This window comes from Sapajus apella, unplaced genomic scaffold (assembly GCF_009761245.1).
Source record: "Sapajus apella isolate SASKATOON/1434 unplaced genomic scaffold, GSC_monkey_1.0 scaffold28, whole genome shotgun sequence".
Taxonomy (NCBI): Eukaryota; Metazoa; Chordata; class Mammalia; order Primates; family Cebidae; genus Sapajus; species Sapajus apella.
Window position 1 is genome coordinate 18,757,182 of NW_022436968.1, and position 127,500 is coordinate 18,884,681.

Consider the following 127,500-nt stretch of genomic DNA (forward strand, 5'->3'; position numbering starts at 1 on the left):
TCATTAATTCAGTTTTATTATCTATAGTTCTCTTTATCTTTATGTATTTATTTATTTATTTATTTTGAGATGGAGTCTCGCTCTGTCACCTAGGCTGGAGTGCAGTGGGGCAATCTTGGCTCACTGCAACCTCTCTTTCCCGGGTTCAAGCAATTCTCCTGCCTCGGCCTCTGGAGTAGCTGGGATTACAGGTGTGAGTCACCACACCTGGCTAATTTTTGTATTTTTAGTAGAGATGGGGTTTCACCATGTTGGCCAGGCTGGTCTTGAACTCCTGACCTCAGGTGATCCACCTGCCTCAACCTCCCAAAGTGCTGGGATTACAGGCATGAGCCACCACACCTGGCCTCTTTTTATATTTTTATAGTTTTATTATCTATAGTTCTTTTTATATTTTTATAGATTGGACTATAATCTGTCCACTTAAACTCTACAGTGAGATTCCACATCTTTAAAAATGACTTACATAATAAAGTATTTCTCATTTGTAGTTTATTGCTGAATTGTGTGAGAGCCATTGTCTTTGTATCTTTTTTTTTCTTTGGAGACAGGGTCTCACTCTGTCACCCAGGCTGGAGTGCAGTGGTGCCATCTTGGCTCTCTGCAATCTCCTTCTCCCAGGTTCAAGTGATTCTCCTGCCTCAGCCTCTGGAGTAGCTGGGATTACAGGTATGCGCCACTATAGCCGGCTAATTTTCGTACTTTTAGTAGAGATGGGGTTTGCACTATGTTGCCCAGGCTGGCCTGCAACTCCTTATCTCAAGTGATCCGCCCACTTCAGCCTCCCAAAGTGCTGGAATTGCAGGCATCAGCCACCTCTCCCGGCCCCCAATTTCATCTTTATGCCTTTCCATGGGGGGAAAAAATGGAATGTCAGGAAATGCTTCTGTCTATAAGATACTTCTCATTTGAGAAGAATTAAAATCAGAGATTGTTTTTACAATAAAGTGATCAGCAATGTGGAGAAACTGCTTCTGCTGGAGGAAGTACATGAAGACAGTAAAACACTAGCTAAGGTTTATGGCCATCGTAATTTACTCTATTCTACATGCCCTGTACGCTTCCATTTACAGTTCCTGCTGCTTTATTTTGTACTTATTCATCTGTTGCTTTTTCACTGCTCTGTAGTTTCATGTATCCCTTTTTGTCATCTCAATTATTTTATAATCCTTCCAGAACAGGATCCCATCTTCAAGTTTTGTTTTGTTTAGATACGATCCTGAAGATTTCAGTATTATGAGGAAATCGTCACTCTATTAATGTTAACTGAAAGAATAGTGAAATAATCCTTTCTGTGCAAAGGGAAGAATTCACACAACTAATTAAAAAATAACATTTTAAAGTCAAATTAACAAGATAAAATTCAATACTTCAATTTAAATTCTAAAACCATGATGTGCTTTAAAATGTGTTCCTCCTTCAGGGAAAAAAAAAACAAGAATTAAGCTGTCAACAAACTCAGTTTTTCATGAAGAAAATAATAATAAAAATATTTATTAAATTTTATAAAGATAAAGTCTCGGGCTGTGGGTGATAAATAGTTCCTGGGTGTCAGATTCCCTTTTGAAGTGGAAATGCAGAGTACAGACATCTTACTATCTTTATCCTGTGGCACAGAGCAGCACAGTGGCTTCCTGAGTTGTTAGAGTGTTGGTTTAGGGGTGTGTTACTCAGGCCACTAGTCCTTCATTAGCAACCCAAGAACACTGATTTTACTCTGCAGTTTGTCTTTATGTATTAGACTTATGTGTGATTATTTACAAACTATTTTTGAATCATTATTTGACTCTGGAAAATCCGGGTTAAACTTTTTTACTTGAGAGGAAACTAGGTCATTGAAAGAGCAAGTGAGGCCAGGAGTGGTGGTTGTAATTCCAGCACTTTGGGAGGCCGAGGTGGGTGGATCACTTGAACCCAGGAGTTAGAGACCAGCCTGACCAACATGCAAAACCCCGTCTCTACTAAAAGTTCAAAAATAAGCCAGGCATGGTAGCTTGCAGCTGTAGTCCCAGCTACTTGGGAGGCTGAGGTGGGAGGATCACTTCAGCCTGGGAGGTGGAGGTTGCAGTGAGCCAAGACTGTGCCACTACATTCCAGCCTAGACAACAGGGTAAGACCCTGTCAAAAAGAAAAGAAAGAGCGACTTGCCTGAACCATAGAATTGGGAGCAGAACTCTATCAGGTACAAACTTCTATCTCTTACTCTTTTATTATTTATATGTATTATGCTTGTAAAACATCTTCATTCTGTCCAGATATTGATTTACAATGACTGAAAATTATCCAAGTAAGCCAAGTGTGGTAGTGCATGCGTGTTGTCCCAGCTACTCAAGAACCTGAGGCCAGAGAATTGCTTGAGCTCAGGAGCTCGAGGCCAGCCTGGACAATATAGTGAGAGACCCATCTCTAAAACATAAAAAATTTTTTTTTAAATTTTCCAAGTAGGAAGAAATTTGGCATTAAGTACCACACAGAAACAATTCAGGATAGAATTTCCGTAAGGCAGACAGATTTTAAAAATATTAACAACTGGAGGGAATTATTTTAAACTATATATAATAATTACTCAATATTTCCTGAAGCGCAGATATAGCCTTCTTTGATTTTAACAGTGATGTTTACAGAGGGAAGTGGTGATGAATTTCCCTGTAGAGGAAAGAAGATTCTATATAGGTTGGTATTCATTCTTTTCACTGAAAAAGAAGGCAAAGTGACCTGGTTGCAGGAACTTTGTTTCCTCATTGAAAATATAGATATAATTATGACAATAAGATCATCATAGACATCCTTGGTCTCTTTTTCTCCTGGAAGAGAAAATGATTCATTTTCTTAGTCAATTTCTCTAGAACTTCCAGTAGCTCTTTTTCTCTGCTTAAATCTGATGGTTTCCCTCCTTGATTCTGGTTTTGGGACACCTGATAAACTCCAGATGAAGCTGGCAATAACATACCTCTCAAGACTACAGAAAAGATGCATGGGTTCTATTGGTGGGTGCTTGATTTATGATTTAAATGTAATTTTCTGTTTTGGAAGGTGACAGAAGTTTTCTGAAAAGGACCCAGAATATTCTTGGCTCTGAGAGAGGCCTCCTACCCTACAGGCCACCAAAGTTCTTGCTGAGTTTTCTGAAGCTGGGACAGCAATTAGGACCATAAAAATGAAGTTCATTAATGAAAACTAATTGAAAATTAATTCACCATGACTCCAGGGAAGAACTTGCATTTAAAATGTGTTGTTAGCGAGCGAGTCTCTAATCATCAGAGCATGGCAAAATACTTCAGAATGACACACAGGTTAATGAGGTGGTGAAGCGTCAGAAGAACAAAGTCTTGTATTATTAAAATAGCCACCATACTTAAAACTGCTATCCTGCCCCTCCCTCCTGGCTTCTCTTTCTGCCTCATTCTACCTTCCTATTTTATTATCACTAGGCAGAGCAGATGTCACTTTAGTATCCGTTCCCCCTGTAAATCCTTACTAGAGAAGAAATTCCACAATGATTCTCCAAGTTTTTATTCCTAAATAGAAGCAAACTTTGCAAACGCCAATTTTTCTACTCTCCAAATCTTGAGGAATCTGTTTTATTGTCTTTTAAACTTTTTATTATTTTAAACATATACAAAAGAGAATACTATAATGAAAAACTTTTACCTAACTTCAACAGTTATCTACCAGGAAAACCTATTTTAAGTCATATTTTACTAAGGACAAATATTTAGACTTGTAATATTTTCTTTCTCACAAGGTAGATATTGTGTCATGACCAGTTTGCTTTTCTTCTTTTTTTCTCATTGATTTAAAAAAATTTATTTAAGTTACTGTACATGCAAGATGGAATGCAAGAGGGATGAGATCTTTATTCTTTTAAAATTCCACCTGTACCTCTTCTGAGAAACCATCTAGGATTCTTTTGAAGCCTCATTAAGTGCAAATAGTTTCTAATAGTATGTTTACATGAATGAATTTTTAAATTTTTATCATTATAATTTTAATGTGTCTTTGGTCATTTCAAGTGTGGTTATTTTCTATAGAAACATCCATTTTCATTTTGCTTATAACAAAATTCCTAGTTTTATCTGATATTAAAAATATTGGTAAGCTGATCTGTGAAAGAATCGAATTAATCTCTACCTTTCTTCTTTATAGTATTGTTTCATTATTTTTGAAAATGAGGAATTAAGGGAACAATTTTGATGACAAATTCTTTTTCTCCATTTGGTTGCTACCAGAATCAATTTATATTTCCTTTATCATCAGTTCTTTTAGCAAGTCTCATCTTTCAGCTCTTCCAAAATTTATGATTCAAGAATTCCACCTTCAATCTCAACTTAAAGAATATACTAAATATCTAAAAGATATCTAAAAGATATCTAAAAGAATATACTATATCTAAAAGATAATCATCTTTTAGAAAATTTTTAAAAAGCTATTAAAAATTATCAAGCTGTTCTGGAAATCTTTTCTACCTTCTTTCAAGGTGTAGAGTTTAGACATACTTTCATTGTAGAGCAAGGCTTTTTGAAAATTTCTTCTCTCTTCATGTACTCCAGTGTATATATATAAGTTTATCTCTCCAGTTCTTGTAAGTCATTTTAGAACAATTCTGCTTTAATATTAAAAAAAAAAAATTCTCTTTTTAAGGAGTTTCTCCCATATTATTCTGATTTTTTTTTCAGCTAAGTTATTGGACAAATATATACTTAGGGTATTTCTGTAATCTTATAATGTTTTGAAATGAGACATTTTAAAATGAAAAAAGAAAACCTCACAGAGTAAAAAGTTAAACAGCTGAAAAAAACACCTAGCACTCTCAGGTGAGTGAGAGATTGGTTTTCAGCTCTAAGTGTATATTTAAAAAATTGAGCTGTTAAGAAAGGTTTTGTATAATTCAATTTTAAAAATAAGATTTGATGTAATACTAACACCCACAACCTTGCTAGTGCTGGAGCCAATTTAAATAGAGACATAAAAAAGACACATGAATTACTTCAATTTTGAGTATGTCTGTTAAATTTACCTAACATATTTGGTCAGATTTTTCCTCCCCACAGTTACTGCTGATTTTAAGAAATATTAATACTGTCTGTGTTGTGTTCCTCCCTTGACCTGCTCTGGGCTATACAAGTGTACCATACTTAGCAAAAAGCACAATGTGATGAGTTAACAGGAATTGGGAAACAGGAAAGGAAGTAGACTGTTTAACTGAAGAGATCCATTATGAGAAGAGTTCAGAATTGAATGCAAGCAGCAGCACATAAAGTTGTCTTCTCCTTTACAGATATATGGGCATGCGTGCAGCACGTGTGGCATCTGAGCATTACGGAATGAAATATGTGGACACAACACTTCTTGAATTTCTGCATGAGTTTTTATTTTCTAAAAGTCATACTCATTTTCTGTGCATCAAAGTCTTTGGCATTGGCCAATACTGGACATTTTAGGACATGAACAAAATACCTGAATGACAGATTCAAAGAAAATGTGGCTGTTTTTTGTTTATTATTAACAGCCATTCAATTAAATATCTCTAATTTTTTTTTTAGATAACTTACAATGGAACTTATAGTTGAGACTTGATCTTGTAAAACTTTTTTTAACTGTTAAAAAAAGAAAGAAAAAAGAATCCTTGGCTTAATTTGAGTTTGAGCATTTCAAAGCTGGTATTTGCAAACTCAGAAAAAAAGAGCTTTTCATTAATCCATGATTTTGGAAACAGTTACTCTAACCCGCAACCACATACAAATAGAAAAAATCCTAATGGGACTATTTTCTTACTAAGCCTGTAACAGTTTACATTCACCTAATGGCCTCAGGTTATGAGCAAACTACTCAATTAGAGAATTTAGGCTGGTTGCCCACATATTTTAGAGCAAATTATCCCTTCACAAATGCAGAACCCCCTATATAAAACGCCTAACCAGTATTTCCTGTAAAAAAATACTATTCCCTAAATTCCCACCTTGAACCCACTAAGAATTTCTCTTTTTGCTAGGGCAAAGATTTTATGGAAATATTTGTTTTTATATCACATACCTTACTGTTGGTCTTCCTGCTGGCTTGTGTTTTGACCTTCAAGCAGCTAAGAAAATTATAATCAAAACACTTCTAATAAGATATATTTTTTTAAAAGTACTTTTGCTAAGCACTTAAGCTGAGAACCTTAAGTTGGAAGGTGTAGAATCTTGCCAATTCTTTGATAACAGATCTTCTGCTTGGGGGGTTAAATGAATTTCATGGTTATCCTTAACACTTACTATTTCTTCTTAGGCCTCTTTCATTTAAAAGGGGGTCGGTGCTTCCAATCTATAAACACCCATTAAAAGTTCTCCACCCTTTTATACTTGGCTGCTGGTCTTAATTGTCTGCAGATGGGTGGATCACTGCATTTTCATTTCAAAGGTAGAGATTTGCAAAATGTAAACGAGCCTATTAAAAGTTCTAAATCAAGACTCTCAACATCCATTAAAAGGATCTATGTGTAAATAGGGACAGAACTCAATCGAAAGTGTCTTTTTGTAACAAAAGTTTTCACTAACATCTAAGAAAAGTATATATCACCATCAATGCATTACAAATGTATTCAACACAGTGCTTTGCTAGAGGGCTATTTAAAAATTTCATGCAAAACTCTGAACTAAGAAAAGTATTTGTCTTTCAAAACACTATTGTTTTTATTTTATAACAGTTGATAGATAAGAGGTCCAATGTAACTTATCCTACATTATAAATTTTCATTGGGTTGAAAAGGAACAAAACCTTTTGTTATATTTTATACATCAGAATAAAAATTCAGTACAGTATAGACCTATAGTACTGACAAAAATATTTCATTGTATTTAATATAACATCTTACAATGTGATTATTTTCAGTTCACCTACTGAATTATTATTTTCTATGTTGGTCAAATTTCTTCTAAATAAATGAACTACAATTCACAGTATTGCTTGAGACTAAGAACTGAACCCAAGGCTAGTTATTCTTGGCACTGTGGTGTTCTGGTTTATCTTGCCTAAGGCACTGACAGTTTATCTCAGATTCTACAGTTTCTTCCATCCTTCTTCCACTAGCGTTTCCCCTCAGTCTTGCTTTTCATTAGCCCACCCTGATGGTTGACCACTTCTAATCCATAAATTAAGCAGACAGAAAACACAAAAGTGTGCTCTCTTTTATCTTTGAAAATCAAACCCATCACAAACTTAATTTAATTTGATTTTCTTGGGCGTAAAATAAAATATTCCAAGTAGCCAAAAATATTGCTAGAATCCCTGCTCTTAAAAACCAGCTTTATATACTCACCTTGCAGTGGAGGATACAAGGGAATTGCTTTGGCTTTATTCACTTTGGCTTTGAGCCCCATAATCTGTGCCCAGTAGTCAAATCAAGGTTTGAACATCTGACAGCTATATTTCCTTCATCTTTTCTCTAAATGCAATGAAGAATTTATTTAATTTTAGGGGAATGGTGTTTCCCCCTAAACTCCAGTTTTAATACACAGGATTATAGTGACAATGTTTAAAAGTTGTTTTGATCTTTGACATTGTATTTTCTTTCATTTTTTTACTTAACTTTTCTGTGTGTGATGAAAAGGGAAGCAAAAGTTGGAAATCTAAATAGAAACAAAAAAACAATTTCAGCTATTCTCTTTGAGCTTGCAAAAATGCATTTACAAGCTCTCAACAAAATTTTACTTTTAAAAGCCATTTTAATATTTGTTATCTTTTACTGAGTAAAATAAGCTGATGCTTTTACATGTGGATCTTATTATGTGAATAGCCGTCTAAGCCTGCTATTGAACATAATCATATGAATTACGAACTGTGACTTTATTTCTTTTATAATCTTTGTAGTTCTTGCCATTACTTTTACATGTCTATGTCTGGCATTATGTAGCTTTGAAACTATGCCAAAAATATTTATTGTCGTATATCTGGCGTTCTCATACTTTGTGGGTGAGTTTGGTTTCCAAGCTGGGCAATACTTATTAGCAGATACAGTTCTTGGCATTCTTTTGAAAAAAAACTTAAGTAATTTTAGTACCCCCTGAGGTATAACCTTTTGCACCCCTTGAAACATGTATGGTGTTGACATTTCAATGCTTGAGCTATCTCTTTTTCCAATTTTAAGTATTTCATCTTCATTTATAAAGTATGAAAAACTGAACAAAAAACAACAAAAGGAAAAAGATAAAAGGAAATAAAAGAATAAATTTAACTGCAAACTGGAATATTTTGAAATATTCACATGGATGGTTTAGATAAAATATTTTGACATGCAAATCCCAGATAACTGAGACTGGGTACTTTTGTTACAGTGCAGTGCTAATAATTTGTGCTTGCATGAAGTAACAATAATGATGAAAAGCAAAATATGTATGCCTAATTCTTTTACTAATCTTCTTGCAGCTTGACTAAATTCTCTCTTTTTTTTTGAGACTGTCTTGCTTTGTCACCTAGGCTGGGGTGAAGGGGCATATGGCTCACTGTAGCCTCGACCTCCTGGGCTTGAGCAATCCTCCTGCCTTAGCCTCTTGGTAGCTGGAACCACAGGCGTGTGCACCATGCCTGGCTGATTATTTTTAATTTTTTTGTATTTTGATTTCTTGTAGAGACAGGATCTTACTTTGCTGCCCAGGCTGGTCTCAAACTCTTGGGCTCAAGTGATCCTCCCACCTTAACCTCCCAAAGTGCTGGAATTAGAGGCATGAGCCACCACATCTGCCCTAAATTCTAGTAAGAAGTGTCATAAAGATATTCAGCTCCCACCCTTGGTTTATGTAACAGACTCCATCACTATATTGTTGTTCATTATGTTCAGGCATAACACAGTACTCTTCATGTAGTTCATTCTTAATATACCTTTGTGTACATAAACTATTAGCACTATTTAAGATGTTTTTAGGTATTGTTAAACTATTAAATGTTATTTTCTAAAAGAAGGTAACATCATGACTGTCTTACAAATATAAAACTAGCACATATCAAAAATTCTTTTTAATGCATAATTAATGAGGGAAGCAGTAAGATGTTATAAGCAATTCAAAAAAGAATTCAAAGATCCACATACATAGGGACAATAAGGAATGCTGAAAATTGATGCAAAATTGACCTATCCAGATAGCAATAATCAATTGCATATACTGGATAAAAACATTTGCATTTCTATGGACAAGAGTCATTTGTATTATCCGTTTTCTATAATTTACAGAGTAGTAAGTAATAATACTTATACCACATACTTGGTAAACATTATTATTTTGAAAATTAAGATATACTTTTCTATATTTAGGTATTCATTAATTTTTCTCAGCCAACAAATTCATTTTGAGACCTACTATGTGTCAGGCACTCTATGTACTGCTGGTGATCAAAAACAGCCCTCATAGATCTGCAGTTTAGTGAGGGAGACAGAGATTAACTAAATGATCATAAAATAAATGTACAATTTTAACTGTGATCAGAGTCACAAAAATGTCTACAGAGTTCTGAGAGAGTAAAATTTGAATAAGGCAATCTCAATATAAGTTAATTTTACTCTAAGTAGCGTATATATTTCCTGATGTTTGTGTTCATCAAAGGTGATACTTTAAATTGGAAACTTATTTAAAAAAATTCTCTGAGTCAATTACTCACATAAAACCAAATGATTTTGAAGCACACAAGTGAGTCTAATATTTACATATTTCAATCCTACTGTAAAAATACGTAATATAAAACTCTACATTAATTTATTAGTTAGGATCATAGAAGGGAATCACAGTTGGTTAAAATTAGTAAAGTCAAAATTAAATTAGCTAATCTTTTGCCAATTACTCCACTCCCAGACTTTATTATGGTTATGCTGCCAAGACCCTTGTGCAAAACAATTACATGGGATATATTTGCATCCTGCATCCTTCAGTGTTTTAGTTTCAGAATCTATAATATCTTATTATTATTTTTTTTTTAAGATGGGGCCTCTCTGTCGCCCAGGCTGGAATGCAGTGGCTCCAACTCAGCCCAATGCAACCTCTGCCTTCCAGGCTCAAGCAGTCCTCCCACCTAAGCCTCCCAGGTAGCTGGGACTACAGGCATACACCACCAAGCCCAGTTATTATTATTATTTTTTTGTATTTGTAGTAGAGGATGGGGTTTCACAATGTTGCACAGGCTGGTCTTGAACTCCTGGACTCAAGCAATCCACCTGCCTCAGCCTCCCAAAGTTCTGGGATTATAGGAGTGAGCCATCGAGGCTGATGTTCTGTGTTCTGCAGTGCTCTGAGTCTGTGGTGGGTTATACTGTGTAGCATTTTACTGAGGACTTTTGCTGTCCATCTACTCCATTCATTTAACTGCATTCTTATCATTGTCAAATATCCAGTTGGAAGATACCCTGTTTATAAAGTGTAATTTGATAATAAAAAAAGCCAGATGCATTCACTTTCTTTTTAAAACACAACAGTGTAGCCCATAAATTTATCGTGTCTTCAAGACACTACAGTGAAGACTCTTATCCCAAAGAAAGGTCTTTCTTTCAGAGACAGGAACCAGATGAGTCATGCGGATGCGTTGCTAATTTGCCATTTTCGTAGGCAGTTGGGTTCTTGGACTTCTCAGACTCCCAGGTCTCCTGTGTGTAGACGAGATAAAACACAGCAAATGGTGGCTCCATGCAAAAGAAGGGTGCCCAAGTATTATTGCACAGTTGTTGGGGATGCCCTTGCTGAAGTAATGTGGGGAGGCCACTGCTCCGAGGGCCACGAGCTGTAGGTGACTGCATCTTGCATTTGCATCAGATTTCCAGACTCACAGCCCATTATTGCAGTGGTGCTCGCTCTCCACAGCTGCAGATCCCACTGCATTCAGTTTTTGAGTGGGTTGTAGATATCCACATTGCAAAAGTTAAATTTGTGTATATGAATGTGACCCTTGCAAAACAATTAAAACACGTATTCTAGAGTTTTCTTTTTTCTGTCATAGTGGTGCTATCTATGAGCTAGGTCATTCGTACTTGTCCAAATACTTCTTTTGATAATATGTGGGAAGCCTCTAAAAATGACTCAGCACCTGCTATCACACTTTAACCCTTTATCCCGTGTCTTAGATTGGGTTTCCTAGAAGCAGACCATCAGATGAGGATTCATGTGTGATTTATTAAGAAAATACTTCTGGGAGAAACTAATAAGGGAATGTGGAAAGCAGGACAGGACAAAGAAGACAGCCAAGCAAGATTGAATCTCAGGCCAACTCCCCAGAGGGCTGCCTCAGCCTGTGTCTGCAGGGGAGCTCTGAAAGGTTTATGCCTGAGTTTTCCTGACTGGAGGGCAAGGGAGCTGGTCTTTCATAGTTCTGCACCAACAAGTCCCGTTGGGGGCAATGTGGAATTGAGGAAAGTAAATTTCCAGGCATGTTCCAGTGTTGGCCAACTGGGATCCAGTGTCTTTTGAAAAACAGCCTGGGGTTTGCTGTTGGAAGCAGAAACACACTAATAGGTAAAAAAGGATCTGAAGATATTGGGGAGAAATATTGACGGTGCTTGCAACACTCTATCTGGCCCCCCCAAATTCATTCTTTACTTCTTGGGCATGTGGTTAGATTGCACGCATTTCCCAGCCTCCTTGCCAAGTGTGGCCATGTAATTGTGTTCTTTCTAGTAGAATGGAGTGGTAGTGATGTGTGCCACCTCTGAACCTAGGGTAGCCTCATCCATTGTCTTTCTCCTCCCTGCTGGCTGAAACTCAGGGTAACTCAGCTTATAGCATAGAGGTAATGATAAGAATCTTAGGAATGGTAATGCAATGTGATAGAAGGACTGGAGTCCCCAAATGACTTCATAGAGCAGTTTCTTGATGATCCAGAACATTTACCTTGGACTGTAAAATAAGAGAAACAAACTTCTTTTTCAAACCACTGCATTATTTTTGGGTCTCTTTATCATAGCAGCCTAGCCTTTTTCTAGTTAATACAAGATGTTTTATTCTTATAACATTATATGATATTATAGATCCATTTTTATAGTTTTTATGGTTTTTTTCTCCTACTAGAATATATACCATGTGAGAGCAAGAGATTTGCCTATCTTTTTCTGGCTGGCGCAACATACTCAATAAGTACTTATTTAGTGAATAAATGAAAGTGTAGTTCTACCTAACCTTATAATAATTAAAAATAAAATACATTGCAATTTAAGAACTTACTATAATGCCACATTAGAAGTGATATATAACAAATGGAAAGAGTTTAATTAAAATTAACCCAAATAATTAATGAGATAAAATATTGATGTGTTAAAAATGGAGAGGAGATCAATTATATACTCTTGAAAAAACAAGACCGGAGGGCACCTTGGTAGCTGTTTTTGCGTATTGGCAAGGTGATTATAAAGAGGTTGCTGTTCAACTGTTTCCCATGTCTGCAGAGGAAAAACTAGCAGGAAAGAGCTTAAACTGACCTGACAGTAATAGTGATTAAACATTAGAAAAGGCTCCAGAGTAATATTGTAGAATCTCTGTCCCTGGTGAATTTTAAGGACAAACCATCTGTCTTAGACATTTCAGGCAGACCCCTTGTAGGAACAAAGAGGTCTGGATTAAATGACTCCTTAAGCTAGCTCTCTTTCAATTCCAGGAGTCTGTGCCACTATACAGGGGATCTGGCAGTGACATCTTTCACTCTATTGACTAGCCTGACTGTGGCATCTCTTAACAGTACCTTGAGAAAGTTATTTCTCCGGGTGAGGCTGGTAGACAGGAAAGTAGGGAGTAGAAAGACAATCTCCCAAAATAATAATATTAAAAAGTATATTTTGCATCTAGAACTCTAAGATACTAAGTAATTTCTACACGCTCAACACAAATTAACTGGAAGTCTTAAGACTTTAGTGCATTTCAATTGCTGTTTTATTGAATAAGATTAACTGCTGTAGCAACGATAAAAAGACAATAATGTCAACAGTGAAATTCCACAGAACAAAAAAAGTTATAATTGATATTCATTTGCAGTATTTATTTACACTAATGTTGTAATACTAGTAGCAGTGTAATAATACTATTTTTGAATATTGTATTAAAATTTATACTATTTTTATATTAATCAAAAATAATCATGTCCAAAGATCCCTAAGAACTCTTTTATCAAATGAAAGATTTCCTAAGTCTTAGAAGTTTATTTTTAAATTGCTAAATAATATCACAGCTAATGTTTTAAAGGTCAACATTTTTTGATTGGTATATACATATATTTTGCATTTTGACAAGTTATTATGAAAAACAATTAAGGATTTACATATTGTGAGGAATTCAACTTTATTTTATTTTTTAGTAGTTTGGTTTTTTTTTTTTTTTTGAGATGGAGTCTTGCTCTGTCGCTCAGGCTGGAGTGCAGTGGTGCAATCTCGGCTCGCTGTAACCTCCACCACCTGGGTTCAAGCGATTCTCCTGCCTCAGCCTCCTGAGTAGCCAGGATTATAGGCATGTGCCACTATGTCTGGCTAATTTTTATACTTTTTCAGTACAGATACAGTTTTGTCATGCTGGCCAGGCTGGTCTCAAATTCCCAACCTCAAGTGATCTGCCCACTTCATCAACTTTATTAATAAATAACTTTAGTGAAGCTTTACATGTTTGTTAATAGACCAAAGATAAATTTTTGAATTCTTCAAGAAAAGGTGAAAATACTGCTTTTATATTCTAAGATGGTGCAGTATTTTGTTTATCTATTTATTTATTAATGGCAGATGCTAAAAATTACAACTCAGTAGGAGGTTTTCTTTTTCATTGAGGGGGAATAATCTAGTCAGACTTAGAAGGAAATCATTAACTACTTTTTTAAGTAATGAAGCTTGATGGTAAATATTGCTGGAACACATATAAAGTGATGACCAGCCTCATTCATAATAGGAAAGGTACAAGTTAAAACTATAATGAGACATCATTTAAAAAATCTATTAATTGTTAAAAATAAAAAATTTAATCATATACTATGTTGTCCATGATAGAAAAAGAGGCACATTCCTGGGGAATGTAATTTAGTACAACCTCTATGGAGGGCAATTTGGTGCGATCTATTGAAATTTTAACTGCACATATCCTTTAGCGCAGAAATCTTCCTTCTAGAAATTCTTTGCTACAGCTGTACATTGACATGTAAAGAAACAGCATGTGCACAGGTTATATATTGCTGCATTGTTTGTAATAGTAAAGACCAGAAACAACCTAAATGCCCATCAACAGAAGAACAGTTAAAGAAAGCTACATACTTTCAATTGAATATAATGTAGCCAATAAAATGAATGAAAATAATTATTAAGATATATGCAGAACAGCATATAGAATGAGCTACTCACTGTGTTAACAAACAGAGAAATATATACATATATGCACAAAATATATCTGAAAAGCTACTCAAGGACTGGTAATACTGGTTGCCTCCAGGGAAGGGAACCATGAGCCTTGAGTGTGAGATGGGATAAAAACTTAATTTTTACTTTGTATCCTTTTGCAGCTTTTGAATTTTGTGTCATACATATACTACCCATTCAGAAAAAAGCCAAATAATTCAAGAAGGGAAATATTGTGAGTTGAATAACAACTAATTTACTCTCCTTTGAGGATTATTTGCATTTAATATAAAATTATCTTTAGTTTCAAAGTATGGAATTAAGACAATTCTGAAATTTTAGACTCTGCTCACATTTCCATATGAATTTATTGTGGATTATAATCGATAATTAAAATATGAAAACATACCTCAAAACAACAGTAAAATATTGCCCTATATAAAGATTATAAGTTATCATTCTTTTCTCCTTCACCTTTAAAGTTTGAAGTCCCTGAAGCCAGAAACCCTGTACTCTATGTCACCTAGAAGCATAGAACAGGAAAATACTACTTCAAAAAGTATTATTTTGGGCCAGGCTTGGTGGCTCATGCCTGTAATCCCAGCGGAGGCCAAGGCGGATAGATCATGAGGTCAGGAGTTTGAGATCAGCTTGGTCAACATAATGAAACCCCATTTCTACTAAAGACATAAAAAATTAGCTGCGCGTGGTGGTATGTACCTGTAATCCCAGCTACTTGGGAGGCTGAGGCTGGAGAATCACCTGAACCTGAGAGGCGGAGGTTGCAGTGAGCCGAGATCGTGCCATTGCACTCCAGCCTGGGCGACAGGGTGGAGACTCTGTCTCAAAAAGAAAAAAGTATTATTCTAATTGTTAAAGTAATATGTGTTTATGCATATTTTAAATTTGGTAGTTATTTTCAAATAAATAAAGTAAGTATCAGTTTATGCTTGCATCAACTGTGTATAACAGTACTCCTTACACAGCATATCTAAAGTAGAATATTTGAAATATTTTACTTCATCATCTCAAAGAAATAGGTCATAAATACATTCTGGCTAAATAATTTAGATGGAAAATATGCACAAATCATTAATATATAGGTGAAAATGTGAATAACTTATTGATATATAGGTGAAATATTCCTAAAAGCCCTTGAAGTACTCTGAAATTAATCATTTTGTAAAAGCCCTTGTCTGGCATGGGCTGCTTGACTGAGTATGCTTATGGTTATTTCTTGATTATATGCTAAACAAGGGGTAGTTTACTCATCAAAAGGAAAGGGGTGAGGAGTTCCTGAAACTGAGGTTTCCTCTCCTTTTTAGACCATATTGGGTAGCTTCCAGACGGTGCCATGTCATTTGTAAACTGTCATGGTGCTGGTGGGAGTGTTTTTTTAGCATGCTAATGTATTATAATTAGTATATAACTAGCAGTGAGGACAACTAGAGGTCATTTTCATCGCCATCTTGGTATCTGTGGGTTTTGGCTGGCTTCTCTACCACGTCCTGTTTTATCAGCAGTCTTTATGACCTGTATCTTGTGATACCAGTCCTGCTGACCTATCTCATCCTATGAAGCTTGATGGGAATGCAGCCTACTCAGTCTCAGCTTTATTTTACCCAGCCCCTATTCAAGATGGAGTCACTCTGGTTCAAATGCCTCTGACAGTAATATTTGTTTCGTTTTTTCCCTTTGTTGTCTTTTTTATCTTATAGATGGCTGGCCTATAGTGGAGCTGAAGCAGTGTACTCCCTGGCTTTATATAGAGGAGTTGAGAAAAGGGGACATGATGTCTAGTGAGTTCCTGCTTTTTAAAATCTTTTTTTCCTTTGCATTGCCCCATGGGTGGCCTTAATTGTGGGAATTGTGCAATAGTGTGGACAGGTAGGAGTCCAAGAGGAATCCCATCTTTCTGGCTAGAAGATCAGGAAAAGGAACCTCTCTGGACTGGGAGGGATGGAGGAAATCCTGGGAGATATTTGGAGAAGTCAACTCCCAAATTCTGTTGATACATCAGCATATTTCAAGGTCTGACCTCTGAATTGCACATGTGTCAGACAGTCCCAAGGCTACATAAACAAAGGCTTTGAGAACTGAACTACACATCTCAAAACTCAGACTAACCTTCAGGTAGTACATGAGATAAATACAACAGTCTCGGAAAAAGAAATGATAACAAAACAAAACAAAACAAAAACCCTGAACTAACATTGGACCATCACCTATAGAAGGAAAGATGAAACTTGCGTTCTGAACTTAGATTGATTGCATGCTAAGCAATCAAACTGTGAGATTTGAGGGCACAGCCCTTTAGAATGCCAAATCCTCCCACCTCGGCCTCCCAAAATATTGGAATTACAAGCATGCGCCACCATGCCTGACCAAATAATCCATTTAAAAATTGGCAAATTACTGGGTCAGACAATTTTATGAATACAACCTATTGGAGGAATAAAGAGAGGTCTGGTCCACAAAGGTGGAGTCTGGAGATGATACAGGCCTTGAATATTCTGTATAGGAAGTTGGTCTTTATCTTCTAGGGAAATATTGGTTCTGATTTCAGTATTGCTACAGCACTGGGCCTTTTCTGTAACGTATGTATGTATACAGAAAACTAGTACTTTTGAATATATCTTCTAAGGTAAAGTTACTTTCACACTATAACTCAAAAAATCAAACTTCTAAAGTTATTAACAATTCAGCAGTATACAGATCTACATGGAATTTTATTTATATGTACATGTTATAGACAGAATATAATATGGCTTGAACAAGAAGTTTGGTTTAGTATCTATTATTTGAGAAAACTGTCTCTTAAGTTTTATAAGAAATGAGATGTATAGTTAGAATTTCCAGTTGTCTATTTTCAGAGGTTTGTCAAATCAATCCTACATTCTATAATTCACATACTGGTTTAGGTCTCATAGCAGCCTGAGCCTTTTTCTCCACCTTTCCTTTCAGTTTTTCCCCTTTCATCATTTCTTAGAACTTTCATTTCTTCAAGCTTTTGCAAGAAGATCTTTTTCCAAAAGCTAGACATTTTCCCATTGTTTTTATAAGCCGTCTTCTTGTACCTGGTATTCCATTGATGAGCACTTTGTAAATCACCATGACTTAATATTTTTCCTGTTACCTACTGTCTGCACATGTTTTACTAAGCTCCTCAGGGCAGGAAATCTGTCTTCCATATTTTATGCTTTGTGAAATACTATGCACTCTTATGACTCCTATTAACAATAAATCTCAGTCTGAATTAGCTAAAGCTACATCTTCCTTATTTTATGTGTAAGCTTTACATGCATATTAGGGAAGACTCAAGTTTCACCAGCTACCTGATTTGTCATGTGTATCATTTATTTTTTAGGAAGCATTGGAATATCACCTTTTGGAGTTACTGAGCACCAAGCCAAGAATGCATTTTTTAAACGTACTTAGCATATATATATATATATATATATATACACACACACACACACACATATATATATATACCTATATATCTAGAATGAGACCTTTTTTTTTTTTTAATTGTAAGAAGGAAATGTTCCTCTCTTTTTTCATAACTAGATTGAGCTCACATGGAGCTTTGAGACAGGTCTACATGCCAGGATACCCTGTGTTCTAATTTTAAATCATGCCTTTCAGACACAAATGATTTCTGGAATTATGTATTATTTATGATAATAGAAACCTTTAATGATAGACTTGATAAATGTCCGTATCAAAATACATTCAATATTTGCAGAGTTACTTTACAGAGATCTAGAGCTTATTTTCTCTCTTTTTTTTTGAGATGGAGTCTTGCTCTGTCAACCAGGATAGGGTGCAGTGGCGCGATCTTGGCTCACTGCAACCTCTGCCTCCCAGGTTCAAGTGATTCTCCTACTTCAGCCTCCTGAGTAGCTGGGATTACAAGCGCCTGCCACTATGCCCTGCTAATTTTTGTATTTTTAATAGAGATGGGGTTTCACCATCTTGGCCGGGCTGGTCTCAAACTCCTGACCTCGTGATCCACCTGCCTTGGCCTCCCAAAATACTGGGATTACAGGTGTGAGCCACTGGGCCCGGCCTATTTTGTCACTTTTTAAGTGCAACATGTGAACCACATTTAGCACACATTTATTTCAGGAGAGTGTGATGGATGAGTCCAAATCCGAAGTGAGCAAACAGAGGCTGAGAAGCTATGCTGCTCATTCTGCTCTTACCCCATGCTTTTGGCTTTTGGTGCTGTGTTTTTCCTGTATTTACTTCCTTCTTTTCCCAAGTAGTATCTCTCTTCTCTATCAAGCCCATTTTCAGGAGGTAGCTGATAGCAACTCCAAGTGCCATCTGCCTTATAAATACAGCATATTCATTTTTAGTCAAAATTCTAAAAGGTGAAACAATTTCAGCTGCAGGATTTGAGTAGTGTGACCACTTGATGAGCTACCAAAACTATTTTTGCCTAATAAGATATGTATTAGTTTTCTTTTCCTGCCATAACACATTACCATAATTTACCAGCTTAAAATGATACTTATTTATTATCTCACAGTTCTGTAGGTCAGAAATCCAGGCACAGAATGACTTAGCTAGTTCTCTGTGCTAGGTTTCACAAGGCTGCAATCAAGGTATTACTGTGCTCCTTTCTGGAGGTTATAAGGGATAATCTGTTCCCTGCTTATTCAGGTGGTTGACAGAATTTAGTTCCATGCACTTGTAGGGCTCAGCTCTCCATTGCTTGCTAGCTGTCAGCCAGGAGCCATTCTTAGCTTCTAGAAGCTACCTGTATTTTTTTCTTTTTTTTTTCTTTTTTTTTTTGAGATGGAGTCTCTGTCACTCAGGCTGGAGTGCAGAGGTACAATCTCAGCTTACTGCAATCTCTGCTTCCTGGGTTCAATAAATCCTCCTGCCTCAGCCTCTGAAGTAGCTGGGACCACAGGCATGTGCCATCATATCCAGCTGATTTGTTTTGTTTTGTTTTGTTTTGAGACAGAGTCTTACCTTGTCACCAGGTGCCGGGCTGGAATGCAGTGGTGCAATCTCGGCTCACTGCAATCTCCACCTCCCGGCTTCAAGCAATTCTCCTGCCTCAGCCTCCCGAGTAGCTGGGACTACAGGCACACGCCACCACGCCCAGCTAATTTTTGTATTTTTGGTAGAGACAGGGTTTCACCATGTTGGCCAGTATGGTCTCTATCTCTTGACCTCGTGTCCGCCCGCCTCAGCCTCCCAAAGTGCTGGGATTACAGGCTTAAGCCACCGTGCCTGGCCCACTGATTTTTATATTGTTAGCGGAGTTGGGGTTTCACCATGTTGCTGGTCTGGAACTCCTGAGCTCAAGTGATCCACCTGCCTCAGCCTCCCAAAGTGCTGAGATTACAGGTGTGAGCCACCACACGGCAGCATCAAGACTTTCTTATGATTTGAATGTCTCTGATCTTTCTGCCTCATGTTTTCTAAGTTTTTCTTTTTTGCCACATCCGACTGACTCCAGCTGAAGAAACTTCTCTTTTTATGAGGGCTCAAGGGGTTAGATTGGGCCAACCAGATATCCACAATAATTTCCCTACTTTAAGGTCTTTAACTTATCTGTAAATTCTTAGCAGTGCCTAGATTAGTGTTTAACTGAGTAGGGGTGGAAATCTTAGAGGGACTTTAGAATTCTGCCTACTATAAGATACATGACCTATATAATGAAAATGATAAATTTTTTGGAAAACATATGTGAGGACATTTGAACAAATGCAAACTCCTGTGAGGAAAGGCTCATGTAGAAGAATTTTGTTTTCCCTGAAATTAATATACAAACAGAAGTTTTAATAAAAATCCACACAGAGTTTTGGGAGTTCTTGACAACTTGATTCCAGAAACAAAAAGAATGAGTGGGTAAAAGTAATGACAATTGAATAGGAAAAAGAAAGTGTATTCCCTAATTCATTTTATGAGGGTAGCTAGAATAATTTGGTACCAAATTCAGAGAAAGACATTACCAAAAAGAAAACTTAGAGGTCTGTCTTATTTGTGAGATCCCCCGAAATCTTAAACAAAATATTAGCATATTAAATCCAGCAATATATAAAAAAAGTAATAGATCAATAGAAAGAATACCAAGGTCAGAAACAACTCCACACATATATGACTACTCGGTTCTTGACACTGCAGGGTAGGGCAGAGAGGACCATCTTTCAACAAATAGTGCTGGTCTAATTTTCCAGATGGAAGGGTTGGGGATCTATATATGCCTCCCTTTCTCCATATGTAAAAACATTAATTTCAGGTCTGCCTAGAATAATATTTGAAAAGCAAAGCAATAAAATTTTAGGAGACAATATAGAAGTCTTAATGACCTTAGGGTTGGAAAAGGTTTCTTAAATAGGATACAGATATCATTACTCATAAGGGAAGAGTGATGAATTTTACTCCATTGATAATTTGTTTTCATCAAAAGACATTAAGACAATGAAAATACAAGCAACAGAGTAGGAAAAGCATGTGTAGCATACATAATCAGTAAAACTTGTTTCAACATTATATAACAGATTAATACCAAAAATAAGAAAAATACAAACAATCCAATAGAAAAATGGGGAAAGTCCTAAATAATTAGAAAATGCTCATGTAAAAAGGGGCTATTCTTCATTAAAAATCAGGGAAATGCAAAATAGAGTCACAGTAAAACAGCATTACACATTCATTAGAGTAACAGAAACCAAGATGTCTGACAATATTAAGTGTTGGTGAGGATGCAGGGCAATAGAAACTTTTGTATGTTGTTGGTTATACAAATTGGTACAGTCATTTAAAAAAATTTTGATGTGATCTTGTAAAGCTAAATGTATTAACATAAACATGCTCTATAAACCAGGAATTACATATCAAGGAAGAAATCTGTGTTTATGTGCTCCAGAATATAAATAAATAAATAAATTTATACACACATTCATGTACTCAGAGAACACACATATATGTGTGTGTATTTACACAAATTTTTACAGCAGCTATAAATAGCCTATATGTCCATCAGCAATAAAATAAATTATGATACACCAACACAATATAGTAACATACAGCAACGAAAATGAATAAACTACAGCCATATCAACTCAGGTAAATCTTAAAGACATAGATTAATCAAAAAGTTCAAGACGTAAATAAAAAGCTTACTCTGTGATTCCATTTATGTAGAACTCAAAAATGATATTGTTTAAAGATGAGTAATTAGGCAGTAAAACTAGAAAGAAAAACAAGAAAGTGAATATGATAATAATCATGATAGTAGCCATCTCTAAGCACTTGAAAGTTATAAGGAAGGGAAGGAGCACATTGGGCCTTTTAGGGTGTTGAATGTTCTACTTTGGCCCATATGGGGTTACATGAGTATTTGTGTTATTGTGTTAGTCATTTTAGTTTTATAAACTTTTCTGTATTTTTGCCATCACAAACAAATCATTCTAATCATTTTTTTCTTCATATGTTCTGATTCTTCCTCTATTCTGTTCTGATTCTTCCTCTATTCAAAAGCATCTACAGTGTCTCACAGAGACTTGGAATTGTTACAGCAAGACTACAAGGAGAACAAATAACTGAAGGGGTCCAGAGTAAGCTACAACCGCATAAAAATTATTTTGAGCTGAAGGCACTTGAGTTCCTGAAATCCCTTATGTGCCTAAAAGCAAAGCCACCCCAAAGAACTCAATTGTTATAAATCCTTTTCTGGGGAGCAACTCTAATATTTTCTTCTGAGAGAGGAGACATCTGTACCATACCCAGACATTGTTAGAAAACTATCATATCGTCCATCTAGTCTCCTAAAGGTCCATTTTTCTTTCCAAAAAGTCTTTTGTTTCCTCTTAAGTGCTTTGTCTCTCCCTCACTTCCTTTGAAGAAGTCATTTATTCTCTTAAAAGGGCCTCTCTGCCCTTCTTCATCCCCTAGTAACCTAGGGTCACAGTTATTTGCGAATTTCTCTTTCTCTATGTAATTAAATTCTTTTTCTTTCTTGCTATCTTTGTCGTTCTAATTTGCAGTCCCCCAAAGAGGAAAGATAAGAGAGCAGAGGAAAAGTTCTTCCTCCCTGCCACAGCTCAGTCTTTAAAAACGCTTCCAAAGTAGGTTCTCAAGAACAAAAAAAGCCATGTCAAGAATGAAACATGGCATTTGACCCTATTTCTCCCCACCTCTGGCCACGGAAATTCGCTGAAAAACACCTGAACCGGGAGTAGAAAGACAGGGTGCTGGAAATAACATGGAAAAAGATTTGGGGGCCAGGAGGGAACAATGAACCTTGATAGGATTGGTGGAAAAAAGAGATGATCTAAGTGGGCTGAGTGCCATTTCAGTGGACAGGGCAGGAGGCCTAGGCAAAGAGCTGTTATAATGCAGCCTGTGAGGGCTGCCTGCTGCTGAAATATGCATCACCTAGCAAAGGACACCCACTTTCCTCTGCACTGGCCAGTGGAAAGCGTAGGACACCTCTGTCAAAGATGAAGTGTGAGGTCTTGGACCACCTGACATGATACCATATTCCTTTTTCCATTCCTTACAACCCTTCTATCCCTAGAGATTTAGTCTGCAGGGCCTGAGAATCTATATTTCAATAAGCACGGTGGTGACTCTTATGCAGGTTGCCTCTGACATTGGCATACCACTTCCAAGAGAAACTCAGTGATAAGACTCTCCAGTGGCATTTGTTAAAAAATCCACATTTCTAGCCCCCTATACCAGACAAGTGAAATCAGAATCTCTAGGCGAGGGGTCTGGGAATTTGAGTTTTTGACAAGGGACCCTGGTGACTCTCAGAGAAGTCTGGGAAACTGCTCTACAGACTCACTTTTAAAGTTCTGTTCTTCTCAATATATTTATTTTTATTTATTTATTTATTTTCAGACTGAGTTTTTCTCTTGTTGCCCAGGCTGGAGTGCAATGGTGCGATGTTGGCTCACTGCAATCTCTGCCTCCTGGGTTCAAGTGCTTCTCAATATGTTTAAAAACAAAACATCTTGCTTACAATAAAGATATCCATATTTTGAAAAAAGAAGTACCCTGCAGGAAATGACAAATTGCAAATGGTAACATTTTTTTTCTCCAGCCCAGTGCTACAGACCCATAGATCCAATTATTTACATCTTCCCTTGAAGTCACAAAAATATCTTAAACTAAACGTGTTCAAATTGAAATTACCCTTTCCCCCCAAACCTGGCTTTCTTCCAGTGTCCTCCATATCTCAATGATAGCATTACTATCCACCCACTGGGTCTGCTAGAAATTCTGAGTTATCTGACTCCTCCTTCTCCCTCAGTCCCAATCCCACCCCCCATGATATTTGAATCCATCACCAAGACCTCCCACTTTACTTCCTATTGTTCCATTTCCCCCGCTTCTGTCCATCTCCTTGTTCCTATCCCAATCCATTTGAATGTCTACTAACACCAACCACCAGTCATAGATTTAATTAGTCCAGTGCTGGCTCTGCTTGTGTTCCCACACTGCAGCTGGAATGATCTTTTCAAGACATAGATCTGATCATGTCAAATACCCTCCCCCTCCCTTTTTCTCTTAAGATTACAGTTCTTAATATGGCCAATCAGACTCTGCTTAGTCTGGTCTCCAGCTTCAAACTGGGGGACTCTGTCCCTGCAACCTAGACTCTAGCCACAACAGCCTCCTTTCAGTCCCCAGGCTTGCGGTGTTCCCTCCTGACAAAAGGGCTTTACACATGATAGTCCCTCTGTTTCCCTCTCTCCCCCTTTCAGTTTCTCATCTTTCAGATCTCCAGTCTAGTGTGACTTCCTCAAAGAAGCCTTACCTAACCTCTCTGACAAGATCAATGAATGCCACTTAGTACGTTCTCATAGCACTTAGATAAATTCAACCTATTTGTTAAACTAGACCATTCAAAACTCCATTGGCTAGAGCAATTTTTTCTTCTTTCAAAGTATTCTCTGGTGTTCTTTTATGTTGTTCTTTGGATTTCACTTCCATAGACCCTATCCCAGAACAATTTCAGGATTAGTAGGGAATAACTCTTGACATTTGGACTCTGCTAAAGCAGCACCTTCACTGGCTTTTCCACATCCCCTCCAGCTGCTGTTGTCTTATCATTTTCCAATACCGTGAACATTAGCCTCTATCACAGAACTTATTTAGTCTACATTGTACTTTTTCTTTTAAGGTTTCTCTCACTAGTGTCAGCTGCTTTAGGACAGCTGTTTATTTATCCCTGCATCCTCAGCACTTAACACACGGCCTTGTGAATAAATACTTGGAATCACCCTGTAGCCTGAAGTCCAGTCACAATAGTGTATATGTTGATTCCTCTGCTTGTAATGTCTTTCCCTCACTTTATTTGCTTGATGAACTCTTCTTGATATAAAGGAGGCAGTGAAAGATTATGTACACTGTTGAAGGTAACAATGGTGTGCATAATCTTTTATGTTGTTACCTTCAGCAGTGTACATAATCTTTCTACTTTTCAGTTTCCTCATTTGAAAAATGATACTATACTAAAAAGGTTGTTGGGAGGATTAAAAGAGTTAATGATTAAATACTTCTCTCCCTCCTCTTGCCAGGTCAAATCTTTAGTCTTGGTAGAGCAATTCCCTAGGGAATTTTATCTCAGGAGTAGTTTTCTGGACTCTGGTGCATCAGCCAGCTCTTCTCTGTCCCCTCACCCCACCCCCCATTACTGCCCCCTTTTTTTAAGAGGTGGGGTCTTGCTTGGTAGCCCAGGCTGGAATACAGACATTGATGGCTCAATTAAACCAGAGGACACATTATTGGCAAGTGGAAAGCCATTCTTCCCTGTCTTCTTAGGAAAGGAGATCTTTCTGAGGTGAAATGTATTTGCAAAACTGCACAGGATTTTAATACTTTGAAACAGCAAAGGTTGAAAAACAAAATGGCTAAATTTCCATATCAAAACTGGTGAAATGTTTCTGTCCATTTTCTTCTACATTTGGAAAGTGATCCACAGTAACACACTAAACTTTAGTTCCCTTCCTTTCAGCCTTTCAAGTGTACAGAACTGTAACTAAATATTTTAGGCAATTAGGGCAAGCAACTTCCACAGTGAATTATGTGGTAGCTTCTAGCATAATAAATTATTCTTACGAACCAGACAATGCTTAGCTTCCTGATAACCTCTTTGCATCGTCGAAGTTTAAATGTAACATATTAAAACTACCATACTCTTTAAAAATCAATGAAACTTTTGTGTATGTAACTAAAATAGAAAAAAAAAACCATAAAAAATGTCTGCACATGGAGTAGAGCAAGTAAAAGGGGTAAAGCATGATAAAAACCTTTGCTGAAGTTTCCCTGCTCACACACTACTGTATGCACGTCTAGTCTTTTTCTCATTCAGGTATCATTTGTTATTTGTCTTTTCCAGTTGAGGAGGAAACTTAATACCATTTAGGCAGCGTTTCAAATCTGAGTCAAATATAGCCTGAGTGGTTTTTTGTGGGTTCACCTATCAGGGCCTGTGGAGAGTGTTCTTGAGGTTGAGAGTTCTAAGATAGAAAACTCAGCTTATGTTGTTATCCGCAGGCTTTAAAGTAACATGATATGGCGTTTGAAGCTTACCTCACGCCGGTGAGGTAAGCGTCCAAGTCATCAAATGACCCTTTTTGACGTCCGTGAATGACAGAGCGTCAAGCACTCCTGGGGGCCAGGCTGACTTTTCTCCTCTGACTTGAATGGGAACTGGCTTCTCCTGGGCTGTGTAGTCTTAAGTTGCTCTGCTGCCGGCGGGCTGACAGCTGATCGGGGACTCCTCAGGACGGACTCCTTTCCAGACGCACCCATCTCCATCCTCCTTAACTCCCCAGTCTTCGCTGGCGCAGCGGTCTGAGACCACCAGGACCAGTTTCAGGGGTTTCCTTTTCCAGCGAGACCTGGCAGAACAGGCTTTAAAAGCAAAGGAGGCAGCGGAAGAGTAAGAAATAACTATATTCTAAGAGTCATAATAAATGGCAGTACATGCCTGCAACGCGACAAAAAGCAGCCTAGGCTGGCTACGGAGGCCACAGGCACAGACACCTGCAGGCCGACCTCCAGTCCCACCCGCCCCGACAACTGCCCGCCCCGGGTAGGGTCACGTGTCGGGGGAGCGGCGCGCGTCGGCCGCGGCGCCAATTGGCGAGCGACGGGAGCGCGGGGTTTGATGGGAAGGAGTTGGCCGGGCCAGTCTCTCTGTCAGTGGCTGCTGCTGCCTGCTCCGGAGGCAGGCTGCGCGGTGGCGGCCGAGACTGGCTGGGGTGGACGCCCAGGCCGGGCTGCGCCCGATCCTCGCAGGTAGAACGCTCAAGACGAGGGCAGTTGGGAGGGCTCTGCAGGGGAGAGGCATGCTGAGCTGTGCCCCTGGGAAATAAGCTGCGGGTTCCCGGCTTGCCTCTCCGCGGTACCCCCGCCTCCTGCCAAGGGGCCTAGAGCTCTGCGGCGGCGGCTAGTCTGGCTGCGCGGTGGTGCGCGCAGACCCAGGCTCGCCGCCTTGTACCCTGGATTTCTCAGCACACTGGCAGGGGTGGTGCTGGAGTCTCGAGACCCTTTTCTTCCCTCTAGGGCTGGTAGTTTCTCTAGCTTCGTTCTGGGAGATTCCAGGTGGTGACTGTCTTGAGCCCCAGCTCTTTGGCCCACCTGTGTCGAGTCGGAGGGTCAGAAAGTCCCAAACTAGCATTTCCTACGCCCAGCCATCCGCTTTGAGCGTTCTGTCCGCCTCTTGTTTTTCTGAGTTGTGTGTTGGCTCCAAGAGTTGGAAAGATCAGAAGGGACTGGAAACTGTCAGTGTCATGCTGCTGGGCTCTGGCGTGTGGGCGTGGAGTACGTGCCACTTAGAGAAGAGGCGCTCCAACCATTGTCCTTATTCCAGGGATGGTGGGCTGTGGGGTGGAGGGGAAGGGCGAAGATGCGTAGTGTCAGAGGCGTGGCAGGAGGAGAAAAACAAATCTAGATTCCATCAGTACGTAGTTTACGGATTGTGAAAGAGTTGTAATTGGTGAACTCAGCGTTGCTGATGGTGCTGTCACAGTACTAAGCAAGACCCGTGAGTCACTGAGTTTTCCGTGTTCCGCTTTTCCCCCCTGGCCTCCGTTGTTTGTTGCTTAGTGTCTACTGTTTTCTCCTTTGTTTGTGGCCTGGGTGTCAGCACTGACAAAATTGACTCTTCAACAGTGGCTTGGTGGGTGTGAGTAAGCTTGGTTTCAGGAGTATGTTCAACCTGGCAGGGAATACTATCTCTTTTCCTCAGCAGCTCCCAGAAGACCAAGTTGACTTTTACACATTTTCTTAAACAGGAGTGGTGCGTTTAAAATTAGAATTTTAAGTTTCTCTGTCATCTATTGAGATCAGCTCAGTAATGCTGTTAATAAACTCATATAGTGTTTATATATTATTAACTTGGAAGATAATACAAGAAAAGGGAGAAGTTATATGGCTATTAAAAAGGTATGACTTCATATAGAAATCTTTATAACCAAATAGTAATTTTTTTGGTGGCATTTAGTTTGGATGAAAATTGGCTTAGCATGAAAGCAAGCACTTAATCATTGTATATTAAGCACTTAATATATAATAGATTAAGCACTCAATTTTTTTTTTTTTTTTTTGAGGAGCAATAAATGTGGCTTGGGCTATTTCAGAATTGTCTTTTCAGTTACGATATTTGAAAGTTAGAGTTCTAGAACAAATCACCTTTATTCTTCAATTGTATAGTACAATATGTTATGGAGGTACTGTTGATGGTGATTAAATAGCTTATACTTTAGAACTTGATAAACATAAAACTTTCTTTGCTGTTTTCTTCAAAGGCCTACAAGGTTGTTTAATGGCAGAGTCTGCAAAATATTTTGCTTTATTTCTTATGCTAGAGAAAATGAGAGCGATTGATTTTAGTAAAAACACAAACTGTAATATAATTTTCAATTTTAGAATTAGGGAATAGGTGCTTTGTTTATAAGTAGTTAGAAATGTGTTTCATATAAATATGACATCTGTTTTCTGATAATAATAATGGCCATAATTTATTAAGCACTTACTATGTGTTAGACACTGTGCCAAATCATACATAATTTTATTTAATTTATACAACAATTCCATGAACTGTAGATATTTTTACCATTTTGCAAATGCAGTAACTGAGGCTTGGAGAGTTTAGTTAATCTGTCCAAGATTGCATAGTCTGTGGTTGAGCCATATTTTGAATCCAGATCTGTTTTATTACATTATTTTAATGTGGCTTGGAGTAAGGTGAAAATTTAAGAAAAACATTTTCCAAGATTTAAAATTCTGACACCCAAACCTGAGTGTGAATAGCCATTAGCAGAAAACATTCAAATAAGGTGGTAGACATTATTGTTCATTGAAAAACATAGGCCAGGTGTGGTGGCTCACGCCTGTAATTCCAGCACTTTGGTAGGCCGAGGCAGGCAGATCACTTGAGGTCAGGAGTTTGAGACCAGCCTGGGCAACATGGTGAAACCCTGTCTTTACTAAAAACACAAAAATTAGCTGGGAGTGGTGGCACACGCCTGTAATCCCTGCTATATGGAAGGCTGAGGCAAGAGAATCACTTGAAACCAAGAGGCAGAGGTTGCAGTGAGCTGAGATTGTGCCACTGCCCTCCAGCCTGGGCAACAGAGTGAGACTCTGTCTCAAAGAAAAACACACTTAGATGCACCCAGCTCTTAAGGTCATGACAGATCCTGTTGTGGTATCAGAGTGGAAAGAGACCCTCTGTACATGTTAATGGAAGAGTTCTTGGAGACAAGTCACTTGAGGTTGAACCATCTGTTCAATCCAGGGCCAGCAAATTGATTTATGCCTCAGAAGGAAATGCAAGGGTTATTTGGTTCACATGTATTTTCCATGTATTTGAAAGAAATGAGAGATGGATTAGAAAATGGCAACAACCACAGCAATTAAAACAATTTATATTGAGCAATCACTATGTGTCAGGCACTGTTGTAAATAGTTTAGAATACATTGTGTCATTCAAGCCTTTCAACATTTAAGAGGGTCCTTAACTATCTATCCCTCTTTTACAGATGAGGAAATGGAGTAGCAGATAGGTTAAATAACTGATTTGTCCAAAATTTCACAGTAAGTGATGGGCCACAGGACTTGGAGTTAAGATGTTTGGGTGGAAAGGAGAGAACCAGTGGTTGAATAGAGAAGAGGTATGAAATTAAAGCTATGGAGAAATATTTGATTTAATTATTTAATTTTGTTATGTTTTCACATCTGTTAGAAAGTACCACCTATTACATGTGTATTTAATATCAGAATTTGATAGAAAAATTGCTATAACAATGAAGGTTGCAGTGAGCTGAGATCGCACCACTGCACTTCAGCCTTGGCAACAGACAGACTGAGAAGTAAAGCAGACTTTATTTCTGATTTTGTGTTATTGGTAATAAGTGGGTACTTAAAAAAGTTAAAATATGTTTGGTTCTGCTGCTTACTGTCTTTGGGATGTTAGTTAGCACACTACTTCTCTTGCCTTAGGTATCTCATTTGTAAAATGGAGGTATAGTAGTATCTAAATGCTAAAATTAATATAAAGCATTTGGGCCGGGCATGGTGGCTCACGCCTATAATCCCAGCACTTTGGGAGGCTGAGGTGGGCAGATTACTTGAGGCCAGGAGTTCCAGACCAACCTGGCCAACATGGTGAAAATCTCGTCTCTACCAAAAAAAAAAAAAAAAAAAAAAAAATCAGCCAGGTGTGGTGGCGTGTGCCTATAGTCCCAGCTACACCTTTGGAGGCTGAGGTGGGAGAATTACTTTAACCCTGGAGACAGAGGTTGTAGTGAGCCAAGATCACGCCACTGTACTGCAGTCTTGGTGACAGAGTAAGACCCTGTCTCAAAACACGTGTGCGTGTGTGCGCATGCACACGCAAACATACACGTGTGCATGCACACACACACACAGACACACACACACACACACACACACATACATCTCATTTGTTTTAGGGCCTGCTAGAAACGAAGTATTTATTAAGTATTTGGCTGATATTGTTCTTGTCATTAATTTCAAATATTAAAAATTCTGATCATAGTCTCAGGGTGTGATGGTTACAAACTTGACATAGAAGGATATAATTCTACTTTAGACCAGAATATGTGGGTTGGTTGTGTACAGAACACTGCTAGACACTATACACTAGTTCTAAAATAGTGGAATGATGTATATTTTGAGAACAACAAGTGATTCATATGAATCTACTCCCTCCACCCACCTTTTTGGTAATTATTTTTAGCATCTCAAGAAGGTTTTTAGATTCATTTACTGTCATAATTCAGATAGAAATTTATAGTTTAATTCATTCAAGTTCCTGGATTTTCTACAACCACATTTGAGAAATTTGAGTACTAAGCTAATACTAAATGATTAATAATATTTAGATTGCAACTTAAATATGACTTGAAACATTCATATAAACATTAGAGTTTTTCAAGACACATTATAGGTATTTCTGTCCTTTAAAATTACTTTGTAAGTAAAAGTATTTTATAGTTAAGCAATTTGCTACTTTTCTCAGAAACTCCAAGATAGCTATGCCTTATGCTAATTACAGCATATAAATAATGTTGCAGAGTGAGGGTTCTTAATTGATGCTGGTATTTTCTGATTACATGTATGGTTAAAAAGTGTGAGAAGCATGACACAGGTAACCTTTTTTGGGTGGAAAATAAGTAGTTTTATATATTGGCAAGTATCTAACAGTAACCTGGTTAAAATACGTCAGTTTGAAAATATACTTTTACCATTTCAACTTAAAAGAATAAAAATTTATGTAATTATTGTCCAGTAAGTTGATTTAGAATATAATATTGTTGAATCTATTATAAAACATTCGAGAGTAATACAAAAACAAGTAAAAGAAGTGGTTATAGAGCTAGCTGAATTGAAGGTCAGCTGGCTTGAGGGACTTATACAAAATGTCAGGGAGAAATGTTTATTTGGATATTGAACAGCAGTATTTAGTAATAGAGACTAGAAATCTGAAGATAAAGGGACTATAGGCCATATTGCTTCTGAGCTGGACAAATCACGAATCTTCTTTTCACTTAGTTTTCTGATCTGTAAGATGGTAATATTAAAGACTATCCTGTGAGAAAGTGGTGGGATTATTAACTCTAATTTAGAGAAAAGAAAATTAAGGCTCAGAATCATTAAGTAATTCACTAAATGTCATAGATAGCCTTGTAATCCTTATTTTCTTACTCAAAACTCAGTTGGCTTTCTATTATTACTTGTAAAGAGATGTTGACATTGTAAAACACTCCTATTCCAAATAACTAGTTTAGTTGGGTGACAGCTGGGTGGTAAAAATTATTTAAGTATGTAGTATGAAAGTAGTATCGTAAAACTTTGTTACAAGAGCAATATAGAGAACCTATTTTAAAGAATAGAAAATAGCTAAATGGTAAGAATATACATTTCTAAACTGCATTGTCATTTAAAAAGCTTGAAAAGCTTTATTTTCACTTTTAAATCTGTTCTGGTTTTGAAGAATGAATTTTTAAAAGATGGACTTGGCAGTGTGCGATGGCTCACACCTGTAATTTCAGCACTTTGGGAGGCCGAGGCAGGTGGATCACTTGAGGCCAGGAGCTCAAGACCAGCCTGGCCAACATGGTGAAACTCCGTCTCTACCAAGAATACAAAAATTAGCCAGGCGTAGTGGCATGCACCTGTAGTCCCAGCCACTCAGGAGGCTGAGGCACAAGATTGCTTAAATTTGTAGTGAGTTGAAATCTCGCCACTGCACTCCAGCCTGGGCAATAAAGAAAGACTATGTCTCAAAAAAAAAAAAAAAAAAAAAAAAGAAAAAGAAAAAAGATAGATTCTATCCCAATGACTATGTGAAATGAAATTCCATGTGTGGAGTCCAAAGAAATTAATATTTCATAACTTTTTTAGGCAGTATTGCATTGTCTATAGTGGATATGGTGTGTATTTAACCTAACATTTAAATACTTGCTTTATTTCTAGCTGTGAATTCCTTTGGACAATTGATGATATTTATCATTGTGCAAATAAATATCAGTTTCTACAAATAAAAGATGGGTGGATTATTTTCTCGATGGAGGGTAAGGTACTTTTCTTGACAGCTAGTTCTTGAGTCTAATATAAAAATGTCACATAAAGCTATTTGTGAAAGTTTCTTTAATTATAGTCTTGAATAGCAGTTTGCTATTTTCCTTAACTCTTTTTTTCTTCTCTTCTGAATTACTTTTCTATTTTTTAATTTTAATACTTCCACTTGTTCTATAGGTGTCCAATGCCTCTGTTTAACAGAGTTATTTCACTTTGATGTATGAATTATTTTTATTTCTGTATTTATGTATTTGTGTGCAAATGGCTATCATTTCTCATTTTCTTCTTAGACTTCCGAAGTGCCTACCTTCCTTTGAAAGGTAGTTGAAAATAAGTATTCTAGGCTAGGGGCTGTGGCTAACGCCTGTAATCCCAACACTTTGGGGCACCGGGGTGGGTGAGTCACGAGGTCAGGAATTTGAGACCAGCCTGGCCAACATGGTGAAACCTTGTCTCTACTAAAAATACAAAAATTAGCTGGGTGTGGTGGTGCACACCCATAATTGCAGCTACTCGGGAGGCTTAGGTAGGAGAACAGCTTGAACTCAGGCGGCGGAGGCTGCAGTGAGTGAGTCAAGATCCTGCCACTGCACTCCAGCCTGGGTGACAGAGCAAGACTCTGTCTCAGAAAAAAAAAAAAAAAAGAAAAGAAAAGAAGTATATTATACCATACTTGTTTTTTACAGATTCTTTTTACTTGAAGCTTGTCATAAATATTAACTGAAGTCACACTATATATGCTTGTAGAAATTACAGGTTAAACAAAATTAGACATGCAGTTTGGTTTTATTGCATAAGATTTTAGAGGAAGTACCTCAAAGTTACAGCTAGAAAATATGAATTGTATAAATTATATAAATGTTCTTTTCAAATGTCAGAGGAGATAAAGTAGTCTAGGATAAACTACTTATTTTTTTATTCCTTATTACTATAATAATGGAGTCTAACTGTACTCGGTACATAATTCAGTTTTTGGGCTATTGCTGGAACAGCCTTGTTTTGGATTAGCGTTATATTGACCGTGTTATGACCTTATAATAATCTGTCCAAAGATCAAATTTATCTCTTTTCCTTTGTCTTTCATATTAGGTTGAACCATATGAAATTGCCAGTATTCAACTTCTTCAACTTAGCAAAATGTCAATTTCATATGGTTAACTCTAATGTTAACAACTCTTATGGGAACTACAATGAACTGATATTCATTACCTTCTTGGATTGTTGAGTATGTAATTGGTAAATATTTTTTCAAGTGTTTTATGAATGGCTTTGGCTGGTCTTTATTCTTGATGTATAAAAAACATCTTTGGCAAACAAGCTTTGCTATAATGAAGTATTCTTAGATGTCCTTTTAAAATCTGGTCTTCAAAAAGCACTTTAGGAATTTAGAAAAAAGATAGCCTGTTGATTTTGACCTCCAGAGTCCTAAGTGAACTTTTAGCAGTAGCAGATCAGACCATATTTAGTCTGTAAATTTTTTAATATGTTAATTCTTTTGAGTAATAATTCCTAAGGAATTTTTTTGGAGGAAAATTTGTTTTTCTTTTCTTTTTCTTTCTTTTTTTTTTTTTTTAGATGGAGTCTCGCTTTGTCGGCCAGGCTGGAGTGCTGGAGTACAGTGGCACAATCTTGGCTCACTGCAACCTCTGCCTCCCGGGTTCAAGCAATTCTTGTGCCTCAGCCTCCCGAGTAGCTGGGATTACAAGTGCATGCCACCATGCCCAGCTAATTTTTAGTTGAGGTGGGGTTTCACCATGTTGGCCAGGCTGATCTCAAACTCCTAACCCCAAGTGATTCACCTGCCTTGGCCTCCAAAAGTACGGAGATTACAGGTGTGAGCCACCGTGCCTGGCTAAAATTTGTTTCTTTCTGTACCAGTGTGTTCTATTGAGGTTAAGAATGGTAACCTATTGAGCTATCGGAATTAAAAGTCTTTCTAAGATTAAAAAGTTAAGTAGGGAAATTCTTATTTCTTTAATTTTATGTAGCCTGTTTGTAATTATTTTTATTTAAATAAATTTTAGTTATAAATAAACAAGAATACATACTTGCATGACAACATTTGAGAAAATTTAATTTTGAAATAAATGTTCTTTAATGATTATATCAAAATATAAAGGTTTGTGATAATAAGTTTTAATGCTGTATCTTATTTCTGTTTCCATAACAGACAAAGCCTTCAACTGTAGAAGTTCTAGAAAGTATAGATAAGGTATGCTCTTTGGCTGTGAGGTATTTTAATTCATTTTAGGTTCTAAGTAAATATTATTGTATGTATTTTGGAGACCAAACCTGGTATGGGAATTTAGAAATGATGTAGAGTGAGTCTGAGAACTTTAATGTTATGTGATCTCAAAAAAATCCAGTCTATCAGTGACTTAAGAAGTCTGCATCAAGTAACAGAGCCAATTTGAATGAAATTCGAGCTGTAATGTGCTGTAAATCAATGTTACAGGTAGGACAGAATAGATGAGATAGCTTACAACAGTTTTTATCAGTCTACAAAATTTTCACAGCTTTTTGTGTACTATTATCAAAAATGATTATTTTCTGGGAATATTGAGAGTGATAAATAGATGAGTTGCTGTTTTAATTTTTATTCTTTTTCTTATTGCTAGATTTTAAAAATCTTTTTCATAGGAAGAATTATTAATTACTTAACAAATGTTATTTACTGATACCAGTTTCATTCCCAGAATCTTTGCCAATTTGATAGGTTAAAAATAGTAATTAATTTTGCATTATAAAAATGATTTGTCAGAATAAATGTTATAAATTTTTAACTTCATTTATAGTTTTCTTTTTCATATTATGTTTTGTTTTAAACTGTTAGGGTATTATACTTTATTGAACTTTGAGAGTTTTTAAATATAATCTTTCTGTCATGTTAAAATTTTTTAACATTTGAATTTTGTAATGAAGTTTGAAATTTATTAACATGGAGTAATTTTCTCTTAACAGGAAATTCAAGCATTGGAAGAATTCAGGGAAAAAAATCAGAGATTACAAAAATTATGGGTTGGAAGATTAATTCTGTATTCCTCAGTTCTCTATCTGTTTACATGCTTAATTGTATATTTATGGTATCTTCCTGATGAATTTACAGCAAGACTTGCCATGACACTCCCATTTTTTGCTTTTCCATTGATGTAAGTAAATTATTCTTTGTTGATCTTTTGCTTTTCTGACTAGATAGTCTTAATGCATATCTAATATGCATTAGTCTCTTTATTATTAAATGGTAATATCTGATTGAGTTTGAATTTTTCTGACAATTTGAAAAGATTTTTTTTTTAAATAGCAGGAAAATTGTTTTAAACTTTCATTTGTAATCCAATATACTTGAGGAATATTACCTAGTAATATGAGTAATAATTGCTCTATATTGCAGTGTTTTGTAATTTTTCTAATAGATGTCCATGCTCCCCTAGGGGCATTGGGCATGGAATGGAGGGTAACGGCAAGTGGGCCAGGGTTTGTAAAACCAAAAGAATAACTACTCAAATTATTCTGAATAGATTCCATTCACCCAGCTCTCTTCCCCTCTTTTACTGCTATATAGTCACTGCTATAAAGCAATTGACCCTTATTTTAGAAATATTTTATAATATAGCACTGGTATCATGACTGAGAATTTTGAGAGACAATTTAATAAAAAGTTTGTTTATTCAGTCAACAAACATTTATGGGTATCAATTGTTTAGACATTGGATTATAATGGTGTATGGTGCATAAAAATACAAAACTCTCTGACTGTATATCTTAGACTGCAAACATTAAGTAATGAGTATGATAAATGTTGTAAAAGAGGAGTGTAAAATGCTATGGGAGCATTTAATAGGGGCATTGCCTCAGTCTGGGTGCTACTATAAAAAAATGTGTTTGTTTAGTCTTTAGTGCCGGGCATATTTTCAAGTTGGAATTCCTGAAGCTTGTAAAATTCTAAGTTTATATGTAGCTATCAGAGCTGAAATTGAGTGCATGCATAATATTGCAAAATAATTGTCTCTGCTAATTTTTTTATTTTCATTTTTTGAAATCTTTCGGAATGCTTTTATCCCAGGAGTGGTAGTGGATTTTATAATTTGTGAGCCCCTTTTTCTTGTTTCTCTTATATTTTTTTGCAAGAGGAGAGAAAAGAAATTTAGAAAAAAGTATGAGATGTTTAGTTGATTTAAGCACTTTTAAATTTTCAAAAATACGCTTTACATCTATGTCCATATAAAGATTGATTTTTTTTGATCATAAAAGATTTGTATCTAGTTGTAACAGAATGTCTGATAGAGAACTCTACTGTGCTGATTCTAACGACTATCCAAAAACTGTCATCCACTAGATTTGCTATTATGATTCATAAAAGATTTTTTTTTTTTTGGCAAATAAATCGTATACTAATTGCTCTTTAGAAGCAGGAAAACTTCATTTCTTGAAAAATTTAATTTCTTCAATTTGATCTTTCTGCTATTTTGGGTATGAAGCTTTCTTATCCTTACAGTGTCCCTCTGATTTTTGTGCATCACCTGCATCTAGTATTTCTTGGCTTGTTAAACTTCAGAGCCATTTTTCACTTTGTCTCATTGATATTTGTGACCTCGTTCTCCACCGTTGTAGCTTCTATTTCAGTGAGCTTTTTACTTTTTGAAGCATAGACCGGGCATCCAACACAGAATAGCATTGTCCTTCTGATTGATGACAATCAAAAAAGCATGAAATAAAACACAACAATGTGAAAGTGAACGTTGTGGTAAAAAGAAAACAACACAGGACGTTTTGTTATGTGTGTAATGTGAGTTGTTGCCTTTTGTGTGTAATGTGAGCTTATCCCTGGACTTTTTTCTTTGGGAAACAGTGTCTTAGTCTGTTGCTGTGAAGGAATACCGGAGGCTGGGTAGTTTATAAAGAAACGAGGTTTATTTGGCTCATGGCTCTGCAGAATGTACAAGAAGTATGATACCAGCATCTGCATCTGGTTAGGGCTTCAGGCTGCTTCACTCCTGGCAGAAGGTGACAGGGAGTCAGCTTATGCAGAGATCACTTGGCGAGAGAGAAAGCAAGCGATGGGGGAGGTGCCATTCTCTTTTTAATAACCAGCTCTCCCAGGAACTAATAGAGTGAGAACTCTCACCGTGCCCCAGGGAGGGCATTCATCTGTTCATGAGATCTGCCCCCATGACCCAAACACGTCCCATTAGGCCCCACCTCCAACACTGGGGGACAAATTTAAACATGAGGTTTGGAGAGTCAGATATCCAAATTATAGCAATCAGTTTTGAGGGCTGGACTAGGATTTACTTAAAGACTTAAAGGCAAAAGGGGCAATAAAATACGTTGTTTTGCTCAACACTGTCTACATTGATTATATAGCTTAGAAATCTACCTGGTATCTGCAAAAAGTAACTGTTGTCTGCATACTCCCAGTTTCCCAAATGCTTTTACTGGAGAGGTCATGGATCAGGACTGAGCATATATTGTATAACTATTCCAAAATTATTCTTTATGGTAGAATATCAATACTCCATATAACATCATTTGAAATTTTATTATATTTTTACTTCAGAATGTAATATGGAGGGATTTAGTATAATTCTATATACTGTTTTTCTACCTTTCAGATTCAATAGTGTATTTATCTCTGATCTTTTCAACTATTACTGAAACAATATAAATCCTGAATTTATATTCACAGAAGTCATTAAAACTATACACCGTAGTGAGGGAATGTTTAGGTTATATAAAGTTACAAGTTTGTATTTCTGCATTATGCTGGCAAATGTGCATTACCTTGGGAGTTGGTTCATTTTCTAAGTCAGCAACCATTAAGTTTTGTTTCTACCATTGACTAATGCTACAAGCAATCTTGTAGATTTTACTTCTGGATACCTTATTTGTTTACAAATTATAACTTTCTAGACATTTCATTCTCTGTAATTTTAGAGACTGATCATTGTCATAAGATGTTGACCTTCCAAAAGAAGTTAGCCATAATTTTCTTATTTGGTTTGTTTTTGCATCTCAAAATGGGGTTGTTGGGGAAGAAATTTAAACAAGGGAATTGAGGAAGGTGGTCATATTCCTATTTCTCTTCTTGTATCTCCAACTTTAATTGAAAGCCATTTAACGGTAGGGATTTGTTCTTATACAATTTTCATGCCTTCATCCCTCTCTCCCTGCAAGTAGCACACGTTGGGTATTTCCTCAGTCTAGCTATGTTGACATAGTTTGTAACCTTTTGAAGAAAGTTAAATGTTTGTTTCATGATATGCTAATAAAAATACAAGTGTCTTTCATCAACTATAGTTGGTTCTTAAAGGAGAAGGTGTCAGTGTCTATGAACACCTCTTGATATTTACTCTTAGTTTGGTAGATAAGAAAATAATTTTGCAAGCATTCCTTGCTTGATAGATACTCATTCAATATGATTTCATACTTAAAGAATTGTGGGTTCGGTGCAGTGGCTCACGCCCGTAATCCCAACTCTTTGGGAGGCCGAGGTGGGTGAATCACGAGGTCAGGAGTTTGAGACCAGTTTGGCCAACATGGCAAAACCGTGTCTGTGCTAAAAATACAAAAAATTAGCTGGGCGTAGTGGTGGGTACCTATAATCCCAGCTATTCAGGAAGCTGAGGCAGGAGAATCTCTTGAACCCAGGAGGCAGAGGTTGCAGTGAGCCGAGATTGCGCCACTGCACTCCAGCCCTGGTAACAGAGTGAGACTCTGTCTCAAAAAAAAAAAAAGAAAAAGAAAAAGAATTGTGTACTCAGACATAATTAAGGAATATACCCTATTATTGGATGGAAAAACTCAGCATTATAATGAGATCAGTTCTCTCTAAATTAATCTAAAAATGTGTGATCACAGTAAAAATGCCAATAATATTAAAAAAAAATCTAGGTGTACATATTCCATAGTTTTAATGGAAAAATAGCATGTAAGAATAACCATGGGAATTCTAAAAAAGAAGAGGAATGAGAAGCAGAGGTCTACCATGTATCAAATACTTTATAATGCTTCATTAATTAAAATAGCTTGGTACAGTGTATATAAATAGGCATATAGACCAAAGATAGAGATGTGAGAATTCAGAAATAAACTCAAAAGGAATTTTTAGATATGGCTTTTATGTATAATAAAGAAGACATTAGTTAGTAAGGAAGATTGGTGTTAAGTTATATGCCCCAAAAAAACAAAAGCTGGAAATACTCTATTCTTATTCTTTACACAAAAATAAATCATTGTTATTATTTTGCCTAAATATGAAGGTAATTCTTGCTGAAGCCTTTGGTGGTTAAATAGGCTGACAAAGAAGTCAACATAGTTATAAATGTGAAGACCTGTATATCAATTAATCTTTAGCTTTTTTTTTTTTTTGAGATGGAGTCTTAACTCTGTTACTCAGGCTGGAGTGCAGTGGCGCAATCTTGGCTCACTGCATCCTCTTCCTGCCAAGCTCAAGCAATTCTTGTGCCTCAGCCTCCCAAGTTGCCGAGATTGTAGGCATTCACCACCATGCCTGGCTAATTTTTGTGTTTTTTTAGTAGAGATGGGGTTTCACCATGTTGACCAGGCTGGCCTTGAACTCTTGGCCTCAAGTGACCTGCCTGGCTCAGCCTCACAAAGTGTTAGTGTTACAGACATGAGCCACCATGCCCAGCCCATCATGAGATTTATGTATTGCTAAATCCCATCCAAAACATTTTGATAAAGTAGATAGGGCTTATGTTATGGTTGTCTGAAACACTTAAGTTTGGCAGAAAGGGTAAAAAAAAGTAAAAAATGTTGCATATATGAAGGTTGGTGAAAAACCACCAGGTTTATAGAATGTTAATTTTTTTACCCAAAGTAAGGAAGATTTAATGATATTGATTGATTTGAGGTATTCTGATATATTTCAAACTTTAGCATTTTTAGTTTGAATACAGTAAAACACTGGATATTGAGGTTTTAAAAAGTTTACTCTGTCCTCTGTGTGATTCTATTATATTGAAGTTCCAAGTATTTCCTTCTAGGACACTTGTATATTTTTTTAGTTCAAGTCATTAGATATTATTGAACAAAAATTCCTGCTGTAGTAATGTTCCAAATAGCATTAATTTCATTCAGAAAAGAACAACAAATTCTTCGATGAGTGAGTCAAAGAGTTTTTTGTATTTCCCAGCTGATTGTATATATGAATGTAGTGATTTTCTATACTAATTTTATATTCAACTACAATCATAATCTTATTGTTTCTAATAAGTTTTTTGGTTGATTCTTCGAGAGTGTCCAAGTATGCAATCATATAATCTGTAACTAGCAATAATTTTACCACCTCCTTTTGGTTTTTTCATTTGATTTTTTTTTTCTCTTGGCTAGTTATGTTAGCTAATACCTTTAGGACAATGTTAAGTTGTAGAGAAAATAGTGGATATACTTGATGTGTTTTTTTTGGGAATTCTTCTAATGTTTCCCCATTGGGCATTATTCTGACTTTTGGACTGAGACATATATTTGATCATGTTAAGGAACTTTTTAGCTATTCTTATGGAATTAATTTCTTTTTTTTTCAATCAAGAAAGGTTGTTGAATGTTGTTAACTGCAGTTCATTCATTATCTATGGAGATATCATATGATTTTTTTATCTTCTCTCGATACGAAGAGTTTATATTAAATATTGAATCATTCTTGAATTCCAGGAAAATTTTCTGCTTTCAGTATCATGGTCATTTTTTTTCTTAAGACGGAGTTTTGCTCTTGTTGCCCAGGCTGGAGTGCAATGGCACAATCTTGGCTCACCGCAACCTCTGCTTCCCAGGTTCAAGCAATTCTTCTGCCTCAGCCTCCCGAATAGCTGGGATTACAGGCATGTGCCATCACGCCTGGCTAACTTTGGATTTTTAGTAAAGGCAGAGTTTCTCCATGTTGGTCAGGCTGGTCTTAAACTCCTGACTTCACATGATCCGCCTGCCTCAGCCTTCCAAAGTGCTGGGATTACAGGTGTGAGTTACTGCACCCAGCCCAGTATTGTGATCATTTTATAAAAACATCCCAAAACTTTTATTTTCGTTTTTCATTTGTTGAAACCCTAACACTGTACATGTATTTTAAACTATGACATTTTTCTGACTACTGCTTTAGTTTTTTGCCATGGGTCTTGATGTACAGTGATTTATTTTGGTTATTGTCAAGATACGATTTTTTTTTTTTGGAGGAAGTTATAATCTGTGAGTTGTTTATGGATGGCAAATATATATTTATATTTTCATTTATTGTCTTAGTTATAATTTCTAATTTTATTGTATTGCTTTCAGAGAATGTTAAATATTTCTAATTTGAATTTATTGAGATTTTTTGGTGGAATGTTATTTGGTCAGTTTTTTAAGAGTTTCTTGAACATTTGAAGATGTATTATCTTTTTTCAGTTACACAGAGCTTAATATTAGCAATGAGAACTACCTTATTATGCTGTATAGATCTTCTATATCCTAATAAGGATGTATTTCTCCTTTTCCCTATATTTCCTTTAGTTTTGCTTTATGAATGTTGGCACTTTGCTCTTTGCATGGGTATTTCTGTTACATCTTCATAGTAAAAACATCTTTTTAAAATAAGTTTTAATTCTGAAAAAATTATAGGTTAACAGGAAGTCACAGAACAAAACGTACAGGCAGGTAGCATGTACCCTCATCTAGACTCCCCCCATTGTAACATCTTGCGTGAGTATACAGTAGTTTCCCTCTTATCCATGGTTTTGCCCTCTGTAGTTTCAGTTAACTGTGGTCAATCACAGTCTGAAAATATTAGTTTTTTGAGAGAGACTACATTCATATAACTTTTATTGCAGTATAGTTATACTTGTTCTATTTTATTATTAGTTATTGTTGTTAACCTCTTACTGTGCCTAATTTATAAATTAAATCCCTGTACCTACATGGTAAGTATTTATAGGAAAAAACACAGTGTATGTTGAATTTGGTACTTATCCATGGTTTTAGGCATCCACTGGGGGTCTTGGAACATATCACTGAGGATAAGGGAGCACTACTGTAGTAAATTTTCACAGGCAGGAAATTGTCATTGCTTCAATCCACAGAGCTTATTCAGATTTCGTCAGTTTTATATGAATTCACTTGTGTGGGTTTTATATTTCTATGCAATTTTATCACTTGTAGCTTTGGGTAACCACCCACAATTTGGATCCAGAACTGTTCCATCACCTTAAGGCTCCTTTTTGCTACTCCTTCATAGCCATACACATCTTCCTACACTTTCCCCATTCCTAACCCCTGCCATCCATTAATCTGTTTTCTATCTCCACAAATTTATTATTTGATGTATGTTATAAAATGGAATCACATAGTATGTAACCTTTTGAAATTGACTTTTTTCACTCAATATATTCTTGAGATCCATCCAAGTTGTTCAATGTATCAATAGTTCCTTTCTTTCTCTGAGTAGTATTCCATGTTATTAATGTACCTTAGTTTAACCATTCACCTGCTGAAGGACATTTGCATTGTTTCCAGTTCTTGGCTATTACAAATAAGGATGCAATGAATATTTGTGTACAGGTTTTTATATGAACATTAGTTATTTCTCTGGGCTATATGCCCAAGGGTGCAAATGCTGGAATATATGGTAAGTACATGTTAGTTTTGTAAGAAATTGCTAAATTCTTTTCAGAGTCGCTATACCATTTTACATTTCCACTAGGTAGGTATGAGTGATCCAGTTTCTCTACATCTTTGCCAGCATTTGGTGTTAATCAGTATTTTCTGTTTTGACTGTTCTGTTAGGTATGTAGCAATATTTCATTGTGGTTTTAATTTTTATTTCCCTAATGGCTGAGGATGTTTTGTGTGCTTATTTGCCATTTATATGTATCTTTTTCAGTAAAATGTTTATTCATGACTTTTGTCCAGTTTTCTAATTGGATTGTTAGGTTTTTTTTACTGCTGAGTTTTGAAAGTTCTTTATATATTATGGATAAGTTCTTTGTTGGATATATGGTTTACAACTTTTTTTTACCCCTAGTCTTTAGCTTGTCTTTTCTTTCAGAGCAAAATTTTTAAAATTTTGATGAGGTTTAAGTTATCAGTTTTTCCCTTTGTTAATTGTGTTTTTCTTGTCAATTCTGAGAACACTTTACCTTGCTACAGGTTGTGAAGGTTTTCTCTTAACGTTTTTTCTATGCCTTAATTTTTTTTTATTTTTGCATTTAAGTTCATAATCCATTTTGAGTTAATTGAGGTTCAGGTTGAGGTGGTTTTGTTTTTGTTTTTTGTTTGTGCCTGTGGATGTGCTCAGTTACCCCAGCACCATTTGTTGGAAAGGAGTCACATCTTTTTTTTTTTTTTTTAAACTGTATAAAGTGACCTTTTTCTAGTTTAAAGATTTTTTTTTAAAAATTTAACTTTTGGGGTTTTAAGACCACAACCCTTGTTTTATTTGCATTTGCCTGCTATACCTTCGTCAATGGTTTTATTTTTCAACCTAAAAGACATTTCGTTTTAGATGTGTTGTCTATTTTCATTATAGAGTTGGGTTTTTTGTAGTGATACAGTGTGAAGGTCTTTTTCTTTTACCTTATTGAGTTTAGCCCACTTAATATTTATTGATATGAAAGAAGTTGGTCTGTTTTGAAACAATTTTTTTTTTTTTTTTTGCTTTTAGTTTTTATAATTAATTAAAACCTTTTACTATGTGGTATATTTACTTTGGGTCAGTTATTTATAGGTTGTATGAGTATAAAGACATGTCCTCCTGTGTTCCAGGCTAATTAGAACTTTCCTTATGATTCAGGATTTTGTGTGTGAATTTGTTTAGCTGTTATCTTTTCCCAGCCAATGGGGCTAGGCATTTTTTTTTCACAATACAAAACTTTGCCACCAACGCCCTTGCCATAGAAACAGAATGCTCTTTGTAAATAGGGTACTTCTGAATAATTTCTGTTTAATTTCTGCCTTCTCTCTTTTCTTATTGGAACCAAACTGAGGAGTTTCTGCCTGTAGCTGTGCATCTTGTTCTCATTGTTACAAACACGGGTTTTATGTTGTACACTTGGAAAAGTTTACCTTGCTACCTCTTTGTGAAATACGCAGTTTTCTTGTTTAGCTTCCACTTTTTGGAGCCCTTGTATAATAATCTTCATTGCTTTTGAGAATGCCTTCACCTATTCTAATGGTTGAGTTTTAGTTATATCTCCGTTTTACCAGAGAAGGAGTTTGTGTTTTTATTTTGTTCTCCTTGTTGATTTGGATTATTTTTAAAAAGAGAAGGGAGAAGTGGAGTTTATATCACTATTCTCTTACTAGATTTTAGTAATAGTATCTTTAATATCTTCATTATCTTCACAAAACATGTTGCTATATTTTAATACATTTTTGATTATTGAGAGAGCAAAACTTTCGTTGGGTTAGCTAAAACAGATTCCTGAAGTACTTTAGTTCTTTTTCTAAATTTTATTTAAAAATACAAAAGGGCTAGGCATGATGGTTCATGCCTATAATCCCAGCACTTTGGGAGGGTGAGGCAGGAGGATTGCTTGAGGCCAGGAGTTCAAGACCGGTTAGTGCAACATGGTGAGATCCTCTCTTTACAGAAAAACAAAACAAAACAAAGAATTTCATTTTATTTAGCTCTAAAGAATAATACATTCTCTATGCTTTACCTTTTCAAGTTGTGAAGACTTGACATTTAGAATTGTCTGTTGTTTGATAGCTCATGTTATTCAGGAAGAATTCTGATAAAAACCAGAGGAAGAGTTTATTGTCCACAGAGGGGATTTAGTGAGTTTTATTTTGAAGAGAGTATATTTCAATTTTTGTAGTATTTACACTTTGACAATTATATATGCTTTTAAAAAAGTATCTACTCATTTAAGCATATTTATACATTTCCTACAGAATTCTAGTCACTATCTCTGCAATTCCATCTTTTTTGTCCCCTGTTTTCTTTATGATTTTTAAAAGCCTTCTCTTCCAGCCTGTTACTACATCAGCAGGTTTGCAGTGGAGAAGCAATATGAGACTTTTCTATTGTAGGATTCTTAAGGGTTATAAGCATTATGCTTAACCTATTCTCTTATCTCCCTTCCCTTGATAAGAACAAAGCTTGGTGTTTTTTGTACTTTTATGTAATTGTCTAAGTGCCATATAGGAATCTGGTGCTAGTTATTTGGTGTTTTCATGTCACAAAAATAAATCATCAAAATATAAAAAAAGTGTATTATCTATTTCTGTGTAACAAATTGCTCCAAAAGTTAGTGCTTAAAACAACAAATGTTTATTATGTCTCAGCTCTTGAGGGGCAGGAATATTAGGAGCAGCTTAGCTGGGTAGTCCTGTCTCAGGATGCTTTGTTCTAACATAAATTGCAGTTAAGCTGTTAGTCGGGTCCACAGTCATCTCAAGGCTTAACTAAATCCACACAATCACTGTAGATAAAGTCATTGCAGATCTTTAACCCCTCTGCTGTTATCCAATCTCAAGCGCACTGCTAGATATTTTATTTCTTTTTGCCATCATCAGCAATGGTATTTGCAATCCCCCTGACTTTCTTCATTCTGTTCTTGTGTTCCTTTTGCTGTTTCCTTGAGGCCTTTTTCTTTTCATATAGGGTGTTTATTTGGCAAGCCTGTGTTTAGTTTCCTTTTTCTTTGTATAATCCAAGGATTTATAGATCATGCCAAAGACAGTTGTCTTACCACCACTAAAATGGGTTCTGAATTCAAATCCCAATAAGATATCTGGTGTGTTCTTAACTCATTTTGGCTGATTTTTTTCCTAATCTACTTCTAAATCCACACAGGCAGCTGTTAGCAGGCATCAGTTCTTTGCTGAGTGTTTACCACAGACTTTTCTTCCTTACTGCATGGACCTTTTCATAGACTTCCCTGACTGTTCTCATATCATGACAGCTACTAATCCAAGAGAGAGAAGTGAAAGAGGAGGCCCAAAATGGAAGCTGTGTTCCTTTATAACTTAATCTTGAAGTGATATACTATCACTCTGCCATGCACAGACCAACACTGCTGAGAGAGGACTACATAATGGTGTGAATACCAAGAGACAGGGATCACTGGTGACTACTTGCAGGTTGACTCCCCAAAATAGCAATGCTATATTTCGGAGTGAAGGACTAATTTTCATACTTCTGAATTTATTTCCAGTGCAGTGGATTCTTTTTAAAAGAGATACAGTGTATTTTTTAAGATGATGAACAATGTTTATATACTTATTTCTGTCGCCCAGGCTGGAATGCAGTGGCATGATCTTGGCTCACTGCAACCTCCTCCTCCTGCGTTCAAGTGATTATCCTGCCTCAGCCTCTTGAGTAGCTGGGACTATAGGCATGTGCCACCACTAGTGGCTAATTTTTGTATGTTTGGTAGAGATGGGGTTTCACCATGTTGGCTTGGCTGGTCTCGAACGTCTGATCTCAGGAGATCCACCTGCCTTGGCCTCCGAAAGGGCTGAGATTACAGGCGTGAGCCACCATGCCCAGTCTTATGTAATTATTTCTACCATGTTCTATGGAGAATAAGTATTTTGCTATGTTTACATTGAATTTAAGAGATTACCCTGACAAGTTTGCAATGACGATTATTCATTTAGTTTAATTCTTTTAATTCATTTGATGTCTTACTAATGCAAGTTCTGAAGAATTATCCTTATAAAGTATTTGGAAGGAGATATTTAGCTAATTTTACTTATCAAGTATTTATTTGAAGGTAAGGTTTTTGTTTATTTTTCCCAGATAGCTTAATCACTTAGAGTAGAGACTGTCCCTCTAATGTTAAATAATAGGGAAGGAGTAGCAACTTACATTTGTATAATGCTCTTACATTTGTTAAAGCATTTTTCCTTAATGTGTGGGAATAGACAAATTAAGTTTTTGGAAGTGATGCTTGCTTGGAAATAAGGGATTCTAATACTGTTCTCAGTCTTTTGGGGGGTGCATAGATCCCTTTCAGATTGAATGAAAGCAATGGTCTTTCCAGAGAAATGCACGTATGCACACAAAGGTAATTTTGCAGTTTAAGGGGATCATCAGAAGGTCTGTGGACTTTAGGTTGAGAACTCTTTCTTTGAAAGCACAGTTTCTAAAGTTCTCTGGCAGAAGGAAGTGCTTTTCGGTTTTCTGTATAAAAGGAAACAATGTACCTAACTCTAATTTGAAATACATGTTTTCATTTTACATGGCTTCTAATTCACTTTTTCTAATGATGGTTCGTGTTTCTTAATTTTGCTTCCCCTTTAGCATCTGGAGCATAAGAACAGTACTTATTTTCTTCTTTTCCAAGAGAACAGAAAGAAATAGTAAGTTTAATTTCAATTTTTAATAAATACTTTAAAAAATACCTATCTTAGAATGTACTGGTAAGACAAGTTGTAAAATAATATATTGGGATGATAATGTGGTAAATATTGAAGAGTTATTATAAATCATGAGAAAGGTTATAAATGATCAAGATGGTTCTGTTTTTAATTTGTGTTATTTCCGTCTTGTTCAATTAGATGTTTTTTTACACAAAACAAACATTTTTTTAAAAATTTGAGACAGAATGAGGGGGATGGGAAGAGCCTGTTGCCCAGGTTAGAGTGCAGTGGCACCATCTCAGCTAACTGCAACCTTCACCTCCTGGGTCAAGCGATTCTCATGCCTCAGCCTCTGGAGTAGCTGGGATTGCAGGCGTGTGCTACCACACGCAGCTAATATTTGGTATTTTTATAGAGACAGGGTTTCGCCATGTTGTCCAGACTGGTCTCAAACTTCTGAGCTCAGGAAATCCTCTTGCCTTGGTCTCTCAAAGTGCTAGGATTGCAGGTGTGAGCCATAGCACCTGACCGAAGCAAACATTTTTAAATAAAGAGAGTTTATATTTGTTAAATTAATCCTTATGGTCAACTTAGTTTGTTACAGAGCCTTGTTTCGTTTTTACCTCAACCCATATTTTTACCCCATATATTATTTTGAAGTATATTCCAAATGTATCTCTCTCTTTTCATACATACAAAAGAATTCTCGATATCATAAAATATTAAATATAAAAATACTTTTCAGTTGTCTCATGAGTATCATTTGCTTTTAAAAAATTTTGTTTGACTAAGGATCCAAATAAAGTTTTTACAAATATTAATATATGGCTTTCAAATTGCCCTCTTCACTCATGACCTGTCTTCTTTTCTGCTCTCATTAGGTCCTATAATCGACCCCAATGACTGTTTCCTTGCTGACACTCTTGACCCTTTTGCTCCTCCTTCTTGTCCTACTTATCTGTGAAAGCCTACCCTCTTTAAATATGATTATACGCCTAATCAGTGACTGGCAAAACAGTATTCTGATTAAATACATTTACAGGTTTAATCTCATCGAAGCAGCTAAACTTGTTAGAGGAAAATCATATAACGTGCTCACCTCACCAGACTTACTTTAAATCTATGATTGCAAATATCAAATATGTACTTAAAACTACTTTATTGTTCTATTGTAATTCTTCAGTAAATTCATCTTTTTCTCTTTCAGCTTGATGTTTGTTATTGCATTTCTGCTCAAATCACTAATACCTGCCTCCCTACCAAAAACCAACAATCAAATCTAACCAAACTAAAACCCACCAACCAACCAAATAAAAAAAATCAAAAGTCACAAACAAACAAAAAACCCTACAAAATCTACCTGGTCACTCTTTACCTATAGTTTTACTTTATACAGAAAATAGATGTAAACAGATAAGAGCTACCTACACCACCAACTGCAGTTGTCCTTCAGTATCTGTGAGGGATTGGTCCCAGGACCCTCAAGAATAAAAATGGTATAGAATTTGGATGTAACCTACATGTCCTCCCCATACTTTAAATCATTTGTAGATTACTTGTAATCTCTAACATAATGTAAATGCTATAAAATAGTTGCTATACTGTATTACTTTTAAATTTGTATTATTTTTTATTGTTGTGTTGTTATTTTTTTCTGAATATTTTTGATTCATGGTTGATTTAATTGTTGCGAGTGCTGAACTCATCCACATGGAGGGCTGACTGTATATCAAGTTAGCTCTATCTGTACTCATTATGGTTTCATCCTTCATTGTATTTTGAAAGACTGGCCTTGATCTTATCTATGGCTAACTTGTCATTTATACTCTGGATTCTAAATACTCTGGCTATCTCCAGAGCTTTGCTCTTATAGTTATCTCCTGTAGTTATCATCTCTTTTGCATCATTTTCTATTTTATTATTCCATTGGTATATAATCCTGTCTCAGTATGACTATTTGGGGTGTGGGGGAACCTCCCCTGACCCTGCATTTCTGTTAAGCTACCACCAATTTCTCTTTCTTGTTCAAAACAAAATTTCTTAAAAAGTTGTTTATAGTTGGTATCTCCTCTTTTCCACCCACTTATTCCTTCTTAGTATACGTTGTTTGGGTTTTGTTTCTACCGTTTTTTACTGCAGTGGCTCATTTCAAGGTCACTCATTAACTATGTCTTGTCAAAGCTAGTAATCAGTTCTCTTTTCTCATCCAGCTTAATCTCTTAATAGCATTTGAATTAATTCAGTTATTCACCCTTTTTCTGAAAAATTTTTATCTTTAAGCTTCTTTGACAACACTTCACTGGTCATTTCTTTTTAGTTTTATTTGCTTTACGTCTTCTACTAGAATCCTGCCTTTGATGTTTTTTGATAACTTGTTTGAGTCTGTGCTGTCTAATAGAATCTTCTATGATGATGAGCATAATCTGTATGTACTGTTCAATATGGTATCTGCTAGCCATTTGTGACTGTTGAGCACTTGAAATGAGGCTAGTGTAAATGAAGAACTGGATTTTAAATAGCTTAAATTTAAATAGCCCCATGTGGCTACTGGCTACTATTATTACATTAGACAGTGCATCTCTAGATGATTTTATTCACTTCCACAGATTTAAATATTGCCTATTTGTTAATGATTCCCAAATTTCAATCCTTAGTCCGGACTCTTCCCTTCAGCTATAGACTTGTATAGCTAGCTATGTAATTGACATTTCCACTTAGGAGTGTAGTAGGCATCTCATGAGTAAAATGGCCAAAAGAGAATTAATATTGCTCCTCCCCTTTATTCCCACTCATATGTGCTTTTCCCTTTGTCTTCTCCATCTCAGTAAATGCTTACCCTATATGATGAATAGTTAAAACTTGTTTTAGTTAGGGTTCTCCAGAGAAACAGAACCAATAAGAAATATTATGACGAATTGGCTCATGCAATTGTGGAGACTCAGAAGTCTCAAGATCTGCAGTTAGCAAGCTGGAGACCCAGGAGGGCCAATGGTTTAGTTCCAGTCTAAGTCTGAAGGTCTGAGAACAAAGAGAGCCACTAAGTGTAAGTTCTAGTTTGAAAGCTAGCAGGTTCAAGACCCAGGAAGAGCTGATGTTTCAGTTTGAGTCTGAAGGCAGGAAAAGATAGATGTCTTTGCTCAAGGGAGTCAGACATTGGGTGTTCACACTCACTGGAGGGAGGAACAAACTTTTTGTTCTGTTCAGGCCTTCAGTTGATTGGATGAGGGCCACTTCATTAAGGAGAGCAATCTGCGTTACTCAGTCTATGGATTAAAATGCTAATCTTACCCCAAAATAGCCTCACAGACACCCAGAATGTTTGACCAATTATCTGGATACACTGTATGGCCTAATCAAATTAACCATCACAAGACCAAAAATCTAGGAGCCATTTTTGATCTTCTTTCATATTCAATCATGTTACTGGCAAGTCATATAATCTTTACCTCCAAAATTATCTTGAATCTGACCAGTTCTCACCTTTACTACCACAGTTCTAATGAATTATCATCTCTTGGTTGCACAACTGCTTTCTCACTAGTCTGTTTTTAAGGTGTACATCAGACCTTTGGGTCCTTTGCTTAAAATTTTCTAATAGCTTCCCAATGCAACCAGAGTGAAATCTGAATTCTAACCCTGACTTTCTAGCTTATTCCTGTTTCTCCAACCTCATCGTTCACTCTCCTTTATTCACTTTTGCTCCAAGCACACTCAGCATCTTTCTGTACTACAAACAAATTCTCTGAACCTTACAGATTCTTTTTTCTTTTTCTTTCTTTACTTTCTTTTTTTTTTTTTTTTTTGAGATGGAGTCTCACTCCATTGCCCAGGCTGGAGTGCAGTAGCATGATCTCAGCTCACTATAACCTCCACCCTGCTGATTCAAGAAATTCTCCTGCTTCAGTCTCCCAAGTAGCTGGGATTACAGGCACCCACTTCTATGTCCAGCTAATTTTTTTGTATTTTAGTAGAACTGGGGTTTCACCGTGTTGGCCAAACTGGTCTCTAACTCCTGGCCTCAAGTGATCCGCCCACCTCAGCCTCCCAAAGTGCTGGGATTACAGGCATGAGCCACCGTGCCCAGTTGAACCTTACAGCTTCTTAATTTATAAAATGGAAACAGAAAGAATGAGTAAGGCCTAGTGTCTGATAGCACAGTAGGGTCACTATAGCCAATACTAACTGTGCATTTTAAAATAAAGAGTGTAAATGGATTGTTTGCAGTTCAATGGATAAATGCTTGAGGGGTTGGATACCTCATTCTTCATGAAGTGCTTATTTAACATTTCACATTGTATGCCTGTATCAAAACATGTCATGTACCTCATAAATACATGCAGGCACTATGTACCCACAAAAAATAATGAAAACAGAAATATTAGTTTTAGTAGCACTGTTAAAAGTAGTAAATGTAACTATATATGAAAGCATATAAAAATTGGGAAGTGTTAAATAAATGTGAGCTAATAGCACTGATTCTTCTTTTATTTTTCTTGAGTAAATGGTTAGGACCCAGTACAATATTCACTTGAAGTGGGAATAGCAAGTGTCTTTGTCTAGTTCCTGGTTTTAATGGAAAAGCTTTTAATATTTTACCATTAAGTATGATGTTTGCTGTAGTTTTTTAAAAAATGTTAATACTTTTTATCAGATTAAGGAAATTTAAGCTTCTGATATTGTTTTTGGTGATAGTAATACAGCAGATGGTGGAAGAATAGGAGAATTTTAAAGCAAATACGCTTTCTGACTTCAAGGAATAGCAAGTTAAAGCAGGGATTGGCGGCTGCAGGCTGTAAGCCAATTCTTGCTCACTGCTTTGTACAGCTCATGATTTGCTTTTATATTTTTTAATTATTGCAATATTAAAATGAATAATATTTTGACATGTAAAATTTACATGAAATTCTAATTTCATCTTTTATTGGAACATATCCTTACTGTCTTTAGCTGCTTTCATCCTACAATGGCAGAATTGAGTATCCGTGACAGACTGTACGTGGCGCTCTCATCAGGCACTTGTAGTACTAATTGCTTAATCACTTCAGGCACTTATAGGACTAATCATTTCATCATTTCAGATTGTTGTATGACCAATGCGGTTATAAATTGACAGCATTTTTAAAGTGTCACCTGTATTGTTGTACTGTGACAATTATATTTTTATTACCCGTGCATACCCATCATGTAAAAACCAGAAGAGAAAAGTGAACTTTGAATGTTGCACTTTTAGTATGTAATGGAATGTGAACTATTTTATTATTAAAATGCAAGCATTCTACTTTTTATGCAATGACGTTATAGCTGTGCTAAAATAGTACAATATGTATTGACACTACCATACTAACTATGCATCATATTCCCAGCTCACAGAAAGCAATGGACACAAAAATTAGAAAATTTTAAATAGAATATATTATTGCAGAGTTTCTTCATAAAACTAAAAGGGAAAATGGGGCTTTAGCCAAGGGAAGTTTCTGAGCGACTTGTTTGTGAAGAAAGGAAAGCCATTTACCAATGATGAGTTAATTGTTTGCTGCAGCAGAAGAAATGTGCTCAGGGAAAATATACTTAAGACTAGTAACGTTTCAGCAAGAACAGTTGCCTAAAGAATTGAGAAAATTCAGAAAAACAAACATGAGTAGTCTGTTAAAGAACAAGGCAAATGGTTTCAAGTGATCTTCCTTGGCTGTTGTTGAGTTGACAAATGTTATCAGTACCGCTCCGTTGTAGTCTGAGTTGTCAACACTGAGCTTGAAGTGACTGAAGAATTAGTCTCTATAAAAAGTTTTTGCAGAACAACTTTATGTGAGAATATTATCAATGAAGTTTAGAAAACAGCCATTTACTACAACCTGAAGTGGAATCCACTAAGATGTACTATAAGTATTGGTAGTAAAAATATGTATATAGTAGAAAAAGACTTAGTTGTACACATTGTACAACACTCTTGAAACTGTAAGGTGTTTAAATTCTGTGGTTATTCATTGTATTATTCAACAACAGGTACTTTGCAGAACATATTTGAATTTGTTGTTGTGTAGTGCCAAAGGGAATTTCATTGCTCTCATGGACTTAACCATTGTCAGTTATGTGAATTTTAATCAGGAATAGAGGCTGACTATCTTGACTTGCCTCACAGCAGTTTATGGCTTAGCAGTGGTAAAGATTTATAGTGATATTTTGAGCTCAGAATCTAGATTAAAATACTTCTGAATGAGAAGAACCAACTTTAGCTACTGTGTTTGAATACTGACTGGCTTTGGAAATTAGCTTTTGCTACAGATTTGATAATGGTTCTTAATTAATTCAACCTAAGATTGCAAGGCAAAACAATGTATATATGCAAAACCTATAATGTGGAAAAGTCATTTAGAAAAAAACATTGTAATGACAAGTAATCTTTTTAAAAGTGCTATAACAATGAAGACAAGAAGCAAGATCACCATTCCCGCACAAATTTGCAGCAAATACATTATCTGAGCTGAAATTATAGTTCCAGTAGAATTTTTCAGACCTCAATGCAAGTGCAAAGGAAATTTCCATGTTTCTAAATCCATTTCACTGTATAATTGAAGAGCTTCAGTCTTTGATTGGAAGTGATTAACTTCTAATGTAATAATATTCTAAGAGAAGAATCTAATAGAATTTTATAAATGCCTTCCAAACTAGTGAATATGCTCAGTTAAAATCGTGTGCTTGTGGATTGATATCAGTATTTGGCAATAATTACCTGGGTGAAAAGACATTTTAAAAGATCAAATATGTAAAATCTCATTACAGATCAGCATTAATGGATTATCATTTGCAGTCAGTTTTGATGATAGAGAACACTTAGCTTTGAACCTCAATTAGGCAAAATGTTTTTTCAACACCGCCCCCCCCCGCCCTGCCCAAAGTATTCCATTCTTTTTACTGGTAGACTTATATTACAAAAAAATGAACTCAATTATTATGTAGGTTGAGCATTCCAAATCTGAAAATTCAAAATCTGAAATGCTTCTAAATCCAAAAATTTTTTGAGTGCCAATGTGATACTCAAAGGAAATAGTCCTTGCAGCATTTTGGATTTTGGATTTTTGGATTTGGAATGCTCAGCTGGGGTATATTCTGCAGATATCCAAAATTCAAAAAATCTGAAATCTGAAACATTTCTAGCACCAAGAATTTCAGATAAGAGATACTCAACCTGTATTTGAATTTAATCAATAAAATGTTGTGGAAATTTTGTACTTTTTAGGCTGGGCACAGTAGCTCATACCTCTAATCCAGCACTTTGGGAAGCCAAAGCAGGTGGATCACCTGAGATCAGGAGTTTGAGACCAGCCTGGCCAACATGGTGAAACCTTGTCTCTACTAAAAATACAAAAATTAGCTTGATGTGATGGCACACGCCCCTAATCCCAGCTACTTGGGAGGTGGAGGCACAAGAATTGCTTGAACGCCGGAGGCAGAGGTTATAGTGAGCTGAGATCACACCACTGCCCTCCAGCCTGGGTGACAGAGCAATATCCTGTCTCAAAACACAAAAAATATAGATTTGATTTTGCATTTTGGCCCATAAAGCCTAAAATACTTTTTTCTTTACAGAATAGGTTTGCTGACACCTGGATCAAAGTACAGATGTTTGGCTTCATCTTATCTAACAAAAAATTACTGTTTTCTTTAACGATGTTAGCAGATTTTGCACCCTTTTAAAAAGTAATAAGTTAGCTAGCACATTAAAGACTGATCGATTTTGAAAAACATTTTTATAGTAAAATCATCTTTTTATATATTTTTCTTTGAATTTTTACATAAATGATGTACTTTGAATTTCGTATTCAGGTGTTTGTTACCTAGAATTTCAGTGAAAAGAAGTAATAATTTTATTTATAAATTTAATTAAGAATAATTATTTATATTTCATTTAATAACACATTCAAGTCATAAGTTCTTCTTTCCATATGGAATAGTTTCAATTTATAGTAGTTAAATATTTCTAGAGAAAAACTAGAAACTTAAATAAATTTGTAAATCAAACATTGACATTCATAAAAGATCTCCTCTAAGATGATTATTTCTGTTCCACCATGCCAACCTATATAAGCAGGCAAATTTTAGAAATGTTTAATTTGAAAAGTTATTAGTATTCTTTTCCATGTCCCTTCTCGGATGTAATATGATAGATTTTCAAGGTTTTTTTTTTTAAAAAGTAGTGCTTAATAGTTTCAGGGTTGACTAAATAAAACATGTACTTATTTCCTTATAAACAAAGAGAACATTTTTATTACCAGTGTATAAAAAGAGATTTGATACTGATTTTGTAAATTAATGCAGGTAGGGTATTGAAAAAGAAATAATAGAAAGTAATGTTTCTGAAAATGTTAAAAAATATGTATATATATTTCAATTTAGAAAGGTGCTTTATGCTATGTAAAGTCAATTTTTTTCCTAAATGGCTTGTAATATACAATATAGGCAAAAATATGAACTATATGTGGGTGAAGATTGAGATAATTTTTGTCTCTAAAAATCAGTTAAATTTTGAGAAATCCTAAAATGAGAAGGTTTTCTTGTGTTTGCTACTGTTGTGTTTGGCATGATTTTTTTCTTATATCTAAGTATCTTAATATTTGATTTAGCTTTGATTTGAATCTTGTTTTCTAGATGGAGCACTGGATGATTTAAAGTCCCAGAGGAAAAAAATAGTAAGTTAACTTTTATTTAAAATTAATTTATATTAAACTAATAAGAACAGAATAATTAATGTTTATGTGTTATAAGTTAATAACTCTCCAAGGAACAAGTATGCTTTTAGATAGCATTTTAATGATGAAGTGAAATTGTGAATATTTTTGCTAGTTAATAATGATTGACAGGAAAAAGTAGTTTAGAAGGATTTTTGAGATTCTGAGAATTTATATCAGTGGGAAGCTGAGAAATAAGTAAATGAATCATACTGGAGGCCTAAATGATGCAAAGAGGGTTAAAAAGGTGGATACCCAGATTGTTTATTAGAGCTAAAAAAGGACCAAATATCTCTACAAGTCAGTTCTCAGTTTTTCTTAACACCAAGAAAGAGAGGGAATCAAGAAGACTGGTTGTAAGAGAGAAATTCAACATGAAAATACTGAAGAAGAGTTGGTGGCAGGGGAGAGAGAGAGAGAATTGTTTTCTTCTGAGTTTTCTACTTTCTGTCACTAACTCTGATCACATTGATATCTATTGTGGGGCTAGTTGATGCATTCCTTTGGATGTGTTGGAAAGAGGGCCAAGAGTAAGACAGGAGGAGCTCTAGCTGTTGATATATAGTAGTCTGTAGTAAGTGAATTGAAGTTGGTATTTGACACAGAGTTCCTTATTTTTTATATGATTATTTTTGAAGTATGAAAATGATGACTGCTGATAGTATTATGTTGTATAGAAATGCATTTAATGAAATTTAGTCAGGTGCAAATGATCAATCAATATATTTTAGTCTAGTATGTAACAAGTAATAATTATGAAACCAATATTATGAAGGTTAAAATTAATGTTAAAAATTTTTCTGTGAATTGATAATAAAAGATACTGGCCTTAAGGGCTTTAAGTACCTGAAAAGTAAGAGAAATATTTAATTTTAAAAGGATTCCTTAGCTTTATTTGTTTGCTCCTTATTCAGTATACTATGAAGTATTTATCAAAATTGCATTGGCAATTTTGGTGGTCCAAGCAAAACACAGAAATATCTTAGTATTATGTTTCTCCTATTCTGCACATTATGGAACAGCCAGAAATTCAAAGTGAGGAAATACTGATGGTCTCAGTGATTTAGAAGTTGTGATATGATTGGTTTGGCTTGCTGATGAGATAAAAAGAAGAGCTGGTACTGGTGATCAGAAACAAGTCCTGCTTATACCAAAATGGCAAAGTATTAAAGTAGAAAAGATGAAGAAGAAGACAAAAGAAAAGCAGAAAACAAAAAAGTCCTAAGTGATGAGAAGCAGGTCAATACCACTGGCATCACATGGCCAGAAAATAGGATCTTGAAGAATATATGATTTTGGAAAATCTTTCAATAGAGTAACAGAGCCGACTTGGAAAATTGTGTGTAAGGAGAAGTCAAGCTATTTACTACTTTTAAAATAGCCTTTAAAGGAATCTCATCATAAAAGATGATCCATTTTAAGTCTGACAACAGTTGGGAAAGTTCAGCGTTCACTAGCTCTGTATGTTTAAATGGCTCATTAGGCCTCAGTATTAATAATTCAGTATGGCATTTCTCTTGCAGTGTGACTAAAGAAAAGTAAGTTGGCGCTAATTTATTAATTAAACACAATTTGCATTTACTTGGTTATAATACTGTTTGCTACTGGAACTAGTCTGTGGTCAAGCCCTTAACAGAGCTACTTTGAGTAGTTTTACACTTTGGTTTATTTATTTATTTTTTTGAGATGGAGTTTTGCTCTTGTTGCCCAGGCTGGAGTGCAATGGTGCGATCTCGGCTCACTGCAACCTCTGCCTGCCAAGTTCAAGCGATTCTCCTGCCTCAGCTTCCCAAGTAGCTAGGATTACAGGCATGTGCCACCATACCTGGGTAATTTTGTATTTTTAGTATAGATGGGGCTTCACCATGTTGGCCAGGCTGGTCTCAAACTCCTGACCTCAGGTGGTCCACCCACCACAGCCTCCCAAAGTGCTGGGATTACAGGTGTGAGCCATCACGCCCGGCCAGTTTTACACTTTGGAAAGATAGGTATTAAGGGCAAATTAGTAAGGAGCATAGTGCTAACTAATGATCATGTTAGTAGTGGGCGGCAAAAGCTAAACATAATCAAAACTGATCTTGTTCATTGATGTTTAGGTTTAAATACTACATTTATAGTTTCAAAAATACTTTTATTGCTGAAATGACTACAGAAAAAAGAACTCTTGTCAATCTAAAACTATGTAAGTCCCAACTTTCTCTTTCATTAACAAAATTAATGCAAATTATATTTACTACTTGATATTTTATTAAAAGTGGTTTTCTTGGGGATGCATCCCTTTAATCTGAATAGATTTGTAATGTAATTTGAAATCTGTAAAATTGTAATTTGTAATGACAGATATAAATTATCAATTGATTAAAAAGTTAAATTAGGAAAATGTAGCATCTTAATGTTTTCAGAGCTTAGTGTATTTACTTATTAATATAAAGTTAGGAAGTAATCTTTAGTTAGCTAAAAAATTATCAAGTCTAGATGTGTGCATTTTACCACTCACATATTTTGTGGTCCTTTAATAAAACTTTAGTTTTTAATAATCACGGAGTAATCTGTGCAAGCAGATAATCCCTCTGCATCCATGAACATTCCTTCAAAACAGTTCAAAAGTCAAGCTGTATCAAAATACATGAGTCAAGATTACCTCTTTAAGTGGCTTCATGAAAATTTTGTGCTTTTTTCAGAATGGTAGTCCTATGTAGTAATTTCTAGCATTCTTCAGGAAATTTATGTTTTTCTGAATTCTGAGAAAAATCACTTGAGAAATTGGGAACTTGACGAAAAGTGTTATGGTTCCCTGAGAATTAAAGCTTAGCAATCAACTACAGATATCACTAGTTCAAAGGAATCCACTAATGTCAGCTGAAAGCAAGAGCAAGAAATTCTGACATGCCGAGTTACAGGTTAATGGTGACATTTCTCGGAACAGTACAGAAACATCTAGAAGCGGTACAATCTAATCAGCCTTGGGGGCATGTTATAAGTGTGCTTTTATGGCTTTCTCTTATTAATGGTGAGTCATTCTTACAAATAAATATTAATGTTTATATATCTACTATAATTTATAAATGTATAAAGTATGCTTTGTACAAATTCTATGCATGTTATTCCATGAAATAAGTTTTGGAAGCAAAAGAAGTCCTTAAATTGGCAGTTTTAGCTTTTATTCTTTATAGAGCTCTTAACCTTATAGCGCCTTCAAATGTTACATTTTTATATTACCCAGTAATATTTTCTGGCTTTTCCCAGTATTTGAATATTCACTTTAGGCCACACAGTAACAGAAGAAAATGCAAAGAAGAAAGATGTGACTATTATTGTGGAATATTCTTATATGAAAGCAGAAAATGCTGTAACATCTGAGTTAGTAAAAACATCATCACTTTCAACAGCAACCCCCAAATCAGGGTAACGAGAAAGTATTTTCAGCATGATAAAAGGACAAGTTTATATGGTATAACATGCTCCCTAATACTCTGAATTGCAAAGTCATTGCAAAATGAAAGAAAGTTTTCTTACATCTGGAATATTTGTCATCAATAAATATTGGATAAGGAAATTAATGCTTTGTGTGTTTTAAGATTCTATTTCAAGAATGATTATTTCAGTATTAAGTATTTGTAGAATTGTCTTTCAAAACTTAAAAAGTTTTTTTTTTGACATTTGTTTTGTGCTAGTGTGCCCTTCTTTTAATGTTTTCCAAGATGAAATGGCTATATTAAATAGAAATGATTTCACAATAATGTTATCATGTAATATAATCATGTATTTATGTTCTATCTTTTAAAACAAAAAAACTCCTAAAACTTATAGTACCACCATATTACAGAAAAATGATTCATTCTTTGTTATATCACTCATTATGTTTAAAATGCAAACTTATTAAAAATACAGAGTAATTTATGTTTTAGGGCAGGTGTATTCAATCTTTTGGTTTTCCTGGGCATATCATATGGGAAGAAGAAGAATTGTATTGGGCCACAAATAAAATACGCTAGCATTAACGATAGCTGATGAGCTCGAAAATAAAAAATTGTGAAAGAAGTTATAATATTTTAAAGTTTATGAATTTGTGTTAGTCTACATTCAAAGCTGTCCTCGGCCACATGTGGCCTTTGGCCGAGGATTGGACAACCTTGATTTAGAGAATTCTCAGGAATTCTAGTTTCTTGTTCCTGAATCTTGAGGTTAATCTGTTGAGTTTTTGAAAATTGTTTTAGGCCCATTTTGAATAATTGAGGTGTCATTGAAAATTATGTTAATGTTTTAGGCACTGTTGTGGACCCTTTCTCCTATATTACGTTTTTAAAAAACTGCACAGTAGTGCTGTGAAGAAAGTATTAAAATATCTATGCAGAGGAGAAACTGAGGCTGACAGACATGCTGACAGTCTTCCTAAGAATGGAAATGTGCATTGAACCCAGATCTTTTCTCACTTCGAAGCTTCAAGTTCACGTTCTTTCCACTGAACAGAGCGTCTCTTTATTCAAAACATATTATTCACTTAAATGTTGTATGAATGTGTGTTAGTTAAGCTATTATGTGAAAATATTTTACTAGAAGTAAATGCAAAAGAAGGGAAATAGATTTGTATCTTTTAGTATTAAAAATGATTTTATTTAAGATAAATAAAAACATAGATACACTTGAGTACTTGCTGAATAATTGCCAGGAATGTAATCATTTGAAAAATTAGTATTTTGGTTTGGGGTTTTGTGTGTTGTTTTAAAGATCACAGTTTAATCTTTTTAAACCTAGTAGTAGTTTTAGTCTAGAGATATCTGTCCAAATCAGTATGACTATTTACATTTACATTATTTAAAATGAAATAAAACTACAGGAAGGGTGCAGTGGCTAACACCTGTAATCCCAGCACCTTGGGAGGCTGAGGCTGGTGGATCATTTGAGGCCAAGAGTTCGAAACCAGCCAGGCCAACATGGGGAAACCTCATCACTACTAAAACAAAATTAGCCGGATGTGGTGGCGTGCACCTGTAATCCCGGCTACTCGGGAGGCTGAGGCAGAGAATCACTTGAACCTGGAAGGTGGAGGCTGCAGTGAGCCAAAATTGCATCACTGCACTCCAGCCTGGGCCACAGAGTGAGACTCCATCTAAAACGAAACAAAACAAAACAAACTACTACAGTTCAGTTCTTCAGTTGCACAAGCAGCATTTTAAGTGCTCATTTATTACATAGGACTTAGTGGCTACTCTTATGCTGATATAGACGATTTTCATCTTTACATAAAGTTTTATTGCACAACACTGATATAAAACATCAAAAGTCTAATGTGTAGAGTACAGAGATTTGGTTCTTTGATATTCCATGTCGATTATGTTGATTTGGGGATATATTTTATTATGCCCTCTTTCTACCTCCATTCGTAGTTTTTCTAACTCTAAAGTGATACTATAAACATCTCCTTTACATCAGAAAAGTCAACTTGCTTATTCTGAGAATTTATCATAATTTTGATATAATTAGGAAAATATTTTAGTTTCACTAAACCAAAGCAAGTCTAATAAATCATTCATCTAAGTACCTAACTTCTTAAATGTTGAATTGAGTGTTTAATGAGGAATCTGTTAACTGCTATTGTGGCAGCATATTTTTAACTCAGTAAATGTGCTCTGGGTTGCATTTTAAAATAAATCTCCTTTGGAATGAATATAACATTTAATGAATCTAAGTGGTTATCAGTGGTCACTGAGAAAGAAAAGGTTCTGTTCCAATTTTTGCAAAAGCGTTTTATCCTTCACATTAGGTAATTTGTCATAACTATGACTGTCTTGTACTAAAGTTCAACTTTTTTTTGATGTTGGGCCATAACCACTAGTGATACTTTACTAGTGATTATATTTTAAGTTAAGCCCATGTATTAAGCTATAAAGTGACTTGAGTGAATGGTAAATAAAATGTTACAATAACGAAGTTATTTAATTGTAGCTCCTAGTGTGAACGTAGAACTCAGTAAAATTTTTACTTAAATTCTGTATTCAGTTTTTTCCGCTAAAGTTGTTTGGATCTAAGTAAAAAAGAGGTGAGGGTTATCTTTTAAGGTCATTTGAACAAATTCCATGGCTGTTCTCCCAGTTAGTGAGTTTTCACTGCATTTGCAGCAAGCTAATTGCTTTTGCTAATAAATAATCTAAAATCGATGCTGACAGCAGTTAATTGGCACAGAGATTTTATTTTGTAAAGCTCTTGGCTAACGACCTTCTTTAAATTAATAGCATTAAGTGCTATGAGGAAATAAATCTGAGGAATTGCCTGTCATTTGCTTGTCATGTCTAATAACTTCCAATAATGATGGCTGATAGATTTTTGCACATTCCATTATTGAAGTTGGTGCATGTAATTATTCTCCTCATTATATGTAAACAATTAGCAATATTTGGTATTTTCTTGCAGTAAAGCTATTAAGTACAAGTAACAGAGGTTAGAAGCCGTTTTAAAATCTGGATTTTAATTATTTGAATGTAGGAAGTCTTTCATTCTATTTGGACATATTAAGGGTATTTATTTTAAACCTTTTTGAATAGGACTTATAAAAATAAGTATTATGTGTTTTAAAATGTGACAATTTATGGAAGTTTTTGTTTGTAGCTTGAAGAAGTCATGGAAAAAGAAACTTACAAGACGGCTAAATTAATTCTTGACAGGTTTGATCCAGACTCAAAGAAAGCAAAGGTAAGACTGTGATATCATTACTATTTTATTATAAATTACACATTGTAATAGGTCACTGTAATAACATTATTATAATTGACAGGAGTGTGAGCCGCCATCTGCTGGAGCAGCTGTAACTGCAAGAGCTGGACAAGGTAAATAACTTTGTAGAAACTGCTGCTGCTGTTGGAAAGATCCATATTTACCCAAGTGAGTTCAAAAGTGTGTTGGAGGTGTGCAAAAACTTATGTAGAATGCTTTTATGTTAATTTATAGTTGGTAATTTGGGATATGACTTAGGGTGGATGGTAATAATTTTATTTCATTTTGATTTTATGGGAATATGTAAAGTTAGGATATCACATCTGTTGAGATTAAATATAAAATTGTTTTTAATCTTTTAAAATTTAAGTAATTTCATCAATATTTTGTAAATATTTCCCACTTTCAGATAATAATCTCTTGGAATATCTGTTATTATTTAAATCCTTACCTTTTTATGTTTTATTTTTGAAAAATGTAATGGTTTCTGTGAAATTTGAAGTTTCTTTTAAAATAATACCTAAGAATAGAATAAAATAATTTAGAAATAAGAAAAATGAAAATTGAATTATTACTATATAATATTAACGATTTTTGAGGTTATATTACCATATTATTAATGAAGTCATCACTATTACATCATTAAATGTAATATAAAATTTTAACAGTCATTATATTAAGTGATTACATAAAATATTCCTAAGCCTGGCATGGGAAAAAATATTCTGAGTTTGCAACAACTTTCGTCTTTGTTATTTTCTCTAATAGTATAGCTTGTAAGGGTTTTGTTGCAATATAGAATATATTACTTTAAAAATTTTAACTTCAATTTTTGCACCCCCCCCACCAAGAATTATAACCTGCTTTGTAAAGGTAGAATGACATTTAGACCCTTGAAAGGAAATCTTTTTATAAATATTCACAAAGATCATGGATATTAAAGAAGTCGTAATAATTTTAGGTTTTCTGATTGGCAGGGCTGTATGGGAAGAATTCCCTCTACCTCCACATCATCCATAAGTAGTATTTTGGTTCATAGAAATATTAACCTTTTTTTTTTTATTTTGAAGCCTTCACTTTTGCAAAAAGTGAAAGTTCACATATGATTAAAATGAATTAGGCATATAGTTGCAATAAACTCCTACTTTCATAACCAGTTTAAATTTTTCTACAATGTATATATGTCTTTCTAGCAAGTACAAAAACATTTTTTGGCCTATAGACCACATTTCTATAATTTCTAAAGCATTTGTATAACTGGTACTAATTTTTCAGGAACACACACACACACACACACACACACACACGCGCGCGCGGAGGTAACTGAGTTTCTGTGCTTACTGATTCCAGATAGAGGAATGAATGTTCCTCCCAATGTTCCTCTGGGAGGAACATTGATTCTTGAGGGAAGAATATTCCAGATAGAGGAATCAGTAAGTGCAAAGACCCTGAGTGAAGAACATGTCTGGACTGCTGTGGAATAGCAGGAAGGCCTGTATGACTGGACTAGGGAGAGTAGGAAGAGTGGCAGCAAGAAAGTAATAAGGGGTCATCTCATGTAAGGCTTTGTAGAATGTGGACCATTGTAAAAACTTGAGTTCGCAATTAGGATTTTTTGTTTAGAAGTTTTGTTTTGAGCAGAGAATTGACATGGTCTCCATAATGTCATTAAGGCTACAGTATTGAGAAGAGGCTGCAGAGGGAGCAAAGGTGAAAGCAGGAAGACTAATTAGGAAGCTACTGCAGTAATACAAGAAAGCATTTGATGATAGCTTAGACCAGGAGTATCTAATCCCTAGGCTACGTTGGAAGAATTGTCTTGGGTTACATATAAAATACACTAACACTAATGATAGCTGATGCTAAAAAAAAAAAAAAAAAAATCTCATAATGTTTAAGAAGATTTAGAAATTTGTGTTTGGTTACATTCAAAGCCATCCTGGGCCACAAGCAGCCCATGGGCTGTGAGTTGGACAAGCTTGGTTTAGACCTTGGATAGCAATATTGGAAGTGGTTTTTAAAAATAATTAACTTGGCCAGGCATGGTGGCTCATGCGTGTAATCTCAGCAGCTTGGGAGGCCGAGGTGGGTGGATCACCTGAGGTCAGGAGTTTGAAACCAGCCTGGCCAACATGGTGAAACCCCGTCTCTACTAAAAATACAATTAGCCAAGCGTGGTGTTGGGTACCTGTAATTCCAGCTACTTGGGAGGCTGAGGCAGGAGAATTGCTTGAACCCGGGAGGTGGAGTGTTTAGTGAGCTGAGATTGTGCCACCGCACTCCAACCTGGGCAACAGCTTGAGACTCCATCTCAAAAACAAACTAATTTTTTAAAATTTAATTTCCTCTTTCTCTACACCCCAGCTTAAGGTCGTTTATGAAATGGTCAGATTTTGTATATATTTTAAAAATAGAACCCAAAAGATTTCTTGATGCATTGGATATGGAGTCAGAGGAGGAGGAGTCAAGGATGACCTTAAAGATTTTGGCCTGAGTAACTGGAAAGATGGAGTTGCCATTTACTGAGATGGTGGAAACTGCAAGAGAAATACTTTCTGGAGAGGTTCAGAGATGGAGTAGTGAAGAACAAGGTTGATTTTAGACATGTTGTGTTTGAGATACCTATTAGACAGACATCCAACTAGAGATTTCAAGAAAGCAGTCGAATATGAGTCTGGCAAACAGGAATTTTCTGGGCTGGAAATACAAGTTTTTGTGTTATTAGCATGTGGATGGTATTAAAACAGTGAGCATGTATTGAAAATTAAAGTAGAAATTACAGATTTTTTTTTTATCTTTATACCAAATGGAGCAATACTTTATATTTTGCTGTTTTTGGGGGATGTGTTTGATTAAGAGAATCTGAAAAATGCCTTATAAAATAATAAATTTACCTTAATAAATTTGCCTTATAAGAAATTTGGTTGTTCTTTACCTAAGTATCTACTTTATACTGTTAAAATTATTTAGTATATAACAAACCATCCTAAAATTTAGTGATTTAAAATAGCATTCTTTTTTTTTGCTCATGAAATTTGCAATTTGGCTAGGGTTTGGTGGAGACAGCTCATCTATGTCTCACATCAGTTGGAGCTACTTTATTGAGCTAGAGAATCTACTATGAAGGTAGTTTACATGGCTGACAAGTTGGTGCTAGCTGTTGATTCCTCTCCATGTGGACTTCTCTCTGGGGTCACTTGAGCTTACTCCTCCATGATGGTGGTTTCCAAGACCAAGGAGTATAGCAGACAGAAAGTCCTGGATTCTGGCACAACTTTGTTCTGTTGGTTCAAACCGTCAGAGTACAGTTTCAAGGGGAGGGTATATAGATATCCTCACTCGCATTTGTTGAAAGGAGAATCAAAGAATTTTGGACTCTTATTTTATTTTATTTTATTTATTTATTTATTTATTTTTCTCCCATTTATTTATTTTATTGCATTTTAGGTTTTGGGGTACATGTGAAGAACATGCAAAATTGTTGCATAGGAACACACATGGCAGTGTGATTTGCTGCCTTCCTCCCCATCACCTACATCTGGCATTACTCCCCTTGCTATCTCTCCCCAGCTTCCCACCCCCCACTGTCCCTCCCCTATTTTCCCCCAACAGACCCCAGTGTGTAGTGCTCCCCTCCCTGTGTCCATGTGTTCTCATTGTTCAACACCCGCCTATGAGTGAGAACATGCGGTGTTTGATCTTCTGCTCTTCTGTCAGTTTGCTGAGAATGATGTTTTCCAGGTTCATCCATGTCCCTACAAAGGACACAAACTCATCGTTTTTGATGGCTGCATAATATTCCATGGTGTATATGTGCCACATTTTCCCTATCCAGTCTATCGTCGACGGGCATTTGGGTTGGTTCCAGGTCTTTGCTATTGTAAACAGTGCTGCAATGAACATTCGTGTGCACGTGTCCTTATAGTAGAACGATTTGTAATCCTTTGGATATATACCCAGTAATGGGATTGCTGGGTCAAATGGAATTTCTATTTCTATGTCCTTGAGGAATCGCCACACTGTCTTCCACAATGGTTGAACTAATTTACACTCCCACCAACAGTGTAAAAGTGTTCCTATTTCTCCACATCCTCTCCAGCATCTGTTGTCTCCAGATTTTTTAATGATCGCCATTCTAACTGGCGTGAGATGGTATCTCAATGTAGTTTTGATTTGCATTTCTCTGATGACCAGTGATGATGAGCATTTTTTCATATGTTTGTTGGCCTCACGTATGTCTTCTTTTGTAAAGTGTCTGTTCATATCCTTTGCCCAATTTTGAATGGGCTTGTTAGTTTTCTTCTTGTAAATCTGTTTTAGTTCTTTGTAAATTTTAGATATCAGCCCTTTGTCAGATGGGTAAACTGCAAAAATTTTTTCCCAATCTGTTGGTTGCCGATTCACTCTAATGATTGTTTCTTTTGCTGTGCAGAAGCTGTGGAGTTTGATTAGGTCCCATTTGTCTATTTTGGCTTTTGGTGTCAATGCTTTTGGTGTTTTGGTCATGAAGTCCTTGCCTACACCTACGTCCTGAATGGTTTTGCCTAGATTTTCTTCTAGGGTTTTTATGGTGTTAGGTCTTATGTTTAAGTCTTTAATCCATCTGGAGTTAATTTTAGTGTAAGGTGTCAGGAAGGGGTCCAGTTTCTGCTTTCTGCACATGGCTAGCCAGCTTTCCCAACACCATTTATTGAACAGGGAATCCTTTCCCCATTGCTTGTTTTTGTCTGGCTTGTCAAAGATCAGATGGTTGTAGATATGTTGTGTTGCCTCCGAGACCTCTGTTCTGTTCCATTGGTCTATATCTCTGTTTTGGTACCAGTACCATGCTGTTTTGATTACTGTAGCCTTGTAGTATAGTTTGAAGTCTGGTAGTGTGATGCCCCCCGCTTGGTTCTTTTTGCTTAGAATTGACTTGGCTATGCGGGCTCTCTTTTGGTTCCATATGAAGTTTAAGGTGGTTTTTTCCCGTTCTGCGAAGAAGGTCATTGGTAGCTTGATGGGGATAGCATTGAATCTGTAAATTACTTTGGGCAGTATGGCCATTTTCACGATATTGATTCTTCCTAACCATGAACATGGAATGTTTCTCCATCTGTTTGTGTCCTCTCTTATTTCGTTGAGCAGTGGCTTGTAGTTCTCCTTGAAGAGGTCCTTTACATTCCTTGTTAGCTGTATTCCTAGGTATTTTATTCTCTTTGTGGCAATTGTGAATGGAAGTTTGTTCTTGATTTGGCTCTCTTTAAGTCTGTTATTGGTGTATAGGAATGCATGTGATTTTTGCACATTGATTTTGTATCCTGAGACTTTGCTGAACTTCCTTATCAGTTTCAGGAGATTTGGGGCTGAGACGATGGGGTCTTCTAGATATACAATCATGTTGTCTGCAAATAGAGACAATTTGACTTCCTCCTTTCCTAATTGAATGCCCTTTATTTCTTTTTCTTGCCTGATTGCTCTGGCTAGAACTTCTAATACTATATTGAATAGCAGTGGTGAGAGCGGGCATCCTTGTCTGGTGCCAGATTTCAAGGGGAATGCTTCCAGTTTTTGCCCATTCAGTATGATATTGGCTGTTGGTTTGTCATAAATAGCTTTTATTATTTTGAGATACGTTCCATCGATACCTAGCTTATTGAGTGTTTTTAGCATAAAGGGCTGCTGAATTTTGTCAAAGGCCTTCTCTGCATCAATTGAGATAATCATGTGGTTTTTGTCTTTGGCTCTGTTTATGTGGTGAATTACGTTTATAGACTTGCGTATGTTGAACCAGCCTTGCATCCCCGGGATGAAGCCTACTTGATCATGGTGGATAAGCTTTTTGATGTGCTGTTGCAATCGGCTTGTCAGTATTTTATTGAAGATTTTTGCATCTATGTTCATCATGGATATTGGCCTGAAGTTTTCTTTTCTTGTTGAGTCTCTGCCGGGTTTTGGAATCAGTATGATGTTGGTGTCGTAAAATGATTTGGGAAGGATTCCCTCTTTTTGTATTGTTTGAAATAGTTTCAGAAGAAATGGCACCAGCTCCTCTTTGTATGTCTGGTAGAATTCAGCTGTGAACCCATCTGGACCTTGGCTTTTTTTGGGTGGTAAGCTCTTAATTGCTGCCTCAACTTCAGACCTTGTTATGGGTCTGTTCAGGGTTTCGGCTTCTTCCTGGTTTAGGCTTGGCAGGAGGCAAGTGTCCAGGAATTTATCCATTTCTTCCAGGTTTATTGGTTTGTGTGCATAGAGTTGTTTGTAATAATCTCTGATGATGGTTTGAATTTCTGTGGAATCTGTGGTGATATCCCCTTTATCGTTTTTTATTGCATCAATTTGGTTATTCTCTCTCTTCTTTTTTATTAATCTGGCTAGTGGTCTGTCTATTTTGTTGATCTTTTCAAAAAACCAGCTCCTGGATTTATTGATTTTTTGAAGGGTTTTTTGTGTCTCTATCTCCTTCAGTTCTGCTCTGATCTTAGCTATTTCTTGTCTTCTGCTAGACTTTGAGTTTTTTTGATCTTGCACCTTAGCTCTTTCAGTTTTGACGATAGGGTGTCAATCTTTGATCTCTCCTTGCTTCTCATGTGGGCACTTATTGCTATATATTTTCCTCTAGAGACTGCTTTAAATGTGTCCCAGAGATTCTGGTATGTTGTGTCTTCATTCTCGTTGGTTTCGAAGAACATCTTTATTTCTGCCTTCATTTCATTGTTTATCCAGTCAACATTCAGGAGCAAGTTGTTCAGTTTCCATGAAGCTGTGCGGTTCTGAGTTAGTTTTTGAATTCTGAGTTCTAACTTGATTGCACTGTGGTCTGAGAGACTGTTACGATTTCCGTTCTTTTGCATTTGCTGAGGAGTGATTTACTCCTAATTATGTGGTCAGTTTTAGAGTAGGTGTGATGTGGTGCTGAGAAGAATGTATATTCTGTGGATTTAGGGTGGAGAGTTCTGTAAATGTCTATTAGGTTTGCTTGGTCCAGGTCTGAGTTCAAGTCCTGGATATCCTTGTTAATTTTCTGTCTGGTTGATCTAATGTTGACAATGGGGTGTTAAAGTCTCCCACTATTATTGTGTGGGAGTCTAAGTCTCTTTGTAAGTCATTAAGAACTTGCCTTATGTATCTGGGTGCTCCTGTATTGGGTGTGTATATATTTAGGATCGTTAGTTCTTCTTGTTGCATTGATCCTTTTACCATTATGTAATGTCCCTCTTTGTCTCTTACGATCTTTGTTGCTTTAAAGTCTAATTTATCAGAGATGAGAATTGCAACTCCTGCTTTTTTTTGCTCTCCATTTGCTTGGTAAATCTTCCTCCATCCCTTTATTTTGAGCCTTTGTGTATCCTTGCATGTGAGATGGGTTTCCTGGATACAGCACACTGATGGGTTTGTCTTTTTATCCAATTTGCCAGTCTGTGTCTTTTGATTGGGGCATTTAGTCCATTTACATTTAGGGTTAATATTGTTATGTGTGAATTTGATACTGCCATTTTGGTGCTAGCTGGCTGTTTTGCCCTTTAGTTGAGCTGGTACTTGTTGTTCCTTTATATGTGTAGAGCCTCTTTCAGGAGCTCTTGTACAGCTGGCCTGGTGGTGACGAAATCTCTGAGTACTTGCATGTTCCCAAAGGATTTTATTTTTCCTTCACTTATGAAGCTTAGTTTGGCTGGATAGGAGATTCTGGGTTGAAAGTTCTTTTCTTTAAGGATGTTGAATATTGGCCCCCATTCTCTTCTGGCTTTTAGGGCTTCTGCTGAGAGATCTGCTGTGAGTCTGATGGGCTTCCCTTTATGGGTAACCCGACCTTTCTCTCTGGCTGCCCTTAGTATTTTCTCCTTCATTTCAGCCCTGGTGAATCTGACGATTATGTGCCTTGGGATTGCTCTTCTTGACGAATATCTTTATGGTGTTCTCTGTATTTCCTGGACTTGAATGTTTGCCTGCCTTGCTAGGTTGGGGAAGTTTTCCTGGATAATATCCTGAAGAGTATTTTCCAGCTTGGATTCATTCTCTTCGTCGCATTCGGGTACGCCTATCAAATGTAGATTAGGTCTTTTCACATAGTCCCACATTTCTTGGAGACTTTTGTTCATTCCTTTTTACCCTTTTTTCTTCAGTCTTGCCTTCCCGTTTTATTTCATTGAGTTGATCTTTGACCTCTGATATCCTTTCTTCTGCTTGGTCCATTCGGCTGTTGATACTTGTGCATGCTTCGCGAAGTTCTCGTGTTGCGTTTTTCAGTTCCATCAATTCACTTATATTCCTTTCTATTTTGTCCATTCTTGTTAGCATTTCGTCCAATCTTTTTTCAAGGTTCTTAGTTTCTTTGCATTTGGTTAGAACATGTTCTTTAAGTTCACAGAAGTTTCTTACTACCCACCTTCTGAAGTCTGATTCTGTCATTTCATCACACTCGTTCTCCATCCAACCTTGTTCTCTTGCTGGTGAGGAGTTGTGATCCCTTTTAGGAGGAGAGGTGTTCTGGTTTCGGGTGTTTTCATCCTTTTTGCGCTGGTTTCTTCCCATCTTTAAGGATTTATCCACCTGTCGACTTTGTAGTTGCTGGCTTTCAGATTGGGTCTCAAATCTTTCAGATTGACGTTCTGTTTGTTGATGATGAGGTTATTTCTGTTTCTTGGTTTTCCTTCTGACAGTCTGGCCCCTCTGCTGTAGGTCTCCTGAGGTTCACTCCAGGCCCTGCTTGCCTGGGGTTCACCTGCAGCAGCTGCTGAACAGCAAGGGTTGTTACCAGTTTTCTTCTTCTGCTATCTTTGTCCCAGAAGGATACCCGCCTAGTGTCAATCTGATCTCTCTTTTATGAGGTGTCTTTTTGGATATATAGGGGTCAGGGAGCTGCTTGAGGAGATGGTCTCTTCTTTATAGGAGCTCAAATGGTGAGCTGCGAGCTCTGTTGTTGTTCATTCAGAGCTGCTGGGCAGGTACTTTTAGGTCTGCTGCAGCAGAACTCATAAACTGCTTTTTGTTCCCAGGTGCTCTGTCCCAGGGATTTAGGGCTTTAATTATGAGTTTCCGTTATGCTGCTGCCTTCTTTTTTTTTTTTTTTCCTTCAGACCTGCCCAGCCCAGCAAGGAGGCAGCCTAGTCACTGTCGGCCTATAGCAGCTTTGCTGAGCTGCTGTGGGCTCCGCCCCGCTGCCGACTGAGTGAACTTCCCTGCAGTCCTGTTTATATGGGTGTAGTTAGAACTGCTTTGGTGATGGTGGCCCGCCTGGTTGGGGCGGAGTCTCTGCTGTGGCGGGTTGCCTTGGCAATGGCGGGCTGCCTCGGCAACGGCGGGCTGCCTCGGTAATGGCGGATGCCCCTCCCCCACAGAGCTGGACCGTCCCGGGTTCAGCTGCGCTTGCTGTGAAACTCTCAATCCAGAGTTTCTGATTGCTGTTCTTTTGTGGGGGTGAGACCAGCCGAGCCTGATCACCTGGCTCCCTGCCTCAGAGCCTTTTTTAAGTTGGTGTTCCAGTCGCCTGTTGAAGAGGCGCTGGGGTCTGTTTGTTTTCCCCTGCGGCCACTCACTGCGCTGACTTAAACAGCAGCACTGAGGTTTGTGGCGCTTTTTTTTTTTTTTTGCCCTGGAATCTACTGTCCTGGTTCTCTGCTCAGTCCCCTTTTTGAACCAGCGTATGGGCGACTTCCCGTGGCTCCAATCGCCAGCCAAAAGGGCCCCCCAACCAGTGTATTTTGTACGGAGAACCGCGGCTCCGGGGCGCCGACAAAGCAGCCGCGCGGGGCAAAGCAGCGGCGCTGGCCGGCACAGCCGCGCTGGCCGAAACCGCCGCGCTGGCGACCGTGGAGCTCCTCCGCCCGGGAATTTCCTAGTCTGTGGGCAATAAAAACGCGGCGTCCACTCACCCTCTGCGCTTTCACTGGGAGCTGCAATCCTGAGCTGTTCCTAAATGGCCATCTTGGATCGTCTCTGGACTCTTATTTTAAAACTGCCTCATGTACCTTAATATAGATAATAAAGACATTTCTATCCCAATCCAGTTTTCATTGTTTATCTCAAATGTCACCATCACTGTAAATACTTTCTTCATCCCATCTAGATGACTAAGTTGTCAGTCCTCACTTCTTGTGAAGTCCTCACTTCGCTCTATAGTACTTTGTTGGCTTCCATTATTTGGCATTTAGCTTGCATTAAAATATTTAGTGAGTTTGTTTTTCTTGTCTTAAAGATAGCTTGCTGCCTCTATATGCAATTCTAAATCCCCTTCAATGTGCTTATCCTGGTGTTACGCTCTTAGTGATTTCTTAATAAATGTGTTGAGTTGAAAAAAATAAAAGTAAACATTTATATTGGCATTCCTGTATTTGGTTTACATGTTATAAAATAGTAATTTACCAAATAGAACGTTGGTGAACTGCATGGTTCATGTTGTTTAATGTTGAGATTGTTAGAAGTTAGACCAGATCAGAAATAAATTATTAAGGTGATAAAAGAAAGTAAATGTAAAGACAAATAACTATAAAGCAAAATGTATTTTTAATTTGAAAAGCAGAACAACAAAAGAATAAACTAAAGGCTGGCAAGTGGCATATATTATTTTTAATAGCAAGCTTTCTGCTTAAATATAGCTTTTTTATGTGGTCTCCTGAAGTTAAGCTGAGATTCTAAACACAGCAAGCTGATTAGCAATCTTAATTCCTTCTGCAGTCTTTATTTGCCTTGCGTGTAACATTTACAGAATGGACATGAAGATGGGGACATTTTTTGGGAGGCCATTATTCTGTTTATGACACCAAATAAGTTGGGTAATAGGCAGCTGGAAATTTAACGTTGAAATGCAATAGGAAAGTAGATTAATTTCATAGGTGTTTATTAAGCTTATACTCAGTACCCGTTACCTTGCCCTCATCATGTGGCTGCAAAGATGCAGTTCCTGCTTATTAACTTTTGATTAAAAGGGCTATACACATGTAAATAAATGGTATGCTGAGGACCACAATGAAGGTAGGTAGGAATTACAATGCATTATAACTTTTAACTTTTAATAATAATTTGCTGTAAGAATAGGGTTGAGAAAGTACTCTTCAGGTAAAGGATTTACTCCATGTGTAAAGACTGGAGGAGAGAAACAACTTGGCACCTTGAAGCACTGCAAATAGTGCCATATCCCTGAAAAAAGAAGGAAGGGTTCATATGAAGGAGGGATCAAATTATGAAGGGCTTTATTTGCATCATTATGTAGTATAGTCCTGGAGTTCAGGACTTTATCTTATATACAACATGTCAATGGAGGCTTTGAATTTTACATCAAGTTAGCATTTTAGGAAGAATATTTTTTTTTTTTTTTTTTTTTTTTTTTTTTTTTTGGTGACATGGACAATGGATTGGAGAGAATATGGCTGAGCCATAGAGATCAATTAGGAATATTATCTAAAATAGTTAAAAGATAAAGCCCTGTACTAGATAAAGTTATGATAATAGTGTTGAGGAAAAAGAAGAGATTTAAGAGATAATTCAGAAGTAGACTGGGATAGGCAATTAGATTTGGAAAGGGGAAGGTAGGAGGATGAATCAAGATGTGACCTAGGTTTTTGGCTTGGATAACTGCTTAGGTGCTAGTATGTTAAGCCAGATGAAGAACCTAATTGTAATACTGGTTTCTGTAGAAGATAATAAATTCACTTTTGGATCTGTTGAATGGGAGTTATACCAAGATGCTGAGGTTCATAGGTAGTTGATTATTTCATATGGAGCTCAGGAGAAAGGTTGAGGTTATGGATATAAAGATTAGAAATAATTGGGAGGTATAGGTGATTATTATTGGAATACGAGATTGAGTGAAATTGGCCAGAGAGAGAAAATAAAGAGTAAGAGCACCTAAGGCAGAACTACAGGGAACGTTGACATTTAAGGGTAGATAAAGAGGAACCCAGGAAAAACAATGAATGATCAGAGTCAAAAGTAGAGCTAGATTGGTATTAAGTAGAATACGGAAATGAGGCCTTTGAATTTGACAGACTGCAAAACGCAGAGAATATGGATGTTTTTGTCATAAAAGCCAGAATTTGAATCCTGGCTCCATCTCTTATTTTACTGTGAGAATTTTAGCAAGTTTACTTAGCCACTGAACTTTGGTTTCTTCTTTTGAAAACTGGAGATAGGAGTTACCCCAAAGTATTGATATCAATGTTAGATAAAATTAGTAAATTCATATAGAGTGCCTGCTTTAGTTCCTAGCAGAAAATAGGGATTTAGGCCGGGCGCGGTGGCTCAAGTCTGTAATCCCAGCACTTTGGGAGGCCGAGGCGGGTGGATCACGAGGTCAAGAGATCGAGACCATCCTGGTCAACATGGTGAAACCCCGTCTCTACTAAAAATACAAAAAATTAGCTGGGCATGGTGGTGCGTGCCTGTAATCCCAGCTACTCAGGAGGCTGAGGCAGGAGAATTGCCTGAACCCAGGAGGCGGAGGTTGTGGTGAGCCGAGATCGCGCCATTGCACTCCAGCCTGGGTAACATGAGTGAAACTCCGTCTCAAAAAAAAAAAAAAAAAAAAAAAGGAAAATAGGGATTTAATAAGGAATAGCTAGGATAATGCAACATTAGTAGTGGTATCATAATATTGTTGGTGACCAAAGCAATGATACTTTCAGTGGTGGGTAGTACTGTGGTAGCTGAAAAGGAGCACAAAAACCAGATTGAGTTGAGTTAAGAAGTGAAATGCAGATAAGTTTTGTTTTGTTTTTCAAAAAGCTTTGCCTCTGTAGGAAGGAAGAGGTTATAGAGTCATTTTTATCAATAAAAAGACATTGACCAACTGACAGTACAATTTTAGTAGAGAAATAGGGTAGAAGCTGAATTTGGAGCAGCTTAGTATGAGTGAATATGAATAGAAGATACAGGGGATATGGACTTCAGAAAATTTTGAAAGTAGAAGGAAGAGATGTCTTCATTATTTTGGTTATTTAAAGGAAATACATTCAAATAAGTTAAAAAAAAATACAGAACTGAAAACAACAGAAATTCACCTGAGAATATACCCCTGTGCCTTAACTATAGTACTATAGTATGAAATTATACTATAGTGTAATTTTTTTTCACAATTATAAAAAGCAAAACTTACCCTAAGTCTAAGAGTTTCCACATCTGCATATGTGAATGGACTTAAAGATTTCTTCCACCATCATTACTAAAATTCTATTTATTGAAATTTTCTCTTATGAGTCTTAGAACTGGACACAGTAGTTCAGAAAGCCTTTGACCAGTGCTAGGAAAAATATGAATATTGCCTTTGTAGTTTTGCCAACAATCTTATATTAAGGAAATTTGGAACCTAGTGGGATTTTAGTTCACATAAAGTGCAAGAAAAAAACAACCCTATCAAAAAGTGGGCTAAGAGCATGAATAGACAATTCTCAAAAGAAAATATACAAATGGCCAACAAACATGAAAAAATGCTCAATATCCCTAATGATGAGGGAAATGCAAATCAAAACCACAATGCGAAACCACCTTATTCCTGCAAGATTGGCCGTAATAAAAAAATCAAAAAATAGTAGTTGTTGGCGTGGATGTGGTAAACAGGGAACACTTCTACATTGCTAGTGGGAATGTAAACTAGTACAACTGCTATGGAAAACAGTGTGGAGATTCCTTAAAGAATAAAAGTAGAGCTACCATTTGATCCAGCAATCCCACTACTGAGTATCTACCCAGAGGAAAAGAAGTCTATATGAAGAAGATACTTGCACATACATGTTTATAGCAGCACAATTTGCAATCACAAAAATGTGGAACCAACTCAAATGCCATCAGTCAATGAGTGGATAAAGAAACTGTGATATATATATTTGCATACAATTTATAATGATTATAACAATTTATAATGATTAAATCTATATATGATGGAATATTACTCAGCCATAAAAATAATGAATTAATGGCATTCACAGCAACCTGGATGAGATTGGAGACTATTATTTTAAGTGAAGTAACTCAGGAATGGAAAACCAAGCATCGTATGTTCTCACTCATAAGTGGGAGCTAAGCTATGAGGGTGTAAAGGGTTAAGAATGACACAGTGGACTTTGGGGACTCAGGAAGGGTGGGAAGCAGGGTGGTGGAAGATAAAAGACACAAATAGGGTGCAGTGTACACTGCTTAGGTGATGGGTGCACCAAAATCTTACAAATCACCACTAAACAACTTACTCATGTAACCAACCACCACCTGTTCTCCAATAACCTATGGAAATAATAAAGCAACTAGTACTAATAGCAGGGATGAAAATCCAGGCCTCCTAATGTATGGTGTTCTTCCTACTATAGCTTGACAGCAGAACAAAGACAAACCTTCTAGCAGCCTAAAAAGAGTCAGTATTTAAAAAATCTGATAAGTTAAGGGTTGAGTATTTGTATTATAAAGCATTCATCCCAATATTATTTAATAGCAAACTAGAGTTATACATTTAAATTTTTATATAAATTATGAAGTTACACATTTAAATGTGTTCACAAATAACTTTAGGAAAATATTAAATGTGTAAATTATATATTTAAAATAATTGCCTTAGAAATTCTAGATTGCCTAGCTTTTGATTTATTATAATTGTTGGAACCTTTAGATGTGCACTATTTCTGCTAATAGTTGTTTCCTATTAAGTACTTTGAATGTGCTCTGGCTAAGCCCTTTGTCTTGATTTTCTCATTTAATCTTTACAACAACAATAAGAGATAAGTATTCACATTATGAGAAAACTAAACTGAGTGATGCCATCAACTTGGAAAAGGTAAACAGGGTAGAGCTAAAATTATAACCATTTGATTCCAGAGTCTTTGCTTTGCACAGCTATGCTGTTTTATCATTAATTTAAGCTTCTGTTTAATATGGTCATTTTAAAAATATATCATTTGGATTCTATTTGTTTCATTTTTAATTGATATGTAATTGTACATATTTTTGGGGTAATTTGATATTTTGATACTTGCATACAATTTATAATGGTTAAATCAAGGTAACTGGGATATCCATCACCTCAAACATTTCTTTTGTTTATGCTAAGAACATTCCAGTTCTTCTCTTCTAGCTATTTTGAACGACACATTATTGTTAATTGTAGTCACCCTACTGTACTGTCAAACACTAGCTCTTATTTCTCCTATCAAACTATATTTTTGTACCCACTAACCAACCTTTATTCATAACCCTTTATAACCTCTTTGAAAAGAAGTTGGTTAATGGGTTTATTTGCTTCATTTTGAATTTAAACCTAATATAGCCATGTCCTCATACTCAGTATGATTTTTGTTGGGTCATTGATCATTGATGAGGATGTTAAAGCATACTCCAGTTGAGAATTAACCTCATGGTGTGCTTCTTAAGAATTTTTGCCAGATTCCTGTGGAATGCGTGGTGGCTCTTTAGGGGTTTTCTTTCTTACATTTAAGGCAGAAAATGTTGAATATATCCAATATGTTGAGTACTGGAAACTTTTTAGAGTAATAGAAAACTTTATGAAACACAAATAGTTAAAAGTAGAGGAATCTGAGATATTTTAAACTGAGACTACCAGAATATTTTATAATGTTTTGCCAAATAATAGATTTGTACCTTGTTGGTAACTATTTTAAACTATTGAAGATATTGTAACCCTTGTTACTTGCTTTTCCTTTGAAAATGACGAAACTACATTTTCTCCCCTTTGTGACTCTGCTATAACATTTTTCCCCGCTCCCTAAATTTAGATTTAGAATTATTAAGGTATGTCTCTTTTATGGAATGCTTGACATAGTGTCCTTTGTTAGCTAGTCGCCTTTCGATAGTGTACTAGTAATAGTAAAAGCATTTCAGGTAATTTTCACTGGGTAAATGCACATTTAGAGGAAGTAGTCTCAAGTTTGTGAAGAGGAAGGATAATAGCTGCTTTTAATAAAGTCTAATATATGCTAAACTTCTATTTATCTGGAAGAAAAGTATCACTTTTTGAGTTATGCTTTACCTGAAAGTTGGCTAAAAAATGATTTACAGTATTTGATACCTTAATTTTAAATTAGCAATTTAAATTACCGAATCCTAATATGATTTTGTTGATCTCAGTACCATTTGCAGCATTTAATGGTTTTCCCTAATATGCAACCACCTATTAAGGTACTCCTTGTGAGTAAAAAATAAAGTTAGCAGCCAATTTGCTGATGTTAGGATATGGTTTGTTCATGTAACAGCTGAATTTCTATATAAATTGCATGGAAAATAGCAAAATATAAAGATGTTTCCATTTTTATAATGATACTGTGCTTGTAATTTATTATTGCAATGGCATGGTTAAAGGCTAAACTGTGAACCAGTGGAAAATTAGTTGGTCCCAGGAATTTTAGCTAAAATCATTTGAAAATACTTAGTTGTATAAAAACAGTGTCATCTGAAATAGTAAGTATTCAGTAAATGTGAGCTGTCAGTTTATAGACATCATATTTAATCCTCCTAACAATTATATTAGTTAATATTATTATCCTAATTTTACAGATAAAATAACAGGTTTATCATAGTTGAGTAACCCATCTGAAGTCAAGTAGTCAGAGCCAGGATTCCAACCAAATGCTTCTGACTTCAGGGCCCTTGTTCTTAGCTGGTAGACTAGATTGTGATGAACTAAGATTTGACACTAGAGCTGTAATTTTAGTGCAATGAACTTTCATGAAAAAACTTCTTTAGTTTCAGCCCACTCATTCAGGATTTGTGATAATTTAATGTGATAGGTAGAATTGAAAAATTACAAAGGCTTCTTTAAGTGAAATCTTAACACTGACATTCAAGGAAAATATTGGTGGTACTGGAGAATAATAGAGTTTAATTTTATGTTACTGAGTACGTGTCATGAAACTTCCTTTGTAAAGAGCAGATAGTAAATATAGTTAAATTGCCTTGAGAGCCATATGGTCTCTGTTGCCACTACTCTACTCTTCTAAAGCAGCCATAGACAATATGTAAACAAAAGAGTGGGGCTGTGTTCTAATAAAACTACAAAAGCAGGCGGCAGTCTGGATTTGGCATGTTAGCTGAACTCTGTTACAGAGAATCTTGTAGTTTCTGCAACTATAAGCTAAGATTTATTAATGATGAAATGTTATTTATACAGAGTAGATCTATTGAATGTTTTGGCCAGGACAAATTTGCCAACAGGATAGCAGTATCATAAAGGAGAATGGAAATGGTACCTAATAGCAAAAATACTTTCTCAGCATTTCTATGACTACTTAGATTAATTACTTTGATATTCCAGAATATACTTATTCACTTATCTCTTAGTTTTTAGTTTTTTAAATCTTGAAAAACAACTCTGCAGTTTGGAGTTTTCACTAATTCTGATAAGCTTTCTTTCCTTTATCATAATTAGGAAGAGTACTGTAAAAAGACATGACACATAATTGGGTGATTTTATTTTACTGAATTTATTTTGAAAAGTGGTATCAGTAGCTACGCTTAGATCACAGCTTATTGTGTAAAGATGTACAGTTGAACTGTAAGTTCAGAAATATAGTACTTTGTTTTCAATGTCACATTTTATAGATTTCTTATAAGCAGCTTTGAAACTACAATGCTTTTTGGAGATGCAAAATTTTAGTAAATATAAATTGTTTGTGATATTGGTTAATATGATATATTGGAAATTAAGTCTAGTATATACTTACTCTTCTCAGAGATTCGTCAGCGAACTGCAGCTCAAAGAAACCTTTCTCCAACACCAGCAAGTCCTAACCAGGGCCCTCCTCCACAAGTTCCAGTATCTCCCGGACCACCAAAGGACAGTTCTGCCCCTGGTGGACCCCCAGAAAGGACTGTTACTCCAGCACTACCATCAAATGTGTTACCAAGACATCTTGGATCCCCTGCTACTTCAGTGCCTGGAATGGGTAAACAGAGCACTTAATGTTATTTACAGTTTATATTGTTTTCTCTGGTTACCAATAAAATGGGCCATTTTCAGATGGTATGGACATGGCATTTCATTTGAAAATAGCAGAGCAGTTATCTGATTAAGCAGGAGTTCCATATTCAATTAGCCATAACTCTTTACAGCTGGCACCTTGTGATACTGAAACCTATTTCTTGAGCTCATTTAACTGTTATGGCTTCTTTGTTTAAATGGCAATAAAACTTTGTAGTAGTATTCTGTAGTCAACAGTATAGCATATCTTTTTATATTCAACTTTAGAATGCCTCCAGATTTATATAAAATGGGGATAGAAGAAAACACTTTTGGAATGCATTCATGTTTTTTGGCTAAACTCCGTACATATATTTTTAAACATGACAACATATTTTAGGAATAATACTCTTATATTGTGGTATACAATATTACTTTTGTTAATATGGGCATAGAACTTTAGTATTTTCTGATACTTTATAAAGTTCTATTAAATGAATATATTCTCTTTATTTTATTTCATAGATTCTCTTTTCACTGTGGTGGATCTCTAGAGGAAGATCCCATTCTGAAGTGTAATAGACTGTAGTACCCTGCAGTTTCTTTTGGAGTGTGATTGGGGCATGGAAGTCCATTGCTTTAGTGCAGATCACATTGTTTGATGTAGATTTACAAGTCATATTGTTGAATGTGATAGTAAATTTTTTTTAGATTATTTAATTCTAATGTAGATTACTTTTTTATTTCATGACTAATTACTGATATGTAATTTATAAGGAGTTTGAGGCTAGGTAGTAGCTGATATCAGGTAACCAGAGCATTTGTGTAGTAAAATCAATAAAAAATAGAAATGTTACTTAGTACAGTAGATGTTTTTCTTTTCCTTCAAAAATGCAGTGTAAGATTTTAGAAGACTAAAAAACTGTTTATTTACTAGCAAATTAAGAATACTGACTATAAATGAAATGTATGCAAATCTTAAAACTTTTAAAATAGTTATGTAAAATAATACTTTAAAATTTGATATATAATGACAATACTTAAGGCAGCCATATATTTTATAAAATGAGAAAAGTTAAATTGATTGAAAATTACTAATCTTTCAGTTGTTATCTGGTGGATTTAAGATACCCATGATTTGTAAATAGAGATTCCTGGTTATTTAATGAAATAACTTTTTTAGGTGCGAATGTATGGATTATATACATTTTTATATCTAACTTATTTTAAGAAAAAAGTTTACAATCTATAGTAATAAAAACTGTATTGCACATGTAGGAATAGGGCTATAGAAGGAATAATAGCCTAGATTTTATGATCGTGTAAATATAACATGTTTTACTAAAATTTTTAATTAGTTTCTGTGTGACTATGTTTAAATTGTACATTGCCAAAGATGTGAATGAGTTAAATAATTTATTATAAAGAAGATTAATAATTAATTTTTTCTTTATGCCATATTTGTGGAAGAGAATCAATTTAACATGTATTACCACAGGGCTCCCATATGTTTGAAAATTAATAACCAGCAGGTACTTGATAATTTGCCAAGCTGTGTAAAAATGACCAGTATTCCTACAATGATTGCTTTTGATGTTTGTATTAATTACCATTGTCTAGAACAGCATGAATATAAAGATGCATGTGTAAGAGCTTTAAGATATTTTTATGAAATCTGTTATTTCATGTATCCAGATTCTTTTGTGGGTATGTTCACTTTAAATATGTAGAAGTAAAATACTCTAGCAAAAGTTAAGTTGGCTTAAATGCTTTCCAAATCTAATTTGGCTTGCTTATTCAAGTTGAAAATCTGATAATGAGGGATGACCATGTCTGGATTCAAGTTTATTTCTTGATGATAATAATTGAATGTTGTTAGCACAAATAAACCAATAACTTAGCTTATGGAATTTTTTTTTTTTTTTTTTTTTTTTTTTGAGACAGAGTCTTGCTCTGTTGCCCAGACTGGAGTGCAGTGTCATGGATCTTGGCTGACTGCAACCTCTGCCTTCCGGGTTCAACCAATTCTCCTGCTTTAGCCTCCCCACAGGGGAGTACAGGCCCGTGCCACCATGCCTGGCTAATTTTTATAGCAATGGAGTTTTACCATGTTGGCCAGGCTGTTCTTGAACTCCTGACCTCAGGTGATCCACCCATCTTGGCCTCCTATAGTGCTGGGGTTACAAGCATGATCCACTGCTCCCTGCCACTGATGGAATCTTAAAAGTGTACTTGAGGGCCAGGTGCGGTGGCTTACGCCTGTGATCTCAGCACTTTGGGAGGCCAAGACAGGGGGATCACCTGAGGTCAGGAGTTCAAGACCAGCCTAACACTGTGAAACCCTGTCTCTACTAAAAATACAAAAATTAGCTGGGTGTGGTGGCAGGCACTTATATGCCAGCTACTTGGGAGGCTGAGGGAGGAGAATCCCTGGAACCTGGGAGGTGGAGGTTGCAGTGAGCCGAGATTACGCCACTGTACTCCAGCCTGGGCGACAGAGCAAGACCCTGTTCAAAAAAAGAAAGAAAAAAGTGTACTTGATTTCTAATACTAAGAACTTGCTTTAGAACCTAACTTTTATTTACTAATAGCTATAATTTTGACATCAATTGCCCTTTTATAGATGGTAATAGCCTTTACATTTGTGATTACTTACAAATTGAAATTTTTTTATTCCTTTAAAATATTAGTATAATACACTATTGCTATCCTAAAGCCATCTTGAATACTTTAAAGATTTTGCCACAGCCATTTTGAAACCCTTGTATCCATATATTGCAAGGCTTCTTCCAACAGGGTTCCATTTTGTTTGAGTCTTCTATGAAGTCTCCATGTAAACCTCCATTGCTACTGACCTTATTAGGTTCATTCTGTTTTGTTTTACAAAGGCAAACATCACATTTTATTTTATTCTGTCACTTTCTTCTCAGTGCCTTCTGTGTTTTCTCAGTTCCGAGTATCTCCTGCAAATAGTTCTCTTTCAATTTTCAGAGGTTATATAGGGTTACAATTGATAACGTTTGAATGTGTAACTTTATTTTTATATAAAATAAAATTATTAACTAAATTTTATGTGTTATTCTTCTACTCCCCACTTACCATTAATCTCTTCTGATATTGTCTAATTTATTACATGAACATAGTATATTTCTCTTAATTTATTTAGGTCATTAATTTCTTTCAGCAGTGTTTTGTAGTATTTGGTGTATAGATTTTGCACATTTTTTGGTTAAATTTACATCCAATTATTTCATATTTTTAATGCTATTACAAAAGGTATTGTTTTATTAACTATTTCCAACTGATTATTGCTAGTATATGTAGAAATACAATTGATTTTTGTATATTGCTCTTGTATTCTATAACCTTGATAAATTAATTTATTGGCTCTATCTAGTATGATAACTTTTTTGTAGATTAAATAGTATTTTCTACATAGACAGCTACATTGTCAGAATAAAGAAAATTCTACCTCTCCCTTTCCAATCTGGTTTCCTTTTATTTATTTTTCTTACCTTATTACATGGACAAGAACCTTCAGTACAGTGCTAATAAGAATACTATGAGTTGGGCATCCTTGCCTTTTTGTTGGTCTTAGAAAAAGAACAATTTTTCTTTCACATTTTAGCATGATGTTGGAACTGGGTTTTTTTATTTTAATAAATCCTCCTTTTCAGCTTAAGGTGCCCATCTATTCTTACTTAGCTGAAGGTTTTTGTTTTTTTTTAATTAGTAATAGATTATGGATTTTTTCAAATGCTGTTTCTACATCTATTGAGATGTTTATATTGGGATTTGTTTGTTTCTTTGTTTTAATGCCTGTTCATATAGTGAATTAAATTGACTTTTAAATGTTAAACTTCCTTTGCTTTCCTTGAATAAATCTCACTTTATCATGATGAATTATTTTATATGCATGTTATTGGATTCAGTTTGCTAATATTTTGTTAAAAATGTTGATATCAGTACTCATCAGGAATATTGGTCTGTGTTTTTTTTATTTTGTCCTTGTCTTATCTTTGTCTGGTTTTGGTATCAGAGTTATGTTGGTTTCATGTTATGAGTAAGTATTCCCTATTCATTTTTTTGGACAATTTGTGTAGAATTGGTATTATTTCTTCCTTAATTTAAACGTTTGGTAGATTTGATCAGTTGAAGCATCTGGGCCTGTTTTTTTTGTTTGTTTGTTTCTGAGAGAAAAAGGTGTTTTTTAACTAAAAATTCAGTTCCTTTAAGAAAACTACTAATATCACACATGAACATAGATGCAAAAACTCCTAACAAAGTTTTAACAAATCAAATAACTATTTTTATCTTCTTGAGTGAACTTCGGTAGTTTGGTAGTCTTTCAAGGGGTTTGTCCATTTTATCTAACTTGTAGAATTTATCAGCATTCAGTTGCACATAATATTCCCTAATTATCCTTTTAGTGTTTTTACAATCTGGAGTTATGCCATTTTTCTCATTTCTGATACTAGTAGTTTGTATCTTCTTCCCCCCCCCCCAATTAGTCTGGCTAGAGGTTAACAATTATATTGATCTTTTCAAAGAACCATCTTTTCTTTTGTATTTTCTATTGTATTGATTTCCTTTCTGATCTTTATTATTTCTTCTGTACTTTGGGTTTCATTTGCTCTTCCTTTTTATTTTCATAATGAGGAAGCTAAAATTATGGATTTTAGTCCTATCTTCTTTTGTAATATAGGTGTTTAACATTACAAATTTTTCTCTCAGTACTGCTTTAGCTGCATATAAATTTTGATTTTTTTTCCATTTTCATTCAATTTAAAATACTTTCTAATTTTCCTGTTTTCTTTGAGTCCTGGGTTATTCAAATGTATGTTATTTAGTCACCAAATATTTGGAGATTTTTCAGATGTTTATCTGCTGCTGATTTCTAATTTAATTCTATTGTTATAAAACATATAGTGTTATTTGAATCTTTAAAAATGTATTGATACTTATTTTATGTCTAAGAATACCATGTATTGGTAAATGTTTTCTATTTACTTGAAAGAATATATATTCATGGGTGACTGTTTCCAGGATCCCCCAGTGGATACCAGAATCCGCAGATGCTCAACTCCTTTATATGAAATGGCATAGTATTTCCATACAATCTATACATATCCTTCCATATACTTTAAGTTATCTCTAGATTACATATAATGCATAATACAGTGCAGTCAGTTATCTTTTAAGGTGATTTAAATAATAAAAAGTCTTATATATTTACCCACATGATAACTGTTTTAGGTTCTTTATTCCTTTGTGTAGATCTTACTTTCCATCTGCTATGACTTTACTTCTGCTGAAGGACTTCTTTTTAACATTTCTTATATTGCTCTTCTTCTAGTGATGAATTCTTTCAGTTTTTTATATCTGAAAATGTCTTCATTTAAAAAAGATGTTCACAGTAGATATGGAATTTTTGACAGTTTTTTCTTTCAGAACTTTAAACATTGTTTCATCATTTTCTGGCTTGCATCTTTTCTGATGAGAAGTCTGCTGTTATTCTTATCTCTTTCTCTGTACATAATGTATTTTTTTTTTGTTTTTTTTTTTTTTTTTTTCTCTCTTTATTATTGGTTTTAAGCAATTTGGTCGTTCACTGCCTTGGAATACAATTATGTTTCTTGTGCTTGGGATTTGTTGATATTTTTGAATGTGTGCATTTATAGCTTTCATCAAATTTAGAAAATATATATTATTTCTTTAAATATTTTTGTCTTTTTCTTCATTTCTCTCCTCTTCTTGATGGATTCCAATTATATATATTGGCTGCTTGAGGTTGTTCTATGGTCTTGCTCTGTCACCCAGGCTGGAGTGCAGTGATACGATCATGGCTCACTGCAGCCTTGACCTGGGTTCAGGCAGCCCTCCTACCTCTGCCTTCTGAGTAGCTGCGACTAAGATGCATGCAACCACACCCAGCTAATTTTTGTATTTTTTTTTTTTATAGGAATGGGGCTTCCTCCTATTGCCCAGACTGGTCTTGAATGCCTGAGCTCAAGCAATATGTTTGCCTTGACCTCTCAAAGTGCTGGAATTACAGGCATGAGCCACTGCACCTGGCTGTCATTTTGTATGGTTTCTATTGCTGTCTTAAAGTTCACCAGTTTTTTGTGTGTGCAGTTTCTAAACTGCTGTACACATAATCTGGATTTTTTTTATACTAGACATTATAGTTTTATCTGTAGAAATTCAATTTGGTTTTAAGTTTTTTTCATGTCTACTTAGCATACTGAATCTTCTAGATTCTCAAACATATGAAATACAGTCATAAGAATTAGTTGTCTACTAATTCAGTCATTTTCATACTTTCTGGGTCAGTTTTGATTGATTTTTCTTATTGGTGATATTTTCCTGCTTATTGGCATGTCTAGTAATTTTTAATCTGATGCCAGACATTGTGAGTTTTACCTTATTGAATGCTAGATTTAAAAAATTCCTATACAGTACTCTTCTGAATACCCAATGGCCTGTGTGTTAGGAGGCTTTTCCACTCTAATGGAAATGGGCAATATTCTTGGCCCTGAATGAACACTTTCTTTTCACCTTTTTGGGTAATTTTTTCCTCCATCCTCAGATAGTTTTCTCACATGCATGCACCAATCAGTACTCTGCTGAATTCTCTAGTAAACCCTCTGTAGATCTTTGTTGTTCTTTCTCTATGCCTTCTCTCCTCCTTGGTACTTTTTCTTGTGAACTCAAGCTGCCTTGGCCTCCTCAGAATTCTGGCTTTGTCTCCTCAACTATGAGAGTCTGTTACCCTTCAGCTGGGTTTATTTTCCTTTCACTGCTGAGTAAAAACTATAGGCAATAAGCTGGGGCAGATGTAGGGTGTGTCTTGTTTTTAGTTTTCTCAGGGAACAATAACCTACATTGCTTGATATTCTGTGTCTTTAAAACTGTTACTTCATATGTTTTGCACAGTGTTTTAGGTGGCATGTTAAATCTGACTCCTGTTACTCTATTATGATCTGAAATGGAAGTCCCCTGATTTATGATTACATGGATTTTTAAGAGTTGGAACATTTTAAAAAATCAGTTTGAACAGAATTAAGCATAATTGTAGTTGCTAGTAGATTATATAGTAGGAATCTAGTAGATTATGTAGATTAGCACACATTTAAATATATTTTATAGTGCATATTTAAATATATTTTTATAGTACAGTATTTTTAATGAAAATTTGGTCTTCAGAGATTTGTAAGAATTAATATTTTGTTATTTTGTTAAAACCTTTTAAAAGTGTTAACAAGCATAGATAGTTCTTGATAATAGAATTAAATTTTATGTGTATTTCATACATATAAATTTTATATGTATTTATTTAATAGGTCTTCATCCTCCAGGTCCACCTTTAGCAAGACCTATTCTCCCCCGAGAACGAGGCGCTTTGGATAGAATTGTTGAATATTTGGTTGGTGATGGTCCACAGAACAGGTAATATTTACTGGGGTGGTAGATAAATGGAAATGAAATCAGGATGTGTGTGTGTGTGTGCACATACTAGATGTTCTACAGTTTTGCGGCACCTATTTTCTGATTTTAGAGCATAATGGAGTATTTTATAGCCCTGCAAAAGAATATGTATTCAATTGTTTGACAGTAGAAGTTTTGACAATGTAGTAGGGATTAAATCCATTTGGAAAAAATATTAACTCTGCTATAACTTTTAGAGAAAGTGGATTATTTCATTGAAACTTTTAAACATAAAGAGCAAAAACATAGTGCACTGCTGATAGGCTCTAAGAAATGGAGCTTTATAGATATCAGTACTGGACTTGGTGATAGTAGTATTTTTAATAACATTAAGAGCAATTTGCATGTATTTAGTACCTAACAGTTCTGAAAATGCTTTTCCAGTTATTCTTACAATAATTCTAGGAAGATCATATGATATGTGCAGAGTAATTATCAAAGTATAGATTTTTTAAAAATTCATAGGATAGTAGGTGTTTGATAGCCCTCCTAATTATATGTTATTCAAAATAGAATGACATTTGATACAGGCAAGTATTTGTTGAGTATATCCACAGACAACTGAGAAAGTATATAAATAGAAAATGAGAAAGATGTTTAGTGTAACAGGGAAAGGTATAGGAATCATGTATAGAAATTAATCTTTGGGTGGGACTAAACAAAATTAAATATGTTTATTTGCTGGAAGACTTCTCAGGTTTTAATAATATTCCTTGTGAATCTCTAAGAGGGTTCCAGGTTTACTTATCTGACCACAGATTTGGAGGCTTTCATCCTCAGGACTATACTTTGGGAAACACCAAAATTTAAGTGTTCAGTTATCAAATATGTTTCTGCTAACTTAGTAAAGACATATTCATTTAACTGCTGTCTAGTTTTTTTTTTTTTTAATTTGATGTATAAATTATATTTTTAAATCTTTGAAATTTGGGCTTTGGCTAATTTTGGTTTTTGTTTAACAAATATTGTGTATGGTTTAGTATCATATAATTTGTTATGGCATATTTAGCTATGTTAAAATATAAATTAGTCATGATGGCTAAAATGGCCTCTCCCATAAGCTTTGTCTGCATTTGTAACTGGTTTGTTCATTTTTCCTTATGGTGTAGGTATGCACTTATATGTCAGCAGTGTTTTTCTCATAATGGCATGGCTTTGAAGGAAGAATTTGAATATATTGGTAAGTCTTATTGGGCAATGAGATTTAAATATTTTACTTTAAAATATTTTATTCTATGCCATTTTCTATGTGTTGTCATTTTATTTTATATACTCTCTTTGTATACATTGGTTAGGCATATTATCCTTATTTTGGTACATAGAGCAAGCAGGGAAGACAATTTGGGTTCCTTCCTATACAATGAACAGCCTTTAGGCCAGTTGTTCTCAAACCCCACTGTGCATCACAATCACCTGATGAGATTAAAATAATTATGATACCCAGGACCCATTTACAAAGAGTCTCCTTTAAGGGACTGACTGTGGGGTCCAGGCATCAGTACATTTTTTAAAGCTCTGCAGATGATTCTCATGTGTAGCCACTATTAAAAACTACTGTGGTAAATTAAAAATGCTTCTAAAATATTGTGTACTGCATTTTCTTGGGTAAATGTGCAAGGTTCTGGATTTTAAAATACCTAATGATTCTGGTGACTAGAAATGTAATCTCGATAATTCATTTAAATCATTATTTTGCTATCAACCTGCTGTGTAACTTATTACATAGTTAGCCTGCTATATAACCTGTTATGCCTTTTCTGCCTTTAATTTAAAAAATTACAATTTTAATTTTAATAATTAGGAAACATGCTGTAAATTAGTTCTGTTTAGAACATCTACCATATTATTAAAATAACAAATACAGTAACTTTTAAAGGGTTCTTTTGAATATCTGCAAAAGTAATCTTGTGAGTTAACTAATTAGTCCTTGAACTTTGTTTGGTTTGTGGTTTTGCTTATTTTTAAAATATTCTCTGCAGCTTTTCGATGTGCCTACTGTTTTTTCTTGAACCCCGCAAGAAAAACCAGACCTCAGGCTCCAAGACTTCCCGAGTTTAGTTTTGAGAAGAGGCAGGTGGTGGAAGGTTCAAGTTCAGTTGGTCCCTTGCCATCAGGAAGTGTGCTTTCATCAGACAACCAGTTTAACGAAGGTATGGATATGTTAAACAGTTTTGTCCCTTAATAACATGTTGTTATTTAACAGTAATAAAAGCATAATGCTTTTAGGTAAGGATGGATTAATTTATTGGATTTTGCATCATGCATATATTGGCTATTGCTCTGTTACTGTAGCCTCCCTCCTGTGTGATTGGTGTGATGTGTTTCACTTTTAACATGCAGATTGTACTGTGATAAGCAATATCTGACATCAGCTAGTTAAACATTGTTTATGGAGTGACCTTTTCTAAAAGCTGTTGGGAGATTTGATTAGTAATATTTTCATGGGATAATTTTTTCAATTTATCTGAATGAAACAGATTATTGGAATTATGAAACAACTACTCAAAGGATAAAATACAAGATTTGTGATTAACATTGATAAAATAGGTTTGTATCTACCACATGAATTGGTAGATATTACCAGAAAGCAGGAAACTTTGGAATTATAACGTTATCCTTGCATTTTTTTGGATGACTGTATCAGTAGGACTGATATTTCATTGAAACAGACAATTTATAAAGGTTCACAAGATTAACATTGCCTTTGACATAAAAATCAACTTTATTTTAGAGAAACAGAATTTATCAGAATTTATAGGGTTTTAGAATTCATCTCACAATTCTGTTTTAGGAATTCTTGAGGAAGTTTCATGAAAAAATGGAAAAGATTAGGTGGGAGATTTGACTATTGCCAGCTCTTTCTTACTACAGCATTAATATTTGGTTAGGATCTCTTTGTTAATCAGCCCTGAATTATAAAGATTGCCAAAATTATGAACTAGGCCATAATATTTTGGTGTTATGTGTGGTATAGAAAAAATGCATATTAGAAGTTTAGTTCCCATAATTAATCAGTCAGGATTAATTCTTTTTAATTTCTAGTAATTATAATTTATATATACTTGATATCTTCATCATAAAAAACATTGAGTACTGTAAAAGTTGTTCTAATTGAGAATATCATACGAAGCAGTGAATTTTCAGATATCAGAAATTTAGTGTGGGATTTGAGTATCTATATATATATTTTTAACTTTGAAGAGCGAACCTAAAATGCGTGTGTTGAATTGGGCTTGGCTTTTGGCTTACTAACAAATATGGAAACAAATTTGAATACAGATAGTTATGAGAGAGGCCTGTATACTCAACACTGAATCAATGCATTCATCTTCTCCAAGTCTGCAGCATCAACTCCAAACAGAATGACAATTTTTTTCTTTTGCTTAAGTCGTGCTCTGAGCTGCATGCTGTCACATGCAAACCACCTGCCTTACCATTGCAGCCTCTTGGAACTGAAAATTAAAGGATTTCATACTGAAGATGCCTAGAGGAAAAATTGAAGTCTTTTCCATCACTAGTCTTGCTTAGAGAAGCTAAAGTGAATATTTGAAAGATAAGAGTTGGGACAAAAAAAAATAGACAAGACAAGAAAAAACAGCCAACCGAGTGAAAATCTTGATAATGAGTCCCATGCTTTATATCTTCTGCTAAGGTCAAGATGGATAGTTAGCAGACAACATCCAGCTATACCTTTCCTTCTCATCTAATCTAGGAGGAGCAATACCCCAGATGTCTCATTTTCTGTCTGAAATCTCTGGAAAGAAGTCTTACTGGCTCAAACTCAACCCAAATAAGGTAATGTTATGAGGTGAAGACAAAAGTTGAGGCAGAGTTTGATAGCTCCATAACGTTGAAACTGAAGCAACGATTCCATTTGGTTAAGATAGTTTCTAGAATAATAACTTTCATACTTCTGTTTGGATTCATCAAAGTGGCCATGAGCATCTTTTTCTTCTTTGACTTTCCAGAAGATTGAAACTTTTCTGAAGACTTCTAACTCAACACTGTGACACACAGTTATCAATTCCAAGCTGGCTTCCTTTTGTAAACAATTAGAAGTATTTCTTATGAACAGATGAAGCTGCGTTTGTTTTGAACGCTGGTGGCTTATGATTATATTGAACTATTAATTAAAACCATATCATCTCAGTCATCTACTCTTTGCTAACAGCCAGTGTTTTAGATTTCTGATTTCTAAATAATGTAGATACTTGAGGTCTGAAAAAAAAAAAAACTTCTCTGCTTTAATTCTTATATTATTAAAAGTATTGAAGTGGCTCCTTGATGGCAGCAGAAATTGTAGAGATTAAGTTATTGAAGTTACAGATAGAACCAACAGATAACTTTCTTCCATCTGAACTTTTCCTTAAACAGATACCAGTAACCATTTTTATGAACAACCAAGAATTAATAGAAGAAATATATATTTTTCAATCTGTCATATAAGGATTTTGAAATTAAGTTTTGCCTGGATTCTGATATTGGAAGATTTTGCATTTAGGATAAGGCGCAAAGCTGTTAAAATTTCTGGACTGCTTTTTAGAAAAACTTACAGAATCTTGGAAAGTTTTCATCAAAGGAGGAGACCTAGAAGAAATTTCTCCCATTAATTTCTCACCTGAATACCTAGAATATTTTTTTTTCTGGAATTTTACATCCAGATGCCTTGGTAATAGAAATACAAGAAATGGGGGATATAATTTGTCTTATTAAAGAAATACAAGAAATTGGGGATATAAATTGTCTTTTTGAGGACATACTAAATATGATATGCCAAGAAATGAACTGCTTTTAGGTTCCTCAGTTTCTTTTATGGTCAAATAAATAGCACCATAATACTTGAATCTCTGCTAAGTCACATTAAAGTGGTTTACCAGTTTTTCCTTTTTTAGAAAATGTACTTTCTAAATACTAATATATAGGATCCTTTTTATGATATGTAATAATCATTGGAATTCTAGGTTTCTACATTGTTAATATTCTAGTGCAGTGATTTTTTGACTACCATGTTTAAAAAGTGTTAATGTTGATATTGTGTTTTTGTTGCTTAGTTGTGTTTATCTAGGTTTCATGCAATAATTTCAGTAGAATACAGTTTTTGTCCAATTAGAAATAACTTCCTAATAATAAAACTTATGGTGTCTAATCAGCACTATCAAAAATAGCAAGTAAAATTTATATAAGGTGAAATTTAACTTGATAATGTGATTTTAGTCCTTCCCTTTCTTTTATATAAAATACTGTTACCATTAGATTGTGCTGAACAAGGGAAAATTCTGTGTTTAGTATTTTTGTTATGATGTACCAGAAAATTAAACTATTTGGTAATGTAAATTTTGTTGAATTCCACGTATTTACCAGATCCATTAAATAATATTCTTATACCTTTGTTTATATTTACTTATGTACCACTTTCTGAAGATATAAACTTGCTTACAGTATGTTTTTGAATGTTTGTTTTAGACATAGAGATCATTTGGTCTTCTGACTCCCTTTTCTAAAACACCTTCACTTAGTAGCATAGTTTTAGATCATTGCTTAATAATTAAACTCTTGGCCAGGCATAGTGGCTCACCCCTGTGATCCCAGCACTTTGGGAGGATCACAAGATCAGGAATTTGAGACCAGCCTGGCCAATATGGTGAAACCTTGTCTCTACTAAGAAATAAAAAATGAGTCGGGCGTGGTGGCGCACACCTGTAGTCCCAGCTATGTGGGAGACTGAGGCAGGAGAATTGCTCGAACCTGGGAGGTGGAGGATGCAGTGAGCGGAGATTGTACCGCTGCATTCCAGCCTGGGTAACAGAGTGAGACTCTGTCCCAAAAACAAAACAATACAAAACAAAACAAAAAACTCCTAATTGATTTGTTCAGAAATGGTAAATAATTAATGATATTCTATGTGTTGAATACTAGCTATTTTCTTATGAGTGGTTATAATTTAATTGAATTTTATGTATTGAGTCATTGGGTAAGTTTGTAGCCTATATATATACTGGACACTGATGTGTTATCAAGGCAAAATTTTTATGTGTTAGCAAGGCAAAAATATATGAAGTTGTTTTGCTAGATTATTATTTAATTATCTTAAAAAATTGTTTCAAGAACTAGAGTAAAAACCTAAACATGATATTCTTACATGTTTTTGCATGTGTGTAGCTTATAGGTGAGGCAGTGATATTCCTTATATAATTATGCTGTTTTATGAGTTTCAGTTTTCTAGCTGAGTTTAGACTTTGCCCAAACAACTGGAAGCCAATTGTTACTATTTGGTAAAGAAAAAAAAAAAAGAACTCTCTTAAGAATATTGAGGTTGGGGTGGGCTGATGGCAGGAGTGGGGAAAGAAACAAATTGCTTGGATTCTTTTCTGTTTTATCATATTGTGGTATGTTGTTTTCTTGGCATTATAGATGCCAGAGTGAATTTTAAAATTTTTCTTACAGATGGAATTAGGCTATTCAGGTAATTGTTTCATGTCTTTGTCTTGCACTGGGCCATACAGTGAAGAGTAGGGTTCTTTAATTAGTGTGAACACAAAGTCTGGTTTCTCTTATAGTATTTTATGCACAAATATTAACATCTTTGGAAATATATTTATCCCAACAAGCTGTTTTAAACTACAACTTCATGGAAGAAATTTGCTGTTTTTGTTAGAATAGTCAAATGATGTGCTTCCATAGAAATGAAAAAAGCACGTTTGTTACACATTAATCTTCTTATAAAGCTTTGTGGCTATTAAATTGATTTGTAATTCTCTGTTAATCTTTACACTTAATTATTTAGATCTTGTTTGATGACTTCTTACAAAATGGCACTGGCATCCAAACATCAATTAACTGTCTTATTTAGACTATCTGATGTCTACATTGTAGGTGTCATGTCACATACCAATTTTTTATAGTGTTACTGCTATTAAAAAATTGCTCTTCTGCAAATTAACCCAGGAGAAGAAAAGTAATCATTAATAGGCTCTTTGATTATTTTCAATCTCCACCCATCATTTCATCAGTTTTGTAGTCTTTCACATATTCTCTGAAATACAATAGCGACTGGAAAACTTTGTGTACCATGTTGTTTTCTGATTATGATAGCACATGGTATTTCTTTGAATCCTTGTGTTGCAGACATTTAAAAATTTCAGTATTGTAGTTCTCCTCCTTGTATTAACCACTTCTTTATGGCCTCAGAATTTGTATATTAAATTAGCTTTGACTAGTAAAGTTTATTTTTGAAAATAGTAACATCACAAAACTTTAATATGACAAGTCTTGGATTTTGATACCTCTCCTGTTTCAATACAGTATTGAGGCAATCCGTCAGACAGAATATGACAAACTATGTGGGACTGTTTTCACTTACAGTTACATCCTGGATTCCGAGCTTTTTATTTTTTCATTTCTTGTGGCTTTATTGGTTTGTTTTAGAAGGCTTACTAAAGTATAAGAAATTGTGAAGTTCTTGCCAAGTAAATATTGCTGTATGGCCAGAGAGTTGTGGAAAACCATGACTCTTAAAATTCTATCTTGGATAAATTCTATGAGGGTAGAATTACAAATGATTGGTGACTCCTGAAGTTTTCCACGAATATCTTGTTTGCTCTTGTAGCAGAAATGGTTTGTACATGCCTGTAGTTTCATTTGCCCTTTCTGCTTTTCCTTTCTGCTCTGGAACATTGAAATAACAAAATTCGAGTGACTTACTGCTTTTCTAACTTGGATTTTTGTAAGATTCCAAGGGTGTAGCAGTGCCACTTTAAGTTCCATATTAAGATACAAATAGGATTTAAAAAAATGAAATTTGGTACAAATTAATTTATGGACTTTTTTACTACTTTTTGTGATCATAGGAATGTTTCATATAGCAAAACATCATTAAGTTTTACTATAATTTAATAACTAAAACATTTCTAACTGTGGAATTTGGGCCTTTATTCTACATATAGAAAGGAGGAAGGTGGTTATAATTAATTATATAAGCCAGAGTCCAAGATACCTCTTTGAAGAAATAATTCTTTTTAAATATTTTAAAAGTATTGTTATAGAGTATGTGAGATACAGATAATTTGTATTTATTAAAACTGGTATGGTAAAACCATGGATTTCTAAGACTTCCATATTAACATGTGTGCATATAACACATAATTTATTTGCAAAACAATTTTATTTATTTAGCAAAACTGGCCTGTATTATACAAGAAACTTAATTAGAACTTTTTACTAAGACTGGCCTTCCCTCCAGATTTTTTGAATCAGTAACATTTGTAGTATATCATAAGCAACCATCTGTGAGAGTAGAAAAATCTATTTTTTTCTTAACTGATGTGGTTTAGCCATATTTCTCCTAGCAAAAATATTGCTATTTTTTACAAAAATAAATACCTAGCTAGATTTTTATCTGTAACATAGAAATACGTGTCCCAAAGGTTGTCTGCTCCAGTTATTCCCTCCCCTATCTTGTTCTTTAAAGAATGAAAGGCAGTTTATTTAATATAATTGTTATATTATTAAGGGATTTGAATTCAATAATACTTAAAAAGAGTTAGAGGTTAAAAGGAGTAAATTTTCATGTAGGGACTAGTAGCCTTACTTAGCTTCTGCTATGGAGGTGGGGTTAAAAGACCCTTTCTCTCCCTAGCATGCTAGATATGTAGCACGTTCTGACCCAGAGGTTAAATACCAAGGACTTGTTTTTTGCAGAGGGATGAGGAGAGACTTGTCATGCCTTTGGAAAAGGTAGACCCTGACTTCCCGGTTTTGGGATAATAGGGATGTACATCAGTGTAGGAAAGCACCATCCACCCACATCCACACACACAAAAGTACACTTTTACACATTGCTCACAGCGTTGCCTGGACACAAGGGAAACAGTTTATTCAGGAAACAATCTGGACTTTAATACATTTGCATTGTTTGCTGGACAATGGCATTATAGCACATAATTCTTTTGGGACTATGATTTTTGGACATTCAACTTTCAGATGTGTCTTTAGGAACTTATTTTGTATGAAAATATGGGACATTAGAAAAAATATGTTTATGGGTTTATCTAAGTTATTTTTTTTCTTCAATCATACTAACGGTAAAGGGAATTAGTTACTTATTTTTAAAGATTTTAAGGATAGTGTTAGACAACTGTATGGTGTGTGTGTGTGTGTGTGTGTGTGTGTGTGTATCTTTTGCTTGCCTTATTTAGCAGTTTTAACATTCGGGTATTCCTGAACTCTTGAATCTTTATCTTTTCAGAATCTTTAGAACAAGATGTTCTTGGTAATAGTACAGAGCAGACAGATGACAAAATACCAGCTACAGAACAGACAAACCAAGTGATTGAAAAAGCATCTGACTCAGAGGAACCAGAGGAGAAAGAAGAGACTGAGAATGAGGAAGCCTCAGTGATTGAAGAGAAAGAAGAGACTGAGAATGAGGAAGCCAACTCCACAGTTCCCAGAGTTGATTCTATTCCTGATCCTGAACTAAGTGGACAGTCTTTGGTGGCAGAGTAGTAAATGCTTCCGCGTGCTTTCAACTGGATGTTTATAGTCTTGTTGATGTCAGTTATTGCTTTTTCGGTGGTACTTTCTTTTCTTGCCCCTCTAAGGGTATGCTTCTGTATCATTTGAATTCAGATTGCCTAGCTATTTGAACATCACAAAGTTATATATATCGGGTATTAAAATTAAAATCAAGTGATATCAGTGAAGTAAGATCCTTTTGAATGTACAAAGACCCACATTATTGAGACAGCTTTTAGATATTTTTTGTCCATTCTAAAAGTAAACAAACATGATTGCATTTTGTTTTCTGTCTGTATAACCTGTAAATATCCGTCTTGGCATAGGAAGAACTTTGGTTAACAGTAAGTTCTCTAACTGTGTTTGTTTTAAGGAATGAAACTCAGTTAAGATTTTGACTACTTCATTATTAAAAATTGATAGAAGCTTAGCTCCTGAGATATTTACAACTGGGGGAAATGTCTACTTAGGTGTTTACATTGAGTGGTATGAAAGTTGTAGTTATTACTACATAGTCACTGGTACGAATTCTCAATAAGAATGCAATGGAACAGTTAAGTAAAACTGTAACTACACAGGCACTGGTACGAATTCTCAATGAGAATGCAATGAAACAGTCAAGTGCAGTGTTTCTTTTTGATGTCTTTTAACTGGGCCAAAGGCACATGATGTATGTAATTAGTTTATATTTACACATTAGCATATAGGAAATATTTCTGCACTTGACTGTACTTGAATTCTGAGCATTATTTATACATGTAAAATGATGATATATATGTTAATTTTGTGCTCTTTGTATTTTATTAAGGAAAATAAAAATAATCTGGCATCAGTTTCATTTTGTTAAATGTCTAGTCTTCTTCAAGCAGTATCTTGGTGGATGACTTGGCTACCTGAAAAATCTGAGGAGGAAGAGCTCACAATACAATACATCTGTAGATTCTGCTTAGAGCAAATTATGATACTTTTATTCAGACTTGTTTCCTTTCTAGTTAAGAGAAATAGTGACATTTAGAGGTTCTAATCAGAAGTTAGGTTTTTCTGATTCAGGAACATCTTAGGCCAGCCATTTGTAATTTTTAACTTTGAGAAACAAGTTTTGTGAGAATAGGTAGTGAGTTGCTGGTAGTTAATTGAATTTAATATTTGTATTAAGGATTAACTGGAAAAAAACTTAACTCAGTGGTAATTCTTGGACCTTAAATACAGTGTGATTATCTGTTATGGCCTCCTTTTATCTGTCTTCTCCAATATTAAAAAAAATAGAAATAAGTTATTATGCTGAAGGGAAAAATATACCTGTATAAGAATGGTGTGTCTGGCTAATGTTTCTAAGTTATACGCAGTTTCTGAAAAACTGAACAAAATATTTTTATCATTTAAAAATCTATTTTTATGATTTGATATCTCCTATGTGACTGTTGTTTTTTTTAAGGAACTCAATCTATTAACAGTCTGGGACATCTTGGTATAGTAACCAGAGTTTTTGAGCCTACTGTATTGGGCTTAAATTCCATGACTGTAGTCTTGGGCAAGTCACCTAACCTCACTGAGATTATTTTTTTCATCTGTAAAGTGGGAAGAATTATATTTATTTTTGAGACGTATTGGGATAATTAAAAATAATTTAATGTGCCTAGCACCCTACCTGATGATGGCATTTGTTCTTATTGACGCCTTTAAAATATGAAAGGACCATAAGTTTTTCCTCTTGTAGATGAGGAAATTAAAAAGGAATATGAATGTGTAATTCAGCTGCTCAGATTCAAGCCAATGTTTTCTGTATCAACTTTTCTTTATTGTATGTATGTGTATAAATACATAGATTAAGGAAATAGGAAGCTGAAACTATAGAATATAATCTTTTTTAAGGTGATGAATTTCATCAGGTTCCTTGTGTGTTATTGACCCATACACATTTTAGCAACATCTTGCTTAGTCATGTTATAAAACATTCAAATTCTGATATACATTGCTTGAAAATGAGTGAGTACCTTAGAGACATTTGATGGACTCAAACAGATATTATGACAAATATCTTTGAAAGAAATATGAAGGAAGGTTAAATGGGGATTAGTAAAATTAATGCAATAGGTAACATATTTGTAACCATGTAGTATCCTTTAAGATAGAAAAGCTTATTCTGATATTATTTTAATAAACAGTTAATGGTTGAAACAGTAGTAAAATGTCCTGTTTCTGATTATTAAGATTAGTATAATGAGAAAAGCCAAACTGTTAATTACTATTAGCTAGAGTGATCTTAGCTTCATTGATTACAAATGCTCAATGGGTCATCATCTAAACTCTTCTATGTTGTGAGCATGATCCACAAACATGGTCTAGCTTCTCTCTCTCCATCTTTCCTTCATCATTGTGCCATAGCCATATGGAACTCCTTTCGGTTCTCTGACCATGCCCTTTTCTGCCTCAGATTTCAGCTTAAATTTTTCTACCTCAGAGAGATGCCTTCTGAAACTCGCACCTAAAGCTGGCCTCTGCCTTTTACTCTCTTATCATGTCACTCTCTGCTCACCATCCTTATTACAATTTGTATTTGATTTGTTTGCTAGTTTACTATCTTCACAACATGTCTGTTTGTGCAAGGGTCTTCTCTTATTCACATCTGTATCTCAAGGGTCTAGCACAATGCTTGATGCATACTATGTGAATAAATACTTTGTTGTCAAGTCCTTGTTTAACTGCTTGGCACTATTGACATTGTTGAATACTCCCTCTTTGAGATACTTTCTTTTGGTTTTTCACATATCATATAGTATTATTCTTATTTATCTGGCCTCTTGCTCTCAATGTCCTTTAAGTGTTGGTGTTCCTTAGGTTCTACCTAGTGTCATCATTTCTTCACTGTGCATATTCTTTCTCAACACCCTTGGACTTACCATCTGTCTCTCTGAATCTCAGATCTCCAGCTTTGATCTGTTCCTGTACTTCAGATCTGTATATTTGCTTGCCTACTGGCATGTCTCTCACAATATATTCAAGAATGAACTCACAATCAATATATTCAAGAATGAACACTATCCTTTGCTTCAAACCTTCAGAACATTCAGTCTATGTTTCTCATCTTATCAAATAGATTACTCTGTAAGCCAGAAGCTGCAAACTCATCTCTTTTTCCTTTATTTAAACTGTCAATTTTTGTCTCCTAAACATCTTCTCGTTATATTCTCATTCTATTTGCCTTGCATTAATAATGATAAACATTTGCATTCTTATTCTGTGCCAGGCAACGTGCTAACTACTGTATATATATTGTTTTATTTGTACTTTGGCAAGAATCCTGTGAAGATTTTTATCTTTGGATTATAGGAAGAGAAAGCTGAGTTGTAGAGAGAATATGTATTTAAGTCCGTTTGGGCTGCTATAACAGAATACCACAGACTGAGTAAAGTGATGAACAAAAATTTATGTGACTCACAGTTTTGGAAGCTGGGAAATCCAAAAGAATGATGCAGCATCTGATGAGGGCCTTTGTACTTTGTCATCCCATGGCAGAAAGGTAAGAGAGGGCAAGAGGGAGCAAGAGATGGAATTTGCAACCTCAAGCTCTTTTGTAATGAGCATGAATCCATTCATGAGGGCTCCACCCTCATGACCTATCCATGTTCATTAGGCTCCAGCTTCCAATGCAACAGTTCAGCATAAGTTTCCAACGTATGCTTTTTGTAGCATTCGAACCATAGCAGGAAGCAACTTGCTTAAAGTTGTACACCTGGTAAATGGAAAATCTGGGATTTGAATGTAGGTAAATGACTTCAGAGGACTTACTTTTGATTTCTGTTGTACGGCCTTCTAATTTTGGCTTCCATCATTTAAGATTACCAAAGCTGTCTCTTAACTGGTTTCTTTGTCTCCAACCTTGTATACTTGCTGTCTATTCTGTGCGCTGCAGCATAAGTTTTTAAAAAATGGAAAATGAATCATGCTACACCATTGCTTAGACCCTTCAGTGACTTTTGAGTGTTCTTGAGATGAGGTTCAAATTTGTTAATAAGGCCTGCAAAGCCCTGTGAAATTTTGCTCCTAGTTATGGCTAGCATCGGCACCACAACTACGGCCACTGCCACCTCCCCCAGCCACACACATGTTTTAAAAGTAGCAATACTCGTGTTTTCTGTGCTTTGCATATACAGAGTCTTTTCTCATCTCTCAGCCTTCTTGAGCTTTTCCTCTACCTGAGATATGCTTCCACTCACATAGACACTGGGGCAGTAAATAAAAAAATATATCTGTTTAATTAAATTGGAATCATTCCACTTGGAACCCAAGTTTGGAGATTTTGCTACTTCTTGTTAAGCTAGGCCTTTTATTCTTGAAGTTGCTATTTCTCATACAAACTCATTTTATGCATTGGACACACAGTCACCATTGTTATGGAAAACAGAATTGTATCAGGAGAGCTGTAGCTTTGGGTGTGCATGTTCGTGTATTAGGGGAGAGATATTCTGATTATATGATAATTTTCACTAAATATTGTATGCTGTTTCCAAAAACCCTAAATGATTTAGAAATGATGCTGTATTTAGTTTGACCACTGCAAACCTCATGGTGAAATTTGATCCCCATTGTGGAGGTGTTTGAGTCATAGAGCGGATCCCCTATGAACATCTTGGTGTTGTCCTTGCAGTAATGAGTTCTTGCTCTATTTGTTCCCCAGAGGAAGCTGATTGTTTAAAAGAGCTTGGTATCTTCCCTCCCTCTCTTCTTTGCTCCCTTTTTATTCCTGTGTGATCTCTGCACACACTAGCTCCCCTTTGCCTTCTGCCATGAGTGGAAGTGGTCTGAGGCCCTCACCAGAAGCCAGGTAGAGGCTGGCACCATGCTTCCAGTACAGCCTGCAGAACTGTGAGCCAAATACGCTTCTTCTTCATCTTCTTCTTCTTCTTCTTTTTAAAAAATATATCCAGCCTCAGGTATTCCTTAACAACACACTTGGGCTAAGACACAGGGTCTTAGGTATAGCAGGCATCTGAGCCAAGCTGGAACTTAGATCTTAACTGTTAATGTAGGATGATTTGTATTGAACCATTAATTTTACACTGCCTTTCAATGTTGGTGTCAGAGTTTAAGTAAGGTTATTTAAAAAATGCAGCAAGTTTACTTTTTTTCCAGTGAACAGCAACTACTTAATGATCTTAAAACTTTCTTCTTACAATATACTTTACAATATTTTCTGTTGGATTTATTACCTATGTGCAAATCCATTAGTTGAAGGGCCAAAGAATAAAGATAATTTATGAATTATGAATAGGTATTTTGAAATAGTCATGGAGTTACCATTTGGTATAACTTAATTGTGAAAATTATAGAAGAGATCTAGATATAGTTTATGAACTCCTAAAGAGACATTAAAAGTTATTCAAATACTTATGTAAAGATGAACCAAGGTAGAGATGGTTGTGAATTGCTGATCTGCTATATCTTACAGTTATGTAACTTGACTTGTTTCAAAATTATTGAAGTTTTAAGTGTATGTATTCTACTGGTTAATAAGTAAACATATTCAGGTTCTGAATGTAGACAGAATATGTAAATATGGAAAAGTACATTTGTTAGAATACAAACAAGAATGAAAATTGAGTACAGAATGAAAACCTTTTTAAATTGTATCACTCCATATATTATTTCTTAGCCTATTTTTTTTCTTCCTCAGAAACGAATCTACATTTTCTACTTTAATGCTATTTTTAAATGACTAAAAATTACTAAATTTATTGGGTAGTAGCTATCCTGCCCCAATTGTCCTTTATCAGTTTGCCTGCGTTTGAAACTTAGATTCCATTTAATTTTCCATTCTTGTTCCTACAGAGCTTCTCTCATACGTGGTTTAATTCATTCTATTAATGGACTTTAGGAGAAGGAAACACCATCCAATTATAAAGTTCTATATTATTTGATGCTTTTTAAAACCTAGATTTTCTGCTTTATGCATTTTTCTCTATTTTTAAAGTATTTATACTTTCCTTTTTGGCAGCAAAGTTGATGGAAGTTGGAAGTACTCTGGAAGGATTAAAAATGTTCTCAAAAATCTCCCTCATAAATTAGATTTTTAAGTTCTTAGTCCAGGATTCTGTGAGAATAGGCAAGATTTTCAGCTGCCAATGACTTTTACCAGATACCTGGCGCTTGATTTAGGACAACTGGGAAAAATCATTTATTGTCATGAAAATAAATATTTTGAAGGGTGAAGAAAGTGGGAAATTAAATGTACATTTTTTGAATACCTTCTCTTGGTCAGGCACTGTATGCTAAGTACTTTCACACAGTTTTCACAACCGTGTAAGGAGATAGAATCCTATCAAACAGATTAAATTCATTCCCCAAGACTATTTAGTTTATGGGCATTGCAAATGGAATCTGAACCTAGGATCTTTGAGTCCATGCTCTTTTTAGTACCTATGAATCTTCTCCTTTGGTAGATGTAAAAAATAGATTAATGCTCTTTTTCGTTTCTCATATTTTTGTGGTAACTGTTACTTCTTCGGGGCAGTCTTAACCTAAGACTTGCCAGACACTCTACTAAACACCCTTCCTTGAAATTCCTTCATAATATTATCTCCCATATGAAACTATGAACTCCTTGAAGGCAGGACCACACCTGTTTTTGCTCATCATTTTATTCCCAGTGTCCAACACATAGAAGGCAATATCTGTTGAATAGGTAGTATGCACTAACACACAGACCACAAACGTAGTATGGGAAATATACTCTTAGTGAAGATTTTGTAGTGTGGAGAATTATGCAAATCTAAAATTGTTTGAACTATTGAGTAGGGAAAGGGCCAGGTAACTTGTTCTTCACAATTTAGGCAAACTCCAGTTGGTTTCTCTGTCTTTTTGATCCATTGCCCACATTGCTGTTGGAGCTTTCTAAAACACACATCTTTAAAAATATTCTATGGCTCGTTTGTATATTGGAACTCCTTAGGCAACTTGCAAGGAAGCCCTTCTGAGTCAAAAATCACCTTTTCAGCCTATTTCCCAGTATTCTCCTTTATGCTTTGGCCATGGGTATTTCATATGTCTGAGAGATGCCATGCCCTATCCTCATACGATCTATATTTTTTAAAATCTCATTTCTTCAAGGCTTAGCATTATCTGTAATCTTCCGAGTGACATCTTCCTCCAATTTTCTAAGCAGTTACTTGCTTTTTTGTTCCAATTGCACTTTATACGCTTTATGTATCTTGTAGTTTCCTGACCCCTCCTATTATTCGTTCTGTCTATCTCCCTCATTTGACCTAACACTGAAGATAGGCCATGTTCCTCAATTTTATTTTCTCACTTTTGCTCTCAAACAAAATAACAGAAAATAAAAACAAAAGCTGGCATGATGCCTGGTACAGGTATGTTTAGAGTGGATTCATATAACTGATAGATCTGACTTTCTCAGCATCAATGGTTGGTGTGCTGCTTTTCCTGAAACTTACAAATTGAGGAGTTGGAGCTAGAAAGTGAGAAGAATTAGCTCAAGACATAAGAATATGGAAACTGTGAGCACATTGAGGGTAAGGGGATTCATGTGCTTTGTACTCTCAATGCCTGACATAGGAGAAGCTCTAATCATGAATGAATTGAACTGGAGATGACCTCACAACATGTGCTCAGGCGGATTACAGTATAGGAGCTCATCCCTAATTCACATGAATCCATGATTTGGGTAAGGTTTCTAACTTGTACATAAAATATTTTGGGTTCGTTTAATAAGTTCCCATTGAAGATCTCGGTACCCTTCACTTTCTGCTCCCATAAATATATATGGAATGAGGCATTTAAAAATATCTTTTTGTTTTTATGTTGATTTTTATTCATTATCTATTTTCTGACTCATTTAGTGTTATAATTGGCATTAAGTTAGAAATGGTCTGGATAAAGTTGCTGCTTTTTTGACATCTGTATCTAGTGGAGCCTGGACACGCATGCACATACATACAACATGCAAAATAAGGTAAGAATATTTTCTTTTTAAGTATATAGGCCATAGGAATTCAGACTTTAAAGTCAGATACTTGCATCTAAAAAGCATTAAAAGGGGCCAGGTGCTCACGCCTGTAATCCCAGCACTTTGGGAAGCTGAGGGGGGTGCATCACTTGAGGTCGGGAGTTTGAGAGCAGCCTGGCCAACATGGTGAAACTCCATCTCTACTAAAAATACAAAATTTAGTCAGAGTGGCGAACCCGGTAATCCAAGCTACTCTGGAGGCTGAGAGGAGAATTGCTTGAACCCTGGAGTCAGAGGTTGCAGTGAGCCAAGATCACACCACTGCATTCCAGCCTGGGCGACAGAGTAAGACTCTGCCTCAAAGAAATAGGCCGGGCATGGTGGCCCACACCTGTAATCCTGGCAGTTTGGGAGGCTGTGGTGGGAAGATTGCCTGAGCTCAGTAGCAAAGACCAGCCTGGGCAACACGGTGAAACCCTGTCTCACTAAAATACAAAAAATTAGCCAAGTGTGGTGGCATGCACCCATAGTCCCAGCTACTCACTCAGGAGGGTGAGGCAGGAGAATTGCTTGAACCAGGGAGGCAGAGGTTGCAGTGAGCAGAGATCACACCATTGCACTACAGACTGGGTGACAGAGCAAGACTCCTATCTCAAAAATAAAATAAAAAGCTTCAAAAGGAAATGTGTTACTGTACATGGCAAGTGTAATTGAAACTTGCTCTAGTGTGGTATAATTTATGAATTAAAGCTAACTAAGTTATTCATTGTCTTCTTTTTTTGAAATGGAGTTTTGCTCTTGTCGCCCAGGCTGGAGTGCAATGGTGTGATCTCTGCTCACTGCAACCTCCGCCTCCCGGGTTCAAGCGATTCTCCTGCCTCAGCTTCCAGAGTAGCTGGGATTACAGGTGTCTGTCACCACACCAAGCTAATTTTTGTATTTTTAGTAGAGACAGGGGTTTCACCATGTTGGTCAGGCTTGTTTGGAACTCTTGACCTTAGGTGATCCACCCGCCTGGGCCCCCCAAAGTGTTGGGATTACAGGCATGAGCCACCGTAATTGTCTTTTTTCTAAAAGTGAAACTGGCTACTTGTGCCTTACTGTCTATAGCAAGAATTCTAAAGGCTTTGCCTAGCTGCCACGAGTTGACACATTTTATTAAATTACAGTGGTTTGGTTTTAAAAAATATCTTTTTCTTCTATCAACAAAAAAATAATACAATATATTTGGAATGGACTTGCATTCTCGATTAAGAATATTCACATATCCAAAGAATACTTGAATTTTCAGAATAGAATGGTGTGAATTATATAAAATAAAGTACAGACTGAAAGAAAATTGATATGCTTGAGACATGTTTTGGGTGAATGTAATGGGTCCTTCCTGGTCCTTTTCAGCAGTGTTTTCTTTTTTGAAGACTGGATTCCTTTTGTATGTTTGTATGATCTTTTCTTCAATAAGGCAATCTCCTGTAGTTGGGCTTCATGAAATTAAATTATATTTTATTTATTTCAAAATAACCACAGTCATTACAGAAAAAGGAGAGGATTTTCTTCCTTCCCACTGTTTCCCCCTGCACCTGAACCATCAAAGGAGAAAACAGCAGCTGTTCATGTTTTAGTAGATTCTGGTAAGACCAATTTATCTACCCAGCAAACAATTGTAAGCAAAACTTTGAAGCCAAAGTGAATGTCCAATACTTCTTTCAGATTGGGATGGCACAAGACTACTAAATTATGTGTTGGAAAAGTAGTGCTGTGTATCTGGAACTGGAAGAGAATGGGAAGCAGATGCCTCGCTTTCTAATAAAGAAGCTGAATTTGGGGCAGCTGCATTCCAGATGAGTAAGAAGAGACATGGCAGCTTACACCTTCTGTTTTTAACAGTGCCTTGAATAGACACGTAAACAACTCAGTTTGTGCATTATAGGTTTTATTATCTCTGAAGAGTGATTTATATCCTTATTTCTGCATTATTGTCCACCAGGTACTGCCCTCTGTCAGAGGGACTGCACTAACTAATTTTTTAGACCTTTGTCTTCATTAGTACAGCAATTTTAGCTTGTGATCATTGTACTAGACCTCATTGATAAGCTAAGACAATCTGAGATTCATAGTGCTGACATCTAACCTTGCCAATGGCTTCTTGACCCTTCTGCTTCCGAAACATGGGCTCATTTTTTTTTTCAACCCAAGGTAGAGCTCTATCTATTTTTCACACACATTTTGGCCAGATAAAGGTTGTTCAGAATCAAATATTGTGCTTTCAAATTTGATAATGTATGAGTACAGAAGGATGACCTTTGATACATAGTCATGCATCAACATGACATGAGCAGTAAATGCACCAATTACCTTCATTACATTGAAATGGTGCTTTGGTTTTATCTTCAGAGCAATTATTGCAAAAACAAAAACAAAACAAAAATGCACTTAAGTTCTAGTTAGGAAATTAGTAAAATTAAGTATTTTAAAAAATAGTCCTAATTTATGTATTTATTTTGAATATAAGTTGCTTTTCATAAGATACACTAATTGGCTAACAAAGGATGTTAATTATTCTAATAATATGGGGCAGATTGATAGAAAGCTACTTTGTGTTTTATGAGAAGGTTATTTTTCAAGAAGATTAAACACTGTTCTAGTACAAGAACTTTACCATATGTGTTTTAAAATATATTAATGTCTGTGTCCAGTGATCTAAAGGAATAGTTATGACAAGGACCTTTATGTTGTGGCAACGTACAGCGGCATATAGCTTCTGCCACTATCAGTGGGATTGTTGCCCCAGTGTGTGCATGTATTCATTCACTCCTCTTTTAAGGAATGCCTTCTATGTGCCGTCTGTGTGCTGGAGATATAGAGGGAATGAGACGTGGACCCTCCTCTCTGGGAGTTCACAGTAGATGCGTTTAGTCTAATGGTTCAGTTCAGTCTTAAGAAGTCCCAAGGTGAAACTGTAGTAAGTTCACCTTGTAAGTGCTAAGTGAGGTGTGCACTGGACCTAAAGTCAGAAGATCAGGTTTGTGTTTTGGCTCTGCCACTTTGCAGCAGTGAGACCTGTGGGAAAGTCACATAACCTCTCTGAACCTTAGTTTCCTTGACTATAAAAAAAATATGTAGTGCACAAAACTGCTGTGAAAAGTAAGTGAGAGGAAATGTCTAGGCCACGTCTGGCCCAGGGTGGGAAACTTCGTTTTCTTCTTCCCATCCTTTATTTCTCTCTGCAACTCTTCGTCTGCCAGTTTACAATATCTTTGTAAATTCCCCTTTTTTCTGGTATAGAGTCTGTTTCCAGGGATTCAGGGAGTCCAAGGGCCTCTGGAAATTGAAGAATTTTGTAGGTGTACATGCATATTTCTTCAGGAAGAGAAGACATAGCCCTCATCTGATTTTCAGAGGGGACCACGTGTCAGTAAAGGAGAAATGTTGTAGCTCTCTTCTTGGAGAATAGCTATCAAAGATATTATCATTACTATAATATTTAGATTGATGAGGTAAAAAAAATCAATTGGATCTCAAGAACCCTTTCTTCAGGCATTATGGAATTCTTCAAAATATGCCTTTGGCCAGAAGCCATACTGTCAGGTAAAACAAGCAGCAATGCTGCATGAGTGGCAAAATTAATATACAAATAAATTCAGTGCATGGGTCTTGAATATTTTTAGACTTCTGATAGCTTTATCAAGGATAACTTTCAAACATGAGAATAGCTTGAAATTTGTCAGGTTAGTAATCTGTCACTTGGTAAAGGTGAATTTTGAATGTAATGGGAGTATTGTAAGGAATCATAAGATATCATACTGGATTTGATATTATAAAGATTGTATTTCTACCCATTACCACCCCAGCTTGTTCTTTAATTGCCCCCTCGTCTCCCCCTCCCAGGAAGCCCCTGCTTATGGAATGATGTCATAAATGTCTGCCTATTTTTCTCTCTCTTTATTTTGAATATTGGCTATCTAAAGCACAATGATAAAAGTTTTAAAAACCTATTTTGCTGCATTCTCTCGTTGTAATACATTAATTGTTTTTCTTGGGTTTCCAGTGAGTCTTTAGTCCTTTTAGCTTACATGTTTATAAATGGATATGTGCACAGCTGTATTCTTAAACCAAAACTGCCTGAGTGAGGTGCTTTGTGTGTAGGATCACACTTGTTTCCCATAGCTCTGCTCACGTGAACTGCCATTATTAAACCCGAGAATCAAGTATAGACCACTTGGTATCATCTGAAGCCATGTGGACCTCTGGCCATCAGGTAGAGACTGGAATCTTTTAATTTACTTTTTACAGACCTCAGAGCAGCTGTCAAATGGTAATGTGTTTTTATCCCTCATACTCAGGCAGGCAGGCTGGGGGCTTGGATGCCTAGTCTCACTCCTTTCCATAGTATCTCCTCTTTAATGTTTCTTCAGAATGTATTTTGAGTGTGAACTTGCATTCTGTAGGCCAAAGCTGGTTGCATGGTAAAATGAGGTTCATGACAGAATTATTAATGACAGTGGAAAAAAATAGGCAATCAGAATGTTCAGAAATGGGAGAGGGTGTTTAAATAATACATTTAAAATATTTTGAAGTTTTAAAAATAATGTGAGAAAATGCTCATGATTTAATATTAAGATAAAAGTGGATATAAAGTTACACAGTATATATAGTCTGCTCTTACATGCAAGTATACATACACACATGTATATATAAAGAACTGAAAAAGAAATATAATCTTTTAACTGATTTTATTTTGGTTGTAGGATATGGGTTACTTTTTTTTCCTTACCCTTTTCCTTGTATTTTCTAAATTTAATATCAAAGATGTATATTACTTTCAGCAATTCTAATTTTGAAAGCAAAACGGTTTAAAATCTAGAATAATGATCAACAACAAAAATCACTTTGTTACAGAAAAATGTTTAAATTCAGGTTAATAGTTATTTCCAAATTCAGAGCATTTTCATATGTGCAAAGTCTCTTGGGAAACAGTTCACTTACATTCAGCTTCAAAAGGGAGAGAGAATCAAAGCCTGAGAAAAAGAAAAAGTTTATTTGAGCAGTAAAAATATAGGGACCTCTGTTACTCTGGAAGTAGAAAAGAGGAATGAATGCTTTATGAATGACATGGGCTTAAAATTGGGGAAGAAGGAATCTGAGAATCTCAGGTGTTTTTTTCTTGCGGCAGCTTAAATTGCACTCAGCTAGTAGAGCAGCGTGAAAGCTCCCTGCATGCATTTACATATTTCCTCCCCTTTCCTTTACATGCACATATATAGACACATACAGCTCATTAATTCCTTTAATTAAGAGAAATGAATTTTGTCTTCTAATAAGTACTTGCTTTGTCTTCCAATAAGTACTTGCTTTGCTCTGTAAAGCTCCGTATACTCAATATGGCACCATAATCTTTGATCTTCCCTTAATATATTTCACAACAAAGTTAATATTGAGACTTCTTCTTATAGATATTAAATAATTTCCTAAACCTAGGTTCTGATATACATTTTTAAATGATCACAATACAGCGTGCTGTAATGCACATCAGAGCAGTTTGGTCTAGAATTGTCTTGTGACAGCAATTATAGCAAGATCGAATTCAAGCTCCACAATAGAGAATTGTGATAATTTGTATTAATAATAGAGCTAAGAATGAATTTTGCTATTTAAAATATTAGAATTCAGGTAAATTTATGGCATATATAAGATTTTATAGAAATATTTACCTAAGGGGTAATTATATTAACTGTCTAATTATGTACAGCAGTATAAGTGAAGGCCACTCTGATGTGCTGGTTTCCTATGGGAGAAACTATAATTAACTGAATGCTTAATATATACCCAGCAAGACAGTTCATATACATAGTCATTTGGTCCTTAGAATAATTCTTTGAAGTAGACGATTTTCATGCCCGTCTTTTAGATACAAAAGCTGAAGTTCTAAATTCAGTAACTTATCTAAGGTCACTTAGTAAGCTGCAGAGACAGGATTTGAACAATGCTTGATGTGATTACTAAGCCCATAAACATTACATGTACCACGTAACCTCCATTCTTGTCCATTTGTTAAGGTTGGCTTTTTATCTGCAACACTCCTCTTTACCTTATATACTTTAAAGTAATTAAAATATCTTGTAAAAATGTTCCATAGTGAGTTTTTTTGTTCAATGTTTTGAAGAAATGAGGAATATCCTGAAAAATGCCTTTGGTATAATGACCACTCCTTAGGTTGGCTTGATTTTGCCAGGGACTATTAGAGATTTTACTATTATTAAGACCAGAATTCCTGTGCAACATGGCCAAATAGGAACAGCTCTGCTCTGCAGCTCCCACTGAGACCAACTCAGAAGGCGGTGATTTCTGCATCTCCAACTGAGGCACCCGGTTCATCTCACTGGACTGGACAAACAGGGTATGAACTAATGCTATTAGACTAAACAGAAACCCAGCAAGTCCTAACTGTTCTGATTCTCCTTGGCCTCTCTGTCAGCATTCCTTCCTCCAGGGTATGGGGCAAGACCCCTTCTGAAATGGGGGTCTTATGACCTCTAATCAGTCAAGGTAGGCCAGATAATTTCTTTATGACCTGCTCCAAGACAGAAAGGCAGGGTTTTTATGGGCCACCTTGGGGAGAAATAACAACAGCTTTGGGGAGTTATAAGCTAGGAACAGTTGATGAAAGCATGTTATTTATAGAAATATAAATACAGTAATATCACAGTTATCTTCAACTCTCAACTTAGAACAGGGCTTGGCTTGTTTCTTAGTGGGACACCGTGTTCTGCTAGCAGATCCTCACCTCCTCTGACATTTGGGGTACTTGAATGAAGAAGTATTTGGATTTTCTTGTGCCTCTAGGTTTTCTGCTGTGGCACAGTAGAAGGCAAGGAGAGAAGGGTGTGGGCTGCTGCTATGCACAGCTGTCATCCTCTTGAACTTTACCTAGAGGTGCAGGCATTGATGACTAGCAGCCTTTCTCCACTTAATCTTTGGTTAGAGGCACTGGCCCTATAGAGTGTTCCATAAAAGTCTGCTTCTCCTTCCTGTTCCCTTCCTTCTTCACACATCCTTCTGTGGTCATCCTGTGCTCACCTGGCCCCTTCATCCCCAGTACTTTGCATGTTCTTCTGCTGAATTTGGGGTCAGTATCAACATTTCTGTTAGGTCTTTATGGCTTTTCCACGTGGTTTTCATGGCTCCTATTTATTATATTTAATTGTGATGGTTCTATTCAAAAATACCATCTTTTCTACAAACTCTATGAAGACATTTTGCTGTGCAATATTATTGCCACGTGTTTGATAAGGTAGATGAGAAAGTGGTTTAGGTCTCTGATACTCAGGCCCACCAGGAAGGTCAAGAAGAGAGAGATGGGGAAGTGGATTGTCCTATTGCTTCCAGCCACCTCAACAGCCTCCGCCTTGCTGATACCTCCTAAGAGAAGTCTGGGGCCATCTCCATCAGTCTTTGCAGAGTATGCATCTTTTCCAGCAGCCTAGGTAGCTCTAGTTTTCATGCTGAGCTCCATAGAGACCCAAGATTTCACAGGGTCCTTTTGTTATTCCTCAAACATTTGACTCAGCTTTTAAGATGGATATGCAGTAGGTTTAAATGATGCCTGTAAGAAAAATGTATTTTCTTACAGCTCCAAGCCCCTCTCACCTCTAAGCTGGGTTATTGTAGCAGGCACTTAATTACTTTCCTCACAGTTCATTCTCAACAGCAGCCAGAGTGATCCTGTTCACAGGATTATCATTAAAAACCCTCCTCTAGTACCCCATCTTATTTAGAGTAGAAGTTCATTATCTTGATGGCATACAAGGTCCTACACTACCCACCACCATTCCATGCTTGCTGTTTCCCTTCTTATTATCCTGTCTGTCTGACCTCACTGGTGCCCTGGCTGTTCCTCCAACATACTGGGCATACTCTTGCTCAGAGTCCTTTCTGTTTATGGTCCTGCCTTGAAAGTCTTTGCTTGGGTTGACCCCTAAGATCTTTACTCAGATATGCCTTGTCCCTGACCTGAGCATACTGCATTTAAAATATCTTCTCTTTCCCTATATTTCCCCCTCCATTAAAACTGTCTGCTTTTCTATTATCACCAACATCCAGTAGCAATGTTATCACCAACTAACATACTCTGTGTTTTACTTATTTAGTCTATTATACCCCCTCTCTCAATAGAAAGGAAAATCCATGTTGCTAAAAATTTTGGAATGTTTTGTTCCCTGCTGTAGTCCAAGTACCTGGAAGATAGATTATCAGTAAATATTTGAATTCTCTAGAAATAACCTATAAGCCTCTAAGCACTAGTATTAATATACAGGCTAGATTTTCCTGGGACTTTTGCAGAAGAGATGGAGGAGATGATTTATGTCCAGGGGGAGATTCTCCTTTTAATTACTCTTTTCCTGAGAGTTGAGACCAACCCACTTTGGCTTAAGAGAGCTGCTCTTCCAGTGCCTTTACATACCACTAAAAACGTATTGTCTTTAGGTCAGCACAACATTTAATCAAGCAGACTAGGTGAGAATGTTCATGAGAATCTGAGAGTAAGATGTGCAAAAGTCAGCTAGATTTTAGGGAAAAAAGATTTAAAAATTATTTTTATTATTACCTTCAAATACAATGACATATATAAGCCTAAATAAGTGAAAAAAAAAATTGTTCTAGCCTCCAACCATTGACCACCTCCTTCCTCCCTCTATCACCACCCCATCAAAGAGGTAAAGCCAAACTTATTGACCAAATTGTGGATTACCTGGGCTATTCGCTTCTTCCTCATTCCTTTTCTGCTTACAGGCTTTTGGCCATTTCTCTGCTGGTCATTTTTTCCCATCTGGGAAATAATATAATAAAAGAAAATTAAGGTGGTCAGTGTGATCATTTCTGGTAAAAAGTGTGGAGGGAAGAATTATTGGCTAAAAGGAAATTTGAAGAGTTCATATGCATTGTAGTCCCATGCATTTCATTAGCATCCATAATTGATAGCAATAGTAATGCGTGAAAAATGATTGTTCTTTACTGCCCTGTGTGCATTACTAGCACACATGTTTTTCATTAACACACATAAGCAAGGGCAATACACATGTAGCAAAAATGAGCTTTTTTTACTAGCCATTTTGCAAAGTTAGTGGGTATGCGTGTGGCTGATCTACTTGTGTATGTAAATGTAAACACCTCTGTATGCTATGGTGACATCTTTGCGTAATTGAAAGCTCACTATGAAAGTTGTGTCAAGCCTTAAGACTGCTTTCAGTTAAAAGGTTGTACCTTTTAATAGCTGAATAGGCTGCCCTCTCAGACATATCTCAGAACAGAGAACTTGTAATATAAAGTACAGTCTCATTGGGTATGCAAGGTAAATAACCCCATTAAGAACAGAATGTGAAGGATATTCAGTACTATTCAAATAGGGCAAAACGGGGCCAACAAGGTAAAACAAAAGGCAGGATGGAAGTCAACCACTGCTTCTATTTTGTGTTTCAGAGTTTGTGCTGGATAAAATAGATTATAAAAGCTAGCTGCTTAAAATCAAGAAGAGCCTAAGAAAGAGGCCTGGACAAATTTATTCTTTTGTTGAAAAGCAAGGGTAGAACATAGCCTGTTTGTCATGAATTAATTGAACAATCCAAAAATGTGGAAAATGTCAACTACCATGAGTGCATTTTCAAAGGTCTGTGAATGAAAAGATCCTCTCCTGTATCTATAAGCCCCAATAGGACTTGGGCACAAGTGTTTCAAAGCATGAGTATTCTTGATGGGTGACTTGATGAACTGTCCTCTTGTTTGACTGAGCCTCTTCCTTGTGCTGGAATTTGAGAATCATAGCTATTCCTCTCTATGGAATACTCCTATTCTACTGAAGGTACCACGCAATAGTTTGCTGCCAGATAATACCTACATTGGTTGTCATCTACATTTGTAACATCTATACTTATTGCCATTTACCTATCATTAAAAAAATTAAATTGCCCTTGAGCCTTCGGAATTGAATATTCCTACAATGGAAGAACTAGGTGGATCTTGGAGGCTTATTTGTTTCAGACGTCTTCCTTTAGGTTGTTACAGAACTAATGAGACAATAGGACACTGAGCTATCTCTATTTTCCAAAAAATACCATCTCTATATTTGGGCAACAACTTTCGCAGTAGAGTCTGTTCTGTGTTTCTGTAATATGAGTTAGCGCTTATGTAACTGGAAAATAGGAAAATGAAGCTAGTGTAATTTAGAAGTCATGTTGGTCATACATGATTTTTCTCAGATTATTAATGCTTTATATTGCAAAGCATTGTCAGCTGAATACAGCCAGCTATGGAAGATCATAGAGTATAGAATTTATAGCCTAAGTTAGGGGAAATATTACGCCATAAACAGTTTGCCATGTACTTTGTCTCAGAAGTCCTTATTGTGTGGCTTTCTCTAATTTAGGGGTATTTTGCTTTTGTCTCCTCAAGTCAGTAGCTTCGGTTCTTCATTTTATGCCTTCCATCAAGCTAGCCTCTCTCTTTCTGTTTCTTTTACTGTAGTAAAATATTCATTTTCCCCCCTGTGTTCACAGTATCTTTTAAATCAGGAAGTTAAATATATATATACATATTTTAAAATATATATTTAACTGAGAATATTTTATTAGGTTTGTTATTTTTGTTGGTGTTCTTGTTAAAAAGTTGCTTAAGTTCTGAATGGTCTGCTCTTAATCCTATTTTACCTAGAAGTCCTGTGGTTTTGCACAGTACAGATATTTTCTGAAATACTGCTTATAGCAGAAGAGCCTGTGTTTCATTTTCTTGATGAATGTGGATACAGCTGTTTAGAACTGGCCATTTTCGGGGCTTATCCTAGTAAGTTAAACTAAGATTGGATCAGAATCATTGGTAAAGTGCACAGTGAGTTGCCAGAGCATCCCAAAGACTTGCTGAAATGTTTGTAGGTTTATTAGTGTGGAAGTTCAGAAGTCTCACAGCCTATCAGTTTTAGTGCAATGCTCTTATTCCTCAGGCCTCTCCCGTTCCCAACAAATGAGAAACTGTAAAATGAAAAACTGCCTAAAGCATATAATGGTGACTTTTATGAATTTTCTTGCAACCATTAGAAATAACTTTGGATGTTAAGAATATTGTTGCTCAGATACACTGAAGCCTCTTTCTAAATCTTGTTCAGTTACATAAGAATTTTGAGTTTTCAGGTAGGATTTTATTTCCTGTGCTCTCCCATACCCCCAACCGTGCTAAAGACTCTTGTTCTGTCCTCAGATACTTCTGCTTGTGGCTAATTGGGCAAAACAGTTACATGGACGTGATCTTATAGGTGCTATTTCAACTCAAGCATATATCGAACACCTATTACATGTGGAGAACTCTACTAACGAGATACGATGCTAACTCCCAAATCAGAAATTGGTGTATGACCAGAGATCTCCTAGAGATATGTTTCAATGCAAGAATGGAATAAGGACTCAAGTATTCTTTAAGTGTCCCTTAAATCCTTTAAGGGACCAACCCTGATATTTTGCTGTGGTGTCTGCAAACAAGCTGGGAGCTGAGAGAAGGGTTGGAGAGTGATGGGCATCAATACCTCAGAAATGACCTTATTTTTTAATTTGTCTTATCCATGACATAAGTTTAATGGCATATGTGTGTATGTATGTGTTCCATTACCCCACAAAAGACCACAAATCCTTAAGTGATCTCAATAACTAAATTTCTCTATGTCACAAAGCCACAAAACCAGCCTGGAATAGTGAAATTCCCATGAAATTGAATTGATCTTCAAATTATTGTTTAAATGATAGGACAGTAGAAACTTAAGAGCATATTAATGCTAATGGGAATTGCTCAGTTAATGCTGTGTAAGACCAGTTGAGAAGCGCACTAGGCATGCTACAAAAAAAGCCATTATGCTCATCTTTTCAGAGATGCATGATTTGTTTTATTCTTAAAACATTTGAGGTTTAAAGTTTTTACACTATGCTTTATAAATAGAAGTGTAATGAGGTTGAAAACCAAAATAGTGCTCTCCACTGTGTAGAGAAAGAGAAAGAGGAAGCTTTAGCTGAATGGTGCCCATTTGAATTCCTTTTTCTAAAAATCCATTTAATTTTTTATCAGTTGCTTCATTAACTCTAAGATTTAGAAAATCAAATGCTACTGAAGTAAAATAAGAGTGACAATGCAAAATCATTTTAAAGAGCTTATTTTTATGTTGGTGTGTCTTAAACATTTTAAAATTAAAATGTTCTTACATCATAAAACTATTTTGCAATATGTATGTGATTTATCCCTAAGTTGGAATCCACCTGTTTTAAATGTATACTGAGCTTTTATTTATGCTTTGAAAATATAGCAGATAAAAAGCATAAATGTTTCTGATATTATGTTTTGTCATCTCCAGCTAAGAAGATTGAAATCCTGAGAAACAATTTTCTGAAGAAATGAAATTGTATGCCCTCCTGAACTCTTTGGAGAAAATAGCTTCTCTGTTTTCTCAGAATATGAAACAGTAAAACAGTACACATAAACAGCCAGCCTTGCCACGCCATGTCACAGTTCTATTTGTAGCATTTGAAAAAAATGACATTTAAAAAGATTTTCTGGGACTTTACTTTTTTATTTACTTAAGAACTAACTGGCACAAATAATATTTGCGCAATCTTGCTGATGTAAGATTTTTCAAATCAGATGTATTTATTTTCTGGGAAACTCGGGCAATTGCTTTGAAGCCTTTGTGTTGGATAACTTCACAGAGCATATGTGAAAAGGAGATTTTGGAAGTGCTCTTCATAGTGGTAACATTTCTGAAAATATTAAGAGCATCCTCCAATGTCCTTATCTCCTGGGCACTGGGAGTATCTTCAGTAGACTCATTGGTCTCATAGGGTGGGCAAAAGAATGTGGAGGATGAAAACTTATTAAAAGGCAAAAAACCCAAAAACAAAAAAAAAAAACCCTGTTTATATTTTTAATTACTACGTTTTTCAAAGAGAAAATAAGCACTTTTAAAGAATTTTGGCATATTGTCACTTCTCATCCCTTGGGTAATAAATGCTTCCCTTGGGCTAGAGGACAGTCCAGATAATTCAGTATTATTGAGGTTGGAAGTGAGGACTCTATAAAAATCACACCTGATTGTTTTACAAGTTTGCATATTATATCAATTTTGACAGCACATCTTTTGCATTTTGGGGGCTTTTGAGACAGGGTCTCACTTTGTCACCCACGCTGGAGTGCAGTGGCACTATCATAGCTCACTGCAGCCTCAACCTCCTGTGCTCAAGCAATCCTCCCACCTAAGCCTCCTGAGTAGCTGGGACTACAGATGCACACTACCATGCCCAGCTAATTTTAATTTTTTTTTTTTTTTTTTTTTAGAGATAGGGTCTGCTATTGCCCAGCCTGGTTTCAAACGCCTGGCTTCAATCAGTGCTCTTGCCTTGGACTCCCAATGTGCTGGGATTGCAGGCATAAGCCACCACATCTGGCCCTCCTTTTCCTTTTATTGTAAGAGCTTGAATTTAGGGAGAAGAAGTTTTCTTTCTCCTCATTTATGAATGTGATTAGATAAATCATATAAATAAGATGTTAAATTTTACTTTGCAGTTAAGCTATACTGTATTACAAAATTATAGCAGTACACAACTGAGCAAAACCACCTGTCAGTGGCAGTTTGTAAATAATGCCAGAAAAATCTATCTTTAAATTTATACTCAAATATTATAAATGGTTTTCTAAGTTTGATTACTCACCTTAATCAACAAACTTGGCTCCAAATATTTGGGTCATCTCAAAAGTCAAGACTTTTCTCCAGTGATAAAGATTTGGTACCACTGAGACTATTCAGATGGATAGGTGGTAAGCTGTGAAGGCCATCCCTCAAATGGAGTTCCATTGTTGCTTTGAGATATGGTAGCCTCATGGAGCTAAGTGGAAAGTCCTAGACTTCCAGGTTTGAAGGGAGAAGACTGCACTTTGGGTTTATTAAAATTTTAGAAATTTGTATAAATGTATGAGGTACGATTGTAACTTTGTTACATATACAGATTGCATAGCAATAAAGTCAGGACTTTTAGAGTACCTATCACTCAGATTGTACCCATTAAGTAATTTTTCAGCAGTCACCTTCCTCCAACTCCCTCACGCTTCTGAATCTCCATTTTCTGTCATTTCACACTCTATATTTATGTGTACACATTGTTTAGCTCTCATTTATAAGTGAGAACATGTGGTGTTTATCTTTTTGTGCATACTTGGGGTTTAGACTCCACAATACATATTTAAAAATCTGTTGCTTTATTGTGGAGTTTTATCTTCTGTACCATTTTGACTTAGAATATATATCTTCCAGATTCTTTTTTTTTCCTTCACTAAGATCTGTTTATTAGCTACAATTCTGTACATCAGAAGCCTGGACACAGTGTGACTGGCTTCTCGGCTCAGGGTCTCATGGGGACAGCATCTAGGCGTCAGCTGGAGGTACGTCCCTTCCTGCAGGCTCTGTAGAAGAATCCCCTGCTAGGCTCACTCAGGGTGCTGGCAGAATTCAGGTCCTTGCAGTTGTAAGACTGTGACTTTTGACTTCAGCTGATGGCTGCTTTCAGCTCCCAGAAGCCACCCACATTCCTTGACTTTTGGCCCCCTGCATCTCAAAGCCAGCAACAGAGACTCTCTTGTGCATGGAATCCCCTCTGCTTTGAATTTCTCCAACTTTTCTTGACTCTGCTGTCTAGCCCATGGATTTCAAGGGCTCATGTGACAAGGATAGTCTCTTTATCTCAAGGGCAACGGAGTTGGAGTCTTTATTTATTTATTTATTTTTATTGCATTTTAGGTTTTGGGGTACATGTGAAGAACATGCAAGATTGTTGCATAGGCACACACATGGCAGTGTGATTTGCTGCCTTCCTCCCCATCACCTATATCTGGCATTTCTCCCCATGCTATCTATCCCTGCTGCAGGGGGTGGGGAGAATATATATCTTCCAGATTCTTTAAGAGCTCGGGAAACTACTGGGAAACTGCCATGGTTTAAAGTATAGAGGACCACCTAGTTATAAAATTTCTGGGGTCAGAGAAGATGGACAGTCCTAAGAACTGTAGCTGAAACTGAACCACCTGGCAATGTTAACTGAGTGGACAGTTGCCAATCACTACTGATCAAACTCTCTGTATATATTTACATGTCACTTTATAGTGATACAGCAGTTGTTTTTCACATGTTATTTTATAAAGGTGTTTTTGAGGTTTTTTTATGTTTATGAATCCTTTATGCTTGTGTTAGTCAGAACCCCATCCCTCCTTTTTTTTTTTTTTTGAGACTGAGTCTCACTTTGTCACCCAGGCTAGAGTGCAGTGGCACAACCTCGGCTCAATGCAACCTCTACCTCCTGGGTTGAAGCAATTCTCCTGCCTCAGCCTCCTGAATATCTGGGAGTATAGGCATGTGCCACCACTAATTTTTGTATTTTTGGTAGAGATGGGGTTTAGCCATGTTGGCCAGGCTGATCTTGAACTCCTGACCTCAAGTGATCTAACTGCCTTGGCCTCCTATAGTACTGGGATTACAGGCATAAGCCACTGCTCCTGCCCAGAACCCTTTTTGACCCCAAGTGGCAGAACTCTAATTAGCTTAAGAAAGAAGAAAATATTTGAGAAGGCTACAGGTTTATCTCATGTGACCTAAATTGAGGCAAGGGAGGTGTTGAGAAAATGTTAAGTTTATGAATATTGAGAAATGCTGAGTGTTTGATAAAATATACTATTTGCTAGAAAGAATGATGGCAAGGAAAACCTAGCTGCTCCCCTCCGCAAAAAGTAAAAAACTACTTGGGGCATTCTAAAGTGGCAGGACAAGGTATAAATATCATACACTGGTAAAAACAATTATTTAAGATAGCTGACACTGCCCCCGTGGCTCCCTCGTGGAGAATACTTTTTAATTTGGTTGTAATCAGTGGTAAGTGGGCAACAGCTGCCTACTTGGTGTATTTTTGTGTTAGGAGAAAATACAGGACACCTGTTTGTTAATAATACTCACCTGTTCAGAGATAATAAATACGTGGATCAGAAGCTGCCTGGGGCCTGGAATGCTGTCAGCCTCAGAGGTTCTCGGTTTAGAAGGCTGCTGGATCCCCAGACAGACCCACTTTGCTGTTCCGTCTGGGTGTCTGCCTCTCAGTTTCTTCAGCACTGCGTGGGTGGAGGTCTCTACGGCCGAGCTGGCCCTCAGTAGGGAGGTATGTGGCTAAAACTTACAGAAATGGGATCTAAGCATTCTCTCCAGCTCTCAGCTGTGTTTCTGTTTGTCTGTTGGGTTTAATCCTAATGGCTGTAAAGCAATGTCCTCTATGTCAGCAGTCCCCAACCTTTTTGGCACCAGGGACAGGTTCTGTGGAAGACAATTTTTCCGTGGACCTTTGAGGGAAATAATTTCGGGATAATTCAACCATATTACATTTAATTGTGCACTTTATTACACTGCAAAATACAATGAAATAATTATGCAACTCACCATAATATAGAATCAGTGGGATCCCTGAGCTTGTTTTTCTGCAAATGGACAGTCCCATCTGGTGGGGGGGGGGCGCGGAAGGGAGACAGTGACAGATCATCAGGCATTAGATTCTCATAAGGAGCATGCATCCTAGATCCCTTGCACGTGCATTCACATAGTGTCAGTGCTCCGATAAGAATCTAATGCTGCTGCTGATCTGACAGGAGGCAGAGCTCAGGTGGTAATGTAAGTGATGGGGAGCAGCTGTGAATACAGATGAAGTTTCACTCACTCACCTACTGCTCACCTCCTGCTGTGTGGCCCGGGTCCTAACAGGCCACAAATTGGTACCGGTCCGCGGCCCAGGAGTTGGGGACCCCTGCTTTATATGGTGGAGAATGCACAGCAATTATGCCAAGCCTATGTTACAACTCCTGCCACTAGATTCACCAAACTCTCATTTCCCAGATCTAGTTCAATAAAGCCAGCCAGATATACCTCTAGATCCATCAGCTGTGGCCAAAGAAGACATGCATGAACATGGTAGTTCTCATTGGGATCACAGGGTTGAAGAGGAAGGGGGCTGAGAGAGAAGTTCTCAACAGAAGGGGGGTTTGGGGTGGAAAACATCATAATAGTTTACCACAGTTTCCAAACGGAAATACAAATGCCCCAGGAATAGAGGTGATAGTGTCTTAAGTGCAGTGTTCTGAATGCTCAATGCATGTTTGAGGCTGATTGCATTCCAGACAACTTTCAGGACTTGAAAAATAGAACTGTTCTCCAATAAGATAGCAGAGTTGTGCAGCAGGAGCATGTTGAGCCTATAACAGTGTGACAATTTATCAAATAATTGGTAGGAGCAGATCTCCCACATTCCCTTGACCTCATCTCATAAATAATTAGTGATGAAATTGTAGTGAAGGGTATGGACTCTGAAGCCAGACTTGCTGCACTGAAATCTACCCTTCTGACTGTGACTTTGGGCAAGCCGCTTCACTCCCTGTGCCTCAGTTTTCTTATCTGTTAAGTGGAGATAATACCTAGCTTATAAGGACAGAGGATTTGATGAAGATTCAATACCTGCATCTGGCAAAAAGTTAACAGCTCAATCCATGTTAATTGTTATTATTCCCATAGTTACATAATTGTAAGAAGAAACTCTACAGGAAAAGTGTCTATTTGTGTATGCTGCTCCTTATGCTGGGATGGCCCTTCTCCTGCTTTGTCAGTATGCAAAACTCCAAATGTGCTGTAGTTCCAGCTTCACTCTGGTTGCTCAAAGTATCCTAAAGGAAGAAAACACTGACATGCTATTCGTTGGGGGGTTGTTTCTCTTCTCCCCAAGTACTGTGAGAATTGTGAGGGTTTGGATCATGTCTGGTTCATTTCCATATTTTCAAAATTTAGCAGACCAGAGGAGATCAATTTTCGGTGGGATGACTAAGTATATGTACATTTCAGTTTTGTCTTATTGCTATCGTCTCTGCCATTCTACCCAAATTCCTCCTTTAATTCTTATTGACATCTTAACCATTTAAAGCCCAGCTCAAATGCTATATTTTTGGTTAGACCTTCCGTGACCACCCTGCCTGTTCTCTACACTTAGCACATTTTCCTCCGCGGTCATGTGGCATGGTCATGTATTGCAGATTAACCTAAACATAAGTGACGTGTAGAGGTTTCATTCTTACTGTGGCAGAAACTTTATGTAGTCAAATTAATGCTTCTCTTTGCTTGTAGGTGGAATATATGTAACTAATCCTGCCTTTTAAAATATCACCTTAACGTATTTTTATTTTATTTTATTTTTTTAGAGACAGGGTCTCACTATGTTGCCCAAGCTAGATTTGAACTCCTGGGCTCAGGCAGTCTTCTGCTTCAGCTTCCCAAGGAGCTGGTACTACAGGCATGGGCCACAGCACTCAGCTTTAATGTATTTTTAAACACAGCTCTGTGCCTCACAGCCAGCAACGAGTCCTTTTATTTCTTAAATTCTTATACTTAATTTTAGAACTTGTTATATTCTTGGTAAAAAGATTGAGCCTATTAAAGGATTTATCCTATTATAAGACACATTGAAAATTCTGTTTCTTGACTCTCCTAGATTTAATTTAAATTTCTTGACTCTACTAGATTTAATTTAATTCAAATCGTTAAGCATAGAGAAGCCAAATAATATTAAGAAGTCAAAAGAAAATTTGCCAGAAAGAAGAAATATATGTGATTTATGCAGTCTCCTAGTAGGCGTTGGACATCAGATGAAAACAGAGTGAACAACCTATGAGAAAAGCCCAGCTGCTAATTTTGGAAATGTGAATTACAACTGGGGTTAGCCAATGTCCTAGCTGTGCTTAATTGTGAAGAGTTATGGATGGAAGTATTCCTAATCTTAAATTGTATAAAAGTGCTTGTTTCTCTGTACTTCCTAATGGTGCAGGTGGTCATTTTTCCTAATAGGAGGCATCATATTTGATAGAGTGAGAAGGACCTGGAATTGCTTCTAGTTCTAGCTCCAGAGTTCCTTGTCTATAAAGACAGAAGGAATACTGCCTGTCTTGGTAAGGATTCAAAGACATGGGATCTGGGAGTTGTGCCTGGAAGCCACAGTATCTTTCACAAACACCATGCTTTCTGTTTGTTAGCAAACACTTATTTTCCTATTCTATAAGTAGTAAGAATTCATTTATGGGATATTTTATCTAAGGATTTTAAAATGTATTTTCCATACATCAATGGTTACATCAAAACAATTAAATAAGAAAAATGGTAGAGGGGTAGATCTCTCCCAAGCACTGCTGAATTTTTCCAGGATTACTTATTTAAAACAGAACAAAAGAAAACACAACAAAATATTTTAAACCACTCTTTCTATTGGCTGGCTTCTAAATAGGTCACATGGCTAGGTCTTCAAAAGTTTAACAGAACAGGCTGGAACATTTAAAAAATGCTGGCATGCCTTATTTCTTTTTGGTATTCTTAATGCCTAATAATTTGCAAAGCTGGTCTTTTATCCCAGTGCTACGGGATGATTTTCTAAAGCTGGTCCTTTCATCTGCTTGCATCTCCTAGCTCCCATCCCAAGACCTGTGCCATCTATTTTTCTCTTACCAATTCGTTCCTCACCCTCACTCTCTCCTCCCTTCTACCCTCGCCTCTTCACTATACTTTCCCATCAGCCTACAGACACAAGCTTTCAAACATTTTAAAGCATCTTTCCCCTACTCTGCCTCTTGTACACCTACCTTGTTCCCTCCTCTTCCCAGCCAAGTATCTGAAAAAGATAAGTCTGCTCCTGCTTTTTCCACTTCAGCTGCAGAGTCTGGCTTCTGCTTCCACTGTTTTCTTCAGCTACTTTTGCAGAAGTCCCCAGTGTCCATGGAATGCCTGGTCGATGGTTTTTCCCTACTGCCCTACTCTACTAGGCACTGTTGACAGCCCCTCTTCCTACTGGTCCATCTGCAACTTCACTTTTTTTGAATCCAGATGATTTCTAGTTCTGGCATTCCTTCTCAGTCTTCTTTAATGGCTTGCCTTCCTCTGTCCACCCCACCAGCTGGTCAGCATTGCTTCTGGTCCTCTTCTTGCCTCCTTTACTGGTGAACTCACCCATTCCCATGGTTTTAATTATAGTGTATGCACCCACATGTTGATAACTCCAAATTTAGTGTTTCCCATACTGAGAAGGTCATAAAGAATACCTGATTCAATAATTTTGTATCTCTAACTGCCCATTTTCTATATCACTATTAGTTTTAGAAAATATAATTTGCATTACATCACTGCCTGCGTAAAATTCCCCAATTGCTCCCTGCCACATGTGGGGTAAAGGTCAAAGCCCTAAACATTGCAAGGGAATGTAAAATCTTCCCCATTCCTATCTAAGCGTCAGTCAGGCCAAATGCTAGGCTGTCCTGGAACCTTGACGTCTTGCATGACTCTAGGCCTCTACTCTCGCCCTCTGCCTGATCTTGCCCTTCTTGGCTTTGATTTTTGAGTGACTCCTTATTCCTAAGGTCCAATTCATATCTCACCTTCTCTGTGAAACTTGTTCTGATTTTCTGAGACACTATATGATAACGATGAATGTGTCCATCTCCACTAGAATGTAGGGACCCTCAGGGCAGGGATTATGTCTCACTTATCTATTGATCTCATATCCTGAACACAATTTATCCTATGCAAATGCTCCAGAAATGTGTATTAATTGATGTATATGAATTGTCTAAAGCAATTAGTGATTTGGTGAAGCATAGCCCTGACTATAATATAATGTCAAGGAATCTAAATAAGATAATTTCTAAAACTATTAACACAATCCTATATTCCCAGTATATAGTCTATATTCCCAGTATATAGTCTTCATGTTCTGGGATTGTATCAGCAGTGACGCATCTATACTGTTCATGTTCATGATGATCTTTTCCTAAATCTTCAGGGACTGCTCCAATTTTCATCAAGAAGTTTTACTGTCACCCTGTGCCTCCTTTTCCCCACCAAAGTTAGCTTTTTGTTACTTTTAGCCAGGTATCTTTGCCTGTTCCCACTGATAGTTTTGTCTGTGAGAAAAGGGCCCACAGATGATACTGTAACTGAATCATTTGGGAAATCAATAACTACAAATTGTTGAACCACTAGGAGCAGCGCTGAAGACCTTGCAAGTGATCTAGAGAGTACTGGGCCGTTAGAGTAACTAAACTACTCCAAAGTCATGAAAATTGTCTTGTTCTTAAGACTCTCCAGGAAGGAGATGTCACTGCCTCTATCCAGACTGTTTCGTATGGTTACTCTCTCTCTATCCACACATCCATTCATACATCCTTCCAGCTGCCTTGTTCCACAAAGGATGTAAGATCAATTTATTTGGTACATAAATATATCAACGTAACAAACATTAGAAGTAATTTTTTTAAGTCAGTGAGAAAGAGTAGGGAAAATAAAATGGAGCCAGGAATTAGGTTAATTTCAAAGTGGTTATAACAGCAGTCTAAATACTTACTAGAGGCAATATACAATATTTCTGATTTGACTCTGAGCTTTCCTGCAGCC

The 127,500-nt window shown here is 35.9% G+C and overlaps 1 protein-coding gene and 2 long non-coding RNA genes across 6 annotated transcripts; all 3 read left to right on the top strand.

The window, feature by feature from the left end:
• Positions 1-26,412: 26,412 nt before the first annotated feature.
• Positions 26,413-100,191, top strand: LNPK (lunapark, ER junction formation factor). Of its 4 annotated transcripts, none has more exons than XM_032292886.1 (14): positions 26,413-26,593; positions 32,300-32,397; positions 34,575-34,616; positions 35,366-35,553; positions 47,643-47,701; positions 56,348-56,388; positions 63,034-63,117; positions 63,200-63,251; positions 80,784-80,996; positions 88,354-88,459; positions 89,608-89,678; positions 90,478-90,648; positions 92,211-92,293; positions 97,743-97,859. In XM_032292886.1, the coding sequence occupies exons 2-14, from the start codon at positions 32,371-32,373 to the stop codon at positions 97,749-97,751; spliced, it is 1,146 nt and encodes a 381-aa protein (XP_032148777.1). In that variant the 5' UTR covers positions 26,413-26,593; positions 32,300-32,370; the 3' UTR covers positions 97,752-97,859. The 4 variants fall into 4 exon arrangements, with proteins under 4 accessions (XP_032148777.1, XP_032148776.1, XP_032148775.1 ...); XM_032292885.1 differs by lacking the exon at positions 97,743-97,859 and adding an exon at positions 92,873-93,171; XM_032292884.1 differs by lacking the exon at positions 92,211-92,293 and having other exon boundaries at positions 97,743-100,191.
• Positions 58,289-60,629, top strand: LOC116561126. Its single transcript, XR_004273297.1, has 2 exons — positions 58,289-58,609; positions 59,674-60,629. It is a non-coding gene; the product is annotated as an uncharacterized LOC116561126 (long non-coding RNA).
• Positions 100,192-102,891: 2,700 nt separating the features above from the next.
• On the top strand, positions 102,892-118,888 carry LOC116561127. Its single transcript, XR_004273298.1, has 2 exons — positions 102,892-105,692; positions 118,357-118,888. It is a non-coding gene; the product is annotated as an uncharacterized LOC116561127 (long non-coding RNA).
• Positions 118,889-127,500: the final 8,612 nt, after the last annotated feature.

Coding starts and splice junctions, on each gene's coding strand:
- LNPK (XM_032292887.1), top strand. CDS start 26,463: ATGGGAAGGAGTTGGCCGGGCCAGTCTCTCTGTCAGTGGCTGCTGCTG. Junction 47,702..56,347: donor CAAGAGAACAGAAAGAAATA/GTAAGTTTAATT, acceptor CTTGTTTTCTAG/ATGGAGCACTGGATGATTTA. Junction 90,649..97,742: donor AGACAACCAGTTTAACGAAG/GTATGGATATGT, acceptor TTATCTTTTCAG/AATCTTTAGAACAAGATGTT.